This window comes from Clarias gariepinus, chromosome 19, assembly GCF_024256425.1.
Source record: "Clarias gariepinus isolate MV-2021 ecotype Netherlands chromosome 19, CGAR_prim_01v2, whole genome shotgun sequence".
Classification (NCBI taxonomy): domain Eukaryota; kingdom Metazoa; phylum Chordata; class Actinopteri; order Siluriformes; family Clariidae; genus Clarias; species Clarias gariepinus.
The window spans coordinates 16,570,726-16,714,904 of record NC_071118.1 but is presented as its reverse complement, the minus strand read 5'-3'; the positions used below and the strand labels follow the sequence as shown (position 1 = coordinate 16,714,904).

Here is a 144,179-nt window from a genome sequence, read left to right as displayed (position 1 = left end):
CGTTTACCTACGTACTGTGTTTAACTGAAATGTGGGTTAAACCAAATGTGTCTTCCCAGTAACAGTTACACATATCAGCTTTGTTTAACTGGCAAAGTAGGAGCCGTTGCAGTTATTTACGCAGTGATGAAAAAAAAAATTAAGACTGTCTGTCCTTAGTATTTAAACCCACAAGATGTTATTTTTAACACCTGAACAAATGCATTACATTGGCAAAGTGTACAGTAGCTCAGCCTGGTAAATAAAAATAATATATCATGATTTTACTCTCATTACCCATATGTAAATAAGACAAAGATGTTTGACAGTGACAAACTATTTCACCATCCCCCCACCCCTGTTAAAAAAGGATAGAATATCAATAGATAGAAAATAATCAATCAAAAATCCAGTTTTTTTCCAGCAATTTATATAAAACACATTATATAAATGTCATAAATTGAGTTGCAAATTGAGTAAGTAAAATAAGTATTTAAACTTCTACCAACCAACAATATTTCTGGCTCCCACAGATTGGATCTGTGCTCATGTGGTACACAGATTAATTTAAGAAAGTGCTAACAACAACTCATGTGTATAAAAGCCACCTGTCCACAGAATCGCTGTCTTCCATTCAAACCTCACCACCATCGTCAAGAATAAAGAGCTGTCAAAGGATGTCAGGGACAAGATAATAAACCTTCATAAGGCTGGAATGGGCTACAAGACCATCGACAAGAAGCTTGATAAGGAGGAGACAACTGTTGGAGTTATGTTTTGCAAATGGAAGAACTACATAATAACTATCAATTGCTCTCAGTCTGGAGCTTCATACAAGATTTCGCCTCATGGGGTAAGACTACATGGGAGGAGCTTGTAAATGATCTGAAGGTAGTTGGGACCACAGTCATCAAACAAACCACTGGTAACACAATACGCTGCCATGGATTAAAATCCTTTAGTGTTCCCACGTCCCCCTCTTCAAGAAGGTGCATGGACAGGCCCGTCTGAAGTTTGCCAGTGAACAGAGAAGGATCTAAAGAGAGTGCGTCAGTCAGATGAGACTAAAACTGAGTTCTCTGGCATCTGACTATGCTGACTATGACCCTAAGAACACCATCCCTACAGTCAAGCTCGGAGGTGGAAACATCATGCTTTGGGGCTGTTTCTTTGCTAAAGGTAGAGTCCATCACGAATGGATCTTCCAAAATGACAATGACCCAAAACATACTACCAAGCAAACAAAGGAGTGGCTTAATAAAATGATGTTAAGGTCATGGCGTGGCCTAGTCTAGGCTTGTGCTTTTTTCTTTATTTTTAGGTGACGCTCTGTCTCCATCCTTTAAAATAAACTGATAAAAAATTATAGACCCTTCACTTCTTTGTAACTGGGCTTATGTAGGTGGTACTGGTCAAAGTGACATCAACAAGAATGCCGGGCCTGAAGGTTTCCCAGCAAAGAATTTTAACCAGAGCATTCTAGTTTATCCTGTTGCATCCTGGTACCATATTTCCCCCTACTTAGCACCCAGCCATCAACATAATGTAAAAGAAAATATTAGATTCATTAGACCAGGCCACCTTTTTCCATTGCTCCATGGTTCAGGTTTGATGTTCAAGTGGACCTGGGTCAGCACTACAGTACCCGTGGTAGTGGTACTGTAGTGTAGCAGGAACTAAAGCCACCTCACAGTCATTAGTACACCTCATAGTCTTGATTTACTGTTCACATGACAATGAAATGTTGGCTTTTTCAGGGCATGTTGGTATGTTTTGTATGTTTATGTTTGATATGTTTTGTATAATAAATTCAGGAGGGCTAAATGTTACATAGCAATTTACAATGTAAAAATTTTGTTTTTGTTATTTTTTTTGACAAAATAAGTCCAAAAATATAGTTTATTGCATTTATTGGTGGTTCTTAATACACATTTTATTTATTTAGCTGGTGTCTGACAGACAGTCATATACAATTATTTATGTGCTACACTCTCACTTGCTTTACTAAGGAAGAAGAAAATGTGGTGCTTCCATCCAGCCTATGGAAACTACACCAAATCGGCTAATATTAAAACTAAAACTCAGCTCACTATTTTGCACATGGCCTTCAAATATGTCACGATACTTGTGTTTGTAACAGGGGAAAAATATTTGCCCAAAGGTAAGAGGTGTTGATCCTTCTGAAGCTGGGTGCACAAATGTGTGAAGACTCTTCAGCACAAAACCAATTATACTGTGCATGAAAGATACATGGATAGCAGGGGGGGAGGAAATTGACACTTTTAATTGCAAAATGGCATATGCCAGGCCTGTCTGGAAGAGTTTGAGAACAATGCTAATGGATGTGTCCCTGCCTTCTGGCCCTTTGGAGTGAAGACACAGGACCAAAGTCAATATACTGTAATAGCATAGGACCAAGGCTACTTCATCATCAACAAGTGGGCCACATGTTACTGTAAAATCATGGATGTGTTTATCGTATTTTTATTAATGAAAATGACTGACAGTTCTAGAGATGATCAACGATTATTGATTTTAGCTACCCAACATAAGCTAGAAAAACAATTGATTTCTTATGTTATATTTTTGTCACATTCTTAATAAAGGTGCCAATAATCCTGAAGTCAAAGTTATTTGATGATCCCTTTGCACAATAGATTTAATCAATCACTGGAATTTGGTGCATGACACAAAAACTACATTTCACTGCATATAGTACTGACTGTGTACTGTATGACTGTGTATGTGACAAATTTAATTAGAATCTGAATTTCTTGGGAAAACCTTGGGTCTGGTGGACAGTATATGAAAAATGCACAGCATGAACACACACACTATATGGCAAAAAGTTTGTGGACATTTTATCATTAAACCCATATTTAGGCCATCCTCAATTGTTATGTAATGTCTTCCTAAAATGTGAAAGTTTATGTCAGAAATGTAACAGAGCTTTACAGTAAAATCATGAAATAAAAAATATATAAAATCATAATAATTTATTCATATAGTGCTTTTAACAGTGGCAATCATCACAAAAGCAGACTTACAAAATCAAAAATAACTAATGAAATATAGTAAAAAGAAAAACAAATCTCTGACAATAGGAAGTAACCTTGGGATGAACCAGACTGAAACCCATCCTCATTTGGAAAAATATATTAAGGATTGTCATACTGTGTGTTGGCAAGCTGAAAGGTGTTTAAGTTAATATGAAATTCACTTTCTTTTTTGGAGACTCGGGTACAAAACCAGGATGTGTCAGACAGGTCAGGAGAGACCTGTGGGAAAGGGTTGGGATCGCTGGCAACTCAGGAGTGCCATCTGTAGCTCAACAGAGAGAGAGAGAGAGATCAGTTAGGTATATTCACAGTCTAATAATAGATAAAGTATGTAATTGTATATTTTGGCAGAGTGCAACCAGGGACTCCGGCAAGACTAACTATACCAGCATAACTTAAAATGAAGAGCTAGAAGGAAACACAGACATGAGCGCTCCCTGGGAAGTAAGTAAGTACACAATGAAACGAAACAGTGTTTCTCCTGGACCAGAGTGCTACATGCATAGAATATAAATTAACAAAACTAACTAGCTAACTAGTAAGCTGACTAGCTGAGACAAAACAAATAAAAAACAAAATAAAGTGACAAAACTATTACAAGTACTATACAAAAGACAGCAAAAGACAACATAAGACAACATAAAGTGCACATGCAAATGTGCAAACAAGAGCAACAACACAATAACAACATGACAATGCAATACTCTGTGGTAATGAGGTAATGAGTAGAGGTTGTGCTATTAAATTGTCCATAAGTGATAGATGTGAAATAGTAAACATTTCATGTTAAAGCAGTAGCGAAGATAAAAAAGGGTTCTTGTGCAAATAACAGCTAATAAATATTGTGCAAACAAAGCAATTGTTGGTTGGTGTGCGAAATTGCTAAATGGTTTTAGATCAGTGTGTTTGCGTGTGTTTCTCAGTCCAGTTCCATTGTATTGAGGTGATTGAGTTTATCTGAGTGAGTGTGTCTGTGTGTGTTTGTGTGTGTGTATGTGTGTGTATCAGTCCAGTATCTTTTTATTGAGGAGGTGGATGGCTTGTGGGGAGAAGCTGTGACACAGTCTGGATGTGGGGGTCTAAATGCTTTGGTACCTTTTTCCAGAAGGCAGGAGAGTGAATGTGTCTGTCAGCCACAATGCTGGTGGCTTTGCAGATGCAGTGTGTGGTGTAGATGTCTGTGATAGAGAGAAGAGAGACCCTGACAATCTTCTCTGCTGTCCTCCCTATCCGTTGTAGAGTCTTGCGGTGGGGATGGCACTCTTCCCAAACCAGACAGTGATGCAGCTGCTCATGATGGTCCTGATAGTCCCTTTATAGAAGATAGTTGGAATCATTGAGGAAGCTGTGCCTTCCTCAGCCTTTATAGGAAGAAAATGCACTGCTGGGCTTTTTTGTTTAAAGAGCTGGTGTTGAGGGACCAGGTGAGACCAAGGAATTTTGGTCCTCTTGACGATCTTCACGAAGGAACCATTGATGTTTAGCGGAGAGTGGTCGCTCTGTGCTTCCTGAGGTCAACAATTAACCCTCTTTACATCAACATTCAGAGACAGGTTGTTTTCTTTACACCAGTCTGTTAGCCTCTAAACTCCCTCTCTGCTTGCTGACTTATCGTTCTTGCTGATGAGACCCACCATGGTCGTTGTCCTTGTGAGTAAAATGTGAGTGCTGTTCTTAAATCACACTGACTGAGGCCTTCCGACCAGAAAGTCCAGGATACAGTTACAGAGGATGGTGTTCAGACCCAACAGGCTCAGCTTTCCGATCAGGGTTCGGGAATGATAGTATTGAATTCTAAGCTGAAGTCTATGAACAGCATTTGAATGTAGCTGTCCTTGTTGTCCAGGTGAGAGGGCCAGATGGAATGTGGTGAAGATGGCATCAACCATGTAATGATCAGGAGCTACACAACTGCAGTAGGTCCAGTGAGGGGAGGTTGCATGGTGTTGATGTGTCTCATGACAAGCTGCTCGGTAGGTTTGAGTGCAACAGGATGATAGTGAGACAGGTCTCAGAAGACTTCTCTAGGACAGGGTGGTCTTGAAGTATGTAAGAACGATGATGCTGCTCAGAGGAATGTTAAAGATGTCGGTAAGAACACCTACCAGCTGTTCATCACATTCTCTGTGCCACTCTGCACTCTGCCAGGGATATTGTCTTCCAGCAGCTTTGTGTGATTTGTCTCTGCGTAGTTTTCCTCACTTCTGGCGTGGTGAGACACAGCAACTGGTCGTTGGGAGAAGGGATGGTCTTCCTCATCGTCAAGTTGTTCTGCGCTTTAAACCAAGAATAGAAGCTGTTCAGGGCATCTGCAAGGGTGCTGTCGCTGTTAAAGGCAGGTGGTGATGTCCTGTAGTTGGTCATGGCTTGTATGTCCTGCCACACGCGCTGTGTGTCACTGTTGTCATTAAAGTGGTAGAAACTAGCTCATAGTTCTTACACCATTCAATGTTAATGTTAAACACACAAGCTGCTGCCGTGAGCTTACCGCACAGTGCTGCATTTCTGTTGGTACAAAACAAGGCTAGCCCATCAAGCTGAATGGCGGCATCAGGAACTTTGTTGCTGAGCCATGTTTCCTTAAAAAAAAAATACCAAGACACAGCAGCCTCTAAACTTTCAACGTGTACCCTGTTGGAGTGGGATGTTAGGACGATAAATGGGTGAGCCAGGTGACAGATTTTTGTTTTTAGCCTAGCACAGACCACTTTCATCATGTACCACTTTCGATGTTACCTCCTCCGGCCACCAGCATCAGGCAACACTGAGGACTGAAGGCCTGGTCCCCACAGCATCTGCAGCGTGCTACTGCACCACCATCATGGATTTCTCTCCAGTCATTTCACTGTCAACAAACCTGAGTGATTAATGAGTGTCTAATATAAGATTGGTAAAAAGTATACAGATAAAAGACTGAAATAATGCACCACTGATGATTTCCATTATTGTTCTCAGTGCATATGTTTTAAAAGGAACCAAATCTCACCATAATTGTGATCCTCTGTTTGATTACTCCTGAGGAAACTTTCAGGAAATTACTTTCATTAAAAAGCCACATGAATGTAGCACTGTATGACAAAACTTAAACTACAGTTCATAAACCTTTGATAATACAACAAGAGATTAAGATAGGAGACATATCCATTTAACATGCCAGTTTTTGAAAGCTTTCTTATTACAGCTTTCTGGGACAGAAATATCTCTATCTTTTGACCAAATGCCATGTATTTTTCCACAGGCCACAAGCACTGCTTATAATATAGCACTGCTTATTTTGGACAGTTTTTCGGCTATCAGGCTAATTATGGAAAAGGCATTACTACAGTTGGTTTCTCATGAGAGAAACCTTAAGTTCCATGATGAAAGGAGTCTACATTTCTTCCAAAAACACTTCCCTTCTCAGGGCAAAAGGAACAGTTTCATAAGGAACTGTTCTAGGAATAAATAAAACAAGGTTATCCCAAGGTTTTGGGATACATTGAGACTAATAACAGACCTGAAAAGTCTTTTGGATTAACATGCAAACAGAAATTTTCATTACGAAAAAACTACGAAAGCTCTGCAGATCATTTCTCGCATCAGTTTTTTTTTAAATACCCATGGCCTTGAAATATATAATGTATTATATTTATATTATATTTGCCTGTTACAACACACCAGTATTAAGTTTAAGATTATTTCAAAAACACTGCATTGAGGAGTACATCAGCCCTTAAAAACCAATAGCTTATTTGGACATTGCACTAAAATTGTTGTCTTTTTTTATAGGACATGTACTGCATAATTACTGTATGTGCACATTTAGAAAAGGTGTAAGAGAATTTAGAATAAAGTAAATAGCAATGAAACCTTTTACTAGATTCACATCTCTGACAGATGCTGACTAAATGGTCTGTGTTTAGGCATGAACAAACAGGTTTAATGACACCTTCTTTTCCCACTTTTTGTGAGTGCCATATTAAAAATAGTAGTCTCACAGGGGTTTTACGCTGATTTTTAATGAGATTACCCTTCGAATCTTGTTGTGGTTTTATTCCTTGCCACCCTCCTCCCCTTTTGTGTTCACTGGACTAATTAAAATTTTAGTGATCTGCAAGGAGGATTAATAACCTTAAACAGGCCAGTAAAAGCCAAGGAACAATTTCTCTGCTTTTAAGACAGTCAGCATTGCTGGTTTTTGAAGTGTCTTTGTGCTGTTCTTTTTTAACAAGACTTGATAGGAAACTGTGTGGAGTAATATCCAATTGTTACTTTCTTTAAAGTTAATGCTAAAGGGTGCCATCTAGTAGTTTAGAGATGCTGTTCTGTGGTCGTGTCTTGGGCTTATACTGCCATATCACCTGCTCCCCCCAAAAATATTGCTTGTAATGTGCACAACATAACAGTAAAAGTTAAGTTTACATAACAAGTAAGGTGGGCATGCTCAGGTTCCATTACTGATTATTATGCATAATGTATAGAGCACAAGACAGGCACCTGGTGTAGAAGGAACATGCATGTGTTAGCATTTAAATAAAGCCAATAGTGTAAGAATATGTTTTAACATAAAGTTAATGGTGTGCAAAGATAAGCAATATCCATGCAACAGTCTCTGATCTCCAATTCTTACACTTGACCTATCTTTGTTTACAGCACAAAACAAACAAATAAATGTATGCAAATTTTTCCTTTTTGCACAAAGCCCCAAGAGTTTGCAAACAGTTTGGAAGACTTTGGAAGCTGACAACAACAAATGAGTAGAGGAGTAGAGGCACTTGGCAAACCCTTTAATATCCGTAAAGGTCATCCATTAATAACAGGGTAGCGTGGGAGCTGTGCTCCACATGCCTGTCTCAAACCCAACAAACCATTAGTCCACGGCTCAGTGCTCTGCTCCTTTGTCATTGCCACTAATTACCCAGGGTGCCCACAGACTTCATAAAGACTTCAATGTTTTCTCAGCTTATAGCAGAATATTTGTGGATATAATTTACTGTGTATAAAACCATTACTGGTTGGGTCACTAGCTATTTCATACTGATTTAAAAAAAAAAAAAAAAGCCATCTGGAGTAAAACATCTGAGGGTTTAATGTTTTCATAATCTAGTGTAATTTATAAGCCAGTGTAAGTATCAGCAGTTCCAGTCAAAATCTGAAATGGAGCCTAAATCTGAGACTTCAAGAAATAACATACTTTATCACTTCAATAACACCTGATTAAAACATTGACTTTAATATATAATTAAACATGAACTTCAAACATGGTGTTTTTAAACGTGAATAAGATAAGAAAAATTATTATGGCATTATCTAACTTTTTAACCTTTAAACCTAATCTATAGTATATTTATGGAATGTACAGTCCAACATTCACTTACCAATCACTTCATTAGGTACACCGTGCTACTGGGATGAAATGGCCTTTGCCCTAACAACTGCCTTAATTCTTCATGGAATAGATTCAACAAGGTACTAGAAACATTCCTTAGAGATGTTGGGCCATATTGGGATCACAGCAACGGTAGTTGTTGCAAATTTGTCAGCTGCACATCCATGATGCGAATCTTCTGCTCCACTTCATCCCAAAGGTGCTCTATTGGATTGTAATGTGATGACTGTAGAGACTATTTGAGTACAGTGTTATGCTCAGAAAGCCAGTTTGAGATTATTCCAGCTTTATGACATCAAGTTATCCTGTGGTCATAAGTTTTACATGTTCAGCAACAATACAAGGGGCACTGTGGTATTTAAATTACGCTCAACTGCCTCTAAGGTTCCCAAAGTCTGCCCAAATATCTTCCTTACCATCACACCACAACCAGCCTGAACTGTTGATACAATTTTATGTTGTTTATGCAAATTCTGGCTCTATCATCCAAATTGTGGCAGAAGAAATACTGACCCATCAGACCAGGCAACATTTTTCCAATCTTCTGTTATTCAATTTTGGTGAGCCTGTGTAAATAGTCACTTCATGTTCTTGAACTTAGCTGAAATCAAGACCTGGTGTAGACTTGTGTTATGCATTCATAGCTGCTCTTTCACATACCTCAGTTGTAACACGATGTTTGAGTTACTGTTGCCATTGCTGCTTCTAGGACTTTTGGTATCAATAGAGAACTGCCATATAACTGTCACCTTCTCTTTTACGGACCACTCACTGTAAACCCTCTAGATGGTTGTACATGAAAATCCCAGTAGTTCAGCAATTTCAAAAATACTCAGACCAGCCCATCTGGCACCAACAAGCAAGTCACTTATATACAACATTTTTCTCTTCAGCAGATCATCTTGCTCTTGTTAAAAGCACTGAGGTGCTGCTATGTGATTGTCTGGTTAGGTATTTGAATTGAAGACCAGTTGAACAGGTGTTCCTGAAGAAGTTGCCATTGTGTGTATGTGTAACTACCATACTTCCTCTACTAGAGAAAGAATAGAAATCCATTCCTTAACTCTTACTCTTCATAGTAAGGTCAATAATAGTAGTCAGTGTCTGTACATTTTTTTTATAGAATGCTAAAAATAAATGAATTTAAGTAATAATAAAAACATAGCAAACTCATTCTTCAATTGTGTTTTTGTAGTCATACTGACATCAAATTGATGTAAAAAAAAATGTCTATAGGTTTGGTGCATACAAAACTTTTTAAACAGAAAAATGCTGAATATCATGAGAAACACCAGCCTTCTCCTCTAACAGATTCAGTTTTATTTCAGTAGTTGATGACAGCACCTTGTAATAAAGGTCTACAGTATGATTACCTGCTTATCCCTTTTTTTGGTTTTAGCATTACCGAAAGTTTAGCACCGAGTTCGTTCATGACAGCATTTTTGCCCAGTTAGTAATTTTCCTTTAATGTCACAAAAAGAAGCCAGACTCTTTAAGGATGCCTCACGTTATGCCATGTTTTAAACAATTATGACGGGTATAACATGTTTTGCTCCAAATTCTTTAAGTTTAAAGCTCCTTAAAGAAGGATATGTAGCATTTTTTTAAATTAAGAGTTTTTATTAAAGACAGCCTGGTCTCACTGAGTCAAAAAGAGCATTTATTGTTTTGTTGCTCATATACAGTACCTCAGACAGGAGCAGACTGAGAGTTTACTTTTTGTTATAAAGGGTGACTGACTATGAACAGGTGCATGGTGTGAACATAACTGTGTAGTGCAGATTATAATCCATGGTGGCAATTAATGTATGCTTTGATGTGTGTATTATTATTATTATTAAAGATACGACAGAGAGTAGCTTAAAAATCTAGTTTTTAAGGGTCATCACTGTGTAAAAGACACAAAAGTTAAAATGCAATAAACTTATACACACTTACACAAAAACTGCACATTTACACTGCACATTTATAAATCATAAAATATATATTTACACAAACCTTTTCACATAAAATAACTTTTGGTTCCTATTGTTTTATGTACTAATAGTTCTTTTTACTCTCCAAAACTACTATACAACTATAACAACTATAATGTCTTCAGTGCTGCTAGGTGAGTCCATTTCTGCCGACTACCATACAGTACATAATAGTTGTAAAGAGGAAATCAGACATGTGTTCATAATAAAAGATTCAACAGCCACAGTGACAAAAATGTGTGTTCAGCAGAGTTGAGGATGGGATAAAAGCAATAAGAACCTATGTCAGCAAAGAATGTACTGTAGCACTGAATTGAAATAGCAATTTTGCCATCAGTGTTTGGATTGTGTCAGAAAGGGCTCAGTGATCTCTAGCCATAACATTGGAGCTACTGCTGTAAAATAAAATACAAAAATGTAATATATGTGTGTAAGCATGTGTATCCACTAAAGATCCACACACATGCTTACAAAATATTTCTATGCTGTAATATTATGATGTACACAGAGTAAGGTCCATAAATACATGATTTTTTTTTCAGTGTTATATTTTTTGGGGGGAAGGGGGGATATTCTTAAATGGCCAGCAGAGAAACCTGATACCTCTAACCCCCAATAAGCACCATGGGGAAAAATATGTTTTTGATATCATTACAAGGTATCCCTCTAGACACTGTACATTTCTTCTTAAAAAATATAAACTGTAGGTATTTATTTTATTAGTTAAGCATCCCAAAAAAGAGAGCACCACAGGAGACCTGTTTGATGTCTCTGTGGAGATATTTTCCACTGTATTTGCATGGGTTTCCCCTGAGTTCTCTTGTTTTACCCCACCTTAGAAAAATAAACCAGTAGGTGGACAGTCTGCTCTAAATTATTCCAAAGTATGACTGCATGGTGCCCGGCAAATGCCTTCCAATGCAATGCACATTCCCCCACAGTGTGTTCCCAGGATAGGTTCCTGCTCCACTGCATCCCTGAGCAGAATAAGACAGTTACTGAAGACAAAAGAATAGCTGGCTAAGATACTCACATCAAACCGAAGGAAGGGTTCTTTTAATACTTTCAATTGAAAAAGATAAAAAATTAAGCATATGGATTTGTTGTGTTGTTCGCTTGTCCCCAGTTGGTGAGGCTTGGTGTTGTGGCAGTGGTGGAAGAGGTTATGGTGCAGAATAGGTGACCCTTACTGGTTAACCTTACTCTGCATTAATGGTTTGAAAATATTTTTTCATTCAATTAATCTTTTTTATTTTAGAATCTGTTAAATACATTATTATTATTATTGTTATTATTATTATTATTATTATTATTATTATTATTATTAATAATAATAATAATAATAATAATAATAATAATAATAATAATAATAATTGTAGACAGTTTAAAACAAGTTGTGCAGCTGAATTGTGAATCTATTGCAGATATTAAATTACATGAGGGGGCATAACTGCCCTATATTTAAATTACAAGGGACTGAACAAGCACCTGTGTGGCCTTTGTGGATAAAAATTAACAACTCCTTCAGATGTTGTCAAGGAGAACTCTGCATAGAGTGTAAGGTTAGTGTTAGGAGATTGTCCATAGTTACCCCAAGGTTGCATTCAGTGACCAAAGATCTGAGAGGTTTATAGGGATATCACAAGACCCTGACCTTGAGATGCATCTCCTAGAAAAAAGAAGTTATTATATTATATATATATATATATATATATATATATATATATATATATATATATATATATATATATATATATATAATAAAATAATATTTTTTTCTGAGATAAAGTTTCAGATAATTTTTCTGCCACACCGTTTGAAGTCTGAGCAAAAATATAAGTATATGGGAAAGGGAAAGGTAGAGGATAACATGAGGTATAGCAGTAAAGCAGTAGAGCAGTAAATAAATGTTAGTGTATAACTTCACAGTCAGTGGAGGTCCTGTTTATCTAACCACAGCTTCTAAACCCTTGGGTCACCTCTACAGATGGTTACCTGAATTAATTAATAAATAAATAACATCTAAGATCAGTCTAATAGTATAACAATTTCTTTCTTTTTTCAACAGTCTAAAAATTATGAGAAAAAAAACTGAAAAAAGGCAAAGAGGAAGTAAATGAGAAAGTTTAAAACATTACACATAACAACCTTTTAAAGCCTCCACTAATTTAAACCAATTTATTAACTGAGGCGGTCATACTCTTGGACATTGACCTCTCGCCAAAGTAATATTTCACCTCTAGGTGTCATTGCACTCCTAATTTTGATACTGATAAAGTACATGGTAAGTTATACCCTTCATCCATGAGTATAAAAACCACTGGGTCAGAAAAAAGACCAAGGCTTTGGATTGTTTTGACCAATTAATAGTGATATGGGGGAAAAAAATATGTATGATCTTAAAATTTAACTTGTCAACTAGCGTAAACCTACATGTTAGGTTTATATAAACCCTGGATGCTTAAACAAGTGCATTTGTATCTGGTTACGCATTTGTGTGTGTGGGTGTGTGTGCATCTAAATGCCAGGCACAGATGTAGAGCAGCAAATTTCAGATAACAGAAATCTGCATAATGCTGTTTTTGTGTGAAATCATATCGAGTGCTCTAGAAGTTCATCTGGTTACATTTCAACATTTCATTACAGCACACACGCACACACACGCACACACGTAAGCTTGGGCTTAGTGCACACTAGTATATCACTTGCAGACCAGACCAAAAGGCAGGGTAACAATAAAAAATAAAAAAAAGGAGTCCAAGCAAGGTAAAAGAACATACCCTAACTTTCTAAATAAACAGATTTAGACTAACTGGCAACCCACAGAGTCAGACATGAGAAACACATCAAAAATTAAGTAGAAAAAAAAATTCACAGACTTAAGAGAAATAGGAAACCACAAAAAAAAACAAAAAAAAAAAAAACAAAGGACAGAAAATGGTGAATGAAGATGTACAGATTATAAACCCAGACAATTAGTGTTTATTGACTGGATGATCTGGGCTTTGAGCACCACAGTGGTTCACAGAACCCCCCTTTTTTAATGTCACCTGGTGTTGTAATTAGGATGATCCAGATGTTTTTGGTAACAGTCCTGTATTAACCAAGGATTCAGGATTTTTCTGGCTAGAATCCAAGCTCATTCTTAGGGGCCATAGCAATCATATTCAGCCAAGTTAATTAAATCAGTTAAATAAAGTGTGCTGGGAGCTAAGAAAACAATAGCAGACCTGGAGGAACACTGGGCATACTAGGAATCTTGTTCTGGACACAAGTGACACAGGAAGAAACAAAGGAATGGACATTAGTTTCCAAAACAGTCTCTTCAAAATGTCAAGGGTTCTGGCAGACCCAGGGTGGCCAGCAAGGTTTAAAGAATGCCCTATTGGAAAACCTGGGACGAAGCTGAGAGGGGCACAAATCAACCAAGAGGTCCAGTCTCTGGATTTGGCTCATTCTGCTGGACTCACCTAACCATGGTTTTTATTTTCCAGCACACCGGAGCCACTAGCTTGGAACACTAAACTGTTTGGTTTCATGTTTTTATAGTCTGTTCACATAACAAAATGATATTTTGCTCCCTCTACCCAGTGCCTTAATTTTTAACGATTATTTCCTTTTTTTTAGAGAAAAAGCTGTCCAACCCTGCCTGACCCTATGTGCAAAAGTAATTGCACCCCAAACCAAATAACTGGTTGTGCCACCCCAGGCAACAACAATTGCAATAAAGTGTTTGAAATAACGGTCAATGAATCTTTCACATCACTGGGGAAGAATTTTCCCACTCTTTTATACAGAATGGTTTAATTTTATTTCAGCCACAATGAAAGGTTTTCAAGCATGAACGGCCTGTTTAAAGATCTCAGTTGGATTTAAGTTTAGACTTTGACTAGGCGACTCCAAAACCTTTTTTTCTTGAACCATTCAGAGGTGCACTTGCTGGTGCGTTTAAGATCATTGCCTGCCGCATAACCCAACTGTGCATGAGCTTGAGGTCACAAACTGATGGCTGGACATGCTTCTTCTGGATTGTCTGGTAGAGCACATGGCTTTATCAATTATAACAAGTTGTCCTGAATCTGACCCAGACCATCACACCACCATGTTTGTGTGGTTGGTTGACTGTTGGTATAATGCTCTTTTTATAACAGAAGTAACAGGATGTACACCTTCCAAAAAGTTCAACTTTTGTCTTATCAGTCCTCTAAATATTTGCCCAAATATCTTGGGGATAATAAATATGTTTCTGGCAAATTTGAGACAAGGCTTTGTGTTCTTTTTGGTCTGCAGTGGCTTTCGCCTTGGAACTCTGCTATAAATGCTATTTTTGCCCAGTCTCTTTCTAATTGTCGAATCATGAACACTGACCATAACTGAGGCAAGTAAGGCCTGCAGTTTTACAGTTGTTGCTCTGGGTTCTTTTATAAGCTCCTGGATGAGTTATTGTTTTGTTCTTGGAGAAAATTTGGTAGGCTTCCCACTCCGGAGAAGGTTCCTCACTGATCCAAGCTTTCTCAATTTGTGAATAACCTCCATCAAGGATCATAGACCTAAAATCGTTCACAACCTATCAACTATCAACAACATAATATTATCAACAACCTGAATGAACATTTGATATCCTTAAAAGAATTAAACATCTAAAGTTGCAAAATTACTTTATGTTAGATGTTTAAACTCCTTTAAAGATATCAAATGTTCATATAAGGCACTATAGTCTCTTTTTGAATATGAAGTTGTTGATAATATTGTTATGTTGTTGATAGTTGACAAGTTGTAAACTTAACTAACCTAGCATTTACAGTAATTAACCTGGCAACTATCAATTTAAGCAAAATTCAATTTTACTGAAGTACTGTACAATGTTGATGGCATGAATCACATTAAGGATGTTTTAAGTAGCAAAAGCTTACGTAAACAAAATTTACTGAAATTAATTACATATGTCATACAATATGACATGGTAGAAACATGCATTGATTAGACGGGAATATGTCTCCCAATGTGGACATACATTTGACAAGCAATCTTACTTGTAATTGCTGTGGTAAAAAATGCTTTATTCTCCCCTAGTGATAAATAATAAACTTTACTGTGATTTTCTGTGGAAACCTACATTTCTTATAAAAAGTATACTGTATTGTAGCTGACAAAAAGTAAAATATTAAGGTTAAAAGTTCTACTGTAGAATGCGTGGGAGAAAAATCAAGCGTAATCTTACATTTTGTGATGAACACCAAATCCTGTAACTTTTCTGGCACTGTGCCACCTTATCAAGAAAATAATACAACCTGTCAATAAAGACAAAACAACATGAAAAGAAAAGAAGAGGGGGACAGATGCACTGCTTTGAAACATCCAGACACAGAAACTACACACAATCACTTTGTTGCATCGCATTTACATAACTCACACTATGCTTTTTTAAAACTCTCAATAGTTTATTCAAATAAAGCGGGGCTTTTTAATGCCAGTCTTTGACAGGCATTCAGTAAAATGGTGGAAGGGGAAGATGGGCTGCTGCCAAATATTTTTGAAATGGCTTGTGTGGAGGCAATTTGAAGATTAAAAACCATCACCTGAATTACAATGACACATCTCAAAATAAAATTAATGCAGTATTTTCATTAAAAGGATTGGGTACTGGAGTATTTCACTTTCCATTAGGTAAAGAAGAGGGTGGGGGGAAAACACACCAGTTTACAGTGATTCACAGTAATGAAGACCTTTTAGACAAATATCTAACATTACACTCTTGCTGTGCTTTCAAAAATGAAATGATTTATAATTTTATTTAGAATACTAGAAATTTGTGGTAAATGGTGAAAAATGGTGTGTTTCTGAAAATGTACACTATGTCGCCTTTGGTCATTCAATACATTTTCCAAATAATATTGATGTTGTTTACTCAAATTATTGAAATTATTTACCTATTCAAACAAACATAAATACAAACACAGCAAAACACCAAAATCAATGACAACTGGTATTTTCTAAGACCAATGGGCTCTTTTGCAATATAGAACAAGTGCAAGGCCTTATTTGATAATACTTTGTTTCTCATCACTGATGCCTTGCCTAATAAATCCCGCATCCTGCTAAAGGAAGCGAGTCTTAAACATTTCTTATATTAATGAACATCTGGAAACAAGATGTTTGGGGCCCCCGGAAAAACATCTCTATTAGTCTTAACATAATTATATGTTTTGCCTTTTCATTATGTGAGATCAAACGAGAGATATTCATCTCATTATTAGTAAACACTTTTTAATTATAGCAGTTTATGTACCCTCTCACTCAAAATGGCAAATTGAATCACTTTGAAATGTTAAACTGCAGTGTTTTGCAATTAACACAATGTCTGAAACAAATTATTAAAACGTTATTTTCTTTTTAACTGTTCATAAATTCATCTCAACTAATCACTTTAACCTCCTCAGTTAAATGTGGGTCCTATGCTGAGATTATCCCAGGAACACGGGGCGTGAATATAATCTGAATGGGGTTTCATTCAGTTAATAGCACCATAAACAAATAAGGGAAATTTATTGTTGCCAGTCCACCTACTGGCATATTTATGTGAGATGATATGAGGAAAACATGCAAGTCTCCATGCAGAGTTCAGGTCCATATAATCTACCTGAGGACCCTAAAGCTTTGAATCAGTAATGCTACCCAATGCACCAGTGTTATATTTAATACCTATATTGTATATCCTGTTATATTATTATTTTAAATAATAACTTACCTGTTTTATACTTGGTAATTTCACAAATAAAAAAAAACTACTTTTTAGTCACAATGTGTATCTGATCTTTCAAAAACCTTTTAAAAAAGTGTAGTTTTTTATGGCAAAACTGCTGTTTAATCTAGAGCCTACTTTCACCCTGTGGATAACAGTGCAACAATTTCTATATTTACAGTATAAAACACAATTTCTAATTGTTCACAGGCAGTTATTTTGATAGTGAACACACTAGTTCAAAGGGACATAAGAACACACATTTACTTCAGATCATGACTTTCTTAATTTCCTAATTAGTGTTTGATCCTTTAAAGCTCTGCCTGCCTGAAGCCCTAATTAGTAAGGTATATGAAATTCATATGAGGTCAATAAAGTAGAATATGTAGATCTAAAACAAACCATGCTTCACTGAAGGAGAATTTAATTAGCTCTTTCTGTTAGTTTACCTTATTTCACAAGTTGATGAGCCTCTATGGACACGTGTCTTACTTACTAGGCTTGATTAGTCATTGCACTAAATTTACTTTTTAACACATCAGTTCTTAAAAATATATGTTAAAATCATGCAGTTACTTGATGTTTAATGTCTTTATAATATGGAATATGAAAGCGGCGATGGGTGTCCTGCACTTATTTTCGATCTAAGCAGTGTGACATGGGTAATCATATTTGGATGTGTTTTTATTAATTACTGTATACCGCATCAATTATTAAAGCAGGCGATTGCAATCGGGTTAGGGTTGCATGATTTGTGAGTTTAATATCAACATAACATAATTCAGGAGATGTAGCAGAACTGGAAATGAGTTTTTATAAGATAGCTTACTATCAATAAATATGACAAATGCCATCTTGGACATGAAGGGACCATTTGTGAAAGCCCATAGCCGATATGGCCAATTGTCCTTTGACAGTATTTACAAAAACTAGGTATTATAATAGCAAAACAAACAAACAAACAAACAAACAAACAAACAAATTAAAAATAATATTAAATCATCAAATATGAGCTGAAAATGTTAAAGTATTTTTTTAAGGGTTTACTTACTGCATTATTTGCATTATAGCACCATCTACAGTAAACTACAGTTTTCCTAACAGGGAGAGGTCTACTCTGGAAGTCAACTATCAGCAGTTTTATTTGGGAAACCCAAATTTCTTTCTTAATGTGCACATGGAGTTGTGTAATGCACTGTTTTTTCAAGTCATAAAACATACCTCGGGTTGTACTGAGATTGGGCTTGGTCCTATTTATTTTGAGCCATTTTGACCACATGTCTTACACATATCAGGCACTTTCTACAGCAGTTTTTTTTTTTTTTACATACCATAAGTGCAGACATGATTAAAAATTTCTCTCACAACCCCCTCTTCCAATACACTTCCACCCTACATAAACAAATTTACAAATATACAGATGAAATGAAAAAACTAAACATAAATAAAATATATATAAGCAGAATTACAGGGAAGGGTAAAACAGTACACATTGAATATTATAATTTTGCAAGCTCACACGCCTGTTCAATGCCTCTTGTAAAGACCAAGGGAGTGTGGGTAAACCGAGAACATCCTAACAGGGAGTCAAAAGTCCAGCCAAAATGTCTTTGATGCCCTCTAGCGGCTGGTTGCAGTACAATGTTGAACAACTTCATTAGCATTCTTAATGTTTGAAAAAATATATATATTACAAAACAGAAGACAACTGCTCTTAAATTTTTTGCATTGTCTCAGTTTCAATAAATCAATAAAAAACTTCATTTTATTCATCACACACAACCATACATATGATATAAGATGATCAACTGGAATCTGTATCAACAGTCACTAGGTCAGACTTATTTAGGAATAGGACTACAACTTTTGCACTCCTAGTATTAAGCCACACCTGTCCCAAAGACAGAATTAAAAGTATCTTACCTAGGCAATGTAAAAAAGAACTCACAATGGCTTAGATTAATGTACATTTTGTGTTTTATTTGGAAATCAAGATCCCAGAGTCTGGAGGAAGAGTGGAGAAGTCCAGTGTGAAGGTTCCACTGTCGCTGATGACTGGGTGTGCCATGTCATTTGCTGGTATTGTTCCACTGTGTTTTATTATGTCCAAAGTGAACACAGCAATCAAGCAGGAGAATTTAAAGCACTTTACGCTTTCATCTACTGTAAAACTTTATGGATACGCTGATTACCTTTTACAGCAGGACTTATCACCGGCCCATATTACGGTGTTTGACTGTCCAGCCAACTTTCCTGACTTGTTCTCTGCGTTTACACCGTTAGGTAAATGAGACCCAATTCCGATTTTTTGCTCGTATGTGACATATCCTATATGTTCTATGTGTGTTGTGTGGAGCACAAGAACCTCCCTTTAAGTATGCGCATTGTTTCAGATGGTATGGCAAGTGTAAACACGTGTATCGGATATGAGTCATAGTCGAAAGAACGTGTAAACAGACGGTCAAAAAAATCAGATATAGGCAACAAATCAGAATTGGGCATCGAGACCGGCAGTGTAGCCTATGAGGTTTTGTCAAGAATAAGATGAGAAACACCTGACCCAACAATACAGAGGAGATGAAGGCTGCTTATCAAGGCAACATGCTCTTCAGTAACGCCTTAGCAGTACCACAGGGTGACAGCCTCGATGCCATGCAGCACTGATGCAGTAATTCATGCTAAAGAAGCCACGACCAAGTACTGAGTATACAAAATATCATCTTTCTTTGCTTCTGTTAGACACAATGTCTGTAAGTATACAATGTTGAGTATATTGTGTGATTATATATATATATATATATATATATATATATATATATATATATACTGTATATATAAAATGTTATTTTGATACAATTGGTTTTTGTATACCTTTACAGTTTTACAATTGAATCATAAACTTCAGAAATGACTTGATGTCTCCAGCGAGGTTTCTTGAGTCACTGTTCTTTACTGGATAGTTGGTTGTCAGAGTCTAACAAGGCCAGTATAGTAAAAAGACTATTCATACAACAGACTGAGAAGGACACTCAAAAATAGTATTAGATTGGAGAATGATTTAGACATTTTGGAGACTCCAATTTGTAAATCTGATTTTCCTGCATATGATCAAGCCACACATAAGCATGGCAGAAGGTCAGACCGACTCAGCAGATCTTAGAGGCAGGGGAGAAGATATGCAATGTGCATTCTGTCAGCTTACGTTCCTCCAAAGCATTCAGTCGATCTTCGTGGGGATCCAGTCATCACTCAAGTGCCAGCATAGCTCTTTTCAAGGCAAAGGCGAAAGCAGAGGCTGCGCAAGCCAGAACAGCATACACTAAGAGAGAACTAGAACTGAAAGTTGAACAGGCACGAATTCAAGCAACATTGGAGGCTTTACAGGAGGAGAAAGAAGAGGATGCTGCTTTAGCTGAAGCTCAGGTATTGAAGGAAGCATTTGTAGAAACTGAATGCAGTGCCGCTAGTAGATTATCATTTCCCGTTCCTATCGAAGACAGCTAAAGACGGACCGTGGAATATGTAAAAACACAATCTAAACTCAGTAGTGGTACGCTGCCCCCCTGTGGAGGTAAGGAAATGCACCCACCACTTTTAACCTCTAACTTAATTAGCCCAATTAAAATTGAGCCAGATTTTAAGAACTTACCAATTCGTTCACAAAACATGGACTTTGGTGCAGACATGGTTCAAAATGCCCCCCAAATGCCTTCTACTCCGTATCATCGTCAAATGCAGGGTAGACCTTCCGATCAAGGAGATTCCTTGTCGATTACCTATGACCTCGCAAAGTATTTAGCTTGTACGCAGCTTGTGTCAGCAGGGCTAACTACTTTTGACGACAAACCAATTAACTACTGGGCATGGAAATCATCTTTCCAAGGTGCTATTTCTGGTCTGGATCTTACCCCTGCAGAAGAACTGGATCTTTTAATTAAATAACTGGGTAAAGATTCTTCGGAGCATGCACAGAGACTGAAAGCTGTTCATATCAGAAACCCATCAGCTGCGCTGATAATGACATGGCAGAGGCTTGAGGAAATATATGGTTGTGAAGCAATTAAACAAGCACTTTTTGCCAAGCTTGAAAACTTTCCCAGATTGACAAACAAGGACCCACAAAAGTTTTAAGATTTAGGGGACATTCTCTCAGAATTAGAAGTTGCTAAGCTTAAAGGATATTTACCGGGCCTAGCATACTTAGACACTTCTAAGGGAGTAAGTCCTATTGTGGAGAAACTTCCATATAACATTCAAGAAAAGTGGATGACATTTGGATCCAGATATAAGCAAGAATATCGTGTTGCTTTTCCACCTTTATCAATGTTTGTGAATTTTGTACATTTAAAAGCAAAAGCACGTACCGATCCAAGTTTTAGTACAATCCTACATACAAGAGAGAGAGAGGAGAAAGATTCGAGCGACAGAGATAAATGCTCATATCCGTGCACAAGACTCAGGTTAATCTTTCATCTAAAACACGAGCCGAACAGGAAAAGATATGTTAGCCTAAATAAAATTTGCCCAATACATGGAAAACCCCCATCCTTCAAGAAGGTGCAGAGAGTTTAGAGAGAAACCTCTACAAGAAAAAATGCAGTTCTTGAAAGAGCGATCTGTATGTTATCATTGCTGTTCTTCCACTAACCATCTTGCCAAAAACTGCACTGTGGAAGTTCAGTGCAAAGAATGCGGCAGTGATCGCCACCCCTTCAGCCCTTCATCCAGGTTCTGCTTCCTAGAAAACGCAGGCATCTACCCCTACCTAAAAGTATGGCGGGGAGAAAGACAAAGCAGTTAGTCATTAGGTTACATCTGAGTGCATGGAAGTCTGCGGAGAAGGTTTGAGTGCACGTTCTTGTTCAAAAATCTGTCTAGTTTCCGTCTATCAAGTTGGACACAAGGAGAAAGGTAAGAAGATGTATGCTATCCTAGACGAGCAAAGCAATTGCTTCTTGGTGAGAAAATAATTTCTTGACATCTTTAACATCAAAGGAAGCCCTTAGTCCTACACCCTTAAGACATGTGCAGGGCTTCTAGAGACAGCAGGAAGAAAAATTCCTGGTTTCATTGTGGAGTCCATTGATGGAAAGATAGGTCTACTTCTCCCTACTCTTCTAGAATGTAACCAGATTCCAAATAATCGTACAGAGATTCCAACTCCTGATGTAGCATTTCATCATAGCCACTTGAGACATATAGCACAGAAAATACCTCTCTACTCTGATGCTGAGATTCTTCTATTATTAGGCAGAGACATTCTCTAGGTACATACAGTAAAGTACGCAAGCAAATGAATGGTCCAAACAACGTCCTCCTTTGCTCAAAAACTGGACTTGGGTTGGGTAGTTGTTGAGGATGTATGTCTCAAAGAAGCTCATAGGTCAACTTCAGTTCATACTTTCAAGACTTTGTCCTAGAAAATGGCCATCACAGCTCCCTGAGTCCATTCTACAGTCAAATCAAGGTAAAAGAGAAGTTGGATATCATACCACAATGGCAACAATCTTTAGAAACTGCATAAAAGACTCCATTCTGTTAATGCCTGAAGGTGAAGGCACTGGTCATTCAGTTTTCTCCTATACGATAAATGATCATAAGAACCACTAATAGCCCATCACCAGCAGTGGTTATCTATGGCCTAAGGAGAGCAGCTCAAGAACACGAGGAGAGTTTCGGCAGTGACCAGAGAGCTGGTAAAGAAATTTTATGTTTTATGTTGATGACATGCTAAAATCTTGTGTCACAGAGGCAGAGGCGATCAGCCTTCTTAAACGTACACGAGATGCTTGCAGTATCTAATCTCAGACAGCACAAGATTATCTCCAACTGTCCAAATGTAATTGAAGCCTTTCATTTGGAAGATTGTGCCGAAGGCATTAAAGATCTGCAGCTCTTCTTTAATGGCCTTCCCATCCTACGTAGTCTTGGTGTGTCCTGGAACATGGCAGCGCAGACTCTTTCATGTTTTAGAGGATGACAAACTATTCACTCGGAGAGGGGTTTTATCTACTGTTAATGAGTTGTATGATCCACTTGGATTCCTTGCGCCTGTTACTATACAAGGAAGGTTGCTGCTGAGAGAACTAACCAAACAAGGTGAGAGCTGGGACTCCCCCTTGCCAGAGAACATGGAAACTGTGTGGAAAAAATGGAAAAATTCTCTTTAGGATCTAAAAGAGCTGGAAATACCATGCGTTTGCACATTCTTCCATTCTTCTGTCCAATGCACAGAGTAAAGAACTTTGCATTTTTGCTGATGCATCAGTTAAGGCCATTTCTGCTGTAGGGTACCTGAAGGTGACGGATCGACATGGTCACACAAGTGTTAATTTATTATTCGGGAAATCCCAGTTGGCACCACAGCCAGACATTACTGTCCCTAGGCTGGAGTTGTGTTCTGCTGTGTTAGCAGTGGAGATTGCAGAATTGATCATAGATGAGATGGCCATAAATTTTGACCATATTTGGTACTATACAGACAGTAAAATAGTATAAGGCTACATCCATAATACATCACGAAGGTTCTATGTCTATGTGAACAACAAAATTCAACGAATCCATAGATCCAGTTTATCTGCTCAGTGGAAGTATGTTCCCACCGAACACAATGCAGCAGACCATGGATCCAGATCTTTGCCTGCAGCATTCTTACTGTAGGTAGGTACCATGACTTCATGGCTCACAGGCCCAATGTTCTTGCATAATGCTTCTCAAATATGTTTGAAGTTCAAGAATCATTTGATCTTGTGAATCCAGCCTCAGATTCCGAAATACGTCCACATTTTTTTTCAATCCTTACAGAAGTTTCTAAGCTCACATGGAACTCAGAGAGAGTTTGGAGATTCTCTGACTTCAACACTCTCATCAAAACAGCAGCACGTCTGATTCACATTGCAAATTCTTTCTCCAAACAATGCCAAATTGTTAGTTGCCGAGGTTGGCATATCTGCAGTGTAGGTCCTTCTGAAGAAGAACTGAAGAAAGCAAAAATCCTTGTGTTAAAAAATGCTCAATATGAAAGTTATCCAAAAGAGATTTAAAACATAATTGCAGCTTAAAACCTTCCTTGTAAAAGTGCATTGAGGAAACTATCTCCTGTCTTTGACAGCAAACGCTTACTTTGAGTGGGAGGCCGTATTGCCAGGTCAGGTCTGGAACCTTGTAATCCTATTATCATCCAGGTACACATTTCGTAGCATCGCTGATTGTACAACATTATCATGAGACTGTGAAACATCAGGGCAGGTAGTTTACAGAAGGTGCAGTCAGAGCTGTTGGACTCGTAGGCTAGTAGGTGGTACAAAGTGTACGCAGTTTACTTTTCAAGTGTATAATCTGCAAGAAGTTGCGAGGGAAGACAGAACATTAGCAGATGTCTGACTTGCCAGCGGAACAGCTGACGGTAGCTCCACCCTTACGTGGGTGTTGATGTTTTCGGGCCATGGGAAGTGACTGCTTGTAAGACCAGAGGAGGTCAAGCTAACTTCAAGAGGTGGGAAGTTAGGTGTTCATCTATGTGCACAAGAGCCATCCACATTGAAGTAATTAAAGCAATGAGCTCCAGTAGTTTCATTAATGCCCTAGGGAGATTTTTTGCCATCAGAGGGCCAGCTAAACAACTACATTCAGATTGTGGCACACATTTGGTGGAGCTTCTCGAAAACTCAAAATGGATAAATATACTGTAAGTTTAGAGGATGTTCAGAAATATCTGAAGGAACAACATTGCACCTGGAAAAACCCACCTCACGCATCTTATATGGGTGGTCACTGGGAGTGAAGGATCAGGATTGCTCGTCGCATTCTTAACTGTATGCTACTTAATGAGAAATCTTCCCGTCTCACACACGAAGTCTTGACGACGTTAATGGCAGAAGTTACTGCAGTGATGAATTCATGGCCTCTCATCCCAGTGTCCTCTGACCCCTACTTCCCCTTTATTCTCACCCCTGCAACTCTTTTGACACAAAAGACAGGTGCAATACCTCCCCCACCTAGAGACTTTGGGAATAATAAGTCGCTTAGGGAAAGATAAAAACAAGTACAAAGGTTAGCAGACATCTTCTGGAAAGGGTAGAAAAAAAGAATACAGTCCCTTAGTACTTTGCAGTCCCGACAGAAGTGGCAAGACAAAGAAACTGATTTAAAAGAAGGGGATATTGTCTTGGTAAAGAACATTCAAGTTAACAGAAATGAGTGGCCAATGGCGATCATTGTGAAAACTTTACCAAGCAAAGCTGGATTAGTGAGGAAGGCTGACGTTAAAGTCACTAAAGATGGCATACAAAAAATTCTGTCATGTCCTATCTCTGAACTCATCCTTCTTCTGTCGCGAGACGACAAGTTATAATTTTGGGATTCTTAAAATCCCAGACGAGGAGTGTGCAGGACTGAATTGATTTAGATTTTTCTTTGAGTTTATTATTTTGTATATGTATAGTCAAGTGAGGACTTTAATTTTAAAAAGCTGTCACATAATTCCAGTAATTCAATTAGTACTGCAGTGAGTGAGTAGAAGGTTGTAGCGGTTCTGAGTGAGGCTCATTCTAAATATCATCTTTGTCATCTTTCTTTGCTTCTGTTAGACACAATGTCTGTAAGTATACAATGTTGAGTATATTGTGTGATATATATATATATATATAATATAAAATTTGTGTATATATATATTTATATATAAAAGAATGTTATTTTGATACAATTGTTTTTTTGTATACCTTTACAGTTGAATTCAACTTTAGAAACGACTTGATGTCTCCAGCGAGGTTTTTTGAGTCACTGTTCAACTTACTGGATAGTTGGTTGTCACAGTCTAACAAGGCCAGTATAGCCGGTGTTTCCAACTCTACCCAAAAATGGCTAAATATAGTGAATTCACCATTGAATAGGAGTGGAAATGCCAGCATCCCATAATAATGAACCAATTTTTGGGGGGGTTTTAAATGACAAGACACTGTCACACTTTCCAGGGTGTACCCGGTCTTGTGCTCTGGGATAGACTTACTTAAGCAGTATATTAAATAACTGAGTACCTGAAATAACATACCAGAAAATAATCTAAAAGGGAAATAAAATCATACTGTTCGCAATTTGAGGTGGCACTGTGACTTCACACCTCCAGGGTAAAGGGTTCAATTCCACTATCGGGTTTGTGTGCAGTTTGCATGTTCTCCCCGTGCTTGGTGGGTTTCCTCATACAGTCCAGCAGGTTGGCTTTACTGGTGTCCCCAGGTTCTCCATAGTGTTTGTGCCCTTCAATAGAATGCCACACTGTCCCAGGTTTACCCTGCCTTGTGCCCCAAGTTTCCTGGGATAGGCTCCAGGGCCCAGTGACCCTGTACACAGAATAAGCAATACAGAAGAAGTGTATGAATGTATGACTGAATGTTTACAATTTGGTCTTCTCTGTACTGTTTTCACTATGGGACAGGAACTATGAGGAGTTCAATAATATTTTATGACACCACTGTTCCCACAACTCAAGTTCCAAGTGCAATATCTGATGACAATTCATTTACACTGCATTTCTAGTGCATTATGCAACCTAATTGTGTGCTATAATTAATTCCATCTATGTTACTTTAAACTTTTATTTCTTTAATTTTTTTAAATAAAAATCTAATAAATAAAAATTTATTTATTTAAATAAATAAAAAAAATATTTACAGTTGTTCCCTAACTTCTAACTTGAAAAAGGGATGAAAATGAATTTTTATTTTCTCTGATTGTGTTTAGGCACTTTATGCCTTTCTCTCAATGGTCAAAATATGTACTCAAAGTTTAAAATGGGTGACCTATTGTTAACAAGTTTTTCTATCTAATTTCAGAGTTGATCATTTGTTCTCATCTAGAAACTGCTTGAATGTCTGCAATTTATAAGGAGACAAACAATCTGAAAACCTTGGATTTGTGTTGCCTGAACAAGTTGCTTTATCAGGAGTAGCTCAGTGGATAAGCTATAGGACTCCTCATTGTAAGTTCCCTGGTTCAAACCCCAACACCATTATATCGGCACTTTTTGGCCTTTGAGCAAAATATAACACGTAGGGCATCTGCCAAATGCTGTAAACATACCAAACTGTGTTACAGCATAAGAGAGATATGTTTAAAATAAACCATAGAATAAAGCGCTGATCTGCTTGCTTGCACCATGTGAGCTCTGTCTTTTTTTTCTTTTTTTTTTATACACCGATTAGCCATAATGTTAAAACCACCTGCCTAATATTGTTTAGGTTCCCCTTCAGCTGCCAAAACAGCTTAGACCCATCAAAGCATGGACTTCACAAGACCTCTGAAAATGTGCTATCTGGTGCTAAGAAGATAGTAGTAGATCGATTAAATTCTGTATGTTCTGAAGTGGGTCCTCCCTGAAACACACTTGTTTTTCCAGCACATCCCACAGATCGGATGAGATCTGGGAAATTAAGTCAACATTTTGAACACTCTGTCACATTCCTTAAACCATTCCTGAGACATTTTTGCTGTGGGGCAGGGTGCATTATCCTGCTGAAAGAGGCCACTGCTATTAGAGAATATTCTTTCCATGAAGAGATGTATTTAGTCAGTAACAATGTTTAGGTAGGTGGTACGTTTCAAAGTAACATCCACATAGCTGGCAGGACCAAAGATTTTCCAGCAATTACCTGAGCATCACACTGGCATAATCTAAATGCCTTTGTATTTGTATGATTCTACCCATTTATTGTGCAAGATTCAACTAATGGTGAAGTAGAAGTTCTCTTAAAATATAAATATATTTTATAAAATACATTTCTCTCTCTCTGTGTGTGTGGTGGAAGTATTTACACTGATGTGGTTTTCAATCACACCAGTTTCAAGAGTATCCACCTCAACCTGAAACTGCTCAGCTCATCTGCTTATGCTAAAGGAAACCAAGACATGTATCATTTAAATATTCTGATCTACAAGAACTGATTCAGGATAGAGGTAAATCATTTGTTTGTGTATACGGTTAAAAGTAGAGGAGAGCAAAAACAATACCCTCAATTATTATAATTATACAAATGTTGCATTGTTTTAGCAAAGAAGGCACTTACTCACTCATTGTCTATACCGCTTTATCCTGCATACAGGGCCTGGACCCTATCCCAGGAGTGACACTCCATTGCAGGGCACTCAAATACACACACTCACATACTCTTTCACAAACTACTGCAAATTTGGTAAGGCCAATTAGCCGAATATGCATGCACAGTATTTAGATTGTGGGAGGAAACTGTAGTACCTGGAGAAAAGCCACCAAACATACAAAATCATGCACAAAGACCAAAGGTGGGAATCACACTAAGTCACCCTGACGATGCAAAAAAAGGCACTGTACCTGTACTGTATATCAGTTAAGAAGTGGCCTTAAATTTTTGCATCATGTAATATGTTAGTACTATGTTAGGTTGTAAGAGAGAGTTCTTGCATATACTGTACAGTATGTGCTGTGTTGTATGTAAACACTGGCAGATTTTATAGGTAGACATAATGATGCAGGCGGCCTGGTGGTGTAGGGTTTGGCACTGTCATCCTGCACCTCCAGAGACCGGGTTTGATTCCCATCTCTGTGTGCATGGAGTTTACATGTTCTCCACGTGCTTGGTGAGTTTCCGCTGGGTACTCTGGTTTCCTTCCACAATCTAAAGACATGAAGAGTGTGTGAGTGTATGTATGATTGGGTGCCCTGCGATGGATTGGCACCCTGTGTAGGGTGTACCTCGCCTCGTGCTCTAAGTCTCCTGGGATAGGCTCCAGGCCTCCAGCGACCCTAAATACAGCATAACGCAGTATAGATAAGGAGTAAGTGAGTGAGTGTAATGATTCCCCTTCTTGGTAGTGCAGTCTTCCCTGTTATGCAAATTTATCTCTTACTTCTTGCTGAGCCCAAACCTTAATAGCTACATCATTAATGTAAGGAAACCTTCAGCCATGGCTTATTTTGGTAAAGGTGTAATATAAGACATTCTTCTAAATGCTGATTTAAGATCATAATCTGTGGACCACTGAAATGTTATTTGCCAGGTTGGGGCCAATTCTACGGCAATTGTATTGAGCTTACTGTTTGAGATGCAAATGTATTCATGTATGCAATTATGTAAATTAATCAAAGGCGTTGTATACATTACAACCGGCGGGGTTTCTTTTGCTTGTGTTTCAGGTAGCACATTTTTCCTAATAATAATAATAACATAAAAGGGGTCTGTGCAAAAAACTAATACGGATAGCGCATGCTCACTTACCCGCTATTGGAAATTCAATACTTAACTTTATTCAACCCAATGAGAAGTTTTTCCATCTCATCTCAAATGCAACCACCCACAAAAAAGTCCTCAGGCAGTTAAATACTTTGGGGAAAGCGATTAGACGAGCGGTCGGTTCAGCTCGGGATTGAGACTTTAAATTTAATTAGTGCTCATTGGGAACACCTATTCTTTTTTGGAACCCGAAAAAAAAAAAAAAACCTGTGACCTTTTCCCCTGGTGACCGACGTGAAGAGTTATGAAGCTCGGTGAGCTTCGCGTTTTCTCTTGAATACGGGTTTCTTTGCGATGCAGAAAGCGTTGAAGAAGTATTTCGTAAACATGGACGAGTACCTAGCTAGTCTCGGTTTGTACCGAAAAATGATGGCTCGGGACGCGTCATGTTTATTCCGAGCTGTTTCTGAGCAGGTAAAGTGTTTTACTTCATGATGTATTTAGAAAGTTAACAATTTTAGTTATTAGTTTTTTGGACTTCCAGAAGCTCGCGACAGATAATGGAGTTGGTGTAGTTAAAGCGATATCTCTGCCTAAGAAGCTGGGTTGATTTGGTGGCCTGTATAATCTTGTGATATAAACGACTTTTTGTTTGTTTTGGTAGCTATATTTCTCTCAGAATTACAATTATAAAGTAAGAAAAGACTGCGTCAACTTCATGAGGGCGAATAAATGCATCTTCGAACCTGTGAGTTAACTGACATTTTTCTTTTATTTTGCGTGGCCCGTTACGAACAAAGCCGCGGTATTTGTTTCATAAAGTTGTGGCTTATTTGTTTTTCAGTTTGTTGAAGGGTCTTTTGAGAAGTATTTGGAGCGTTTGGACGACCCCAAGGTGAGTGCTTGTGAGTTAAACAGGGCTTCAGCTGTAAAATGATCCTGCCCGTGGAGATGGATAGAGATTTGCAAACACTTCACCTGTTAAAATGCTATAGCTTTATGGTGGAAGCCCTGTCTGACAACACAAGGGTTCCTCCACCCCAATTAGGATGGCCAGTCTGAGTGTCCAGCACAGTTCTTCTGCTCTTACACAGCTGATTTAGATAATCTGTTAATTACTAGGGTTAATGGGTGTGTTTAGGGTTTGGTGAATTACAAACTGTGCTGCACACTGGGTCTCTGGAGTTTATACTTTTTTTTTCCTTTTTTATATTTTGCATACCAACAAAATATGCTATGGCTACGGCTAAAACCACGCAGTGGACAAAATGCCAAATTTTCTGCGATATTGTTTGATGAAGATACTTAAATGTGAGCTTGAGTTTAAAAAATAACAGGGCAGGAGGCAGTTTAAATACCACACTCCATTTTAAACAACTCATCCAATTTTAACTGTTTGAAACACAGTGTACCTGAAAAAGACTTGCCTGTTTTCGCTCCTACAGGCTTTATTCTATTTACCTCAAACTCCAGTTCATTTTTTTTAGTTGGTGCTGTTGGTTTTGTTTAGTATGAACACAGTAATTGCACTAGTTTGCGTAACCAAACAACCGCAGCATGACCCCTCAATGTAATCATTTCCAATTTGTTTGCCCAAAGTGATAAATGCAAGTAGGGTAATAAACAATCACCACGGCAATGACTAACTTGCATAGGTTAACTTCTATCATGAAATTCTTTCTACCATGTCACAGAAACATTGTTCAAAACACAAGTTCTTTATGAATTTTCTTTTTTTTTTTTTTTTTTTTGTTCCCATGGCATACAAGTCTACTTAAAAGACCAATAAGCAGAGGCAGTGTTTTTGTGTGGTTTAAAGTGAAATTAAGTCTTGGATTTAATTGTGTAAAAAGAAACCAAACCAAGTGGAAAATGCTATAAGTTTACAAACTTGAGTGATTTGGAAAAGAACAAACAAACTAGGACAGAAAAAACACTATTAATAACCTGTAACTTTATAATTATAGCCTTTTACAGCACCAATTACTTTTGTGCACCCTCCAGTTTCAAGTTATGTCAAAAATGGGGATTTTTAGGTACAATGTCTGGCAACTTTTTAGTGTTGACATTCTGCGGTTGCTGTGTTTCTGTAAAATGTGATGTGCTGTTTTAATTTTACTTTTAGGAAACTGTAGGGCAAGTGGAGATTAAGGCTTTGTCTCTGCTTTACAGGTGGGCTATTCTTTAAGGTCAAGTTTTTCCATTTACTGTAATGTTAATTTTTTACATTTTACAAAATGAGTGTCAATTTCTATTATTGATAGAAATAAATTAAAATCAGTATTACACTCGGAAATCAGTCTTAAAATACAATTTCAAAAGTAAATATAATTGATTCACCCTTTTAATGTGATTAGGTTGTATAAGAAATTAGAATGCTCAAAGTAAATCACTTTGCTAGAATTAAATTTGTTTATATTGTGGTTTAAACATGGTGTTTTGGTGCAGGCGGCACTTCATCATTTATAGGTACCCTGGGAAGTCACCAACTGAGATTGGAGAGGAGAACTTTGCTAAGGTGAGTCATGAGCATTCAGTAAGGCTAGGTGTATAAAATTGATTTACTTTGTTGGAAAGAGGGGTAAATATGCATTTTTCTGTTTTTTTGTTTTTTTTAAGCCATAAAATAAAGTGCTATAAAGGCTTGGCACCCAGTGTTGCACCAAGACTTGGTGGGTTGGGTCGGGGTGTGGCAGGGTTAGCGTTTATCAGGATATTGAAAATTTATAGTATACACTAAGAAACCATGACATCACAACCACTGACAATATGAACTACAACTGATTATCTTGTTACAGTAAAACTTAAGGTATGGGATATTAGGCAGCAAGTGAACGGTCAGTTCTATAACATGATGTGTTGAAAGCAGGACAAATGGGCAAAGTACACCCATTGAAGAACCTTTGACAATAGACAAATTGATGATACTGGGTTAGAGCGTCTCTAAACTGGCAGGTTTTTCCTAGGATAGATGCCTGAAGAAAATCTAAAGAACTGAACCATGAAACAGTAAAAGGGTATCCGTATACAACAGAACACCTTCAGAGGTGTTGTGAAGTCCATGGCTAAACAGGGTAGAGATGTTGGGTGGCACAAGGGGAGGGAGGGTGGACTCTACTCAGTAATAGACAGGTGGTGTTAGTTATTGCTTGTTGGTGTAGAATATCTTTTCTTATCTCTAATTTTTTTATTTAATAAAAAAAATACAATGCACATCAATTAAACCTTCAGTGTACCTACATGTGTAATTGTGCATTGTACTGTATTTGCAACTCTGTATAATCAGAGAATCTTTTTTAATTCCAGCTTTACCACTGCACTCCCATACAGGGTGCTGCTTTTTTTATTCACTTTTTTCCTTTTGCAATAGTTTGATTTGTGTAATTTTATGTAGATTTAAACAGTGCTTAACTGTATTACAGATTTTGCTCTGTTGCTCAAATAATGGCCACTATGACATTGTGTACCCAAGGACCTACCCAGTAAATGCAGCAATATGCCAGTGTAAGTTCTGCATAAACCTTCAAATTAAACAGTCTCCAAAAATTGCTAGCCTGTTAAACCCAAGTCTACATTTTTTTTTATGCTTTTTATATTTACCCACAATAGCAAATTAATGTAATAAATGCCAATGGTTTAGCATAAGATAAAACGGTTGTATCTTTTCCTTATTATGTTTAAAGCCCTGCTATACGAGTTGCTGTACATTCATGTTCTGGGCATTGAAGAGGAGGATCTTCATATGGCACTGGATGGGTTCAGAGGAGGAGGGAGGCGCTATAGAAACAGTCTCTCTGGGTGTAGTGAGGATGCTGGGTATGATCCACTTGAGGACAGTGCTCTCAGGTCTCTATATACATGTTTTTGGTTTCACATCTAAATTAATTCTCATTTCTTTGCTTGGCGTTGTTATCTCTGGGTTGTTTATTCAAAGTCTAATTTATGATTTCTGTTTTGTCAAATTGGTTGTCCTAATTGTTATACATTTTGATATCAGTATGCCCTACATTAATAGAGAGGAATGGGAGCTAAGTGGTCACAACCGCTCAGAGGAAAAAGCTAAAACTGGAACTGAAGACCAAAAGGTTATAGAATCCAAAGTGTCCTACCCACAAATATAATGATATCGGCGTGATTTGAAAAAAAAAATTTACATTTCGGGACCTTTGCTTAGGTTACAGATGGGCCAACCAGGCTTGTTCTTCCCTACAAGGTACTGAAAGCGTTAGAGCCGGAGTTGTACCGCAATGTGGAGTTTGATGTGTGGCATGACAGCCGCAAAGGTGAGTTTTTAATCCATGTGTTAAATTTGTTTTTATTTATTTATTTATTTTATTCCTGGTTTCCTTCTAAAGGTGATAGTCATCCACAATGACTATCACAGTGTCTGATTTTTAGATTATTATTTTTTTTTTTTTACAGTTTATTAGAATATTTCCTAAGAGCAGTCAAAAAGCGTTTACAATACATCAGTGTCCACCTGCTTAAAATTATTCATTTATGTACTCCATACTTGTTCGGGGATCCTATAGCTAGAAGCACTGCATCAATGTGACATGGATCCTCTTTTTTAGGAGAAGCTTAAAACTAGGAATGCAACAGTTTTATCTATTTTTCTGAAGATGTCTGTGTGGTGTTGCGCTTGACGGACTGACTCCAGTCTCACTCCAGTTCTTATGAAGTTCTCCCGAATCCTTAAATAAATTTTGTCTTCTTCAGCTTGCAGTCATCCCCGTTTGCTTGTGCAACAGTGTTAGTGTTCCTAGCACAGTGTCAGTGCTAGGAACTATACAAAGAAACCATTAGAACACCTACAGTAGTGCACCACAGCTCACCGTGCATGAACCCAGTAGGAATGCCCCAGACAAAGAAGTCTAATCCATGGAGGAAACCCTGCAAACCACAGTACTTAAAGGATTCACTGCCAATGTCCTGGTGCCAGAAACCACAGCATAACCCCAGAGGCCCTACAAACCCATGCCCCAAGGGGCCCAACCTGCCCTAGTGCCAGAAGGGTAACCTAAAACATGTGTAGTTTTAATGGTAATGTTTTTGTTATGCTTGATTTGTGTGCATGTTTTTCATTATGTATAATACCAATCAGTTATTTAATATTAAAACTGGTTCTGGGGGTATATCTTTACAGGGCCTTGTGCTGCAGTGTCTGGCACTTTTTTCTTCTTCTTCTTATTATTATTATTGCAAATGCAATCCAACTGAAAATTAAATGTCATGGATGACTATCACATGCTTCCTCCAAGACATGCTTTTTGAACTACTATTTTTGCAAAGTTCGGAGGTTGCAAACACCCAAGATTTTATTTTATTTTTTGGTAAGGGGCATCATCCAAGGGCTCCATTGGTTCTCTAGTGCTGACGCAAGAGTGCCCCTTTCTCCTGAGAGCTCATATATATATATATATATATATATATATATATATATAGTGGGATTTGCCCTCATAATCATCATTCAACAGGGCAACTTGGTTTTCTTTTGTGCCACTTGGAAGCATGTGCGCAATTGGTTTCGCAATTGGCTGTCCACATAACGGTTAGGAGTGTATGTGTATGTGTTAAATGTAGATATTGCCCTCACTCTTAAATATATCATGGTAATTTGGTTGCAGAACTCCAGAAGACTGATTATATGGTGTTTGCTGGTAGACAGTATTTCTTAGGGGACAAGTGTCAGGTATGACTGTCTGGGGAAAATGTTTTCATTTGTTTATTCATTTTTTTATTTTTTTTACAATATATGACTAAATGCCTGTGGACACCTGACCATGACACCCATACATGAACTTTTCCTAAACTAGGCTAACAGAGTTGAAACGCAGAATTGTATAGGATCTCTTAATGTTTTGTAGCATTAGTTCCCATTTATTAAGAAAGTGACCTACCCAAAACCTGTTTTTATTGACATGGTTTGCAAATATTTGAGGCGAGGCAATAAGAGCCCAGCATACAGCTCCAGCTCCCCCCAAAATTTTCCAAGCTCCAAATTTTTGTAAAAGCCAGTGGAAAAGGGGAATCTATGGTTAAAATAACAGCAACTTGGGGTCAAACCATGAGTGATATGTTCAGAAAATCATGTATGGTCAATAATGGTTAAGTGTCCACAAACTTTTGGCCACACAATTTACTTACCCTGTTTGTGTGGTTGCATAGGTACGTTTGGATCCAAAGGGGAAGTACTACAATGCTTTCATCCAGGAGGTAGGGAATCATCCCAGTGCTGTGACTGTGTTCATAGAAGAGCTAGGTGAAAAGTGAGTTACATGAGCATGCACAGGTGTTTTATGGGTCTGTATAAACATTTTTCAGTATTAAACAAGAATTTTTTTGATAACATGTACCTTGGTTGTCTGTCATTGTACCACCAAAGGTCTAAAATCTGTGTTTTAGACATTTGGTGTCCTTGACTAATCTGAAGCCAGTGAATCCTGTTCCAGCATGGAATATTACACCAAGCAGGAAGAGCAATTCCTACAACAATGCTGAACAGTACACAGGAGACCTGGGTGACTTATTTTCTATGCACAAAATAAAACACAATGTTGCATAAGGTGGAATTTTACTAGTACATAATTTGATTTTGGATGAGTAGTAATTTTTGTTGTCTCTTATTCCTTTTTCTTTCACTAATGCGTCATAAATGTTTGTATGGTCCAGACCCTGAGCTGTGTGTGAGGCGCAGATTCCTCAAGAAGTCTCGAGGTAAAGAGGTGTTGTTGACCATGTCTTATGCCCGCCCTCAAGCTGGCCTTCCTCCACGTCTACAACCTTGTCCAGGAAACCTGGCACCTGTGCGTGGTCCAGGAGTACAAGGCCATGCTTCATCTCAAACGGGTGTGGCCTATGAGCACTATCGCCAACACTCTCCAAGACCACAACGTGGATATGGTCCATCCAGGTTAGAAAATCTGTTTCTTAAAGGGGTCATCCAGTCCCATTTCATTAAATGTTAATATGATTCTTTAGGGTCCTAATGAAAAGTTTGTAATATACTTTAATTAAAAATTCTCAATGGTTGTGTAAAAAAAATACACTACTTTTACCTGGTAAAAACTAGCTCTGTTCTCAGCAACCTGTTTTAGTACATACTCCTTTAAATGCTTATGATCTCTACTGAGCCCGCCCCCCAGTTCTGTGAATTGTCTTCACAATACACGTGGGGTATAGCCACAGGAGTGTAGACCAGTGTGGGCAATACTTTGTGGGTAATGCAGTCCAAACTGGAAAACGCTGGAATATAGAGCCTGAGCCTGTTTTCTTAAGTAGTTTTTGGTTTGATTTAAGTACGGAACCCACCCGGAAGTTTGTAATATCGTCTGACAACGCAGAAATTAAAAGAATGGACATGCATCAACTCGATTTGTCTTTATCACTGCTTGGGCATGAATTAACTGGCAGTTTTGCTGCCGCGAGCAACAACAAAAGCGGAGAAGCTTACTGAGAGAGATAAACGCGATGTGTTTACTGATGTGTTTACATGACTTCTTAATCTTTGACAGAAATCGTTATAAACCATCTAACATTACAAAGGTAAGCATAATATAGTTTTCTGACTACGTGCACAGTTTGCAACTAGACAATCACCTTAATGCATTGTTTAATATAAACGGGCGATTAGGAATTATATAGAGACGGATGTACATAAAGAAGATGACATAACACAAAGACAAGTTAACTTGCACTCCGCATTCATCGTGATTATTGGAAAAGGCGATCTTCAAAGATTCATAGAAAACGAAATTACACTCACCGAGCATGGTGAAGGTTAAGCAGGAACACGAAGCGTCAGTACAGATCCATTTTTTTTGGAGCTGCTTACTAGCAAAACCTGCTTTATATTCACCCTCGTTTATAAAGCGTTATGGTGAAAAATGATTAGCGCAAACATGAACGCATTTAGGTATCGGCGGGTAAGTTAGCTTCAAAAACAAAATTCAGCCACTGCGTTCTTAGCGGCTCAGATGTCGGTAGTGAATGACGACTTCTGTGTTCCCTATTACACCCAACAACTTTACACCACACTCGCTTAGGCGACATTTTGCTCCAGCGGTGAAAAACAATGGCCGACAGCTTCTTCTCACTCGGGGCGGGTCTTTAGTTGATTGACACTGGTGTTTTAGCATAGTAGGAGCGGCCTCTTTTGGTGTGGCGTCACATCGACAGGCATTTGAGATTGGCCTGATTTCAGAAGGGGCATGTTATTTTAATAATGAAAAAGAAAATCACTGGGCAGCTCTTTCATTGTAGAGTGGTTGTGTACACACTCTCCTAACACACATTTCAGTCCAAACAGCTTGAAAAAGTGCATGTATGACCCCTTTAATGCGCTTATAGTTGCAAGAGCTAGTTAAAGAGAGTATTACTTGGGTAGTTCTAGCCTCTGCAATTAGATAATAATAAAAAAAAAATCAAACTCCTTTTTTTTTTTTTTTTTTTTTGAACATTCAGTTCAAGTATGTAACTAGCCTTGCTGAAAACTGTCAATCCTGATTTCTGTATGCTAATGTCTTATTAAAAACATTAAAAATATTTTTTACTCTCTTGATGCTTTTTTCCATTCTTCTTAGAAGCTCAGCACGTTTCTTGAATAGACACCATTTTATTGGACCTGAGATGGCCTACTATGCCAGCCCTAGTAAACGCTGTTACCAGAGTTTTGACAATTATTCATTCAAGTCTCGGTAAGTGAAAATATTTTGATACCAAACATTGGAACACACTGCTGTAATTCGTAACTGAAAAATACAGTATTGAAAAAGCAGCTACCCTATTTTACCTGCTCTAATACAAAAAAGCAGGTAAGCAAGTTGGCATGTGCTCTCCTATTTGACAGTTGCATGTGTGTCATTTACTCTTCTACTGTTTATTCCATTCTCATTTTCTAAATCCTACCTAGTCAGTCTGTCTTTTGCCTTTTTTTTCTGCCCTACATTCTTTTAATACATTTAAAGTCTTTTGTTTCTTCTGAAAAACATTGTCCTGCAAAGTATTTGTGTGGCCAGTAAATATTTGTATATTGTGTATATTTCACTGGTCAAAAAGACATAAAAGGTAGTTACATACACTCAAACTAATTCGTTAAATGAACGTAATTAAATTATGGAAAGAATTTTCACCTTATTTAATGGCTTCCTTTCAGTATTAAGCAATTTTGTTGGCCCAACTTAATGTTCTTAGGTTCAGTCAAATTAATTTTATTAGGTTCATTTAACTTATTTACTACAGCTGCGTCCAACATAGTTTAATACTGTTGACATAAATAAATAGCATTGGTACAACAAATTTTTCAGTTAATTAAGTTGATCCAACTCAAGTAAATTTAACTTTCATTAAGAGATTTTCATTTTACAACAAAAGCAACTTACAAATGAGGTTTCAATTTGAAAAGATTTACAAACATAAAACAACACAAATAATTAATCATAGAAAAAATAATTAAACACCAACAAAAACGTTTTGTACTTTATGACTGTACGTTATGACTTTTAAATATGACCGTTGGATACGGTTGGTCAGGAAACTCCTGAAGTCAGATGCAGACAGGACACTTTCGGTCACAAACTGCTGTGAAAAAATATAGAGAGAGATTCAATTAAAATTCATGATACTTAATTTAGCAAATGAACAATATTTACAGTATACTTTGTTTCTAACGCTTCACAACTCATGAGAACAGACCAGAACCGAACCGCAGATTAAGCGGCACATAAAACCGTCGGTATTTTAAGTGTAATTAAAAATACAAGAAATGGCTTAAACCAAAGTAACGTGACTAAATATCGCTAAACAACAGGTGACATTTATGTTCAGTATTTCGTTTTTATTTAGAAAGATAGGAATTGATTCCTGCTCACCTTTTCCACACGCCCGCCAAACGTTTGTCTTCTCAACAAACTGTTCTCTTCTCGCAATATCTTCTCGCGATGTTTGCTTTGATATTTCTATTTCTATTATTTTCATAGTGACAAGATCTCTTTGGTTTATCTCAACATGATTGAATCTAATACTGTACATGTTAAGTTGTTGAATTTCATGCAAATACAACATAATTTATTCATGTTCATCTTGGAAACATGAAATCATGTACAAAACACATATTACGTTTTAGTACATGTAACAGGTAGCCATGTTCATTTTTTTGAGTGTAATATCAACAAACATGCCACTTCCACCACCATTATCAATGAAGACTATGGCTACTCAAATCTTTCTTTAAATTCCATGCACAAACAGGCACTTTATCTTTTGAACAGCACAGGCTATTACACAAGTTCGCTCTGTCCAGGTCATTCAGAAATTGTGGCTCAGTGGTAGACTCATCTGCCATGCAGAAGGCCCTGGTTTACTTCCTAGGCAATGCCCATGCATATAGGCCTGCATGGGTCCAGGCTTTTTTGGTGACACAAGGGGAGCAAAAACAATATTAGATTTTAATGTTAGAGCTGATCTGTGTGTCTTTACACAGGACAGGGATACTTGAGGACCAGGGTTGGAAACCTGATAATTAGATATGGAAGTTTTGGCTAATGGGTTTATTTTTCATACATTAAGCATACATGACCATTATGGTAAAAACTTTTTTCCTGTAGTGTTGGGTATCTATGACTTTGTGTTTGTGTGTGTTCAGCAGAAGCAGGCGTCAGATGCAATCCGTAAATAAGGAGTGTCAGTTTAGCTTTGTTCCAGAGTCTGGAGAGGATGCAGAGGACTTGGAGGGGAGCATCACATTCTATGAGATGGAGGAGGCAGATGAGAACGCTTTTTCTCCTGTTGGTGTTGCTTTAGCCTGAATAACTGCTGACCTTGGAAGAACCTGCATGACTTGCCTTTTCTTTTAAATCTCTTGAAATATCTGGTTGTTGCAGGGACAAGCTGTTGCAAGTACCATGGTTCCTGGTGCTGCTGCTTACTGGGTACCACATGGCCCAAGCCCTATTCCACCAGGCAAACAGCCCATAACATCATCTGAGGAGGATCCTGATGAGAGAAGCACCACTGGAGGCCATGGTGGTCTGCTTTTGTGCCTCACATATTTTATATATCTATATAATAAATAATATTATAAATAATTGCCTAAAATTGTGTCCTTTTTCAAAGGAGAATACTCAGAGGAGTATATATTTTCTGCTACTGGTTGGTAAATCTTTATAAAGTCTCTGATATGCCTCACTGTTGTCTACCAGATATATTTTAATCTGAATTAAAATATTGTATGTACCTCTTCGCTTGCAGATGCAGGATTTCAGCGTCCAACCGTTTACACTGCTGAGTCTAGTGCTAATCTGGTACTGCATAATCTTTAATTTAATTGAAAAAACCCTTCATATCTTAATGTCATAATAAATTACTCACAAGTTTAATGAAATTTAAGTATGAATTATGTTTAAGGCCATGTTTTTTGTCACATAATTGTATTTGAGACACATTGCGAAATTCTACTGCTGTTTTTAAACTCGTAGTTTTCATGTTTAATATGACACCATTGAGAATCTGATTATAACATTTTTTTTTTTTTTTTTAAACAAAACTAATTGTCTAACTGCTTTAAATTAATGGTCAATGCCTTGTATAAAACTGGGGCCTCTTTTAAATATGTAAATGACTAATTTATATATTTTACAGACAATTCAAGAGGGTGGATCGCGTGCTGGATCACCACAAGAGGGCGTTGCTACCTATAGTTACTCACAACAGGTTTTTTGGATACATATACTTAATGCAACTGTACTTGACAATTCGAAAGCTATTTACTTTTGATGCATTTGTCATAATATTTGATATGTAATATTTTGATTCATGATATTTTGGTGTGATTTAGGTAGTGGTGAAATCGGCAGTCATTTCTTCCTCTCAGCCAGTCAACTCTGCCCCAGCTGCCATTTTTACCTCTAACTCCTCTCCTACTTCCTCAAGCGTGAGTTCTCAGAGCTCTCCAAATCACCTGCAGGCTTCAAACATCACCCCAGGACAACCACCACCCCTACATGCAGTCAGCAGACCAGGTTTGCTCACCTTATAACATTTCCATTTGTTGTTTATAATTGGATGAGATTTTTTAAAAATCTTTAGCCAACTTACTGACTATATGGTTTCTGGCCCTACTTAAAACAGCATAGTTTGGAAAATGTTTGTCTTGCATTTTAATAAAGATGTTCCGATACCATTTTCCCCCTCCCGATACCGATTCCGATACTTGGGCTTAGGGTATCAGCTAAACTTCAACATCTGCAAAAGAACTTAAAATGCAGCCACAATTCTAACACTGGGTTATGTTTAGGAAAATGGTATCGGATCGGTACCTCAAATGCTCGCCGATACCGATGCCAGATTTTTTTGTGGTATCGGCAGCATTTCCGATACTAGTATCGGAATCGGAACAACCCTACATTTTAAGCTTTGCATTGCTCCTCAATTCGAACTCATTTCACTCAGAGCACATTTTATTACTGTAACTCTTCGTCATCAGAGTAGGGTACAAATTGAAGGTATTTTAATGATGTTTTTGCTAGCAACAAAGTTTAACCCAAAATTAACATCAGACAATCTAAATAGATGGTTTACCTTGCTTAGAGTGAGAGATTTCACTCTTATAAGTTGTACCTTTTGACACATCTCCTATTTAGTTGTATTAATTGATTTGTTTGGCTATTTAGTTTGTGTGTGTGTGTATGGTAAAGTTTGGGGTCACTTGCAAATTTCTTTGTTTTTGTTTAGTGATTTATTTTCTACAACAATACTGGGGATTTCAAAACTATAAAATAACACACATGGAATTGGGTAATTACGTAACAACAACAAAAACAGGTAGTTGTTATTTTAAGACACAGAGGACAGCCTTTCTGTAATAGTTCTTGTAAGAACAGTATTGTCAAGGGCATTTGCAAAATCTTTTAAGCACCATAATGAAACTGGCTTTCATGAAGGCCATCCCAGGAGGGCGAGACCAAAACCTACCTCTGCTGCAGACGAGAAGTTCATTTAGAGTTATCAGCCTGAAAAATGACCAATTCATAATGCCTCTAATCTGAGGTGCTGTTAAGTCTTTACAGAGAGCATAAGTAGCAGATACATCTCACCATTACCTGTTCAAAGGAGATTAATGCATTTTTATGGACACCTTCAGCATTCCTTTACAATGTAGAAAGAAATAAAAAAAAACAGGAACGATAATGGAGTTAGAAAGTGACCTCAAACTTTTAAACGGTTGTATGTGTGTTTTTTTTTTTTTTTTGTTATATATATCTTTTTTTCCTTATTATTATTTTTTTATTAGTATTATCGTCTATAATATTTATTAAATATTTGTTCATAAACTTTTCAGCCAGGAATATAGAACTAATAGCTGGCATGGTGTTAAAACACATCACCTACTGTTCCGTTTCCAGTAGTAATCATGCTGTTTCCTCCACCAGCATGTCCGTGGCTTGGGAATGAAATGGGAGAACCTGTCACTGTAGCCCCACCCCCACCTTACTCTTATGACCCCAATGGCAGTGATCTACCTAGAGGTTAGAGAAGTGCAGCCATTCACCAGTTGTTTTCCAAAATTAAGAAAAATTGTCAAATGAGGCTTTCTTTTTCTTTTTCCCCAAACAGATTGCAAAGTTCTTCAATACTTTTTCAACTTGGGTGTGCAGGTAGGTGTATACATATTTGAAAAAGGATGGAGTGTACTGACTAACACTATTTATGATGCTTTATAATATTTCATTGAAATGAGGAGATCTATAGAACATTTCAGCCTAGATTGACTATTTATATTACACCAATAGACTGCTAGTAAAATAATGTAAAACAAGTCAGTCTTCCAGTCTTCGAGTGTTGATATGCAGTTAAAAATTTGTGTGCAATCACAGGCTTATCATCAGACCTACTGGCACTCCATGGTGCACATTCAGCAGATGTACCCACAGCCTTGTGGGGAGCCCCAGTTTCAGCCTTATCCAGGGCCTGGTGCATCTGCAAGCCCAGACCACATGGTGCCCCAGACATACACGGAATCTGCCCGTTCGTGCCCACCCACTCAGGGTGAGACACCCAGCAATGGTCAGCACCTCACTGCCAGTACCATCTCCACAAAGCTCTATACACTCAGCTGGTACATAAGGATAGAACTCCTCACAGTCTTCCCTATTCTTCCACCATGTCGCTCAACTCTTTCTAGGGCCACCCCCCCTTCCTCAAAATAAAAATCTTTCAGGGTTGGGGTGTCATAATGGGTTTAAAGGTATATAGTTTGTATGTTTGAAAGCATTTGATGTTATGCTACACAAGAAAAGGTAATGCAGAAAGGTTCAGTGTTTTCTAGGGTGTAATCCACCATGGTCCAGATAAGTCTTTAAAAAGGTAGCTTATGTTAAGACTATTGGTAATTCAATTCATTGAACAGTGTTTTTAATACTCCTGGTTTATCAACAAATAAAGTAAATTGATGTATGAAAACTTTGAAACTACTGGACAATACCATCCTTTATACCATTCCACCCTTATTTTCAGGCCCTACTATGACTGTGGAGTCACCCACTGTGGTAGCACCAGGCACTGCGTTTTTTCCTTTGGTACAGGAGCAGTGCCAGCCATCTTTGCACCCATCCTTTGAGCCGTACATGCCTGTGCTTTCCACCACCTACCACTACCTTACACCCTGGACTCCTGGGCCCATCCCGAATCCACGCTTTCACCACACACAGTATTGTCCCTCCTCCCACACTCATGTCAACTACATTGCCACACCTTCCCCCACTGCACACTTTATGGCCCCTGCACAGTTTGTGCCCCCTGGTATGTAACTTTTCACTGTCCTGGTTTAAATCACCATGTCACATAACACTTTTTCCTTATTTATACCTTCAAGCTGTGTTCACCCATTTTTGCACTTGTTTGGGTTTTGAATAAATGTTAAATATTGGTTTGCTGTTTCTCTTATTAAAGAGTTAAGTTTCCCTGTATGTTACGTAACCATTTGCTTGTGTATCTTTGTTGGTTATTCTTAAGCTTTTTAAGGATCACTGGTCAAATGAAAATATTTAAAAAACCCAACACATTATATAGCTGTCTGTTTGGAATAAATAAAACTGAGAATGTAAATCAGCACCATGGACAGCAGCCTGCAGGAATGTTGAATCCATGCACCTGCCCTCAATAAACCATGAAACCGTATTTTTCCCCCCTCCCCTGATATGAACATTTGTTGAGACTCACTATCCACAGTTAAGAGCATCATAAATCGTTCGTTTTAATTTACAACTTGCATCCTTTAACAATTTGTTTTACTGAAAATCCTTATTCTTTAAATTATAAAATTTTAGGAGCCCACCATAATCTGCATGTGCAATTAAAAAGCAAAAAAAAAAAACCATTTATTTGTGTTTTAAATGATTATATTTCAATTTTCTGAATTAGAATGTGAAAACAATTTGAACATTTTTTTTTTTTTGGTTTAATTTGTACCAACAATTCTAAGAATTTTTCTAATGTTGTCCATGCAAATTATACAGTGCATCTGGAAAGTATTCACAGTGCTTTCCTTTTTCCACATTTTGCTATGTTACAGCTAATTTCAAAATGGATAAAATTCTAAATATAAAAAAAAAATCTAAACAATACCCCATAATGATGTGAAAGAGGTTTGTTTGAAATCTTTGCAAATGTACAGTATAAAAAATCTCGTACACAAGTATTCACAGCCTTTGTCATGACACTCAAAATTGAGCTCAGTTGCATCATCCTTAAGATGTTTCTACAACTCGATTTGAGTTCCCTAGTGGTAAATTCAGTTGATTGGACATGGTTTGGAAAGACGGACACCTGACTATATAACATCCCACAGTTAAGGGTGCAAGTCAGAGCCCAACCAAGCCATGAAGTCCAAGAAACTCTTTGTAGACCTCTGAGACAGGATTGTATTGAGGCACAGATTGTAACATGCACTGTTAACTGTGGGTTTCTTTAGAAATAATGTACAATCAACTGAATTTACCACTGCTGAACTCCAATCGAGTTGAAGTAACATCTTAAGGATGATCAGTGATGAGAGAGGATGCACCTGAGCTCAATTTTGAGTGTCATGGCAAAGGATGTAAATACTTATGTATATATAATTTGTATTTTTTTTGCAAAGATTTCAAACAGACTTCTTTCACGTTGTCATTATAGGGTATTGTTTGTAGAATTTTGAGAAAAAGAATTTCCATTTCAAAATAAGGCTGCATAACATAGCAAAATGTGGAAAAAGTAAAGTGCTGTGCATACTTTACAGATGCACTATAATTGGTATTAAACAATCTTGCCCTGTCTAATTTACATTTTTCTTAGCTTTGACTTTATAACCCATTTTTATACAAACTTTCAGTCTCATAGTGGGAAACTGTAAAAATTCAAAAAGTAAATTTTCTGTAAATCAAGTTAAACAAATCCCTTGCCATGAGATGAACTGAGCATAACAAAACCTGTTTTATCTATGCAAAGTGTAGAAAAATAATTTTGTACAAAACTGAAAGTTTAAAAAAAGAAGTTAAGTCAACTGATTGACTTAACTTATTAGCATAAATTAGATAAAATTATTACTGAACTAGAACAGTAGAGGCTATTGAAAATGTGATTGCAACATCTACATTGCCTGGCCCAAAAAGTCCCCAAAGGCAACAAATAAAGATATTTCTAAAATTGTGGGAGTTGGGTTACTGTCCAATGCATTATTAAAACCTGAAAAGATGGTGATGACCTGTTAACTTTGAGAAAGAATGAAAAAAAAAAACCTCGAGTCTGCTTGAATGAAAATGGACCGTAGAAATCACAGCTATGTTTAATAGTGAAAGTTAGAGCATTTCCACACACAATGTAATGACAACTGTAATAGTAATGATTGAGACTGAAAAGCTGTGTTCATAAGAAAACCACTTGTTAGTAAGACTAATCAGGAAAAAAAGGATTCAGGTTGCTAGGGAGCTTAAAGATTGAAGCAATGGGAAAGGTCATGTGGTCCGAGTCCAGATTGACCCTATACGAAAACGATGGGTGCATCAGGGTATGAAGGGAAGTGTGTAAAGCAATGCACCCATCATGCATAGTGCCCACTGCACAAGCCTCTGAAGGCAGTGTTATGATCTGGGGTTGCTTCAGTTGGTCAGGTTCAGGCTCAGCATCATTACATGGCAATAAAATTAAATCAACTGATTATTTGAATGTACTAAAATACCAAGTTATCACATCTATGGAGTCATCGTCTACCCCCTCCAATGAAGTGACTGTGCCAGCACAATAATGCAAAGATTCATCAGAGTCCGATTTTAAAAGTGAGACTGTGGTTAACCCTGTTTGAAAGTTTTTGGGATATGCTGGAGAAGACTTGGGGGAATGGTGGGGTTCTCTTATCATCTATGCAAGGTCTTGGCCTAGCAGTAATGAAACTCTGGATGAAAATACTGTATATGTTGCATAACATTGCATAAGCTTGTCAAAATAATTCCATGGTAAATGCGCACAAGAATTAAAGCTAAAGGTAGTCTAATAAGCAACTTTTTGGCCAGGTAATGTATATCGAAATGATAAATATTATTAGTTAATACAGTTCACAAGCCTAATTGATGTACATGTTTTTTTCTTTCAGAGTATCTGCTCTCTTTTACAGCATTATGTATGTTTATTATGGATTTACAAAAGCTTAGATCTTAAAATGTGATGCAGTTCAGAGTCATTCATAGGAGACAAACTACTTTTATCCATATCAGACATGCTCGCATCTCTTCTAAACAGGAAGTACATGCATAAGTCATTATTCTTCAGGTGCTTATTTTCAAAAATAGCATTTAGCACAAAATGTCACTAGGGTTCCATGTCTCTTAACTAACAGACTTGGCTTTTGGCTTTTGTTTAATCTGTTCATTTCCTGCATAATGTTGACTAGATATTAGGTCTTTGACTATTAGGGAAGATGAAAATCTCTGATCATAGTTTTTACATATACAAATTTTCCCTTTGAACTTGTAAAAGCACAAGTTGCCACTGTTGGCATTGTTGCTAATGCCCAATACATCGCCAGATTGTCAAGAGATCCAAAAGTTTAATATTACCCTTGTAACTGATTGCCCTTCATACTTTCCAAACGTTAAAATTGTTAAATTGATAGTTTTTGTCAAGCTCAAAAATGCACATTTCTTGCAATATCTTAGAAGCCAGGGAAGCATTATTAAATAATCTCTTATAGGACAACCTCAATGATTCCAACCAATCTGGATTTAAAGTCACACATTCCACAGAGACTGCCCTTTTATCAGTCACTAAAAAGCTCCATGCTGAAAGATCCGCTGAACTGCCATCTGTCCTCATCCTCCTGGACCTGTCAGCTGCATTTGACACAGTAAACCACAAGATTCTATTATCTATTCTTACAAGCCTTGGAATCTGTGGCAATGGATTGCTTCTTATCTAGAAGATAGGTCATATGAGGTGACATGGAGGGGATCCATATCTGGCCCACGCATACTCTACTGGTTTCCCACAGGGCTCAGTACTTGTTCCTCTTCTGTTTCTCCTTTATACCTGGTCTCTTGGTTAGGTCATATCATCACATGGATTTTCATACCATTGTTATGTAGATGACGCGCAACTCATTCTCTCATTTCCTCCTTCAGACACTCAGGTTTCCACCCGGATCTCAGTATGTCTGGCAGTCATCTAGTTCAGGACCTTGTGATATCCCTGGACAACAATCAGATCTTTCCTTCAGCCACCGCCCGCAATCCTGGGGTAACCATGGACAATGATCTGTCATTTTCCCCACACATTGCTAACCTTACTCGCTCTTGTCGATTTCTTCTTTACATCAAAAGAATCCGCCCATTTCTTTTTTTACAGGCTGCTCAGGTGCTTGTTTGGTCCCTTGTTATTTCAAGACTGGACTACTGCAAGTCACTCCTGGGAGGTCTGCCTCTGTCCACGATTTGTCCTCTGCAACTGATCCAAAATGCAGCAGCACGTCTCATTTTTACCCTTTCTAAGTTCTCCCACACCACCCCACTCCTCTGCTCCCTCTACTGGCTTCCTGCAGCTGCCCGCATCAAATTCAAAACCCTAATGCTCGCCTACAAAGCATGACCAAGCACCCACTTACCCCTTCTGCTCTAATCACACCACGCACTGCACCACATTCTTTCCAAGCCTCCAGCACTGCTCGCCTTGTCCCACCATCTCTCAGGGATCAAGGATGCCATTCATCCAGATTCTTTTCTGTTCTGGCACCTACATGGTGGAACAAACTTCCTCTGCATGTCCGTACAGCATCTTTAAAGCATCTTTGACTTAAGACGAATCTGTTTCTTTAATACTTGGAGTTTTTTACCACCCCCCCCCACCCCCCCCCCCCCCCCCCCCCAAAAAAAAAAAAAACTAAACTTCTTCCCAGTTGTGCTTGACTGATGGCACTTAGTTAGTAACCCAGTGTAAGTATCTATCCAGTGATGTAAACTTCAAAACACTTTTTTGTAAGTCACTCTGAATAAGAGCGTCTGCCAAATGCCTTAATGTAAATGTAAATAAATAACATGAATAATGTGTTAATAGCTGTATGTATTGTTTTTAAAGGATGTGTGCAAATGACATTTGGTGTGTACTTGTAACAAAAAGAAAGCATTGCATTAGAGGAGTCATTATTTCAAATGTGCTCCCATATTGCTGAAACTGAATCATTAACATTCTCAATACAGTATTTAAAGACTACTTATTTGCTAATTATAAGTTGATATAATAAAAGCGAATATATGTACAATAGATGTCCATTGCCTATATAGAAATATGAATATAGTAATGGCAGGCCTGCCTTGCTCATTTAGAGTTGTGTGGTGATTGAGTCCTCCTGTTCCCAATAGGAGTCAAGGCTCTCACAGGGCCCTGGCAAACCCTGACACAGATCCTCACTGGACGAAAGCAAAAGGGAACTGGACGCAGTCAGACTGGAAGCACAGTGTAGGCCAGGGGGCCTCAGCAGGAGGTTGTCTGCGTCCTTTGCCTGCTGGGGCCCTGACTGTGTTTGATTCTTGTGTCTTGCACCAGATTCTCCTTCAAGCGTGTGCAAGTGCATGCTGCTTCTTGTAAGCCAGTTTTCTGGCTGTGCTTGGGGGTCCTGCCAGGATGTTGGGGGTTGCAAAACTCCATCTGAAATGCTAAAGGTTTGTTGCTGTTTAGGACTCCTCAGGTGTGACTCAACAATGTGTCCATTCACACGACGAAAGAGTGATCCCAAACGGCGCAGTGAGTTTTTCTTTGAGCGTGGGAAGTGCCGCAAGCGACCACTTGTCCTCATGAAAGATGAAGGAGACCACCTGTTTTTCTTCAACCCATTGCTTTTTGGCCCATCATCTAAATCCTCAAGACCTGCCATAGAACGGAAAAGAGCTGTAACGGTAAACTGGCCATCACGCTTTCTCTTGTCTGCTTGGCCAAATGAAATGGAACTTGACTGTGCATTTCTTCCATGCCTTGCTCCTCTGTTCCTCTTCTGTGTGTCTTCCTCATCATCATCTTGCTCAGCTTCAGGTTGTGTGGCCTCACTGCTTGAGGAGTATGTGCGGCGTGGTGGCTTGCGGTTGCCCAGCAGGTCCAGGACCTCATAACGGAAACTTGAGATGTCCTGTTTCAGCTCCTTAATTGACCATAAAGAAGAGGCAAATTAAATTAAAGGGAGAGCAAACCACATGAAGCACAGTACTCAATTACAGGAAATATTCATTTGTTTAATGTAATCAGAAGGAATGCAGCTTATAGGCCTGCAAAAACAATTGTGGAGGAAGTCTCCTTCACTTTATATATTGCTTTATCCTGTATTTTATATATATAATAAAGTAAGCACATTTTGAAGCCTGATGCTTGTGTTTACAAATGTATTTTATTTCGACACTTCTTACCTCTAAAGCTCTACACAATTATACAATAACATGAGGTAAAGGTACAGGGTGGTTAGGCGTTTACATACACTCATCATGAACATAAATGTCATGGCAGTATTTACCTTGATATAATTTTTTGGATGGGTCTTTTTATGGAAAGGAATGATTGTACCATGTACTGTACAGTACACCTTTATCAGAAAACAAGTTGAAGCACAGTGTTTCATTTCTTTTGGGTTTTAACACACCTTAAAGTTTTCTTCAGTCAGCCCTTCGTCAGTTTTGGTTCTGCGGATCATGGCGGCCACATATCGCTTCACCAGATTTTTAATCACTTCCTGAAACATGCGACCACAAAAAAAAGATTTATGTCATTCAAGAATTATGTTCAGGGTACTGTATCTGAACCAAGTCAGGAACCAGTAGGCATATGTTGAACGTGAGAACATAAAATCATTATACATATAATTTTATATAAAACAACCATGAAAAAAAAGTTGGGTCACAAATGTGTGTAAAGGATGCACGTAGAGCATATAATAAACAGTTTCTTTAACCATGTGTACACCTGCACCTTTTATACAGCTACTGTATCTAAACAGTTAACCATGTGGCATCAGTATGTATAAAGTCATGCAGATACAGGCCAAGAGCTTTCACAACAAACATCAAAATAAGGTAAATTGTGATTCTGTGAATTTAACTGTGGCATGGATAACATGAGGCTGGTTTGAGTAATTCGGATAATGTTCTCATGTTGAAATTTTCCCATACAAAAAAAAATTCAGTTTTAAATTTACATAGATTCCTGTGAGAGGAGGGTCTACAGGCTGGAACACATTGGGGATAGGAGAGAGCAGAGGAGAACTGGTGTAAGCTGACAAGAAAACTACAGTATCTCAAATTATTTCTCTACAATCTTATCATCTCTATAGCACTAGAAGATCACATCATGACACCAACATCCATTCAGTGATTACCTCAAGGAGGTCACACCTTTTCCTTCTTTCTAATGTTTAACGTTATCCAAAGCTCTTGACCTGTATCTGCATGACTTTATTTATTTATTTTTTTATTTTTTTATTCATTTAATAGGCTCAATTCCCATCTCTGTGTGTATAGAGTTTGCATGTTTTCCCTGTGCTTGGTAGGCTTCATCCAAATACTTCGGTTTTCTCCAACAGTCCAAAGACGAGCAGATTAGGCTAATTGGTATTCACAAATTGCCTATAGTGTGTGAATGAGTGTGTGAGTGTATGTGTGTGTGCCCTGCAATGGATCGGCACTCTGTCCAGGGTGTACCCCGCCTCCTGCCCTAAGACTCCTGGAATAGGCTCCAGGTTAACCCCCCTCCCCCGCGACCCTGAATACAGGATAAAGCAGTATAGACGGTGAGTGAGTGAGATGCTGCCACATGGTTGGCTGATCGGAAAACTACATACATTTGCAAATGTGCATGTGTACCTGATAAAAATAATAATATAAAGTTTGGGGTTCCAGTCTATCCTGTGTGTGGAGTTTGCGTGTCCTTCCCATGCTCGCTGGTTTCCTCTAACAGTCCAAGAACAAGTAGTGTAAGCTGATTCCAAATTGCCCATAGTATGTGACTGGCTATGTGAGTTTGTGGTTCTGCAATGTTATATGTTGCCATTCCATCCAGGGTGTACTGCACCTTGCGTCCTAACTTCCCTGGGACAGACTCCAGGTGCCTGTGACTGTACTGTACAGACACTGAGGCATAGACATGTTTACATTTAGTCATTTGGCAGACGCTCTTATCAAGAGCGACTTAAATTTTTATCTCATTACACATCTGAGCAGTTGAGGGTTAGGGGCCTTGCTCAAGGGCCCAACAGTGGCAACTTGGTGGTTGTGGGGTTTGAACCTGGGATCTTCCAAACCGTAGTCCAATGCCTTAACCACTGAGCTACCCCTGACCCATACAATGTTTGCTACAGTATCCTGCTGCTTCCTGACTTTATAGGAAGCAGTAGGAGCTTCTTTATGATGGGTGGAGGTTATTAGGAGTACACATTTGCAACTGAATATTTTCCAGTTTATTGCAAGAGAATTGCAATTTGGTGCATCTTTATAATGTGCATTATCTAGAGGTGCAAGTACCTTGGACTGCACGTGTTTTGCAAGACAAGCAAAGATAAATTTTAACTTAATAAACGAGCAAGGTTTTGCACTAGGATGCATGCACTTTGTCTGCCATGCGTCACGTGATCACAACTGAGCCAATCGTTCTTCTCGCTATCGCACTGTGGGTTAATGGCTAATCGACTCCATGCTCTGTTTCTGTGCATGCACATCACTCGTATAGTCAACATCCGTGTACACATGTACTGTTTAAAATAATATTGTGACCATGTGTGCGTAAAGAATTTTTTTTTATTTTGAGGTCAAATGAAGTGACTTTAGTAACTGTACTGCAACACCAGCCCCATGAAGAAAAATGTTTAAAAAGGCTGCATGAGATGAATCTGTTTACATTTCTGTGAATTCCTCAAATAAAGGCAAAAGCAAGTGTAATTAAAAAGGTTCCTTGTTAAGTCACACAAAAAGCAGAAGATTCCAGTGACACACACTGGTTTCTGGTCTTTCGGCTGCTCCTGGCACCACATCGGACTATCCGGTCTGCAGATACAAGCTTAACACAGGTTTTTACACCGGATACCCTTCCTGATGCAACCCTCCCACTTTGGGCTTGGAAACGACACTGGCCTGACCCAAGCCTTCCGCGAAACACCTACCACTGACTTACCAATGCCCTTAAAGTCATCCTACACAATAATCCACACTATAGTATAGTATATATGTGTGTGTGTGTGTGTGTGTGTGTGTGTGTGTGTACAGTACTGTGCAAAAGTCTTAGGCACCATATTACTGTATATGCTGTACCAATTTTGTTATACACTGTATATGTTTATCATGTCTGCATAATTATGTACAAAATCATTTAGTATTTTCATTTATAACCTATATAAAAATGATTAAATAAATACCAATACAGGAGAATATATGCATAGCTGTAAAGAAAAAAATATATAGTACAAGACAGACCAGTTCAGATGGAAACAAAAAACCTATTGTACGCTCCTGGAATTTGCATAAAAATAGAAAGGAGCGTATGTGACAAAGTTACCAGAAGAACCCATATTCCCCAGCAAGCTCAGTAAAACCTAACAGCTGTTTTTTTTTATAAAACTGCACAAAAACTCCTGATTTTAAGCAATAAGATTTCCCTCCAAATATTGACTGCTTATTTTATTACTCTTTATTGCTTTTTATAAAAGTTTCTTTTATGCAGAAATATTTTCAAAGGCATCTTTTGTTTATGCCATATTTTTGTATGTGCCCAAGACTTTTGCATATAATATGGTGCCTAAGACACAGTACTGTATATATAGAGGGATAGATAGTTAGTTACAGTAGGTGGTAGTTTTGACTAAGACTAATCTGATTGGATGAGAGGCATTCAAGGAGTAATGTTAATACAGTATAACAGCACAGGGATGTTTCACTATATGTTTCTGTAAGGTTTCAGAATATTGTAAGACATTGTAATCTAATAAGAAGATTCCTGTGCCTTGAGAACAGACCCCTCACGGTGTTTCCTCATGCCCTATGTGACGAGGATACATTCAAATGGCTCTTGTTTGTTAGAATCCTTTTGTTTAATCAGGAGAATGCAAATGTATTTCCTCGCTCCTGTCTGTGTCCGGGTCCCTCTATGACCGACATGTTAATGACTGGTTCTTTTGATGTTCGGGACGTAGCACCATTTAAATGTGCTCTCTTTGCTGAGAATAAACAGAGATCTTCAGACATCATGCCTGCGTGTGTGTATTTTTCTATCCCGGTCGATCGGGCCCGGACCGGTAAGTGTATCATGGTGCAGCGGACACAATCAGAAATAACTCTTATTCTCTTATCTTAAAACTTGTCTCGGATACATTTCTTCTTCAATTAAACCTCACAGTATCATTCCTAACAATCATTAATTACTAACAATCACTAATTACTGTCAGTCACCAGCATGAGTGAAAGTAGGTTGGTACAGTCTGCAGTTCTAGACAGAGGGGAGAACAGTTGCCTGCCAAAATCCACATTCAAAACCTAAAATGCTTTCTACGGAAGCATTTTTAGCTAGAAAACACATCTGATAACACTATATTATCTAGTACACTCTAGCACACTAGCTTTTCATTTAAAGCTATTTGGGATTCAACCAAAACGTGGAAGTTAGCATAGCTGATGTTCTAATGTGGAGTAAGTGAAAATATCGAGAGAAACTTTTTAATTTACAGAACTGTCCACAAATAGTTATAACAAAAACTAATGACACACATGTTCTCTGCTTTCTGCGTTCAGCTGCTTGTTCTCTGCTCTTTTTGAACATGCAAATCTCTACCATTACTCACTACTGCCATCTAATGAATATATAAACAATAAACCCACTTTACCACAAAAAAATTGAGACCAGAGAGAGAAGAGGAGGAAGGCGGGGAAGGGGGCTGCTGTGTAGGACACACACACGCACGCACGCACACCTCTGCGTGAGCACAAACACACATACATACCCACCCACCCGCATGAGCACAGACATATATGAACACATAAACATGCTTTAGAGAAAAACAATTGGCTAAGTTGTGCCAAAAAATGAAGCGCACGCGTGCCACATGATACTCGATGACATTTGTTTCTCCTATAACAAGACTCGCTCGTTTATCAAGACAAATTTTTTAAAAAATGTTTGCTTGTTTTGCGGAACGCCCGCAAACGGGGTCACTTGCAATCCGAGGTTCCACTGCACTGCAAAAAAAAAAAAAAAAGTTAATGTCTGAGCATGGCCTAGAGACATCAGATAAGAGAACAAACAGGATGGCTACAGTTTATTATCAAGTTGACGGAAGAATCTGAAGTTTAACTATTAATATGTAAGTCAATAATTAATATTGCAAATAGTTGTTGACAGTTTTAATTGTCAGCATTTCAGATGCACCTTGTCATTGACACATGCTTTAGTGGTCATCAGGAGCTGTAAGGTCCATTAAGAAATTACTGTATACACTAAATTCCCCTCATAGCTAAAACGGAAGGACAGTTTCATGACAACACATTATTGTTATTATTATTATTATTATTATTATTATTATTATAATCATGTTGTTGTTTGGCTGCTCCCGGCAAGGGGTCGCCACAGCTGACTATCCGGTACATACATACAACCTGGTCACAGGTTTTTCCGCTGGATGCCCTTCCTGACACAGCCCTCCCATTTTATCCGGGCTTAAGACCAGAACTGCATCCAGTGGCTGGGGTTTGGGCACCGGCTGGAAATCGAACCTTGGCCTTTTTCCGGCTGGGAATCGAACCCTGGCCTTTCAGGTGTTTTACCTGCATCCAGGTAAAACACCTACTACTGAACCACCAATAAATAATAATAATTAAACTATGTGACAATATTCACAGTTAAAATTTGCTACACGAATAAAATTGAATTGAATATCTGCATGCTACAAACATGCTTTCAAAATGCACCCAACATCTGTCATCATTCAGTGAGGTCATCCTTGGAAAGATTCCCCCTGAAGTCTTAGCTCATTCAAGGTTTACCTGGTTGCACATTTTAAACAGTAGCCTTCAAAGAATATAATTAGCTTTCTAATGCATATTTATGCCAACCGGCATATTCTAAAGTGAACAGTTGAATTACCTGATACTGCTGGTTCTGAATGAGGCTGTCAGCGTGCCGTTCCTTAAAAATAGAAGAAAAAATATGACTAAAATCAACATTTTTTATCAGGATTGTGTTAGTTTAATTCCATTCAGTAATCAACAAGCACCACATGAAGCAACAGATAAATATCTTGCTCTTTAAATACTATTTGAGTTATATATAAGATATGCATGCTCGCTATTTCGGTCTATAATGTTTAAACATGTTTATATGTATGCCTTTTCTCCAAGTTATTTATTCAGTGCATTGAGAGCTTTGCTGAAGTGCAACATTGGCAACATTGGCTTTCTGCACAAAAACTTGTATTCAGATTTATGCCTAAGATTTGAATCATTTACCCACTAGCACGAACCACAACCACTAAGCAATCACTGTACCACAAACGTTAAGTAAAAGAGAAGAAAATCATTTTCTGTTAGTTTGAAAGCACCCTTTTACCTTCTGTGCATTCTAAATATAAATTTCAGCAGCCTTACACAACTCATTATTTGATTCCAAAAAACTGTACACTGTGTGGGAGCCTGTAGGTGGGTGAGTTTACAGGGGAGGGGCATAAAATACATTAAGAAAAAAAGGAAAAGTGAGCTGAGAATTCAGCTGCTGATGGAAGATGTCATATTAGATGCACTGGCACAGATGAAGCACGGTTGCCTAGAAACTGCCTCTGGCCTACAGTGACTCAAGGCTGGACATACTCTGTATAACTTGTTTAAGGATTTGTTCATCTAGATTATTGTTCTTCTGCATGGATCTTAGGAAAAATGCTGATTGCCTGCTTTAATGCTTTAAGTACAGAGCAATATAACAGAAGTGGATGACATTTGAACCATGAGCAAATGTACACAATTCTCTTTTTTGAAATAGGCAAAGTAGTGTATGCAGCAATATTTATTCTTTTGGAAAGCAAAGGATGCCAGTCATTCTTTTGAGTGCTGCACTACAATTACAGCTGCTATATTTAATGAATTATGCAAAGCAAAATATAGCCAGGTCCATAAATCTTGGAACAAAATGCCAAAATACATGCATGGAGTGTGCATGTTCTCCCTGTACTTGGTGGGTTTCTTCTGGGTTGTCCAGTTTTCTCCCACAGTCAAAAGACATGTATATTAGGCTAATTGGCGTTTCCAAATTGCCCATAGTCTGTGAATGCACATGTGAATGTTGACGGTCATTCAAAGGGGAATAAATACAGTGGTCAGCATTGGCCTCCACGGTCCCTAGTTGGAAAACTAAAGTTCCTAGATGGATAGATGGATGGATGGATGGATGAATGGATGGATGGATGGACAACAGTTGCAGCCACACACTCATCTATTTTGGGGGCTCATAAATGATGCATTTGTACAGTATTTACTTTAGAAAGCGGTCTCATGTAAACTCTGACAATGACGACATGCCTACCCTCTCAAGAGTGTTCTTGACTTGGTTACATGTTGTAAAAGGGTTTTTCTTCACTATTGACAGAATTCATTGTCATCCACTTTAGTTTTCTTTTTTTTTTTTTTTTAATGTTTCAACCTTTTGTACTGGCCACTCGCCTTGTTGTTCCCATCTATGGGTTTATTTAGGTTTTTATGGTGCCCACCTTCACTTGCACAGTCACGACTTTGGACTTTATTTTAAAAGTTTATGTGAACAGCTACTAAATGCAAATGTAGCATTCCCTCAGAACAAACTTCAGGCATTTTATCTGCTTTAATTGTCATAGAGTCCTCCAAAAAGGACGTGTATGTATGAAAATGTCTGTAAATCCTGACTGTTTAATGCCACACTTCTGGCAAACCCATTAAATTCAAGATGAAAGTCTTGGCTTCACCACATCTTTATATTCGTGCTAAAGCCCCTCAATAGATATAACATCTCGAACAAAAACAAAAAAATCCAATATCCAATATCCAAAATTTCTATTTGTATAGTATATGGGGCAACATCAGAAGCATGTTACCTGGGCTGAGGAGTAAAAAAAAAACAAAGACCAGAGCTAACCAGAGCTAGAACAAATGTCTCTTTTCAGGTGAAATTTAGAAATGAAGGTCACATAATGTAAAGGAGAGTGGAGAGGCACAGAATCCAAGTTCTTGGAAGAGTTTTCACATAAAGTGATGATTTAAGGTGCCATGTTATAGTTTAAGTCCAAAGTCAAAACTGCTGTCTACCATGGGATTTAAGAGAACTTCATGCTTCTGTCTGCTGACATGCTTTGTGCATATACCAACATGCTCACTGAGATGCCTTAGTAAGCATATTACATGTTAAATTTCATGACACACAATTTGAAGAACACTGAATAAGTTTGTTTAAAACGGTTGGAAATTCTTTTCTGTCTAAAAAGAACACAGACACTTGACTGGGTTCACAAAACTGCATCTAAACAAAGGACAGGAAAAATGTTTTATGGACAGATGAGACAAAAGTGGGATTGTTTGGCCAGCATTTTTGCAGACACATAAACAATAATTTGGTCTTGTTTTGCAGCCACAGAAACTGGGCACCTTGTAATCATGTAATATGACAATGATCCAAAGCACACCAGTGAAGCTACATCAAAATGAAAATTTAAAGAATCAAAGTGCTGGAATTGCCTAGTCAAGGGGACAGCAACCTTAAACAATCAAAGAGCCATTTGGACCAGTTTCCCACAGAAAGTAAAACACCGGAAGCCAAAAAACACTATTGACATCTAAAATGAAGATAACCCTGCATATATATTTTTTTTACTTTTATGCAATGTATAAAAAAACTATAGTGTGTTATATATATATATATATATATATATATATATATATATATATATATATATATATATTTTTTTTTTTTTTTTCTTTTTTAACTCCAAAAAACAAAAATGCTCTGTTGAAGGTTACATTAAATTTAAATACTATATATATATATATATATATATATATATATATATATATATATACAGTGGTGTGAAAAACTATTTGCCCCCTTCCTGATTTCTTATTCTTTTGCATGTTTGTCACACAAAATGTTTCTGATCATCAAACACATTTAACTATTAGTCAAAGATAATATAATTGAACAAAAAATGCAGTTTTTAAATGGTGGTTTTTATTATTTAGGGAGAAAAAAAATCCAAACCTACATGGCCCTGTGTGAAAAAGTAATTGCCCCCTGAACCTAATAACTGGTTGGGCCACCCTTAGCAGCAATAAATGCAATCAAGCGTTTGCGATAACTTGCAACGAGTCTTTTACAGCGCTCTGGAGGAATTTTGGCCCACTCATCTTTGCAGAATTGTTGTAATTCAGCTTTATTTGAGGGTTTTTTAGCATGAATCGCCTTTTTAAGGTCATGCCACAACATCTCAATAGGATTCAGGTCAGGACTTTGACTAGGCCACTCCAAAGTCTTCATTTTGTTTTTCTTTAGCCATTCAGAGGTGGATTTGCTGGTGTGTTATGGGTCATTGTCCTGCTGCAGCACCCAAGATCGCTTCAGCTTGAGTTGACGAACAGATGGCCGGACTTTCTCCTTCAGGATTTTTTGGTAGACAGTAGAATTCATGGTTCCATCTATCACAGCAAGCCTTCCAGGTCCTGAAGCAGCAAAACAACCCCAGACCATCACACTACCACCACCATATTTTACTGTTGGTATGATGTTCTTTTTCTGAAATGCTGTGTTACTTTTACGCCAGATGTAACGGGACACGCACCTTCCAAAGTTCAACTTTTGTCTCGTCGGTCCACAAGGTATTTTCCCAAAAGTCTTGGCAATCATTGATATGTTTTTTAGCAAAATTGAGACGAGCCTTAATGTTCTTTTTGCTTAAGTGGTTTGCGCCTTGGAAATCTGCCATGCAGGCCGTTTTTGCCCAGTCTCTTTCTTATGGTGGAGTCATGAACACTGACCTTAATTGAGGCAAGTGAGGCCTGCAGTTCTTTAGATGTTGTCCTAGGGTCTTTTGTGGCCTCTCGGATGAGTTGTCTCTGCGCTCTTGGGGTAATTTTGGTCGGCCGGCCACTCCTGGGAAGGTTCCCCACTGTTCCATGTTTTTGCCATTTGTGGATAATGGCTCTTACTGTGGTTTGCTGGAGTCCCAAAGCTTTAGAAATGGCTTTATAACCTGTACCAGACTGATAGATCTCAATTACTTTTGTTCTCATTTGTTTCTGAATTTCTTTGGATCTTGGCATGATGTCTAGCTTTTGAGGTGCTTTTGGTCTACTTCTCTGTGTCAGGTAGCTCCTATTTAAGTGATTTCTTGATTGAAACAGGTGTGGCAGTAATCAGACCTGGGGGTGACTACAGAAATTGAACTCAGGTATGATAAACCACATTTAGGTTATTTTTTAACAAGGGGGGCAATCACTTTTTCACACAGGGCCATGTAGGTTTGGATTTTTTTTCTCCCTAAATAATAAAAACCATCATTTAAAAACTGCATTTTTTTGTTCAATTATATTATCTTTGACTAATAGTTAAATGTGTTTGATGATCAGAAACATTTTGTGTGACAAACATGCAAAAGAATAAGAAATCAGGAAGGGGGCAAATAGTTTTTCACATCACTGTATATATATATATATATATATATATATATATATATATATATACAGTATATTATTCAGTTATCATTCAGTTAGTGACAGCATCAAAATGTATGGGTGTATAGTGATTTTGGCTGTGGCATGATTGAGGGTGCCAAACAGACTGTATTTCCATATCTACTGCTTTTCTGGGATTTTCACACAAAGCAGTGTGTAGAGATTACGTACAGAATGGTACAATAAAGAAATACTTTCATGGATATGGCCATAAATTCTTTATTGAGGTGAGAGGTGAACAGAAAATGGCCAGACTGGCTATAGATGATAGAAAGGCTACAGTAGCTTACCACAATAACCATTGTGTACAATTGTGGTAAGCAGAAGACATCAGATTCTACTTCTGTCAGCCAAGAACAGTCAGCCTAAGCTACAATGGTCACACGCTCAGCCAAAAAGGTTCATAAGTGTAAAAATATAGACTGAACCCACGGCCCAATCAGCAGTCCATTTTGGTGTAATGGTGGTGTGGAGAATGCTCACTTGGTACACTTTGGGCGCGTTAATATCAATCAACCATTGCTTGAAAGCCAAGGCCTATTTGAGCATTGTTGCTGAGTATGTAAATTTTTTTATTTACTGAGTATGTGTTATTTTTTTAAGGCCTATTTGAGCATCGTTGCTGAGTATGTAAATTTACCCTTTTTTAATGGCTACTTCTAGCAAAAATACAATGTGTTTAGTGTTCTTTAGAGGTCTTCTCAGTCACTGGATCTTAATCCACCTTTGCAATGTGTTAAAATGGGAGACCCACAGGAGGTACTGTAAGTGCACCCGAAAAAACATGTGAACATGGACCAAAATCCTAAAGTAATGCTTGGAATTTATGGCAAGAAAAATCGAGGCTGTTGTTTAGAGCAAAATGAAATTTTGAAATTCTGAAACCCAGAATTTGTATAGTTTTCCTAATAAAGCATTCAGTGAGTCTAAAGGATTTGCCTGAGGTTTGTATCAATTAATAATAATAGGCTTTATAATTTATTTATGGCTTTATGTTTAATGTAAGCAATGACAATTTTAATCTTGCAGGGTTTCACTGTTGCTTTCTTGTATCTTTTTTTCTAATGCACTTTTAATAGGAGTTCAATGTAGGTGCTGTATATAAATAAAATTCAAATGGAAAATAAAGCTATAATTGATAGAATTGTTCATTGATTATCAAATAGCAACCAAATGCAAAAACCAGAGAATGCAATGTAAAATCAAGAACACTAAATCCAAAGGCTTGGTAATGTCAAATGTAAGTAAAATGATCAATTTACATACTGTAATTCTAAACATGAGTCCACAGTCTGTCTATAAAGCCTGTCAGTGATTACAAACAACATGTGATTGACTGGACACTCAGGTGAGTCTAAACCTAATTGTGTAGTGCAGTGCTGCAGTGAAACAGATTATATTCCACAATGCCCATGTTTGTAGGCAACAAATGGTTTGGTATTGGTATATGCTGTGGGTATTGAATTTTGAGGTGGATTCTGGCTATGCTATGACAACTAAAAGTAATACCTACTTTTTTGTACTCTGCTTAGATGTAATGGTTTGTAACTGTTTTGTTGTACAGATCCTTTTGTTGTTTGTTATTTTAGTGTCAGTCTAGTTTGCACCTAGCTGCCATGTTATGTAATGCAAACCTAGGAGGAATACTCTGTTCTTTATTACTTAACAAGGTGTTTTTTCTATGTACTGTACATGGCTAAGTATAAGCTGTATCGTGTGTTACATAATAAAAGGTACGATTCCTATAATTCGTAATAAAAGGTATCAGTTCTTTGGCTTTTTTCTTCTTCACCTTTCCAACTCCATCATCTTTACCCAGTCCATCTAACCCTGCATTACCCCTTTAGGTCAGAGCCCAATTTCAGTAGTGACATAACAACAAATTAGTGCTGTCTTTGTTTTGACCTAGTACACACCATGATCATCCATTAATGATTAAATAACCTATGAAAGCATACCGTGAACTCTTTGAGGTTGTCGTGTTTGTGCTGCTCCTCAGGAGTAGGCTGTTCTTCACCACAAAAATGGCTGTGCAGCCATACACACAGGTACCACATCGACTTGGGACTGGGAATAATATTGAATGGCGGCGGAAGTGTCCCTCCCTCATCAAAGTAGCTCATCCACAGCTTGGTGCGGGCAAACTTCCACTCAATATCAGCGTGATCCTGAATGAAGAAAGGGAACTAGTGTTAAGAGTAGTATGTGTGTGTATTGAAGTATAATACTGCATACATTAATAAAGGAAAAATTACTTAATTGCTTAATAATTTTACTAGCAGTGTCACCCAGATAAAATCTGTTTAGCTTTAAGTCTTGTTTTCCTTGCCAAGCTTATTCATGATAAATTTGCACATTTTTGAAAATCTGCTTTGTGATTTTTAAATTACTCTATTTTTTATGATTTATTTCTTTGTGCAATTTTAAAATGCACTATTTTAAATAAAACTAAATTTGAACTAGATTGAATTAGAATAGAGCTATCTTTTCTAGAAGCAAAGCAAAATGTTTGTTACAAAACCCAATGCCTGCACTAAGGCATGCCTTTTAGACTTAAGCATTCATTGAGCTTTAAAACAGCAAGCTTCCTCCAAAAAAACTAAAAAACCTGCAACGGAACCACTGTTGTACTTTTACTGTAGAACGCCTGGCCATTATTAAAGGTTTTGTAACATATTGTATATAAGCTGTGCCCTCACAAGAAGTCATGTCATAGTGACACTCCTCTATAGAAAGTAGCTAAATTCTGTCCAAAAATTGACTGGATTTATCACTAATTGCTTTGAGGAATAAAAGTCCATAAATGGGTATTAAAAGTTGTTACATCTTGCGACAAAGTCAACATTGGTGTTGTCTGTGTGTCTATGTCTACGCTGGGCACATCAGCCACTTTCCTCCACCTCCAAACTCTAGTGCACAGTCGTGTAATGTGTGATTTTTTAGGCTAATTTTTTAAACAAATGCTCTGGCTTTTTCATGCAAGTGACTTTTACCAGGAAGGAGAAAGAAAAATGCACACTCCAATTAAAATTCATACAGTATATAGCCATTTTTAGATCTTTTTGTCAGATGTTATTATGGTATAGTATAGTTATAAGCATTTCATACTGTAAGTGTCAAAGGCATTCATTGACGATTAAACTACATTTATGCAAAGTGTCTCTAGTTGCACTGTTGACCATGCTTTTTCAAGACTTCAGCAATTCGCCCTAGCATGCTGTAAATCAACTTCTGAGCTACAGTACATCCTGACTGATGGCAGCCCATTCTTGCATAATCAATGCTTGTAGTTTGCCAGAATTTGGGGGATTTTGTTTGTTTTGAGGATTGATCACATGTTCTCAACGGGATTAAGGTCTGGGGAGTTTCCTGGCCATGGACCCAAAATGTTTTGTTTACCGAGCCACTTAGTTATCAATTTTGCCTTAATAGTCTAAGTTGGCATAGTAAAAAAAAGTTGATTGATTCACAACATGACCAACTCATGCATTGAGTAAAATGGAAGGAAACCTTAAGAGCCTTTCAGTGGCACAGGAAATATAGAAGCTAGATAGCAGTAACTAATAAAAAAATAAGGTAGCAAAACATTCTTTGCCTTTTTGGTCCAGATAAAAAGTGTGAGAAATGTAAAAAAAAAAAAAACTGTAAGAAGTGTCCCGAGATAACCTTGCATGTACACAATTATGTGTGTGCTCCATTATGTGTGTGTGTGTAGGGTAAAGAAATATCACTACAGCTCTGATTATAGTCCAAAGAATATTTAAACAAACATCTCAAATAACCCAAGTGAAAAATAGTAATGCAGCAGATTTATCGAATGACCAAAATAAGCTCACCGGTGCTGGTTACTTGAAAACAAAAACTGTTTTTCTTTTCTTCCTGAATGAAGAGGGCACTGACCCCATCATACAGGTTATCCTTGGCTTTAATAATTCCAACAACATGACCTTTTATTTCAGAAACTGCAATAAACTTAGTGTTTGGGGAATTTTATCCACAACAGTCTCTTAAGTTTAACAAATTTAATAAAAGGAACAAAGTCTGCACTCCTTCATCTGTCCACTACTAGCAAGCAAGCAAAGAAATGTTTAACATCAAACATAGCTCACTAACTAAAAACCCTTCCCTTGCAATTCGTATATCACCATAACTTAGCTGAACTGCTAAATATAATTTTTTTATGCTAAAAACCTGGCATACCTTTAAGATACATTAATGACAAATGAAGGAAAATTAATACTGGTCATCACCTCCTTTTTTCCCTCAAGGTGGGCACAGCATTATGCATCACTCTACGATGCCAGTCAACACAATAGTTTACCATGCAGTATGGAGTGTGTGAAAGAAACAGAAACAAAAGTGCGACAATGCATAGCTTACTCCGGCCAACAGTGACAGCAAAACAACCCGATGCTGTCACCACCATATTCAACTTTTGGTACAGTGATTTTTGGGTTAAATGACTAACTTCTTTAAACATACAGTTAAGTCAACATATATTTGGTCAATTACCAAAATTTTTTATAATCATGTGGTAGTTTGTCCAATTAATTGTGAGCCTGTGAAAATGGATGGACTTTCATCCAAAAAACTTTCTGTAATTCCTGAACGGTCAGTGCCAGGTGTGGAATTATGCATGGGTGATATAAGAATCTACCCAGGATAGCATTTTGCCCAGCATCTTAAAAAGTGCCATGCACTTTGCAATCAAGTAAACCACAGTTAATTCGTTATACAGTAAATATACATAGTACATTGCTGTATTTACTTTTTTCCTAAGGTGAATTGGTGAAGTCCTGACTGTTACTTAACAGTGTTGGGGATGGGTCATGTACAGTACTAGGACTTGCCAAATAAACACATGGCTAAAAAAAGGTCAAAGCCATGTGATGCACAAAAAAGAGGAAAAAAGAAATAGTTAAAAGAAAATAGTATTCGGATATCATCTGATATAAATGGTTATCATTCATGTTATAAAATAGGTCAGTATAACACTTACTGTATGTTTGTAAACTTATGTTGCTATATTGGAAGATTACATAACATTGGAACTAATTTCACAAATTTTACATGCTACTGTGTGTAGCCTACAACAAAATGATAACAAACCAATTAGCATGTTATCTTGAAGGTGTCTATTTTGGAGCAGGGGTTATTTCATGGATGGCAGCCTTTCAGTCCATAGAGATGTAAATCTCACTTGACTTTAGGCTTTGGTGCCTTGGTGGTTCCTGGTTTGCTCCTGACTATCGAGGTTGACAGTTTGGGTCTTCTTCCCAACCTTGGCAAAGCGACTACACTTCCCAAAAACTTGTGCCTATGTACAGTCGTGGCCAAAAGTTGTGAGAATTACATAAATATTGGAAATTGGAAAAGTTGCTGCTTAAGTTTTTATAATAGCAATTTGCATATACTCCAGAATGTTATGAAGAGTGATCAGATGAACTGCATAGTCCTTCTTTGCCATAAAAATTAACTTAATCCCCCCCCCCAAAAATGTTCCACTACATTTCATTGCTGTCATTAAAGAACCTGCTGAGATCATTTCAGTAATCGTCTTGTTAACTCAGGTGAGAATGTTGACGAGCACAAGGCTGGAGATCGTTATGTCAGGCTGATTGGGTTAGAATGGCAGACTTGACATGTTAAAAGGAGGGTGATGCTTGAAATCATTGTTCTTCCATTGTTAACCATGGTGACCTGCAAAGAAATGCATGCAGTCATCATTGCGTTGCATAAAAATGGCTTCATAGGAAAGGATATTGTGGCTACTAAGATTGCACCTAAATCCACAATTTATTGGATCATCAGGAACTTCAAGGAAAGAGGTTCAATTCTTGTTAAGAAGGCTTCAGGGCATCCAAGAAAGTCCAGCAAGCGCCAGGATCGTCTCCTAAAGAGGGTTCAGCTGTGGGATCGGAGTGCCACCAGTGCAGAGCTTGCACAGGAATAGCAGCAGGCAGATGTGTGCGCATCTGCACGCACAGTGAGGCGAAGACTTTTGGAAGATGGCCTTTTACAACATCAGGGACAGATTGATCTTCTGCAGAAAGTATGGTAAATGGACTGCTGAGGACTGGGGCAAAGTCATATTCTCCGATGAAGCCTTTTGCCGATTGTTTGGGGCATCTGGAAAAAGGCTTGTATGGAGAAGAAAAGGTGAGCGCTACCATCAGTCCTGTGTCATGCCAACAGTAAAGCATCCCGAGACCATTCATGTGTGGGGTTGCTTCTCATCCAAGGGAGTGGGCTCACTCGCAATTTTGCCCAAAACCGAATAAAGAATGGTACCAAAACACCCTCCAACAGCAACTTTTTCCAACAATACACCAACAGTTTGAGGAAGAACAATGCATTTTCCAGCACGATGGAGCACCGTGCCATAAGGCAAAAGTTATAACTAAGTGGCTCGGGGACCAAAAGGTTGAAATTTTGGGTCCATGGCCTGGAAACTCCCTAGATCTTAATCCCATTGAGAACTTGTGGTCAATCCTCAAAAGGCAGGTGGACAAACAAAAACCCACTAATTCTGACAAACTCCAAGAAGTGATTATGAAAGAATGGTTGCTATCAGTCAGGATTTGACCCAGAAGTTGATTGAGAGAGCAGAAAAAGAAGGGCCAACACTGCAAATACTGACTCTTTGCATAAATGTCATGTAATTGTCGATAAAAGCCTTTAAAACATATGAAATGCTTGTAATTATATTTCAGTACATCACAGAACAACTGAAACAAAGATCTAAAAGCAGTTTAGCAGCAAACTTTGTGAAAACTAATATTTGTGTCATTCTCAAAACTTTTGGCCACAACTATACAATTACAGTACTTTAATTAATCTTGAACCTGCAGTTAGAAAATGTAGTTAATAAATTAAACCTTCTTATATTAATAAAAGAAATGCATTGATACAGTAGTTGTACAATCCTTCTGCCTCAGTAAAGACTAGTTCAAAGAAACCATTGAATGTGCAATATTTTCAAGACATACATGTTCATGATGAATGTACTGTATGTACTGACCACAACTATAAGCACTATTACTTCGTAGAGGCACTGTAGATTTAGGCCATGATCAAGCCAGAGGCAACTATGGAAAGAAAACCTCCCAGGCAAGGAAGAACTAATCCATAAACAGCACATACACTTCCTGTGTACTTTAACAATCCTGTTTACTGAAGCCTTTTCCATAGATCTAAATGCAGATGTAAATTGGTTCAGGGGTAGCTCAGAGATTGAGGTGTTCGACTGCAGTTTAGAAGGTCCCAGGTAATGAGATAATGTAAATTGCTTTGGATAAGGATGCCAAATGCTATAAATGTAAATAGAGACACTCTAACATCCATGCCCCAATAAAAAAAAAAACTCTTTTAGATTTAATGAAGTTTCCTCTTGCGAACTTCAACTTAAAAGCATGCTCAGTGAGGGCTACGTAGCTATGTTATAAGTCAAAGGGCTTGGTAGGATGTCTACTGCTTTAATATATCATGTAATAAGTCTGTGTGGAAGTGCTTGTAATGTTTTAATTTGACCTTTCTTACCAGTATGCACATTAGAAAAAAATGTGATAATACTAGCTTATGGATCTGGATTAGTATCAGGCTTTTTCCATTGCACATGCGATTTCCCTTACATTTGGGCTGTGTAAAAATTACTATTGTTATTATTTAATTAATAACTTGTATGGGACAAAACAATTGCGTTAGTTCCTTGTTAACTGCCACATTCTCAAACAGTACTTACGGCAATGAGTTGATAGGAATTGTTCATCATAGCTATGAGCATGTTAAGCAGCACCACCAGAGAGATGACGTTGTAAGTGCCGAACATTGTGGCACCAACAAATTCAGTGAACTCATGCCGAGCTTTGACGTTGGTTACATACAGGCTGAGCAGACCAAACACAGACCAGAAGAGTGACTGAAGTGTCTCAAAAAACCTAAAGCGAGAGGATAGAATTAGGAGACCACCTAAGTGATAGATAGACAGACAGATACACACACACACACACACACACACACACACACACACACACACACACATTCTTTGAATTTTAAGCATTCTGTTTTTACAATACCAAAGAAGTAGGTGGTACGGGTGTTACGATACCAAAGGAGTGGGTTTTAAAAAGAGAGAGAGGTTAAAGATGGTACAATATCAGTAGCTATACCATAGACATGTCTGGTAACATTAATGACATTTCTTCCAACACAAAACATTCAGTATTTATTGAAATGTCAAAAAATTCTTAGTTTATTGCTGACATAAATGACATATATATATATATATATATATATATATATATATATATATATATATAAGAAAACCTCAAGAATTTGGAACTCAAGCTTTTTGTTTCTTTTGGGTTTTCTGATCATAACACAGTGTCAAAATTATACATATATATTATAACATTAATTCTACAGTGCTAAAACTCCTGAAATGTCTTTTATTTTCCCAAGCCTGAGGCCTCTACAGATAATAGTGTATCTGTGCATAACATATAAAGGGTTTGTTTGACAGCATTCATTGGATTGACCAGCACACTACAATGGAAATGTCCACGGAGCTCAGTGCAGGTCTGAGAAAGAGAATGGTATGTTTAGACAAATCAGGAATGTATCTTGGAGTAATTTTTAAACAACTGAAGGTTCATTAATAGCAAGGCACAAATTATTAAGAGGTATAGCCTTCTTGGTTTGATGCAATCGATATTTAGTCCTTTATTTTTATAATTATTTACATTTTGCATTGTCCCTAATGTATTATTATTATTATTATTATTATTATTATTATTATAAGTAGTAGTAGTAGTAGTAGTAGTATTGTTTTTGTTGTTGTTGTTTTGTTGTTGTTGTTGCTGCTGCTGCTGTTGTTTTTAATTTTAATGCTAAATTAATTTTAAAGTCTTTACACTATAATATTTGGATGTGGCAGTTTTTTTTTTTTCTTTTCATTTTTTTAATTTCAAGTTTGTTTTTTACTCTAACAAAAATGTTTTTGGAACTCTGTTTGGAAAAGTTTTTGGACCACTTGAATAAAAAAGGAACACCACATAGTGCCAAATATTATAGAATTACATTGGTTTGTCTTATAACACAAATACTTTATTTTAAGTTCACCAGATATGTTAGAAAACAGGGAGAAATCTCACTTAGGCTGGATGTTGTTGCTTAATGAGATAAAATATAAAAATATTCTAAAATATATTTAACCACCTACATTTTTCTTGAAGATTAGCAGTTGTACCTTAGTCTAATAAACACCTAACTAACTACCCTAAATAACTGAGAAATCAAGTAAGAAAGAAAATAACTGCTTCCTCTGAATAAGAAGCCCTTAAATTTAGATTTAAAAAAAAAAAAAAAAAAAAACTAACAAAAAAACAGCGGTGATCCTTAAGGGGTTGCTCAAGTGCCTTTTACTTTGACATCCTGCAAATCACTATACATCTATTATACAAAATTGCTTTTCGATAAGCCAAGTAATAAACCAGAGTGATATTACTTTTTTTTACATTAAATTTAAAAAAGTGTGAAAAAACTATTAGTCTTTTTGCAAGTTTTTTATATGGGAGAACATGAAGAATGAATAAGGAAGTAAAAGAGACTGGCATGAAATTAAATGCATGCTTCAATAATCTCTGCTTTCGGTTTACTAATGCTTGATTCTTGATTCCTAAACTTATTTGGTTAAAAAGCGCATGTCTTATAAACAGGAGATCCTTGGTTTAATTCCCAGTAGTACTTACTGCAAAAATGATCTGTTGCATGTTTAGCTCATTGGTTAAGTTTGTGGACTACTGATTGGACTGTCATAGGTTCAGACCCCAGCACCACCTGCTGGGCTCCTGAGCAAGGTCCTCAGACCTAAACTGCTCAAATGTATAATGAGATGAATGTTTCTCTAGTTGAGAGCATCTTCCAATGTAATTATGTGTTTTTATATATATATATATATATATATATATATATATATATATATATATATATTGTGACTGTGTATTGAGTTGGAAAAACCCAAAATAAATTAAAACGTGTGCTTGAAATTTTCTATCATGTTTTATGTTTTCTCCTATTAAATATGTATGTACAATCATTTAGTGCCTAGATAAAAAATTAACTGCAGGTCTTATATTGCCATACTACTCATGTTTACGATGAATATATGTAAATTTCTGACCGCAACTGTTCAGTGGTGTTCAGTTTAATAAGGATACAGCGTTTTTTCCGAGATCTTGAAAACCCTTACTTGGCTATCCTTATTAAAAAGCAAAGATAACGTTTAATTATTGTGTCATACAATTGCAAATATAACGTTTTTTGTTTTTTTTCTAATCACACAAAAAATTTAATTTTAGCATGAGCACGTGTTTTGTTTTAGTCTAGAATTTTAATTTACAATTTCACTGTTTTTCTTTAATATTCACATAGTATTTTAAATACAGATTAATGTCTTGTGCAGATTAATGTGAGAGAATGTGATTCTTTTAATGAAGTGTAGGTTTAATGATGTCCAAGGTGCTTTCCTCACTCACGTGGAGAAAGCATTGTTTTGCTTCTCACAGCGGATGCCTTTGCAGTGGTTTGGCTCTTCAGCTGCTTCAGTTTCATAGTAGAAATAGAGCTGGTTAAGACCATTTGCAAAAGCCAAAAGCACCAGGCAATAAATGAAGAGGAACTTGAGGATATCAAGCAACATTCTGCCCAGTGAGATCTGCAATGGGCCCAGGTGCGAATTGGCTGTGAAAAGTGAGATGAGCCGAAGCGAACTGAAGATGTTGGCAATGGCAAACAACGCCTCTGCAATTAGTGTTGGGTGCCACATCTCCCACTCTTCACGAGGACGGGAGCTGTTGTACTGTCATAGAACCCCAAAAAAGAAAATAATCATCAATTAAAAAGTAATAGGGCATGTCAGATTTTGCATTTATTATAAAATATTTCAATGCATTAAATAAACTACTACAGGTATGCTGTGCACACTAAATGGTAAAAAAGTTGTGAACAACTGACTCTCACATTCATACAGTACTGTATATGGTTCTTAAAAATTCCATTACAGATTTAGTCCCTGTCTAATAACCTCCACTCTTTAAAAAAGTACAAGTAGAACATGGCTACAGGGATTTGGCTATTCAACCACAAAAGCATTAATGAGATCAAGATTTGGGCCTCTTAATTTTAGTAAAGAAAAATTGTAAAGCACACACAGAGATCCTATTCAATTGTGTGCCTCAATCTTTTTACCAACAGTATGGGTGTAAAGGTCAGGTCATCACAAACCTTTGTCCACCTTAGTATCTCTGAGCAGTTAAACATTTTTACACTTTTCTCATTTTAGCTCAAATTTCATATTTAAGATCTGATGAGATTACCTTAAAGTAGGCCACCATCTTGAGAGATATGGTGGCTAGGTAGAGAGAGTTCATAGCAAAGTCCATCAGGTTCCACCAATCATGAACATATTCATTAAAGCCTCCATCCCACATTTCTTTGATCTCAGCCCAAATAAAGCCTGCAGCAATAAGGACAAGTGTCTGTGACGTGTAATTCAGAAACATTCGTTTTTTAAATTTATATTACAGTTATAAAATGTCTAACTCTATTAAAGTATTTGTTAAGATTTCTGTAAAGATTGATAGTAGTTATTACATTTTATTGATTTCATCATAGGGGAATTTACGTCCCTCTTTTATAATATTACAGTAATATTCACTTGAATTCTCTTTATTTAAGAGTTCCTACATCTATTAGTAGGTTTTCTATTAAGATGTTCGAGCTGCAGTAGTGATTTGACTTCATCAATGGGTATTGCATTCAAATATTTGCAATGGCCAATTAGATTTGGTTCTGAGATGTTGATCAGATAAACAGGCAGACAGACAGACAGACATGCCTGGATTACTTCTCATATACCACTACAATGAGATCCATTATAAAAATCGACAGGCATCCTTACCCAGAACCCAGGGTAAGATCATCCATTCCACGATGGTGGGAGGTGGACCCTGAACATGTAGGTCAGTTTGCACAATGTGCTGTGAGGCCAAGAGCAGGAGGAAGAGGAAGGTCAAGTATGACGCAGTATGACAGATGAATTTTATGAAGGGTTTCTTGATAAAAAGACCAAGTGTGCTCTTTGGTGCCAGTAGGTAGATGATGGAAAAGACAGGGAAAAGTAGGCCAATTGTGAAACATGTGATCAACTTCACCACCCAGTGACGTCGCCGCCATCCAGGGAAGCCATCATACCACAGCGTGGCCAGTAGCTGCTGGCAGTTTGGCTGAGCCACAAACTATATCAGAAAAAGACAGAACGTGTCATTACATAACTATTAGAAAAAGAAGGTTAAAGAAATAGCTTGCACAGCAGTGAGTAGGTAAATTTGCCCTTAAAAGATAAATATGCAATAAAGATTTGCTTTATTTTCTTGTCTGTCCGCTACTGTTTTTTTTTTTGACATCCTAAAAAAGAATACCAATTTTACAGTTAATGATAAATATGAAATTAGTTTTACTACAGTTAATATACAGTCATGGAAAAAAAAACTATGTACACTCTCCATCAAATCTAAGTTTTTATTTATCAGAGACTAAATAGCAATGATTTGATCCTCACCAACTATCTATAAATAAATAAAAAAACCTCAGGTGGGAACAGAAAAAAACAGATTTCAGTCTTTATAGTCATTTGTTTTTTAAAAATTAGCATGTAGCTACTTCATGTAGCAAGAACCTTATTTGAAATAATTTAAATTATTTTTCTAAAAGCGGTTATCAGAGGGCTGATAAATTCAGGAGTTGATGTGAACACCTTGGGTTAAAGGCTTGACTCTTTCCCCTTACGTGGTAGGCAGATGTTGCTAAATTCAGATCGTTTGACGGAGGAGGTACTGTATAATGGCAAAATTTTACTCTTAAGGCTGATAGCCCAGACAGCACTGGAAGAGTGAGAGGCCTGTGGAAGAAGTAGGCAAGGAGATGTGAGTGCGTTTGATCTAGGATAATATTTGGCTCCAGAAATGTTAATCTTGAGAGATAATGCACCAAATAGCTGTTCTGATGTCTTGGTTGGCTCTCTCATCAACCTTGATTGCTGGAATTTTGTTCTGGGAGAAGGTGTCATAAGTACTCACAAAATAGCGAATGTCCTCCCTTATGACTTTTTTGGATGTGTGCGAGGACAGATGGCAGGGTAACCTATTATAATAGGGTGATGAAATCATGAGTGGAACAAAGAGACTACTCAGTGGAGTTTTAGATGGACCAGGCTCTTGATCCAATGCTTGTTTGACAAGCAAGGCTGCTCTAATGCAAGCATTGTGGTGGCACAATGGTTGAATCAGGGGCATGGTCTGTGGCTAAGAAACATCTTGGGGTGAGCACTCTGGTCTTTCATTCTTAGACCCAGGCGGTAGTATAGATAGAATTTGAAAAATAAATGAAAACTAATTACCACCTGGCTTTATGTGAATTTAAGCACAAACTTGAGTTTTGGTTATCTGTCCAGACAAGAAACAGTCCAGTCACAGCTTTTAGGTTTTCTTGTACCATCTGAATATTTGCTGTGTCTGCTGTGTGTTCCTCGAGAAATAAGAAAAGATTAAGATGTTGTCCAAGTAGACAAAGACATCAAGGAAGTCTCCGAGTCTGTTTTACTAAATGATTGAAACACAGAAAGTGCATTTGCTAATACATAAAGTATGCATATAAAAGTGTGTATTTGTCAGTCCAGTGCTATTGAGGTGATTGTGTTTACCTGAGTAAGTGTGTGTGTGTGTATGTGTGTGTGTGTTTATCAGTGTAGTCCCTCTTTATTAAGCAGACGGGCGGCTTGTGGGAAGAAGCTGGATGTGAGAGCCCGAATGTTACGGTAAATGTACGGTAAATTTTATTTTGCATGGCAGGAGGGTGAAATGTGAGAGTAAGGGGTGTGTCTGATTATTCACAATGCTGATGGCTTTGCAGATGCAGTGTGTGGTGTAAATGTCTGCGAAAGAGAGATGGGAGACTCTGGTGATCTTTTCTGCTGTACTCACTATTTGGTTTTACGGTGTGAGACTTATTGCAGCTCTTGATATCCTTTCGATAGTTCCTCCATAGAAGGTGTTTAGAATGGGTGGAAGCTGCACCTTCCTTAGCCTTTTCAGGAAGAAAAGACACTGCTGGGCTTTCTTGTTCAAAGAGCTGGTGTTGAAAGGACCAGGCAAAATATTGACTAGGTGGAAGTCATCTTGACACTCTTGACGATGTCCACAGAGTAGCAGCTGATGTTTAGCAGTGAGTGATCGCTCCTTGTCCTACTGAAGTCAACAACCATCTCTTTGGTTTTATCAACATTTAGAGACAGGTTGTTGTCTTTACACTAGTCTGTTAGCCTCTGCACTTCCTCTCTGTATGCTATCTTGTCGTTCTTGCTGATAAGACCCACTGCGGTTGTGTCATCAGTAAACTTGACGATGTGATTGAAGCTGTGTATTGCTACACAGTCATGAGTCAGTGGTGCTATTTAATCTGTAAAGTTACTAAATGTTGTGTAATTACTGTGTATAGTGTTTTGTCTATAGCAAATATACAGTGTTTTATGTTGCTCTGTACTCAGAGAGCTACAGACAGCCAGAATCAATTTCCTTCAATTGTGTATCAACATACTTGGTGAATAAAACTCAATTCTGATTCTGATTCTGGACAACAATAAATTGAGCACACAGCCCCTGGGGCAGTGCTTAATGGTGGCGCTGAAGGTGCTGTTCTCGATCTACACTGAATAAGACCTTCCGGTCAGAATGTCCAGGATCCAGTTATAGCGTGAGGTGTTTAGGCCCAACAGCCTCAGCTTCAGAATCAGATGTTGGGGGATAATCGTAATAAATGCTGAAATGAAGTCTATTAATAGCATTTAAACGTAGGTGTCCTTGTTATCTAGGTGTGTGAGGGCCAGATTGAGTGTGGTGGGGACATTTTAATCACATCAGCACCTGGTTATTTGAAAAAGGAGTAGCTTTTCATATTTTTATGTAGAAGCTGTTCAGCATATCTGAAAGGGAACCATTACTGTCATGAGCTGTAGTTGGTGATGGCTTGTATGCCCTGCCATATGCTGTCTGGTGCTGAAGTGGTTGTGAATTGTCTGGGTGTGTGCCCTTCACCTCTCTGATAGCCGGGAAAGTTGCTCTTCTTATGACAACCATGCCCCTCGCAGAATCTTGGTTCTACAGGAATGCATAATCCATGGTCTCTGATAGGAGATGATGTTCTTGGAGACAGCCATTGGTGCACTTGCTGATGTAGCTGGATACTGATGATTTGTACTTGTTCGTGAAGTTGCTTTAACATGTTCAGTGTTCTCAAAACAGTGCTGAAGAGCAGAAATGGCTCATGCTGGCCAGGTTTTCATCTGCTTCAAAACTAGTTTTGAACATCTGATGATTGGTCTGTATGCTGGAATTAGCATAACATAGATGTGGTCTGCGTAGCCAAGGTTGGGGGGAGGCTTTGCCCAATATGTGCTTGGGATGTTTGTGTAAATGAGATCCAGCATGTTTTCCCCTCTTGTCCACACATACTGATGGAATTTAGGGAGCACTGAGCAATAAACAGTCCGTTGAAGTGTGTGTTCTGTAGTTCGCTAAACTTGCTATACAGTTCACAGAGCATTTCCTTAGCATTAGTGCTAGGTGGCGAAAACAGCAATAAATTCCCATGGTTAATATAAAGGTCTGCATCTTACAGTCACAAACTCCACCAATGATGAGCAATAGCTAAAAACTAGCACATCATCCATGAGCTCCTAATTCCAAAATAGTGCTACTTTGTTTATTTTGTGTTGTAGTGTATTTCTTTTAAATGGTATATGGACATTGGCACAACTGGTGTCCGTATATACAGTACCACCGCCAGACACTTTTGGAACTCAGTACCTCAGCCACCAACATTCAGGATGAGCTGCAGGAAAAGCTATGTGACTTCAGCTTGCTATGGGAACCAGGCCTCCAGTCCTATTTAATAGGAAGGGACATCCGAGGCGGTGCACGAGGAAGTGCAGAGCCCCGGCCTCACCTCGGGTACTCACACCACATCCAGGCCAGCTTCCACCACTGATCCTTACCACTTTTAATAGAGAGACTATTGAGAGCATCCTGAGCAGCTGCATCACTATCTAGTTTGGGAATTGTGCCATCATGGAACACAAGAACCTACAGCGGATAGTGAGGACAGCCGAGAGAATTGAAGACATCCTTACCACGCGCTGCATATGCAAAGGTATCACCATTGTGGCTGACAGCTTCTTTCCACAAGTATTGAAGTGTGTCATGTTGTCGTGTTGTCACTCGTTTGCACATTTGCACATGCACGCTATGTTGTCTATTTTGTATAGGACATAGATACATGTAGTTTTTAGTTAATTTATAATGTTAATATGTTTTGTCTCAGCTAGTCAGTTAAATAGTGATTAGCTAGTTAGTCTTTGTTCATTTATTTTGCTAATTTCTGTTGTATGTAGCACCTTGGTCCTGGTGGAACATTGTTTAATTTTACTGTGTAATGAACTGTATATGGCTGAAATGACAATAAAATCCTACTTGACGTGACGTGACAGAGCTCTTATACTGTCACGGACAAGAATACAGGAACATGATAAATTGCTTGGATCAACAGAATAAGTAAGCAAAAGTCAGCTGAGGTCAGCCTATGCATAGCAGAGGATTTTCCTGACCGTGTTGGTGAATTGGGAATTCCCTGTGACATAGCCATAAACTGACACAGTCTACCAGAGAACCTGGAATCGGAATGTGACAGAAAATCGGCAGAGACAAGTGCCAATCAGTGGCAGGGTGATCACATCCACTAAACAAATGTTTAGGTCAACTCCCAGGATAAATGTAAATTAAAGGAAAATTCAAGTGAGAAGGTTAAATCCCTTATGTCTCTGCCTGTTAACCATAAGAGTGAAGGTGAACATGCACAGAGATTGTCCACAATAAAGAGATTAGTTCCATCATGAGAGTTAAAAAGCAATGGTCGATATCCCAGGTGGGGTTACTAACTGGGTTAATCTAAAGAGAAATAGCCATATCAATTTTACTATCCAGTAAAAGAGTGCACATTCAAAAACATGAGCCAAGTTCAAAGTCCATAAATCCATAGGGAAAATCCAGGCAACTGTAGTTAGCCTCTGAGCCACCATGGTCAGGATTGTCATTCATTGTCTATATCTCACCACCACTTGTCTACATGTGTAGGGAACATATGATAAAATCCGACAACCCACTTCATATCACATTGTGCCATCCCTTCATATGTGTTTTTTGAATGTGAAATGTACCTCAATTGTGACACCACTGTATATACTAGTAAAGCAATAGCTTGATTGGTAACAATTGTGATAATAAAAATAATAATTTAAGTGTTATCACTACAACCATGATATTATATTCCTTTCAAAGATTTTCCTCTTACTTTTCTGCATCTAATGCATTTCCCAAATACCTCCTGACCTAAACCATAGTTACCTCTTTCTGGTGGTACTTGATTGCCAGCTTGAGCTTGGCGAGGTCTCTGCATTCTCGAGGGTCCAGCTCTTCACTGTGGTCATCACGATGGTTAAGGATAGTCTCTAGCTCACGTGAACTTCTTGCTTGGTCCAGTAAGTCTTTAGCAAAAAGCTTGCATTGCTGTGACAACTCCTCATACTCCTGCCGAAATTCATTCTCCACCTTGCTGAGCTCCTTCAGCTCCCATCCTAGACGGAACGCTGTGAGGATAGGATCCTCGCTGGACAAAGCAATGAGGGAAGGACTTGCCAGTGTCTTGTAGATGTTAAGTCGGGAACGTGAGTGTCGCAGACTATCCACCTCTGAGCTGGATACACATTCGACGCAGTCACAGCGGATTTGGTGTGGCCGTGGCACGGTGACCTTGCGCTGAACAAGTAGTTTGATGATCTCGTAATTGTTGGTGTGTGCAGCCAGCATGATGGGCGTGATATCAGGTGTGAATTCTGAGAACTGGGTGTCCATCATAAATGCAGGTACCTAATAATAATAAAAATAAACGTATGAATACATATCTCAAATCTCAAGATTTGGAAATGATGAAAGTATAGGTTTCTGATGATAATAATAATAATAATAATAATAATAATAGATCATAAAAAAACTATGTTGTAGTCATAGAGCTGTCCAAAGTGCAAAAACTAAAAAAAAAAAGAAACCACAGTGGATTTAAAATTAAACACTCAAGACGCTATAAGTGTCTAGATATTACTCTACAGTCATTTTTAGATAGTCTCTCTATTTTCTCAAAAGGCTCAAAAGTATTTGGACAAACTAACTTTAATTCTTAATTACAAGGGTTATTTTGACACTTGGATGCAAATCCTTGCCTTTTATCCATTGCATGAAGTCTGGAAACCATGGACATGAGCAAATGTTGAGTTTCTTCCCTTCAAACAGCTACTATCAGCTGCTGCTGGTTTATGGATCTTTTTGTCTTTACCTTTGATTTAGTAAGTAAAAAATCTTTTGGGTCAGGTGACTGATTTGGCTGTTTAAAATCAGTTCATCTCTTTGCCTTAGGAAGGCCTGGGTTGCTTTTGTGGCATATTTTGGGTAATACTCCATTATTATTATACAACCTTTTTATCAGTTATGCAGAATTTAAACAAATATGAGCAAAAACTATAGTTCTGTACACTCCAGATGGCATTCTGATATTTTTAACAGCAGTCACATTATCAATAAACACAACTCACCATTGGCAGTCATAAATGTCCATGCCATAATATTGCCTCCGCCATAACAGATGAGTTTTATTTTTTATTATTACAATTTTTTTAAACATGAGTCCTTCCTTTAATCGTGTACATTCTTCCTATCCTTTACTGGTTCAATATTCTTGTAGTAGAACTGGGCAGGCTTGTTTAGATTGCTTTCTAGAGTGTTATCAGTAATGTGCATTTTAAGCTTAAACTTTCTTGACGCTTTCCTTGATGTAAACTGACAATGATACACCTACCTCCTAGAGAGTGTTCTTGGCTCTGACAGATGATGTGAAGTGGTTTTTAAACACCTACAGTACCAAATGCAAACGCAGCACTTGGAAAAAACTCCTGACCTTTTACCTACTTAATTTGTCAAGAAGTAATAAGGAAAAAAGGCCAAAACTGGTCATAATAGTACTTTCAGTCAATTTTTCAATTACTTTTGAGTCTGTGAAAATGAAAGGACAAAATTTAGACAGTAATTCCTATATGATTAATGCAATATTTTTGTAAAATGCCTTAAATTCAAAATCAACACTTAACATCACATCATCTTTTCTCCATTTAAATACTTCTAGACACATGTAATTTATCGTAGAACCAAAAATAAAAAATATATTTTAAACAAAAATACAAAACAAAAAAAACATTTTATACAGAAAACATAAACAGCATATCACAAAAACACTTCATAAAGTATTCATGGATGTTCAGATCTACAATCATAAAGTATTCATAATTTACATTTGTAATTTATATTCAATGCATGAAAAAGGTCTTTTTTTATGTTGTTTTCAGTGAAACTCTCAATGTTGAAAAGGTCAAAAAGGCATGACTCATACCTTTATATTATATTTCATACATTTAAGATATAGAGAGCTTAAGTTAAATATTTATTTGTTAACATTTATTTTTATTTTATAACATAATTAAAACTATCCAAGTAAAATGACATAGAGCCCCATATAAACGTCAAGCAAAAAAAAAAAATACTTATCTATATAATGAATGTTTTATGATGTCACCAATCCTATAAAGTGTTACCAGAACAGCCATATAAAGAATTTACAGAAGTATATAAAAATCTGGTGCCTAAACAGGCCTCTACTTTCTCCTTTGTTTGCATTTGTTATTTAGTATAACATCTTTTATGTGATTTAAAATTTAATGTGTCACGGACGGACGGCACCATAAAGCATGGACACGGGTTGAGGTCTTACGGAAAAAAGGTAATTTTATTAAGGTAAATGGTAAAGGAAAGGCTTAACGGAAAAAGGACAGAAAGAAAGAATGTGCACATGCAGGTCTGGTGGGCAGTGCACCGCAGGCAGGCATGGTGAGTGGTGGGCAGTGGACAGAGTGGCTGCGTGGGCCCGTGTGGACTCCGGCTCTGCGGCTCTTCAGATCGTTAGCAGCAAAAGCTCACTAGCCATGCCTAATTCCGCTGCCCTGCTTCTTTGCATACCTGAAGGGGAGGCAGCCTACAGTAACTAGTGAGCGAAGAGCGATATTGATTTGGGCGCACGCCCATCACAGGTGCACGCCGTGACACTTATTAAATTTTAAATCACATAAAAAATTTTATATTAAGGAACAAATGCAAACAAAGGAGAAAGTAGAGGCCTGTTAAGGCATTGCTTTGCAGTTGATGAGAAGTCATATACTGTATGAGAATGCAAGATGTAATACACACACAAACATACATACTCACCACTGCACCACATCATAGCTGTGTAAGAAAAACAGGCTGTGCTCTGAGCACACAGGCCACTGGTGATGCTGAAAGAACAGTGACCTTACAGAATCCAAACTGTTGTGCATGAACAATGACAGCATGGTAGCAGGGTTGAGCAGAATGACAAGACACACCTGACAGAATATTTCTTCTATCTTTACAATCTTTCTTCTGGCATACCCAAGTGGAAAACATGCCAGCCCTACATCTAAGCAGCAGTTTATTTATTTATCTATTTATTTATTTATTTATTTATTTATTTATTTATTTATTTATTTTTATATTTTGCATCACTCATGCACTTCCCTGCACATAATACAAGAAAAAAATAGCCCCCCTGCCAACAACTGGATAGGTTTTCCCAAATCACCACATGACAGTTACAACCAGATCACCTGACAGAAGCAAATAACTGAAAGATGCTGTATGCACCAACCACCCACAAGAACATGAAGAAAGTCCTCGACTGTGCCTTCATCATCCTGCGCATACAATCCCTTGAAGAAGAAAATTTTCTTTCAAGCCCCCTGTATCCTGGGCCTCTTCACATCTGGGGCTTTGGTTTTTAAACCAGCTGGTGATAACTGTAAAAAGAGCACACCCCTATGGATAAGCAGATGGCAATCAGAGAACAAGAATACCTAGCTGATCAGCTAAATGTTACATGGCCATGGCCCTGAACCACCACAATGGTGCACAAACCACCACTATACTTAATAAAGGTGGTACAGTATAGTCATATTAGTGTGCGCCTTGTTTTTTTTTTTTCAAAAGACTACTGACAAGCAGGAATGCTCTTGTTCAATTGTGTGTATCTCTGAAGTTCCTGCTATGGAGCTCTGAGGAGGAACCCTCCTTGTACTCTTAGGGTGAGATTGACCTGGGTTTCCCGGATTGTGCCAACATTGAAAAAGTTGCAAAGAAGGAGGAGAAGGCATACCCAACATCATTTTGCAATTTCTGGTTGACCCTTAAAAGGGAGGAGGAAGCACCGATAGAGGAACAGAAGTTTTCCTAATTTGTCTAGTTTTTCTTTTTACTAATGTGTCTTGGCAGGCTGTCAAAGAACAAAAGGCAGTTTAGTGTTTAAAATACTGTTAGAGCTAAGGGGATCTTGTTGAGAGTAAAGACAAACCCAATGGACAGCTGCTATGGCCTAATTTCTGCAGGCAAAATGTAACATCCTCATGGCCACGCTTCAAAGTCAATACCATCCTGCACCCCTTAGTGGACACATGGGTGTGAAAACCACAATCAAGAGAACTGGAGATTGAGTCTACTGAAAGGAGAATAAAAAAAATCCTTCCAGACATGCCCCCGGAGCATATCAAAGGAATCAGACATGTGGGTTGGTTATTTGGGGTCCTTACTTATGAATCACGCACAATGTAAATCCAACTGCATGATGAACCATGCCAAACTTATGCTGAACTGTCATGAACTTATATGTATGACTCACATATTTTAACTGGCTTTTCTGCATGGACTGAACCTGTGACTTGTGTGGGTATACCTAGATAAATCAGTCTAATCCATCAGTTTCACATTAAAAGTGAATCACAAAATGCATACCTCAATTTGAACTCCCATCTGTGCCATACTGTTATGCTGTTGTGCTGTTGTCTGAACATACCAGACATACCAGAAATCCATCTGATCATTAAAGAACCAGATCACTGGTCATTCAGGTGATTAATCAGGCACCAGGACCCTGCATACACTGCAAGTCAAATTATAACTTACTGAGCTAAAATTTAGCCTAATTATGAAATGGGCTGAAAGCAATCTAAATTCTCTATTTAACATACTTACTAACTCTTAAATCCAGATGGTGCAAAATTTCATGTAAAATGCTTTAGTTTACAAAACTTGAGTTGGTGCACTTGAAAAACTTGTGCAGTGGTAAAGTATTTATTCGCCACTACCCTTTGGAGACTGCAAGTTTAATTCTATGGTGATGCTGCTGCTATCCACCGCAAGGAGTCCAGAAAGCAGAATGGCTTCTCTCTCAGTGGTTTGGGGAAGGAGTGGCATACCCATCAATCATACATTAGCCAAAGGGCTCACACAAGCAAAAGGGGCAGATAGCAAGTGTGTTATGCCACCCCTGTGGTGCAAGCAGCAGTCTGAAAAGATCCACTCAGCTGGCATCATTTATCTCGAAGGAGCACATGATTGTCTTTTCACTTCCTGATTGTTAGCTGTTACCTTGATAGAATAGTCAAATAGAGAGACAGATGGGAATAGAACATGACTAAATTAGGAAAAATTAAATAGGGAAAACTATAATTGTTGAAATTATTACATGGAAAATTTTATTTTAAAATAAATCATCAAATGAAGAAGTGTGACCTCTAAAACATTTAGCATGGCATGAATGTTGTTAACAGAAGAACTAATGTAGGTATAAAAACTGCATCTCATGTGAATTTCCCACATGACAGCCTGTAGAATGTACATGAAAAAAAAAATCATGTAGGCAGAGGATCTGCAGGTTAAAACACCTTTCAATCTTTAACTGTCCAGTTTGGGTAAGCCTGTGCCCTTGATAGGCTCAATGTTTTGTGTCTGCTAAGATGCTTTTCTGCTCACTACGTTTGTAAAGATTGATTATATGACATGCTATATCCACCTTGCAGCTCAAACCAACCAGGACATTTTTCTTTCTCTTGTATAAACAAATTGTGTCCACCCTTGAACTGTCACTCAGTTTTTGTTTTCCAGGTAAACTTTTGAAATTGTGTTTGTAAGGAATACCAATCGCTCAGCAGCATCTGAAATGCTCAAATCAGCCCACCTGGCACCAACAACCATGTCCCAGTTAATGGCATGTGTTTGCTTTATGGAAATTTGAGTAAAAACATACTGTAATTGTACAGCAAAGATTTAAACAAATGTTTTTATTTGAACTCATATGAAAAGGTGAATACTAGGAAATTTCTTTACTTAATTAGTTAGAAATATGAGAATGGAAATATAAATTAGTATATTATATATTTTATTAGTAATATATATATATATATATATATATATATATATATATATATATATATATATATATATATATATATATATATAAGTACTTACAACATAAAACAAGAATAAACCAAATTTGAGAGATTGGTGAATAAATAAATTATTGAATTACTATAAATAATTAAATACATGTTCCTGTTTAATGAAAATACTCAGTATGTTTGTTGCACTATCCTCAACTGGGCCCTGAATCAGAATTTAATTATTTTCTCCCTGCAATCTAATTACACTAAAGGGCTTCTTGGAATTGGACAACTTCTTGCCGGAAGTTCTCAGAGCAGTTGTTATGGTCTGAACATGAGTGCAACAAGTACATATAAATGAACGACACAAATGGGATAAAAGCAATGACTAACTACTGTATTTTTGCAGTGGTGACTCAGTGGTAAAGACACATGGCTACTGATCAGAAGATTGTGAATTAAAATCCCAGTATCAACAAGTTGCCACTTGCTCTTGCTCTTTAGGACTGACAATTCTCTATATAAGCCCACTTTTCCAAATGGAGAGTCTGATTTGGTCATGTTACTTGCCTGTTTTTCACCACTGGGTTTCCTGTAGGATAGTAGCAGTTCCACTGCACCCACCACCTCCTTGCGGATGGCGTAGAGAAAAGCATCTCCCACATGTACACCATGACTCAGCAGCAGCTCCATTACCTCCAGATTCTCATTCTCAATTGCAATTAGAAGGGCACTGCGTCCTAGCGGGTCCAGGCAGTTAACATTAATATTGTAGTAGATCTCTGCCTGTTCAAGGGCCATCTTTACACCTGCATAGTCCCCCTTCTCCACTGCACTTAGGTAGGCACGCTCCTCTGCTGACAGCTCAGCCTCAGCCCGCACAATCTGCAGTGGTATCCGGTCACGGTACGGCGAATAGCTCGCCTTCTTGTAGTACAGCTGCGCCATGGGGTTCATGAGAACTTGAGATCTCAGCAAGCTGGACAGGAATGAAACAAATAATATGTTAAATTAGGACTGTTTAATTAACAAAGAATCAAGGATGTCATCTCCACAGGTTCCATTGCTAAATAAAAAGATATTTCTTCAACAATATTTAGCAATCATTACCTCAGATTGGACTACCCAAAACTTTTGGGTTCATGCAGACTCATGATCCGCAACTATGCACAAGTTGCCATTAGGCTTGGGAAAAATTAAATGAACCCTATATTTAATATAAATGTTAGATATTTGAACTATACAGTTTTGATTTACGCATAATAAACACAGTGTCTTCAATTTCAATGATATCAAAAGTTTAATAATTTACTTAAAACCAGTGAAATTTATACAAAAATGGCAATCCCATAATTACCGAACTGTCTCATGCTCCTCTACTACAGAGTTCATGGATTGAGCATGTAGCATCAAGATTGCTGCCCCAAAGTGTCTATAAAAGGGTTTATTGCAGTTCCCACTTTTATAATAAAATAAGTGGCACTCTATAAGCACTCTATAAGTGAAAATACTGCTAGAATGTGGGAACATCAGTTTATTATGTCAAACAGCAAAATCTTTTAACATTTATTTTATTTAAAAGAGCTAATCAATGTTAATCTTGATAATTAATAAATACTTATTAATTAATACTGCATTAGTAAATTATATTAACAAAGGGTTCAGTCAAAACTACCCCAAATAAGATAGTAGCCAAAAAGGTAAAAAATTATATAAAATCTAAAAGCCTTTTTAAAAAAAGACTATTTAAAAAAAGATCTCTATTGTCAATAACTAACCTCAACCATCATTAAAAATTTATTACACTGGTTTCTTTTTAGTGGTTATTTGGAATCCACTGAATATGGAATTTTAACAGGTGTTCATTATAATGCAATATTTACTGCACATTTTACTACAGTATATTTAGCATTATAATTATGCTAATAGGCTAATATACGGTATTTATATTAACCAATATATGACCTAATATATATTAGTCAATTAGCCTAATCTGCATGGCTTTGGACTGTGGGAGGAAACCAGAAAACCTGGATAAACTCACCAAGCACAGTGAGAACATGCTAACTCCATGCACACAGATCTGATGCGGGAACATATACAGTGGGGTAAAAGTAAGTAAGTATTTAGTCAGCCATCATTTGTGCAAGTTCTCTCACTTAAAAAGATGAGAGGCCTGTAATTTTCATCATAGGTACTGTATACCTCAACTATGAGAGACAAAATAAGGAATATACCATTTGTTGGCAATGACAGAGGTCAAACATTTTCTGTAAGTCTTGACAATGTTTTCACATGTTGTTGCTGCTATTTTGGCCCATTCCTGTTGATGCTTTGGAACTGTTGCTGGGCAACATGGACTTTCAACTACCTCCAAAGATTTTCTATGGGGTTGAGATCTGGAGAGTGGCTAGGCCACTCCAAAACCTTGAAATGCTTCCTACAAAGCCACTCCTTTGTTGCCTGGGCGGTGTGTTTGGGATCATTGTCATGCTGAAACACCCAGCCACATTTCATCTTCAATGACCTTGCTGATGGAAGGAGGTTTTCACTCAAAATCTTAAGATAGATGGCCCCATTCATTCTTTCCTTTACACAGATCAGTCGTCCTGGTCCCTTAGCAGAAAAACAGCCCCAAAGCATGATGTTTCCACCCTCATCCTCAGCATTCTTTCTCCTCCAAACACGAAGTTCTATTTTGGTTTCATCTGACCATATGACGTTCTCCCAATTCTCTTCTGGATCATCCAAATGCTCTCTAGCACACTTTAGACAGGCCTGGACATGTACTGGCTTAAGCAGGGGGACACGTCTGGAACTGCAGGATTTGAGTCCCTGGCGGCGCAGTATGTTACTGATGGTAGCCTTTGTTACTTTTGTTCTAGCTCTCTGTAGGTCGTTCACTAGGCCCCCCCGTGTGGTTCTGGGATTTTTGCTTACAGTTCTTGTGATCTTTTTGACCCCACGAGGTGAGATCTTGTGTGGAGCCCCAGATTGAAGGAAAATTATCAGTGGTCTTGTATGTCTTCCATTTTCTAATAATTGTTCCCACAGTTGATTTCTTCACACCAAGCTGCTTACCTATTGTAGATTCAGTCTTCCCAGCCTGGGAGTTTGGAGTGTGACTGTTTGAGGTTGTGGACAGGTGTCTTTTATACTGATAACAGATCCCATTAATACAGGTAATAAGTGGAGGACAGAAGAGCCTCTTAAAGAAGAAGTTACAGGTCTGTGAGAGCCAGAAATCTTGCTTGTTTGTAGGTGACCAAATGCACCTTATTTTCCACCATAATTTGCAAATAAATTCTTTAAAAATCCTACAATGTGATTTTCTGGATTTTTTTTTTCTTATTTTGTCTCTCATAGTTGAGGTATACCTATGATGAAAATTACCAGCCCCTTTTATCTTTTTAAGTGGGAGAACTTGCACAATTTGGGGCTGATTAAATACTTTTTTGCCCCAGTGTATAGTATATATACTGTAAATACTGTATATAAGTATAGATATGTTATAGATGTTTATTGGTATTACATGCACATCTCTGGAATCATATGGGAACCTGGAATGTCAGTCATTAAAGTAGTATACCTCCAAGCAAGTAGCTGAGGAATCTGTAGTGCAGTAAAGAGACAGTTATTTCATATGCATATAAACCCATCTCTAAAGAAGTACAAGCTGTCTGTATCTGCAAAATAAAAGCTCTCTTTTCCCTTCTTACTTTTGTGGGTGTTATGCAGTTCCCCCCTGTTTGATATCTCCCCAGAAGGCTGAATCAACCAGAAATGTTTGACATTTTAAACATCATTGTTTGATCCTGATAACATGCTACCTCGACTCTTTCTTCCATATGAAACAGAAAGTAAGTAAGTAAGATAGGGAAACTGGTGGTATTGATTCTCAGTGATCTAGTATATTTATAGTATTCAGCTCATAATGATCTAAGGAGCTTTGTTTATGTATATTTATAATACATGACTAGTTCATATGCATATTTGATATGCTCTTTTGCTACTTGGGAACTTTTGACTAAGGACATAATATAAATAAATTTCAAAATTACATGTAATTTTTAAATAAAAAAAGTAACATCATAAATATACAGTTGCAGGTCATCAGATCATTCCTTTATATACTGTAGGTGAGCAATTTTGAGAACTTTTTGTTTGCTTTATTTACATAGCAAAAATCAGGACATAGATTTAAACTGATAGTGACTAAGGTAGAGGGGATGGTGGAAATAAAATGTAAAAAAAAACCTTGCAAAATACAGAAGGGAACCAATTCTCAACTGGGTGACATGAGGCAGAGCAATTACTAATCATTTTTTTTTCTGTAACTGTATAAGATTTAAATGTCAAATGTCAGCAGCAGACATAACTGTTAATGACAGGGTAGTTGCCAAATTAGTTGAAAAAAAAGGCACAATGTTTTTTGGGGTCAAATAACTTTAAAATTATGGGTATAAAACCTATTACATTTATGAAAAATGGTAAAATGTAATACAAACAGTGGTTCTATGATGTACAGACACATTTCTATTGTAGAACTTATTGGAGGACTGAAGGAGGGAAATGGAGATTCTGTATTCTGGAGTGAATAATACATGTACATCAGAATTTCACATACACCATGTGACATTGTCTTCCAAAACCTTAAAGGAAAGAAGAAAAATATCTCCCTTCTCCAGTTCCTGGATATCTAACCTGCACTCTTCTTCAGGGTTTTTATATGATATTAAGATGTAGTTGGGTGGGAAGTGACAACTCTGCTTTGTCTGGCTTGACCAGACAGTACAATCTATTAACACGTTTGAGTTATAACCAAAAGGCACTTCTGCTTCTAGCTTATCCACTATAATGGCAATGGTGCTATTTTGCACCTGGTGTCTGCAGGAGCTCCCAAAAATAAACATCCATCATATATGTAAGAACTCTTGCAAAGTTCCTCCGACTAAGCTGGAGTAAGGCATCAGACTCTGTCATAAAAAATAAAATAAAAACTACACCGATGTAATAAAAATAGGCTATGGAATAATGTACACAGCTATGCAGTACCTAATGTACACAAGACCTATAGCAAAGACATCCAAGCACAAGGTGGCCCAGTGCTACCAATTTATTAACTAGTACGTTTAAATGTTTACATGACCTTGCCCTTTCCTACCTCACGGATCTGCTCCAGCCCTATGCCCCACCCCGGTCTCTCAAATTATCAGATAAATGTTTGCTGATGGTACCCAAGACCAAATGCAAACTCAGGGATGATCGGGCGTTCTCTGTGGCAGCTTCCAAATTATGGAATGACCTACCATTGACCATTCGTGAGGCCACATCATTAAGGGTGTTTAAGTCCAATCTTAAAACTCACATGCTTTCTCTGGCATTTAAACCAACATGAGATGTTGATTTTACATATTGTTTTGCTTGGATATGCGTGTGGTGTGATTTTTTATTATTTAATTTAACTCTTTTATTATATTTTCAAAATTTATTTATATATATATATAATTTTTATATAATATAATTTTTAAATTTTTTATGTTATTTTATTAGATAACTATGTTATTTTATTGTTTGTGTGAAGCACTTTGGGGCATTCTTGTTGTTAAAGTGCTTTATAAATAAAGATGACTTGAGTTGAGTTAAGTTGAGTTGGTAAATGAAAATTGTAGTACTGTACTGGTAAATGTAAACATTGATACTGTAGATGAACACAGGTAAGTTTAAAACTGTTTAAAATTAGTTGCTAAACTGTATGCTGCTGGATGACTATGTTGTCTGCAACATATTTGCAACCAATGTATTTTATAAAGTTAGAGAAATGCCTATACTATAAGTCACGTATAAGCATATAAGTGATAGGTTCTTGACTTAACCCTTATGCTTCTGTGTCAAATCTGTGCAGAGCCTATGCTGTGGGCTATATAAGTGGCCTATTGTGATGTGAGCATTTACACTTGCGCGCTGGTGCATCTGCGTCCCTTTGCAATTATACCGCTAAACATCTAGTTGGTGGTGGGGTTTCTATGCCACTGTGCTGAGACTCTTAACCACTCTTTGTTGAGTTTTTTATGTATTATTAACAATGGTGAATTAGACATGTCAACCAATGTTTGTCTCTTTCAAAGAATTTGCAGACCTCTAGCAGTCGTTGTAGTGTGCTGATGACAAATCGTACAGCTTTACATATTTACGAACTTCTTTCAATGTTCATTAAAATTTCAACTCAACTTAAAAATGGAGGCGTAGAAGCAGCCAGAAATACTGTGTCAACTTTAGAAATGTGATCAGAATATGGTCTACATCATTATAAAATTTAAGGTGTTGATTGATTTTGAATCCCCTCCATTGAGTAACATGAAAGAAAACAATCCATCTTAGAAGCTGCTTGTGGATTCTCAGCAGCACTGAGAAAATTACTTTGTTGCTAGCTAACATTAATTAATAAAATGAAGAGGCATCAAAAAAATAACAGCTAAAAATGTAATAGCAATGAAAAGCATTGTACAGTATGTATTAGGAGTCCTGCGATAACCATGAGCCATGCACTGTGGTACATGTCACTCATCGTCTTTACTGCTTTATCCTATATTCAGGGTTGTGGGGGGCCTGGAGCCTATCCCAGGAGACTTAAGGCACGAGGCAGGGTGCCAATCCATCGCAGGGCACACACACTATGGTCAATTTGGAAACGCCAATTAGCCTAATCTGCAGGTCTTTGGACTATGGGAGGAAACCGAAGTACCCAAAGGAAACCAACCAAGCACAGGAAGAACATGCAAACCCCATTCACACAGAGACAGGAATCAACCCTGGTCAGGAGTCGAACCCTGACCCTGGAGGTGCAAGGTGACAGTGCTAACCACTACACCACCCTGCCACCCTACAGTATAGAAAAAAGTAAAACTTAACTTTCATAGGCATTTCACATACACCCTAATTGTATGATCCTATTGGCTGTCATTTGTCATTAAAACACCTATGGTGATATATCCACTAGGGGCACTAAATTGGAAAGTAAATTTCTCGCTGTGTACTGTAACTCTCTAACATATGACCCATTCCATGCCCATGTTGTATTAGTTTTTTAGTTAGGGACACTAAACAGGAAAGTGGTTCAGTAAGGCTGCTTCCACACTAGACAAGTATACTTAAATTTGGGCATTAATCTAAGTATACTTGAACCAAAGGCTGGTACTTTAAAGTAGTGTAAACATGCCATATCATGCTTGGGCATGAAACAATTTACAGTGCTAAAGCCCACTTGAGATATAGCTGACAAAGTAGGAAAGTAAACAAAACTATCATTTTTGAGACTCCAAATTGTCAATAATAGTAGGGATAATTACAGTTTGTTTAGAAGGATTTATGAAAACATGAACAACATTCTTAAAACAGCATCTTATCAGACCACAAGATTTATGGAACAAGTTCCTATGGGCAGATAAGACCAAAGTGAGGGTGTTTGGCTTTAATGCCCAGCGCCATGTTTAGGAAAAAACGAACACAGCATTTCAGCAGAAACATCTCATGCCCACTGGCAAGCAAGTGGAGAGGTGCTGATTTGGGCTTGTTTTTGCAGCCACAGGACCTGTATACATTGCAGTCACTAAGTCAACCATGAACGTTCTTGTATACCAGAATATTCTAGAGGCAAATGTGAGACCATTTGTTCAACAGCTAAAGCTTGGTCAAAATTAGGTCATTCAACAGGACAATAACCCGAAGCACACTAATAAGAAAATAAGAATAGCTATAAAAATTGTCCACAATGATGTGAGAAACTGATATACAATAAATTATGTAAGGTTATTGCTGCTAAAGATGGATCTACATCCATTTATAATACGTAGTATCGCCAGCATGTTTTTTGGTTTAATCTTTGTTAAATTATGGCAGTGATTAATAATGTGCTAAATAATGGAGTTATTAAAAAAAATTTTATGTTGTTATTTGTGTGTTTGTATATGCTTAACACTAAGACCTGCTATGATTAGATGATTTTAAAATATGTTTTACACAAAACACATAGAATTAAAAGTGGGGGTACTAACTTTTACACATGACTGTACATACTATTTTTTTGCTATGGGTGCTAAACCGGACATTAAAGACATTGCCCCTTCAATATCCAGAGACATTTAGAAGACTGTTATCTCACAGGTATTGCTTGTAGTTCAAACTAATGCATTCATATTTGATGCGCACTCTGTTACAACTGTAATAAAACAGCACTGCTTCAGTACTTATGATAAAGCTTAAGCTTATGACAAAGTCAAATATGTTGGCACTATTTCTCTCTGGGGAGGAATATGATCAACTATTACATCTAAAATGCAAGTTCATTAAAACAAAGATCTTTACCAACCATGCTCATGCCCATCCCCCCACTCCCCCTACCAACACACACACAGACACACACAGACACACAAACCTCTACCCCTCCCAACACACTCCTCATACACCTCCTGAATACAGATCTCCCTCCCCCACACATCCCTAGTCATCCTCATGCATCCTCCCTCCTTCCCACACACCCCATTTAAACATGAAAACAACCCTTGACACACACACGCAAATACACTCCCAAACACATACACATTAAATGTTGACTATATAAAAAAAATATTAAGTAAAATTTTGTTTTAATTGAAGACGCTATTTGTATAAAGCAAAATTACAGTGCCTATTTACTTTTTTGTTTGGTTGGTTATTTGTTTATTATTTAATTTTAATCACTTTACTCAAGCTACTGTAGCATATAACCAAGGCCACTGACTTGGTCTCCAAACTCCCTAGATCCGACTGAGCACCCAAAGCATGCATGGGACAAATAAGCCTGATCATAAGATCTGACCACACAACCCACAGCACCCAAGGGATCTGATGCCAAAGTCCTGGAACAATACACAGCACACCCTAGAGGTCCTGTGAAGCCATGACCTGAGGGGTCAGAGCTGCCCCACAAGGGAACCTACACAATACTGAGCCTAATGCTGTGGTTGATAGGTGTGTATTGACTGCCTTGTCAAAAAAAAAATGCACACTCTAATATTGCACTGGACTACCTGTAGCTTTGATGGCACAAAATCAACTTTACTCCATAAAGTCTTCTGCAGCACAACCCAAGTTAATGTCAGGATTTTGTGAAAATAATTTATTATCTTCCCAGAACCCTCTTTTTCACTCACTCACTCACTCGTCATTACCACTTAATCCTCTATTCAGGGTCACAGGGGGCCTGTAGCCTATCTCCGGAGACTTAGGGCACGAGGCAGGGTACACCCTGGACAGGGGGCTAATCTATCGCAAGGCACACAGACATACACTACAAGCGATTTAGGAACACCAATTAATCTAACCAAGCATGGGGAGAACATGCAAACTCCATGCACACAGAGACGGGAATCATGTCTGGCCAGGAATCGAACCCGGCCGGGAATTAAACCCAGACCCTGGAGGTGCAAGGCGACAGTGCTAACCACTACACTTAAAAAAAATTTTAAGTGCATCAGGTAGGATATAAATATACATGGCAAGGCTATAAGATGCAGACTAAGTAGGCTAATGGTTTGTTTTAAAGGTATACATAGCTATGAGAAGTGTCATCAGATCCACATTGTCTGTTCTCAGAACCGTTTTTTCATAATTTTCCCAATAAATCTTGCCATTGTCATCCTGGAATATTTCCATGTCATCATGCAGTACATTTAGGTAATCAGCTGACTTAATTTTCTTGCCAAATAATGTTTCTGAACCCTGTTTAAGACCTGTCATACAAAAGTACTATAAATGATCTATTTATCATACGTATTTATCTATGTATCTACACTACAGTTCAAAAGTTTGGGGTCACTTGCAAATTTCTTTGTTTTTGTTCAGTGATTTATTTTCTACATTCTACAACAATACTGGGGATTTCAAAACTATAAAATAACACATATGGAATTAGGTAATTATGTAACAACAACAAAAACAACAGTTAGTTGTTATTTTAAGACACAGAGGTCAGCCTTTCTGTAATAGTTCTTGTAAGAACAGTATTGTTAAGGGCATTTGCAAAATCTGTCAAGCACCATAATGAAACTGGCTCTTATGAAGGCCATCCCAGGCGGGACCAAAACCTACCTCTGTCGCAGACGAAAAGTTCATTTAGAGTTATCAGCCTGAAAAATGACCAATTAACAGCACCTCAGATTAGAGGCGTTATGAAGTCTTTACAGAGCATAAGTAGCAGATACATCTCACCATTAACTGTTCAAAGGAGATTAATGCATTTTTTGGATGCCTTCAGCATTCCTTTACAATGTAGAAAGAAATAAAAAACAGGAACGATCATGGAGTTAGAAAGTGACCCCAAACTTTTAAACGGTAGTGTATGTATGTATCTATCTGCATTATCTATTTATCTAACCTACCTACAGTACTTACCTACTTATCAATCTATCTTAGTGAAGTAACCACAGATCATAACACTGCCTCCATTGGCGTGTACAGTGGGCATGGTGCATCAATTCATGTGCTTTCCTGATATGCTAGTTAGACCACATGACCTTCCCATTGCTCCAAAGTCCAACCGTTATGCAGCTTAGCAAACTCAAACCTTTTTTTGATTACTCTCATTAACAAGTGGATTCTTATGGCCACACAGCTGTTTATTCCTTATTCTGCAGATTCTCGTCACATTGTGTGCATGCAAATGCTCTTACTTCTATTATTATACATAGCTGTAATTTTAGTCCTTTTTTATGATGGGAACTTCACCAAGTGTTTAAGTGATCTCTGATCATGCTCACTCATGTTTTTTTCTGACCACATTTCTTCTAAGTTGACAGTTCAGCATTATCCTTCTTGGTTTTAATTTTACGTTGGCAAGTTAAGAACTAAAGAAAAATTAAGAAAAGTTTTCTAGTAATTTTAGCAATCTCCTTTGTTGTTTTCTTTGCTTGATCCACACCAATAATTTAACCCTATTAGTGAAACAGAGTAATATCTTTACCATGACCATAGGACATGGTTGTCTAAAAAAATGTAAGTGCATCAGGTAGGATATAAATATACATGGCAAGGCTAAAAGGTGCAGACTAAGTAGGCTAATGGTTTGTTTTAAAGGTATACATAGCTATGAGAAGTGTCATCGGATCCATATTGTCTGTACTGATTCTAAGTGAGATTGTTGCTGCAAAGCACATTTCATATATTTTTTTGCACTACAATGTAAACAGAGAACAACTTAACATCTGCATCTATTACTGCGGACATTAAACTTAAAACTGCTGGTCTCAAAATTTGCCCATTGGTTGTCACTTGAAGGGGAGAAGCATGTTTATTTTGTGGGGCCTTAGGCGATATGCAGGGCCCTTTGCAACATGCATAGTGAGCGGATACAGTAGGCTCTGAGCTATGGATCGGAAGATCGGCGGTACGAGCCGCAGCCCTGTCAGTCTGACGCTGTTGGGCCCTTGAGCAAGGCCCTTAACCCTGTCTGCTCCAGGGGCACCGTTAAATGGCTGACCCTGCGCTCTGACCCCTGCCTACTAACAAGAAGCTGGGATATGCGAAGAATAAAGAATTTTATTGTGCAGTAATGTATGTGTGACGAATAAAGACTGAACTGAAACAAAGGTTTGAGGAAAGTATGCCCTCCCTGAGACTTTTTTACTGCACCCATAGATTAGACAGGCTAGACCAGGATCTTCCCCAATTAATAAATATACACCCACACTTACACACAAACACCTATACAGCCACAGAGATACACCAACAAAAATAGCCATACACCCACACAACCACACATCTACAACTCCACCCCACCCCCCACCCCCCACACACACACAAATACCCCTGCACACATCACATAACCACTTCCATGTACCTTCATAAACAAAAATAGCTACACACCACAGCACCACAACCACATAATCATCTATCACCTATCCCCATAAAAAACAAATAGCCAAAATAAAGCCAAATACACATTTGAATGTATAAATAGCAGCCAGAAGATGGAAGCAGCTTTCAGATGTTAGTTGCATACATAATATTATTCAGTGGGCCTAACCTATATCCCTAAACTGATGGATGGTCATGTTTTTTTCACACAAGCATTGAAGTGTGTGTTGATTGTTTTTCTGGTTGGCCAGTGAGCTGGCGAATGCAGATAAGTGTACTGCAGTCCGTTTTGCAGCTGCAGGAGAAACAAGCCAATCTGAACACTGCATGCTTACTGTCTCAATTACATTTTCTTGCAGCTACGCATCTGATCATATTTACTTCTACACAGTGAATAATTTCACAGTGAAGTTTTTCCTTTATCTATGGTGATTTTAAATAGTGATTAGAATGTGATCACACAGTGATAATCTGCAAACCTGTTCAATATAGAGAAATGTATAAATTAAAAAAATAAAAAGAATTTACTTCACTAATAAAATGCTCATGAATATAGTATTTTAAAGACAAACATGCCGTGAACAGTGATGGATGTGGTGATTATGAAAAATGCGGGCAGTGCAGAGAAAGGGTTATTGCCACTGATTCAGTACTTGTGAAGATATCCAAGACATAACCAGGACCAGGACCGCTTAACACATGTATATATGCTTAGAAAATGTGTGGGTAGACAATGTTTCAGCTAGAGGAATTACTCATTTGCAGAAAACAAACAGCAAAGCCCCCAGTGGACCAAACAAGCCTTTGCCTGTGGCCAAAATGCTAGTTAAAAAAACATTAGTTGTAAGGAGAAAGAAACATCAGCATATATTTGCCTTCTGTGATAGAGATAGATAGAGAGAGAGATATTATAGAGAAAACAACATATTGGGACTGGTACACAGACAACACACAATGACAGAGTCAAAAAGCCCTGTTCACGGAGATGGTTTAGCTCGGGAATATTGTGCCATTGTTGTACCTTGGTGTTATGTATGAAAGGAACAGAGGCAGAATCTGTGGGTAGTGTTGTCACGCCTTTAAGCCAAGAGCAGAGATAGTGACAGGGCTGTGTAAAAGGGGAAAACTCCCTCGTCACAGAACAAGGGTCTGACATTTTGAGACATGTGATGTGTGCGACACAGCATTGGGAAGATGGAACACATCAGCGTCAGCATCTAGTGTTACATTTAACATATGTAAAGTTTACAACAGTTTACAACAGTCAACAATTAGTGGGAAGTATACAGGACCTTGCTTTGAATGACTTCAGCACATCTGCAGCCACAGGACATCTCTAGTCTCTCACACTGCTCTGGTGTGATTTTGGTCCACTCTTTTTCCAGTGTCCTTGACAGTTCGGTGACTGTACCGGGTTTCTTGGCCATAACTTTGTTGCCAAGGATTTTCCAGAGGTTTACTATTGGGTTTAGATCAGGACTCTGGACTGGACATTATTTCAATGTTTTCAGCTTTCAGGAACTTACCCCGTTTTAACTTTACCCATTTTGCTGTGTGACAGGTGGCATTGTTGTACGTAAAAATTGCTGGCTGATTGGGTGATGAACACAGGGAAGGCACTGCATGTTGTCATAGGATGGTATAAAAAGCACTGCCATGTAGCTGTATAAGTGGCCCAACTCCTGCTGCAGAAAACCTTCCCCAAACCATTCTTTAGACAGTTTGGGTTCAGTCTTTCCCCAGTTTGTCAACAAATATAATGTTCACCATAGGACCCAAATAAATTAAACACAAATGAAACTTTGGACAAGTTCTTCTCAATCCACACAACACGCTCCTCAGCAAAGGTTAGTCTAGCCTTTTAACTCTTTTAACGCTTTTAAGTTTGGTCACGGTAGAATGAGCTTTTAGTCCAAATTCTATTAAAGTGATGATGCAGATCCTTACTCTAACACTGAACTGCCAAGCAATCCCAGCTTCAGGGTTGAACCGTTTGTCCATTCTATGCATTATCCTGTCCCCTCTTGCATTTGTCTTTCGTTGATGACCAGCCTTCTGGAGGGCTCCTTTTGACGTTGCAAAGATGCAGTATTCTAGAAATCACAGATTTGGAACGCCCAACTTCTCTGAAAGGATCATCCCTATTGCCTTTATCTGAACAACCAGGTGCCTGAGGGTTTCAGTCATTTTTGAACAGCTCACCATCTTGCAAATCAGTGAAAAACTGGAAAGTTAGGCTGTCGATTAAATAGGGTTTTGTCAGATAATTAAAGAGATTAGCACCAGGTGCCAGATAAACATCAATTACTAGAAGTTATCTGAAAGTGTTCTCTAATTTAGATCAGTGTTCTTTTTTAAATCTCATTAAAGTTTTTTATTCTGGCTTTCAATATATATGTAACTCATGAAAAATTATTTAAAAAGACTGCTATTTCACTTCTGTTTAGATCATTTTGAATAAGACTAAGCAGTGACCTAAATTTAGGAAATTGTAGGTTGCTCTCTAATTTTGATCTACACTGTATATACTGTATGTACTGTATATACAGTGGTACTTCTGCATACGAAAAACCAATAGAACAATGTAACAAACAATAGAGCTGTGTAGAACTCACAGCTATGTTCAATAGTAAAAGTAAATGCATTTTCACATGCATAATGTAAAGGGAACTTAACAGATTGGGACTAAACAGCTGTGTAGGCTTATGAAAACCACTTATGAGTGGGGCTAATTGGAAAAAGAAAGTGGCTGGAGAGCATAAAGAATGGACATTGTAAAGAATACAAGTGATCTGAGGAATCCAGATGTTCCATAGTGATGGGTACAACAGGGTAAGATGAGGCGCAAGTGATGCACAGATGCTCTAAGGTATGCTGTCATACTGTAGTTAGTACTTATAGTTAGATCTTTCTCTACTTTCTCTCTCTCTCTCTCTGTCAAGCTAACCATGGCACTCCTGAGCTTCCAGTGTTCACACACCACCTCTGCCCTCCAGACCTGTCTTTTCATCGTGGTGCCCTGTTTTTGGCTGGGCATCTGGTCACTTGGAGGCCCCGTGCGGTCTGCTTGGGATACGTGTGGTTCCATTTGACCATGAAGATCTTGATCTTGGACTGAAATTCCCACAAACCGTTTCATACCTGAGCCACTAATAATGAATTTGGACGTCACATTAACTTACCTACACCTACACCTCTCCTGTTATATTAAATGTCAAGCCTTCTAACACACAATATGACTGCAAATTAATCCTTGCTATCACCCAAATGAGGTTCCCTGTTGAGTCCTCTCAAGGTTTTTTTCCCATTTCATCTCAGTCTTGCATTTGTCGCCCTTTGCTTGATTATCAGGGACAATCTGATAATTATGATTTACAATGTACAGCCTATTGGGGCAGTGTTATGATCTGAGATTGCTTATTTCGGTCAGGTTTAGGTTGAGCAATATTATGTACATCAAAAAAATGCGGTCAGCTGTCTGTCTGTTTATAGTAAATGACCAGGTTTTTCCCAGGGCATATTCCAAGATGACAATGCCAGGGTTCATCAGGCTCAAATTGTGAAAGAGTGGTTCAGGGAGCATGAGAAATGAGTTGGCCACCACAACTTATGGTCCAGACCTTAACCCCATTGAGAATCTTTTGGATGCACGGTCACTGCCAGTGCCATAATCATAGCAAAAGGGGGTTCAATGAAATATTAGAGTGTGCAACTTTTTTTTGGCAGGGCAGACTATGTATATAATTTTATTTAGCTGGCAATTGCATCTGGCTAATGTGATGCGATTGCACCATGAAGAATAGATTAATAATGCAAGGGCTCTGTGAGCCACTCACATTTGAGCTACTTAAGTGCCGTTCTCTCATATAAAATGTTATTGTATATATATTGTGTTGTGTTTAACTCTCATAAATTGTGTCATGCGTCCTCATTGTGCCTTTTTGATCAACAGAGATCAAGCTGATTTATTTATTTATTTATTTATTTTTTACAAAATCACTCCATCTCCCACATGCATGGCTACAAATGTGTCTAGAGGTTCAGCACATTCATTAAATGTTTAGATGAGGAAACGATACAAACAAGTACAAAATGTGTTAAATTATATTTTTTAAAAAGTAAAAGTAAAACAACTGTATATTTAAAAAAAATAATCACACAACAGTCTTGAGCGTTTAGAAAGTATGGGGAAAAGAAAAAGCAGCTATGAGTTTTTATTTGAGTTACAATAGACTTTCTGTCAGCTCAAACCATTTTGGTCTTTCCCCTTTGATTCTCATTCTCCCTCTCTGATCAACAAGTTGTTTCAGCCTGTGGATCCCTTACACTGTTCATGACACCATTTCCTGAAACTCTATAGACTGTGTGTGAAATTCCCAGGAGATTGTCAGTTTCTGAAATACTCAAACCTGCCCATCTGGCACCAGCAACCATGGTACGGTTTCACAGAGCTTCTTTTTTCCAATGTATAATATGAAAAAAAACTAAAGCTCTTGTCCTGTATCTGCACAATTTTATGTATTATGTCCTGCCCAAAATAGAACAGTGGCTTAGTGGTTATTATTGTCACCTTGCACCTTCAGGGTCTGGGTTCAATTCCTGTCCAGGTTCGATTCCCGCAGATTGGGCTATTTTTTCATTCTCCAGATTGCCTGTTAGTGTGTGTGTATATATGTGTGCCCTGTGATGGATTGGAACCTAGTCCAGGGTGTAACCTGCCTTGTGCCCTAAGTCTCCAGCCCCCCTGTATACAGGATAAAACAATATAAATTACATGTGAATGAGTGTCCTGTCTTCTGATTGGCTTTCAAGATAACTGCATGAATGTGCAGATTCACAGGTGTTTCTATTAACTGTGTATACAGAGAAATCAACGAGCTGATGTACACGTTAATGTGCACGTTTTTGAGACAACTAAACTAAATACTAACACTGGATCCTGCTATGAGTAAAAGTGTCGTCAGGCCATGGCTTTATGGAAGACATAAGATCCAAAGGAGCTTCTGAAAAAAATATATACATATTTTTGGTGTAGCTTAGTTTTTTCAAAATTAAAACATGATTAATACATGATACCTTACTAGTAATACCTGAAGTCATTAAAATTTCTCATGTATCTAGAGAAGACTGTTGGGTACTAAATGTTATTGGTATTTATCTTTGATGTTTTATCCAAAGTAGCAGCACTAGTCTTTAATTAAATTGTACCTGCCAGTCATTTGTTATTAACAAAATGTCATCCCACCACATAGGAGACTAAACAGGCAGAGCCACACTATATCTGTATTATGGAATGTATCTTTCTAAAGTATACATGAACTGCACTTTTTTTCCCGTGAGAAATTTTTTCATCCTACACAAGCTGGCAACTACTCGGAGCATCAAACATCTTAAAGGACTGTTTAAAATGTGTGCTTTTACCCAACACAGTTAATGGTAATGATCCAACTATTAAACTTGGACAAATTGTTGTGTGTTGTGGTTTTGCTCTTTTACTGTATAATAATTTCACCCTCTGGTATGTTTCAGTGATATTTGAAAGGTGTTATTTGAAAGGTAAAAAAAAAAAGAACACCCACCAAAAACCAACAACTAGGACTATATCATTGTTGACACTTTTATGATTCTACCCTTTTAGCGTGTCATAGTGAAAGACAGAAAATTTAGCTACGCACTGTTATTGATTAACTCATATTTACCTTCTGGCAGATGCGATTTAGTTCAATGTTGAATTTGCAGGGGGAGCAATTATACTGATTAATTACCAAAGCCTGTGTAAAAGATATAACCTTACTGGATTAGTTAGTGATTCTTTTTTCTGCTAGCTAAATCCACTTTGTTGCAGTAAACTGATGCTAAATGATTCTTAATTGCATCTTTGTGCTGGTCTGCACTGATGCAACATGGAGCCATCTTTAGGCAATATTTTATACATTCTTTGCAAATTGATGGCAAAATATTCCAAGTCTGTTCAGTGTCTTCCCATCAATTTGGGGCTTTAGTCTTTCTGGTCTTTAGCGATTGCTATCTTGGGAGATTTATTGTAAACTGTTAATCACAGATTGAGTGTCACTGATGAGTGCAGCAATTAATTATGTTTGTGTCCTTTAAAAAGGTTGCTGGAGTGAGAGAGGTTACCTGTCCCTAAAGGCTGTGAATTGAATAGTCTGGATTGAGGTAACAAACATATGCCGTATACACAGATGTTGCTCGGTTTGGATGTGAAGATATTGCAGTGCAGCTACAGCTAAAATTGGACCAGGTATAACATCAGTGCATTTGTTCCTGATGTACCAATTGTGCTGTGGCTTGCACAAACTCACTGCTGCACGGATTTAATATCGAAACGTCTGTTTTTAAAACCAAATTTGAATTAGGAGATTATTTCCTACTGCTTCAGGTGCCACTCACTTAATTCATCGGTGCAGTTTCCTAAATGCTATAAGTTGTTCGTTATGATGAAATATTTACTGAAAAAAGATTAAGACACACATTTACATACTGCAGAGAAAATGCATATCGCGTCATAGGCTGAAACAACATTTTTACATTTCTGCAGACAAGGTTGTGAATGTAAACTCACCCAAAGATATTAGCTTTACATGGTTCACCTCTTTGGATTTTCAGTGCAGTTTTGAAGAGAATGAGTTTGGATTTCCAGTTTGGCTTGTTTATTCCAAAAGGGAAACATCTGGTGTTAGTGGGTTCAAGCCCCCCTCAGGGAATCCATCAAAGACCCCATCAAGGTAGGAGTATTTCTAAGTAAAGCTCTTCATATTTCTCCCTGCGAATGATGGAAGCACTCTGTGTCAGCCAGCAAAAGAAAGCATTCAATTCACCCTCACACCTCCTCACCACTCCAGAGTAACTAGAAAAAAACAGTCAAAAAAAGCAGAACGATAAAAAGAAATCCACCACAAACAATTTGGGTTAAAGGAAAGAAGTATCCTTCTTCATAGTGGTGGCCATTCTGAGCTGCTCTTGCCATTTTCTTCCGTTCCATATTCTCCCGTTTCTAGCCACCGTGTTTGGTGTTCACTTGCCTCGGTTGTCATGGTTGCCAGATGGAGTGTGTTCTCCATAGCTCCATCCTTAATATCTTTGATATTCTCTCTCTGTCTCCCTGTTTCTTTTTCCTTCTCTCATGCTGTCCCTTCAGGTTGTTCACTCATTTCTCGCTTTTTCTCTCCTTAGCTTGATCCCCTCCTCCTACTCTCTTTCCCTCCCCTCTTCTGTCTTTCTGCCTGTCTCCCCTCCCTCTTTGCAGCATCCCTCAGTACCCCCCTCTCTATCCTCCCACTTCTCTTTTCCACATTCAGTTGTTTTTGCCCATCTTGTCAGCATGCCTTTTCCGTATCTGTAAAGCCTTTTTTTTCCCGAATGTAACACAGCAACTGGTCATCATCTCAGCTGGGGTGCTACCAGCATTAACCATGCTTAGGGCAGGCTGCCTCCTTAAATTTAAGCCTGATTCTCTGACTGACACCCACATTTGTTGTGTACAGGACTGGCATTATTGCAGCAGTTGCATTTGTATCGTATTTGGATCTGTATGGGTGTAGAAATTTCATTCCTTCTCTGTTTTTCCCTCTCAGCATTTGCTACCTATCAACTAGGATCTCTTGGAAAACAAGACAGGCGTGTAGCATTCATTTGTTCATATGGCCATGACGGAGCAGCCTGTGAATCAGAGAGCAACACGTTTGTGCGTTTGTGTGCGTGCTGCTGCTGCTGCCACACTTGCAAACAGAACAGCAGCCCTGGGAAACACCCACCTTCGAACACACACACACACACACACACACACACACACACACACACACACACACACACAGATGATTAGATATCAGATCATTCCAACAAGCACAGTAGCAGCCAACAGAAAACTGCCATTGTGGTTTTTCTGCTGCATTAAGTGTGATGCACATTTTCCACTTTCATCATTCCACACAACACTCCACAATCACTTCACAAAATGTAAAAAATAAATAAATAAATGTTTGAAGTGTTTTGTGTAATTTATGAAAAATAAAGAATGAAATATCCCATTTACATCAAATTTTTTTTAATGTGACACATCTAATTTTTTAGAGCTGTTTGAACACATATATCTGATGTTTTCCAGATCAGATGAGTCTGATCTGAGTCATTTCGTCCATGGTCCTAAAATGGTTACATATCCAAAACACAGTCATATGACTTAAATGGGAACAGGCAGGTCAGAATTCCAGTGACTTGTTGCCTCTGCATAGGGCACTTACTGACGTCAGTCAGCACCGGCAGTGGGGGGATTTTATAGCAGTGCTAGCAATAGTTGATAAAACAGCTAAAGCAAGGCATCTGGCTTTCTTCCTTCTTCTAAACCTCAACAAATACAGCCTAAGTGAATTAACTGGACATAATTAGGAATTTTACACACCTGTCCATACAATACAAATGCAGTATGTCAGCGTGAACACAAAGACAATGCACAGATCTGAAGAATAATGCAAGAAAACCTCTGTAGTATCAAAAGTGCCCAAGAGCACAATAACCTTCATCTTTTTCAAATGAATTAAATTTCAAAATGAAAGAGATTTGGACCAAGCCTGAACCGTTGAAACAAGTAAGATGCAGGCTTTCGTTTTGGTTATGCCAAAGTCTGGCCCTACCATAGAAATCAACACTCATCAGAACAGGCAATGATTTTTTTAGACAATCTTCTATTGTTTAATTTTGGTGAGCCTATGCAAATTGTAGTTTTTTTTAAAGTTTTCTTTTAGTTTTATGTTCTTAACAGACAAGAGATACTGGGTTGGTATCCTATTGCTGTAGCCCATCTGCTTCAAGATTTAACATGTGCATTCAGAGATACAATTATTTGTCACATGGGCTTTAGGTGAAATATTTTTTTTGTTGCATATCCCAATAAGGAAGCTGGAGTTAGACCACAGGGTACGTCAGCCATGGTACAGCTCCCCTGGGGCAGACAGGGTAAGAGCTTTGCTCAAGGTTTAACAGTGGCAAGAGTTGTGAATCATAGCTAAATAGCTGATATATCTGTGTTTTATACCTTTGTTATCTGTTTACCATAAATCGAGTCCCTGCTTGCACTCAATAAATATACATTCACCTTATATATTATGTTACTGTGAGCATACCTAACTGCTCTCTCTCTCTCTCTCTCTCTCTCTCTCTCTGTTGAGCTATGCAAGCCACATTTGAGCCACTGCCCTCCAGACGTCCTACTCATCCTGGTGCTCCATTTCTGGTTGGACATCTTGTCACATGGAGGCCTGTGTGGTCTGCTTGGGATGTAGTGGTGATTGTGGACCGTTTCACCTGACAATGAAAATGGTCTTGGATTTAGCTGATGTTGACAGCTGTTCTGTGATAAATTGCAACTGCAGTCACTCAATAGTTCAGGACTGAAATTTCCACAAACAGTTTTGTACCTAAGCCTCCAATAATGGAAGTCAACTTGATATTAACTTAAACACCTGTACTGTTATACTGAACGGCCAGGCTCCTAACACATAGTATGACTGCAAATTAGCCCCTGCTGTCCGCTTATCACCCAAATGAGGAAGGGTTCATTGTTGAGTCTGGTTCCTCTCAAGATTTCTTCCTATTGTCATCTCAGGGATCACAGTTTTTCCTTGCCACCATCGCCCTCGGCTTCCTCATCAGGGTCAATCTGACAATTCTGATTTATAGATATTTTTTCATCCTTTTAAATTAATTTCCCTATTTTCTTTTATTTTGAACCATTATTTTGACCATTGTTAAAATCGCTACACAAATAAAAATGTATTCTATTAAAAATAAAAATTTCACGGCTTAATTTGTCTTCTGAGCCAAAAGCATCCCGATGTCCGGCAATCCAAGCCGATAGTTGCAGATGCAGTTTAATTACAGTAAATATTTATAAACTTTGCCGTGTAAATCAATGTCTTTGTTTTCCTTTTAGTTTTAAATTGTGAGTTTAAATCAAAGTTTCTGCTTGCACCAATCTAGTTGGTTTTGTTTTTAATGTTTTTACATGCTTAGGACTCTTTTATGGCATTTATTTTATACTACTTAACCAAATAAACATGCCATTTGATTTTAACTGAGCAAATACATTAGAGAAATTCCATTGGATAATTACTGCAGTGATTCAAATATTATTATGGTTTTAAGAGTGAAAGCCTGTAATCCGAACGTGCAATAGATCCACACATGCAGTAAATCCAAAAACTCTAGGCAAGAACAAGGTCAATAACAAAACAGGGTAAATAACACGGTAAGCAAATGGCAAAACAAACGCGGGAATATTGGCGTGGATGGAACAATAATCTGATGAGGAGCAAAGTTTTTGGAGTGACTAAAATAGAAGAAATGATGAGGGCAAACAGGCAACAGGTGTGCTCAGAGAGTCTGTGGCTCAGAGAGACTGAGGCAGCAAAAGGTAAGATGCGGACTGAAGCATGGACGGGAAGAAGCCGGACTCATCTAAGGTGTAGACATAGTTGTGACAGTATCCCCTACGATGCATAAATAATGGTAAAGACAGTCTTACAGAACATGGGTTGATGACTCGGGCAATCGTGAATGGGCTGATATACCTAGGGGATAGTTTCCGAGAAGTGCTCTTGATGGGAATGTCATGAGTGGAAAGCATTACCATCTGGCCAACACGGTATCTGGGAGCTGCAGAACGATGGCGATTGGCTTTTTGTTAAAATGAACTCACTGCGCACATCAGCTGGGAGCGAGCACGCTGCCAGGTTCTCTTGCAGCGGAGAACAAAGTCTTGGGCCGCTGAAACTGAAGCTTTCTCCTCTTGACCCAGGAACAATGGTGGTTGGTATCCTAGACAGCACTGGAAGAGGGACATGCCAGTAGAGGAGGTGGACTGTAGAGGATAAGACTGTCCATTGCTTTGAGGGTGGAAATGGGAAGAAAGACTTGGTGTGGTGACGATAAGTTTGCAAAAGGCCTTCCAGAACTGTGCAGAGAACTGAGGACCCCTATAAGACACTATGTCAACCGGGAGGCCATGAAGTCGAAAGACATGAAGTATTAAAAGTTCCGCTGTTTCCTTGACAGATGGGAGTGGGGTAGAGGGATAAAGTGTGCAGACTTGGAGAAACGATTGACCATTCTCAAGACACAGGTATTTTCTTCTGAAGGGAGGAGTCCGGTGACCAGAGATGTATGACCAAGCCCAGTGTGGAGTTGGAAGGGGGCTCAAAAGCCCCTTGGGGGGGGCGATTGGTGGTCTTATTCCTGGTGCAGTTGTTGCAAGATGCTACAAACCCTTGCACATCATCTTTGATGGTTAACCACCAGAAGCGTTGATGTAAAAGGGATAAGGTTCGAGTAACCCCTGGGTGACACACAAGTCTGGAGCTGTGACCCCATTCTAGCACCAAGGAGCACCAAGTAGCGTGTGAAGCATGTGGAATATTTCCGGGGTCAGGTTCTTTCTCAAGGGCTTGTAGTACCAGGTTCTCCACCTCAAGACGAGCAGTAGCCACAAGACAGTGGTGTGGGATAATGGTTTCTGGGTTTGTGGAGGAAGAAAACTGGCGGAAGAGGGTGTCAGGCTTGGCATTCTTGGAACCTGGGTGGTAAGAGAGCGTAAAGTTAAATCTTAAAAAAAAAAAAAGGACGAACGAGCCTGACGTGAATTGAGTCTTTTGCCTGACCTCAAGTACTCAAGGTTGCTATAATCTGTCCAGACCAGAAGGGGTGTTCTGCTCACTCCAGCTAATGCCGTCATTCCTCCAGGGCAAGCTTAATGGCCAGAAATTCACTGTCTCCAACGCCGTAGTTGCGTTCCGTCAGAGAGAGCAATGAGAGAAGAAAGAGCAAGGATGGAGTTTATCTGAAAAGGCTTTGTCAGCCAGAAAGTTCCACTGAAAAGGGTAGTGAGTTTTGTGGCGGTAAGGGTAGTGAGGGTTGCTGCTACAATGCTATAATTTCTAATGAATTGCCGGTAAAAGTTGGCGAACCCCAGAAAACATTGGAGTTCCTGTCTCGAGGAGGGCACTGGCCATTCCATGACTGCCTTGAGTTTGGATGGGTCCATTTGGATACCCAAAGGAGAGATTACAAACCCCAGGAAAGATGTGGAATCGCGGTAAAATTCACATTTTTTTCGCCTTGTTCTCCAAAAGCCTTTGCAGTACCTGACATACATGAAGCTTGTGCTCTCTAAGGGAGCGAGAGAAAATGAGAATGTCATAAAAATAAACAAAAACAAAAGCGTTCAGAAAGTCTCTTAGTATATGATTAACTAGTGCTTAAAAGACGGCCGGCGCATTGGTTAATCCAAATGGAACAACGAGGTACTCATAATGACCGGTTGGTGTGTTAAAGGCAGTCTTCCACTCGTCTCCCTCCCTGATCTTGACCAAGTGATAGGTTTTTCTTAGGTCCAGCTTTGTGAAGAATCGGGCGTCTTGCAGAAGTTCGAAGGCAGAGGTCACGAGGGGCAGGTGACCACGTGACCTATTTTCATTGCTCAGAAGTCTGATCTTCATACTCTCTAGCAAACTGAACTTGTTTCTGTTTTCTTAAAACAAACAGCTGTTTAGTTCCAGTCATGTAACTTCACATTGCATTGTGTATTTGAAAACAAGTTAAACAAAGCCATTATTTTTATTGTCCACATCTATTTTTTCATGATGTAATTTCACCAGCTATCAAGTGACATTCATGTTTTTTTTTTCCTGACCACATTTCCTCTGTGTAATCGATGTTTCAGCCCTATCCTTTCAGGTTTTGATCTGTTGCCCAGCTCATAACCCAATTACAGTTACTGCAATAATTTACAAATCTGCTTAATTGTATTCTTTGATTGATTTACATGCCAGTAATCTAAAACTCAGTAACATTTTTTTCATGACCACAGGATATATTTTCCAACATTGTTGTTTAATAAAGGAAAAGTAACTTACTACATCAGTTAGTGTTTAAATAATCGTTGCAACTAAAACATAATAATCACTTCAGTAATTATTCAGTCCATACTTAGGAAACTCTGAAGTCCAACTATGGACTGTGGAGGCCAATAGAGATAACTATAGTATTTATTCCCATTTTATGACTGGTAGGACCTCTGGGCAATATTCACAAACTACAGGCAATTTGAGAATGCCAACGAGCCTAATCTGCTTGTCTTTGGACTGTGGGAGGAAACCAGAGTACCCAGAGGAAATCCTCCAACCACAAGGAGAATTTGCAAATTCCATGCACACAGACCCTGAGGTGTGAACCTGGACGGTGCACGGCCACAGTGCTAACCACTATGCCACTGTGCTGCCATAATTAGCCAGTCACAGGCTCTTAAGTCTTACCTTTTTTAAATATATTTTTTAAATAATTATTTTTTTTTGCCAGGCGGTGTATTCAATCTTATAACAATAAATTGTACTCTCATATTTATTAATGCTCTGCCAAATACTGCTGTAATTTTCCCCCCTTAAATTTAATAGATTTTTTTTTCATGTAGGTGATAAGAGGATAAAACACATGAGACAAGCGGTCTAAAAGAAAGGCAGAAATTCTCAGAGCTATGTAACTTCAGAATAGTTGGCTCCAGCAAAAAATCTGTAAAAGTGGCTCTGTGCCAGCTGACAGAAGGCAGGCCAGCACATCCTTTGATGTCAATGGTCCGCATTTCCTAACTACCCTTACATTTCTAATTGCACTTTGAAGTGCACATATACATTCAGTTCCCAGGCAAACTTCAATGTGGTAAAGTCATAAGGTTAATGTAAGTCTATATCCCTTTCGTACATCCTTGTGATCCTGACCCCTCCTGCTCTCCAGACCCGCCTGATCCATCCTGATGCCCTACTTATGGTAGGAGTTCTCATTACTTAGAAATGACTTGCTTCTGCTGAGGATGGGCCCACGTGGATAGCCTAACAACACTCTTAAAAACAATGAAGATGGTCTAAAACTACAATTTCCACAACCATTTTTACTCTCGTCTCCATCACTGAACAGCTTATAAACTTCAAAAAATAGATTTCTATTTTCTAAATAATTTATATGTTTCTTCTAAATCCCTTTTCATAAGTTATAATTGGATTATAATAACCTGTATTTTCATAAAGCAAAGATGACAAATGTCCTTATTTAAGTTCCTGGTTTTCTCTGTTCTTCATCAAGCTTTAATTAAATTTAACATAAGATCCTGAGTGTTCAGTACAATATATAATTGCTGCTAACTGACACCTGCAATCTAAACATTCTGTGTATCAGTATAATTCAGGAGTGCAGTGCAGCAGTGGTTGTGTATATACTGCAGACTGGGGTTATTACTGACAAGTTAAACAACAACTGAGCTGAGCAAGTACCTAATCCAATATATATTATCTCTGCCTAAGCAAGTGTCTGGAATATTCAATGATATGCATGTTTAAGCTGACAAAAACATGCAAAATGGTTGCAAAAGCAGAAGCCCTAGATTAAGATCAGTGCCAACAGAAGAGAGACCTCTGGCTTCACTAGTGGTACTGATACAGGCTGCTTTGCTAGGCATATGAAATGAAGACAAGGTTAAAATAATATAGTGACAGACATCCACATTACTTCCACATTACTGAAGCAATTATACCAGTTCATAATTCTATGTTAGAGCACAAGTAAATCACTGTACTGAATGAACCTTTGGAAGACGTTGTTTCTGGCCATCGCTAAGGTTAGAAGAGTTTAAGGACCAATGTTTTCAATTATGGAGATAAATAGACTTTGACTATCAGTTTCTCCATGATGAGCTGGCTGAGCGCAACAGTGGCCAGGAAAAACTCCCTGAGATGAGAATAGGAAGAAACCTTAAGAGAAACCTTGAGAAGAAACCTTGAGATTCAACAGGGAAACAATCCTCATATGGGTGAAATCAGATAGGATGACCATAAATTTGTCCCTGTGTCCAGTAAATGCTTTAAATTGCTATGTTGTAGATAGTAAGAAAGCAATAAAGAGCAGTTATTGGCACTTCTGTGATTCTTATCTTCAATACTGAATGTTATCATTACTGTGAGGTATTGCCATCCCTCAATAAAGTACAATATCAACACTATTTACATTACACTTTTTTTGGGTAAGATGCGCTATCAGGACATTGTTGTAAGAGCTCTTATATACAGCTTCTGACTGTAAAGAACTAAAATGGATTATGCATTTCATGGATGAGTAGAGATGCAGACATGCCTTACCTGAAATTGATGCCCTGAAATGTACAATACGTAACACATTCTATGGAGGAACGCTTAGTCAGAGAGGCCTGAGAAAGGAAGCAGAAAGAAGCAAGATTATGATCATGATTTTCCATGTGTAGTGAACAAAAAAAAAAAAAAATGATAACTAAAAGAAACAAATCCACATTGGAAACAAAAATACCATTATAGCAGCCCCAGCTTTAAAAATTATTTACATTGAAAATTATATTTTTGGTGATACTTTTGACAAAATGAAAATTAAGTTAAAGCTCATGCCCAAGAAATTTATGTTAAAGGAAAAAAATGCTCATGCATCAAAAACACATAAAAAAAATATGTTTACATGATTTCCTCCCAAGATTTATGTAATATTCACTTGCTATGAAGAAAGCATCAGTATAACCACACAGAAAAAAAAGAAATAGAAATGAATATAGGGTGGTACGGCTTACACCCTAAAAAATGCTGGGTTAAAAACAACCCAATCTGGGTTGTTTTTAACCCAGCTGCTGGGTAACTATTGGACTAACTACATGCTGGGTTAATTTAACCCAGCAAAATGGGTTATTTTTTAACCCAGCAAAATGGGTTAAATATTCAACCCAAATGCTGGGTCATATTTAACTATAATGCTGGGTTAATTCTACCACATAAATTGGTTAAATGTTCTACCCAGATGTTGGTTAATTGTAACTGGAATGTTGAGTTAATTCTACCTCACAAATAGGTTATTATTATTTTCATGTTTTACAGTAAATCTGTAAAAAAAAATATATATAATAATTACTTATTTTAAATTACTTTGATATACTGGTTTATTACAAAAAAAACTTAAAGGTTTTGCAAACCATACATATATGCAATAAACAACATCCTATTAAATGTTCCTTAAATGTTTATTTTTCAAAAGCACAAGAACAGATAATCAACAGCGACATCATTACTATACTATTACTCACAAGGGCAGAATGGAGTAATAACACAAATAGGCTGAGGCCGCTTCTACAGAGCAGGATCTCTCTGTGACATTAGATATCTTTTCTGCAGAACAAAACTATCCAGCCCTGGTTCCGTTTTAACATACAAACTTGACTATGACTTTTCAAGTAGGCCTCGCTATTTCATAGCAACATTACAAAAAGTCCTATACAGGTGCACACTACTTTAAATAGTTAATGTCAAAAATATAAAATGCCTTGAAGCACACATCAACCGCCCCAAGTAGTGTGCATTGCTCCAGAGCCTGTCCCACCAGAATGACGAATGCCTGAGAGCAGCGCTGGTCATCATCTCCCAACGTCAGGATGTAGGGGTACGGCCTTGACACTTCAGCCTGCTGGAGGTATTCCACCATGTTGGTGCCAACCTTAGAAAGAAATGAAAAAAAGTTTAAAATTGGTTGAATAACAAAGATTAAACTGAATAAGACTATCAATTTAATGTGTAATAGGATTTATACTAAATAAAAAAATGACAAAGCTAGGGTATAGGTAACCTGAAACATAAACATGGAGACAGCTACTACCAAAAATAAAATAAGCAAAATAAGCATGGATTTTGGAATAAAGCTCATATATATATATATATATATATATATATATATATATATATATATTAGTCAGACTAGTTGATCTTGTGGTCTGTGTTGATTTTAAGCTAATTACCGAGAAAATGCATTGTCATAGCTGGGGTCATACTGGCACATTACAATCACCCAAATATTAATACTTCCATCTAGTAGTTATCTGTACAGCTGACTGATAGTTAATTTAGTCTGAGTCACAAGCAACTTTGGTTAAAGAGAGCTACCTGGTTATCTTACATGCAGCAGTCATATTTACATACTACTTGCCAAAGAGGGAAAAGTGTAAAATGTTGTTATAAATCGGGAGAAACGCGGGCGACTTTTGACCGCGGAGTGAATTACTAACTAGTGAAAAACGGGAGGTTAGCAGGTGTGTATATTTGTGAGAGGGTCAGTGTTTTGTAACACACCAAACAGTGAGATTAATAAAGTTCTAATGTTAACTAAATGCTAGCGTCATGCTAATACTACAGTTACAGTTTCGTCAACCTGCAAACATTCTACAGAGAAAGATAAAAAGCTCAGACATCTTATCCGTTTCTTTCACCCACAGGTGAGGTTCTGTGGCTAACTATAGCAGCTATTGTCAGCTAAATTATCTTACCTCAGACCAGCCTGAAAGTTTGAGTGTAACCTTAACACGGTAACAGTAATAAATCTCACATAGAGTAATATTTTTTCAGTCATATGTGACTTAGGTGAGTGAACATTGTGTATACAGACCTTGTATTTAACGTCATTTTCCCTTAAATGAACCGTCATCAGCGGTGTGGGAGCTCAAGAGAGACACGAAGCTCTGACTGACAGCCGCTGAATCCACCGGTGAACTTTGGGGGAGGGGCCACCAAACTTCAACCCAGCAGCTGGGTTACACAAAAACTACCCAACTCTCTGTAAATAACCCAGAAAAATGACCCAACAGAGGCAACCCAGCGCTTGGGTAGAAAAAACAACCCAGCGTTTTTTAGAGTGTAGTGATAAGTACTGTTGCCTTGCACCTCCAGGGCCTGGGTTAAATTCCAGGCCAAGTTTGATTCTCACCTCTGTGTGCATGACGTTTGCATGTTCTCCTCGTGCTTGGTGGGTTTCCTCCGGTTTCCTCCCACAGTCCAAAGACATGCATATTAGGCTAATTGATATTTACAAATTGACGGATTGGCACCATATCCAGGGTGTACCCCGTCTTATGCCTTAAGTCTCCTGGGATAGGCTCCAGGCCCCCAGCGACCCTGAATAGGTGATGAGTGAGTGATTGAGTGAGTGAGTAATTAATATGAACTGCTTTGCCAAAAAAAGTTGCTATTTCAGAAAGGGTCAAATTCTTGGCCTGCCTGAAATATAACTCTGAAATTACTGAAGTACTGTCCAACGTATTATTGAAACCTAAAAGAATAGTGCTGAACTGTCACCTTTAGGGAGGAAATGTGATTAAAAAAATCATTAATGAATGTAATTAGAGATTATTTAAACACATCACAAACAATTATTAATATAAATCACAGCTACATTTAGTAGTGAAAAGATGAGCATTTTCACATTCATAATGCCACAATTAACACATGGTATTGGGATTTAACAGTTGTGTGGACATCAAAAATGCACCTGTCATGCATTTTTATATTTTATATAGTGCATATAGGACAAAGTATAGTATATAGAGTATATAGTACATAGTGCCAACTGTACAAGCCTCTGGAGGCAGGGTTATGACCTAGGATTGCTTCAGTTGGTCAGGTCTAGGCTCAGCAACATTATGTGGCAATAAAATCAAGTGAGCTGACTAGCTGAATGTACTAAATGGCCAGGTTATCATATCTATGGAGTTTTCATCCCTGATAGCAGAGGCATATTCCAGCACTCATATTATGAAAGAGTGGTTCTAGGAGCATAAGGAATCATTTTCACACATGAATTGGCCACCAAATTGCTCGCCTTAATCAAAAGCATTTGAATGAATGGTGTGACTCTTTTTAGAACAAACAGTGTTTGTTGTGCAAGTATTGTATTTGAGGTGGGGGAAGGGACACATCGGCTGATTAAATCCACTTGATCATGTGTACTGGCAGATTCATTATCTGCAACTGCAGTAGTGTTGCTGACTCTGCTGCAGCACATGCCTCCTTTGCATATAAGAGAAAAGGAGCTGTACTATGTTTTATAGGGAAGAGAGGAGAGTGAGAGAGTGAGAAAAAGAGAGAGAGAAAGAGAGAGGGGTTGTCAATATGACTGTAAATATTTGTCACTCTTTAGAGACCAAGAGAGAGAGATTGGAAAAAGCCAAAAACCCGTAGCTTGATAAATAACCAAGTGACCATTAAATAAAACATTAAATGTTGAATAATGCAACATAACAGTGTCTTAAGCTTAAATTACAGTGTTTATATAATGTATTGTCATACAGGGGCATTGGTAGGATCATATTTCATACTATGCACAAAAATGTTCTTTTATTTGCATACCTTTAATGTTTAGGTGCTCGATGATTGCTCAGTTAGTGAGTAAACAAGAGCGAGAAAAATTGATTTATGTTTTTTGCATGTTACCGATATAAAATCATGATCACACCACAATACAACACTCTGTTGACCCTACCACATGCACTTCGAAGGCCAGACTCGGTGCTACTGCTACTCTTGACGGAATCTTCACTATGCCCATCAGATCGCTTTCAATTTTTTTTAAATATAAAAATGTTTGAAAAAAATTTTCATTTGCTCATTTCTAAGCTACTTCTTTGGCCTCTAACACACAAGATAAGCTAAATGTGAAAAAAATCTAGAAATGTATACTGCCAGATGCCAGTGATGTAAAAATTTAGCAAAATAATTCAAAATGTATGCAGATTGTAGCTGCCAGCACCCCAATGTACCCTGCTTCTCTCTGCTGCATTGTGTGGTAGGACAATGGGTCTTTCACCAACGAATTGCATCCAGGATATAAACATTAGCCAGGTTGGAAGATTTGATCTAAACCATAATCTAAAACAATTAGTCAGAGAATCAGATTAGCTGATTAAAAGATTAATAGCCAATCTGATTCACTGACCAGTGCACATTCTCTTTAGTAAAAAAACGGAGATAAATTTGTTGCTTTGCTCGAATTCAACAACGTATTTTCAACCAGCTCCTTACCAGTGACTGTCTAATTTATTAATTCTTGTCTTACTCATTTTGTTTGATCATGTGCATTAGGTCCCTGAAGAGAGGCAGACAGGTCCAGAGGCAATCAAACTGGGTGATGACAGGCCCTTGGATGAGCTCAAGGACCTAAGATCAATAAAGCTATTACATACCACAGATTGAGGTACACATCCTCATTGTTCACAACCTCCCTTAAAACACACACAGACTATAGCATACTGATAGGAATATATCTGAGCAAATTTGACCTGCTGACAATGGACATTTGCAGGATTAATAATATTTTTTTTTACATATAATTAACAAATTATACATTACAGCAGTGTTGATCTGGGCAGATAATTAATGAACATTTTTAATTTTTCTAACTTGCTTGATAATTCTCCATTCAACTTTTTCCCTACATACCCAAGACATGTACTCACTCATACTGTATATAGTGACTCAGTATTTTTGTTTGATCACTGTTTGCTGTGTCAGGGGACAGAGACAGCAACAGACAGAGAGTGTAAGTGGTCACTAGGCAGTAGGTCAGTCAGTGTACAAACAGGGTATTAATGGTCAAAGGGGATCAAAGACAAATACCCAAAAACAAGATAATTGCTAGGGTTAAAAAAACAACCAAACTGAATAAAATGCCTTAAACCCAAAACTTTGCAAGGTAAAAGTGCAGTTAGAGGGCTTAACCATATATGCAGCCATAACATTCACACCTCATAACAGTGACACCGTCCCAATGACAATGACACTGTCCCAATGACAATGACACAGAAAACTGGTGACATGATCATGGGTACTCAAGGCTCATTTATACCTGTGAAAACCAAATGCCAGTCCATCTGGTTTGATCTCAAAGAAAAGCCAATATAGGACAAATGTCTGAAAAAAGTAAATGTTGCCAAGATAGAAAGATATCAGAACACCCAGTGCATCGCAGCCTGACAGATGTTGGGATTAGCAGGTAAAGCCACCTAGCAACCCACAGCCCCAAAGTGTGCACTGCTAACATCCCCATGCCAGACACCACAGCACACCCCCCAGAGATCCAAAGAGCCAGAACTGCCCCAGTGGCACTAGGAGGGCATACACGATATTGAACTTAATGTTTTTTGTTTTAATCTTATGGCTGATCTGTATATGTACAATACTGCATACCAGTGCTAAAAGCAAATATGGCTTATGTATGGTGGTATATTCCTGAATATTTTTTCACAGACTTGTTGTGTGACAGATATCCTAAAAGCACACTTTTGAATAAACCTATGTTTGGTAAGGGGACTGCTCACTAGAGATAGGGGAAAATCGATTCAGTTATGTATCGCAATTCTTTTGTGTGTGATTCATGTTTCGGCACATTGAGTTCAAAATCGATTTTCAAAAGACTCATTACATTTATAATAGGGATCCACCGGTCGATCAGCCAGTGACCAGCATTGGCTATTTTTCAGCTTGACCAATTACGTGGGACCGATTCTGACAAGATTCTGAGTGGTGCAACAGAAATGCATTTTTATGGCCTTACATTATCAAAAGTTGTGCACATTAAAAAGCCTCCGATTTGCCTTTTTCTCCAAACTCTGCAAGCGAATTAGTCACAAAACACAATAAGCACTTATTAGTCTCAAAACACACATTAGAAGTTGCACGCTCAAAACTGCTTAACACATCCCCAAAGACTTTGGAGGCAACTGAAGTGGTAAAACCTCACTGTTTCTTTATAATCCTACAGGTGCTACACTCTGAACAATTCTCACACAGACATCCTGTGTGGTAGGATTGTACTATTTGCTGAGTTTGTTTAGAAATAATAATTATGGTGAATGACATATGAATTTAAATGACAAAAGTAATATAAGGAATGGGCCGCAATTTAAACCGATAATTAAGAAACCTGACCTCGACCCATATCAGCTGCCCAATTACAGGCCAATATCAAACCTCCCCTTCATCTCTAAGATTCTGGAAAAAATACACACCCAAAAATGCTGGGTTGCTTTTTCTACCCAAACGCTGGGTTGCCTCTGTTGGGTCATTTTTCTGGGTTATTTACAAAGAAGGGTAGTTTTTGTTTAACCCAGCTGCTGGGTTGAAGTTTGGTTGGCCCCTTCCCCAAAGTTCACCGGTATATTCAGCGGCTGTCAGCTTTGTGTCTTCTCTTTTGAGTGCATTTAAGGGAAAATGACGTTAAATACAAGGTCTGTATACACATGTTTACTTACCGAAGTCACATATGACTAAAAATTATCACTATATGTAACATTTATTACTGTGTTAAGATTAAACAGTGATCTTCTCACAAATATGCATACCTGGCAACCCCTTCCGATTTTCCCTGAAGACTCCCATTTTTTCACTAGCTAGTAATTTTAAAAAAGTACCACAGCTGTACCGATTACTACTAGATGGAAGTATTAATTTGGGTGATTGTAATGTGCCAGTAGGACAGAAGCCATGCCAATGCATTTCCTCAGTAATTAGCTTGAAATCAACGCAGACCACAAGATCAACTAGTCTCAAAAAATAATAATATTTATGAGCTATATCCTAAAAGCCATGCTTACTTTGCTTATTTTATTTTTGGTAGTAGCGGTCTCCATGTTTTTGTTTCAGGTTACCTATACCCTAGCTTTGTCATTTTTTATTTAGTATCAATCCTATTACACATTAAATTGATAGTCTTTTTCAGTTTAATCTTTGCTATTCAACAAATGTTTTACTTTCTTTCATTTTTTTCTTTCTAAGGTTGGAACCAACATGGTGAAATACCTCTAGCAGGCTGAAGTGTCAAGGCTGTACCCCTACATCCTGACGTTGGGAGATAATGACCAGTGCTGCTCTCAGGCATTCGTCATTCTGGTGGGACAGGCTCTGGAGCAATGCACACTATTTGGGGCAGTTAAAGTGTGCTTCAAGGCATTTTATATTTTTATATAAAACTAATCCAAAGTAGTGTGCTCCTGTATAGGACTTTTTGTAATGTTGCTATGAAATAGCAAGACATACTTGAAAAGTCATAGACAGTGTTTGTATGTTACAATGAGACCAGAGCTGGATAGTTTTGTCCTGCAGAAAAGATATCTAACGTAGTTTAATGCATATATGATGTATGGTTTGCAAAACTTATTATTATTTTTTTTTTAATAGACCATTATATCAAAGTAATTTAACTGTTTAATAGACATGGGTATTTTTTTTTTTTTTTTTTTACAGATTCACTGTAAACATAAAAATAATAATAACCTATTTGTGAGGTAAATTTAACCCAACATTCCAGTTAAAATGAACAACATCTGGGTAGAACATTTGACAAATTTATGTGGTAGAATTAACCCAGCATTATAGTTAAATATGACTCAGCATTTGGGTCGAATATTTAACCCATCTTGCTGGGTTAAACAAATAACCCATTTTTCTCGGGGTAAAATAACCCAGCATGTACTGTAGTTAGTTCAATATTTACCCAGCAGCTGGGTTAAGAACAACCCAAACTGGGTTTTTTTTAACCCAGTATTTTTTAGGGTGTAGTAGTGGAGCAGCTATGCTCATATCTACATAGAAATAGCATACATGAACTGTATCAGTCAGGATTTAGGCCTTATCACAGCACAGAGACAGCACTCGTTAAAGTGGTAAACAACCTCCTATTGGCCTCTGATCAGGGTTGTGTAATTCTGCTTGTATTACTTGACAGCATTGATCATAGTATTCTTCTTCACAAATTAGAAAATGTGGTAGGAATTAAGGGAACAGCCCTTTTTTTTCCTTTACATGCTTCCTCTGGGCAACATAATCCGTAAGCATGGTATTAGTTTTTCATTGTTATGCTGACGACACACAGTTATATGTCTCAGCAAAACCAGATGAGAAAAACCAGCTTAGTAAAGTTGAGCAATGTGTGCAGACCATAAGAGATTGGATGCTAATTAACTTACTTCTGCTTAATCCTGATAATACAGAGGTTCTAGTCATAGGACCGCATACAGCTAGAAGTAAGATTTTAAATCATACTGTAACTTTAGATGGCCTTTCTGTTCCATCAAGTGCAACAGTAAAAGACCTCGGTGTGATTATAGATTCCAGCCTTTCATTTAAAGCTCATGTAGATAAAATTACCAGTATAGCATTCTTTCACCTCAGAAATATTGCCAAGATAAGAAATATACTGTCGCTAAACAATGCAGAAAAACTAGTTCATGCTTTTATCACCTCTAGGTTGGATTATTGTAATGCCTTACTGTCTGGTTGTTCAGCTAGGTGCATAAATAAGCTTCAGCTAGTCCAGAATGCTGCAGCGAGAGTCCTTTCTAGAACCAGAAGGTACGAGCACATCACACCTATCTTATCTTCACTCCATTGGCTATGTGTGAAATTTCAAATTGATTTTAAAATACTACTTTTGAAATATAACTCAATCTGAGTGAACTGCTAGTGTCTTACGATCCGGCAGAGGTTTTTCTTACAAAGCCCCAAACTTCGGGACTCAGACACAGTCTCAGTGTTTAAGTCTAAGCTAAAAACCTATTTATTTAATCAAGCATTTTTATAAATATATTTGTCTTGGGTAAAGAAGCAGATATGTGGGACTCATTGACATAGAGTATTAGGTGAATCTGGTATGTTTAGATGCTGTCTTCCAAACTCTCATTGATCACTGAGGTTTATTAACGGTGAGGTGATTGTTTGCTTTATATCTGAGGAAGCCCTCATGTCTGTGTTTCCTTCTGGCTCTCCCTTTTATTTATGCTGTTGTAGTTAGTCCTGTCGGAGTCTCTGCTTGCACTCTACACTAAATATACATTTACATTATACATTATGTGACTGTGACCATACCTAACTGTTATCTCTCCTCTTCTGCTCTCCCCTCTCCTGTTCTCTCTTCCCCTCTCTCTCTTTCCCTCTCTCTGTCGAGCTACACATGTCATTTCTAAGCTGCCAGTGATCCAGCCTCCCGCTGCCCTCTGGACCTGTCTGACCCATCCTGGTGCCCCGCTTCTGGTTGGAGTTCTCGTCAGATGGACGCCCCGTGTGTCTCTTTGACAGCTGTTTCTCTGAGGACTTGGCTGTAATAGCTCGATAGTTCAGGATTGGAATTTCCTAAATGTCTACCTGAGTCTCCAATAACTACCTGGACTCCATATTAACATCAATTATCATCAACTGTTATAGCTGAACTGGCTAACACACCTAACACACAGTATAGCGGACAGCACCAGACACAGCACCGGGGTGCTGCGCTTATTGTAGCGGGAGACTTTAACAGTGCCAACCTCTTGCCCCAACCGGGGGCGAAAGGACACTGGACCACTGTTACACTACAGTCAAGGACGGCTACAAGGCTCAATCTCGCCCTCCGTTTGGTAAATCCGACCACGCTGCCATCTTCCTCATGGCAAAATACTAACAAAGGCTGAAACAGGAAGTTCCGGTTCAGAGGGAGGTCGCGCGCTGGACGGACCAATCGGTGGCCGCGTTACAGGAAACACTCGATGTCGCAGACTGGGACATGTTCAGAAACAGCTCCGATGATGACGTCAGCGTGTTTTACGGAAGCGGTTGTGGGACTTATCGGGAAACTAGCGGATGATATCGTGGAAAAAAAGACTATTAGAACGTTTCCCAACCAGCAGCCGTGGGTGGATAAAACCATCCGCGACGCTCTGAGATCTCGCACCGCTGCCCACAACACGGGGGACATGGAACCATACAAGGCTGCGTCATACAATGTCCGGAAGGCGGTGAAAGAGGGCGAAGCAGCGCTACGGGAGAAAACTAGAGTCACAGCTCCAACAGAGTGACTCTAGGAGCCTGTGGCAGGGATTAAGGACAATTACGGACTTACGGACTATAAAACACCAACAACCGGTACGCGACTCTGGCAGACGAGCTAAACACCTTCTATGCTCGCTTTGAGGCTGCAGCTAAAGATGCTAGCAATGCTAATGCTAGCGGCTGCAGAAAGGAAGACACTGCCAGCACCGGAAACGAGTTCATCATTACCGAGCATGACGTGCTCGCAGGACTAGACGGCATCTTAGGTTGTATTCTCAGAGCCTGCGCAGACCAGTTAGCTCCTGTGTTTACAGAGATATTCAACATCTTTTTATCTCAGTCGGTGATCCCCACATGCTTTAAAGAGTCCATCATTGTTCCTGTCCCGAAGAAACCTCATCCTGCTTCTCTCAATGACTATCACCCTGTAGCCCTCACCTCAGTAGTGATGAAGTGCTTTGAACGCCTGGTCAGAGACTTCATCATTTCTTCACTACCGGACACACTCGACCCACTACAGTTTGCATACCGCCAGAACCGTTCCACAGACGATGCAATCTTACATCTCCTCCACACATCGCTCACTCACCTGGACACTAGGAAAGGGAATTATGTAAAAATGCTCCTCATCGACTACTGCTCTGCATTTAATACCATAATTCTCTCCACACTCACCACCAAGCTGGAGCACCTGGGACTCAGCTCATCAATGTGTCAGTGGATCTCCAATTTTCTGACTGGCAGACCACAGGCAGTAAGGATGGGCGGACATGTCTCAGCCTCACTCACTCTCAGCACTGGAGCCCCCCAGGGTTGTGTTCTGAGCCCCCTGTTGTACTCTTTGTACACCCACGACTCGTGGCCACTACCAACTCCACCGGCATCATCAAGTTTGCTGACGACACTGTCGTGGTGGGCCTGATCACCAACAATGATGAGTCGGCCTACCTAGAGGAGATTGTAAATCTGGAGAACTGGTGCCAGAGGAACATCTCCTCCTGAATGTCAGCAAGACAAAGGAGCTAGATAGTGGACTTTAGTACAAAGCAGGAGAGGAACTACCAGACCCCCATCATCAACAAGAGCCCAAAGGAGAGAGTGGACAGCTTCCGATACCTCAGTGTTCACATCACGCAGGACCTGTCATGGTCCTGTCACATCAACACCGTGGTAAAAAAGGCCTGGCAGCATCTCTACCACCTCAGATGCTTGAGAGACTTAAGACTGCCCTCTAAGGTGCTCAGGAATTTCTACTCCTGTACCATAGAGAGCATCCTGATGGGAAACATCACGACCTGGTTTGGAAACAGCACCATGCAGGACAGACGAGCTCTGCAGAGGGTGGTGCGATCAGCTGAGCGCATCATCCGCACCGAGCTCCCTGACCTGCACTCGATCTACAGCAAGCGGTGCTGGACCAAGGCCAGGAAGATCATGAAGGACCTCGGCCATCCCAACAATAGACTGTTCTCTCTGTTGCGGTCTGGGAAGTGATTCCGCTCCCTGAAGGCCAACACAGAGAGACTGAGGAGGAGCTTCTTGAATGTATTTTATGTTCAATTCAGTTGTAAAGCTGTTAAATAAAGCTATGGTATAAAACATTTATAGGTATAAAAAAGTTCTAAAAACTTTTTTAAAGGAGAAATTAAGCTTACAGAATCGCAACATTAATTAAATTAGTACCTATGTATTGTGATAATACTGTATTGGGTGGTAACTGATGATTTCCATCACTACTGCCTACCTCTTAGCCTTTGTCCCACTACCACAGGTTCAGCTAATTGTTATCAAGCTAAATCTTCTTTGACCGTTTCCTGCTAAGTCCGTAGTCATATGTATTACCTGTTAAACCTTGGGTTGTCTCTTTTATATATCTGATTATTTTATTTATTTTATTTATTTCATTTTAATTCATACACATTTACATTTCATACAAACTTAAATAATTCTTTTGATTGTGTAAAGCTGCTTTGCGGCAATGACAATTGCTAAAAGCGCTATACAAATAAAATTGAATTGAATTTATTAATTTAATATATTTATTTATTTAATTATTACTTCTCCATTGACTTAACATTTTTTTTAAGCTAAACCTAATTACAGCTCTCTATTTTCTTTTTGCTGTTGTTGTTAATTGTCCTGATTATTCTTTCTAGTTACAGTAAGTCCCCGACTTACAAAGGAGTTCTGTTCCAGGAGCAGGTCCGTAGCTCAGATTCATTCTTAAGTCCGAAGAGTGAGTCTTATAAACCTTTCACACAAATATACCATGTCTTTACTAAGTCTATAAATCATAAAAAACAAACACACAGATTTGGTGTCTGATCCCATGAGTCTGCGCCTCCAAATCGTGAGGGGAATCCTTGTGACGCAGCAGGGTCAGCTGACCTTGTTTAAAGGCAGCCCAGGAAGATGTTGGGGACGACAACTCATTAAAGATTTTTCAAAATTGGGATTATTCATCATCGGGACAACATTACAGGACAGCCATTTTTGATCATTGTGCTTCTGGACTAATTCATTGAAACTGATGAGGCCGACTCATTTCTCCTGCACCCCCACATTTACACACATACATACAATATACCGTACATTGGATATTTTATATGTTTACTTACACACCATAAATATTGTTTATAATTGTAAATATCGGTATCTGGTGCACTGCAGTATCTATTTGTATAATACATGTGAGTTTAACGGGTGCTGTGTGTGGGCTTTAGAGAAGGCATATGTGCAGAGGTGATCATTGGGGAATAATCTTTAATATGGGAAACTGAACATAAAGACACCATGTCCTAACAGGAGCTACACAAAACTTAAACAAAAAACTAAACCAAACAGGAACTTCTAACAGAAACTAAACATAACTTCGAGCTAGACATAGCATAGAGCAAAACATAACCAGTAGGAAAACAAGGCTAGGAGATTAGGTGCTAGACATGACTTGGAGACACATATGGCTAGGAGCTGACACATGACTAGGAGATACACATGGCTAGCAGCTAACACATGGCTAGGCAAAACATAGGCTGACTAAACTGAGACTAGGCTAAGAGATAACATGACAAACTAGGAACAAAACACGACAGTACATAAACAAAACTAAACCAAGAACAACACAAACCAGGAGCTAGGGAAGTGGCATGCCACCAAGACCATGGAACCATAACACCCAGTTAACTTAACAGATGCCAGACAACGAAACTCATCTTAGGCAGACTATTTATAACAAACATAGTTACCCTCGGTTCAGGTGTGCTCCCATCACCTGACCGAGGTGCATTTTGGGTAATGAAGTTTAAAGGAAAACCAAGGAAACACAGGAAACACAAAAGAACACAAAATGTAGTCCAGGAGCATGGCCCTCTGGTGTTCCACCGTGACAGTGAGCTACTTCCGCTATTTTTTCACATCTATAAATGTTCATAGATCCATGGTACGTTTGTATTTATACTTTGTTTCTGTGAACTTTTTTTAGTTTTTCCTTCCATTTTGTGTTGCTGCCTTTGGTTTTCTCCAGACTCTTGACTGTTTCACAAAGATAATTTTCCCAGCCAGGGAAAATAACAAAATTAAATAAATTAATGAATAATAAAAAATAAAAAAAAACTTAACCTAACTGAAACTGTACTACAGTATAATTAACTGTCCTTATACAATCAACTGGCTGATTTCGATGATTTTTTTTGCAGGCTGGTAATTGAAGACAGTCTAAGAGATGCATATTAACAGTAAATACAATACAGTAAATAGATAAATATTATTATCTATTGTCATAAAAAATATAAATGCCTTTGTGCTTTTACCCAAAGATTATAATATATCAAAATTAAAGTTTTTTTTTTCCTTTAACCAACATTCTTTTTTATAAATTTTGTAAAAGGTATAGTTCAAAAGGGCAAAATGTGAAAATCAGTGGATCCTGGAAATTAAAAATGTGCACCAGATGTGAAACAGTGCCAGGAAGAGAATGACGCTCATTAGTAATCAGTAATCAACTGAAAGTCATTAAGAGACAAATGATCAATAATGTACTTCAGCTGTTTCACTGCAAAGCTGGCACTTTTTAGTGTAATGTGAGAGGCCATGTACTCTCAGGAATAATGCGTAGGATTTGGCTTTAAGAGGACAAAATCATAGCAACAACAGGCAGTTAGTTCTGTCCTCCGTGGCAGCTAATTACAAATTCACTTTAAATGCACTCTATTACTCTTTTTTCTTTTTTTTTCATTCTAGACCTGTGGGCAAAAATCATTCATGCCACGATTAGTGGCAAGATTAGCTACCAATTTGGACATATGTAATAGAATATTAACAAAATGTTAACATATGAGGAAATAATTTAATTTAATAATTTCAATAAATGAATTGAAGCCAAAGAGAGACATCTTCTCTTCCAGTGATCTTATAATCTTAGTGAATGAGCTTATGATAACAATGAACAACAATGATATTTTTCTGCAGTGTTAGCATTATGGCTAAACAAATGATATGACTAGTATTTCTAATTTTTGTCTGAACCATTTAGGGGTTAAACATAGGAATCAAATGTGGGAACAACATAATATTTTACAATATATGGGTTTTTGCATATTTTTCATACACAAATATTTGAATCATGGATTTATGTAAAGTATAATGGCAAAACATATAAATGTATTATACATTGGCTCTTGCATACAAGAATAATTTTAAATTCTTCTTTTAAATTTATACTGACATAATATGTGGCACACGGTTTCTTTGACTTTGAAAATAATATTGAAGCATTTTGTTAAGAAATGAGAAAAAAAGAGCATAAAGCACTACTACCTTATTAGGTGTTTCACTACCAAAAAATATCTCGTAATGCTTAGTTTTATGGTGGTCCATTTCCACATACAGCTCATTCAATGTATGATGAATTTGGTTTGAGTCTGTGTTGAAGTCGTGCCCAACAAAGGTCTCCCAAATGGGATATTTTTCTGATAAAATGGCTAATAAAGATTGGTGTTCCTTAAAATGTATTCACCAAGAATTTACTTACTGGTTACTTAAATAAAAACACATGTATAGATGCACTGATGCAATTATCCAATGGCCCTTGTATATGGTACGGTGTCAATATGAGTGAATTCTGTTACAATACTCTTAGATGTCAGTGATTCCCAGTATCCACAAATTATTGTCTTCTCTGTACCCAGGTATGTGTAAAGGTTTTATCGCCAATCACTTGTCTATATCAGTGTTTTATCTATGTACCCTTTTGTGCCTACATCAGTGTTAGTTATGTACCCTTTTGCCTCAGTCGTTTTTTATATAGGTTCTGAAGTTGTAAGAGTCCAAATGAAAATGGATCAGATTGTGGTACTACCCTATAGGTAGGGGTATATTTTAAAATTCTCACAAATAATTAATTAATAAACTGTTTGAGAACGAGTAATCAATGTCCACTCAGGGTGCTGAAATCTCCTAAAACTGTTAAAGTTTGGTGGTGGGAAGCGGGAAGTTGGAGGTATTCGTTGATAATATAGTTTTATATAAGATACTTAGAAACATTTCCATTTATTCAGCCTTGAATTATTAGGATAACTCCAAGTATATTTTCTCTCTTTATTGTCCATTCCCCAGTTTTTTTTAAATATCCTCTGGCCAATGACACTAGCTCACAACACTCCTCTTGCCAATGACACTACTGTAGCCCACAACACTTGCATATTTGGCAGTGAGGATTTTAATGAAGTCTGTAAAAAGCAGTCAGAGCTCTGCCTGCCACTCCATTTGTCATTGGCGTTTAAACAAGACATTTATAGCAGCTTTAGTAAGTTATACTACACATAATACTTACGCTGTACAACACTTAATCAGATTTTATACCTTAATGAAGTACTTAATATTTTCCTATAGAATTTTCCACACAATCAGCAGTCCCATATTTACAGGGGAAATTAGCCCTGCATAGACTCCTACAGTAGACTCCATAGCGGTATACTCAAGTAGCCCTGCAGGTAGCTGTTCATGCACTGAGTCTGTTGTGAAATTATAAGGCTATTTCAGCTATTCTGATTGGAAGGCAGTAAATCAGTTCACACACTTCACTCCTCACCTCTTTACAAAGAAAAAGGAAAAAAAGAACGTTTTATCTCCCTTCATTCACATTTCTACTGCAGCTCTCCCCCAGTGGTATCTCAGGAATGCTACCAGGACAATTAAAGGGACATTTAACTAAATATTAAGTTGGTGGTTACCGTTTGCCTCTAGATTTCAGACTGGATTATATACTTTATCTCATAGAACCTAAGAGAAGATATGTGAGATGGAGCTTGATTGATGTTGTGTTCAGGTAACTAGCTTGGAGAACGACAGAGTACAGTTCACCTCCCCCAAATGAAGCAGACAAGGAGGGACCGGGGCTAAATTAAGTCGGTGACACCTGACTTTCTTACAAATAACGCACATTTCATTCAAAATATTATAAACACAGACCAATAATTTGCACTTTTCTTCATTTATTTAATAGTGTGAAATGGCTAATAAAAATAGGTAATAAAAAATGATGCTTGCTATGTTTACCTTGCTAAAAAAAATAACACAATAAAAGCCTAATATACAAACCATCACAGAAATTCTAATGGTTTCTATTAAATACCATTATGAACCATTAACTTTTTCCAGTGAAACTATTAAAAAATTCCTTATTCCACCCACCAATAGAATTCATCATATACCAGCAGACATTGTTATACTTACTTTTAAAACCAATACAATTCCCATTATAACAGTTAAATCCATTACAATTTCTATTATTTCTGGGCAGGGTCCTATATTTTTTTCAGCAGTGTATACAACATGAGATCTAATTACATTTAACCACAAAATAATGCTTTGCAACAAAACTGTTGCAAGTACAGTTATTTATTTCCATTGGTTATGTTAATGTTGCCTATAGCCAATATATTTACAATATATTTACAGTATACTGTAAATAGCCAGTGTAATTTACATATGTGTAGATACATGTAGGACATGTATAAGAGTTGTAAGAACATAGTGAGATGTGCTGTAGGTGTGACAAAAGAGTTCAAAGTGGAGGTGGGTCTGCATCAAGGATCGGCTCTGAGCCCCTTTTTGTTTGCTTTGGTGATGGACAGGTTGACAGATGAGATTAGACAGAAGTCTCCATGGACTATGATGTTTGCAGATGACATTGTGCTTTGTATTGAGAGCAGGGAACAGGTGGAGAAAAATTTGGATAGCTGGAGGTACGCTCTGGAAAAAACATGAAAGTGGCACTGAAGAAAAGACAGGAGGCAGAGTTGGAGGTAGCAGAGCTGAAGATGTTGAGGTTCTCCTTGGGAGTGACAAGGATGGATAGGATCAAGAATTTGTTCATCAGAGGGACAACCCATGTTAGATGTTTTGGAGATAAAGTCAGAGAGGCCAGATTCAGGTGGTTTGGATATGTTCAGAGGAGAGATGGTGAATATATCAGCAGAAGGATGCTGAGGTAGGAGGTCTAGAGGAAGACCAAAGTGGAGATTTATGGATGCAGTGAGAGAGGACATAAAGTTAGTTGGTGTTAGAGAAGGAGGATAGGGTTAAATGGAGGCAGATGATTCGCTGTGGCGACCCCTGGAAGGGAACAGCCGAAAGACAAAGAAGAAGAATTTACGTTTTAAAAATTTATGTGTAGATAGTTTAAAAGACATTTTCCATTTGCTATAACTCTGTTATGTGACAAAGCATATAATTTGAGGCACTAAATTAACCAAGGAGCTAATTGTTCCTCCCTTAGATAAGATTATATTATATTAGATTAATAAAGTGTCTAATGACAGACATTTAGCATGTTAGGACATGTTTATTTAAATTTGCAATTTTTAGGAGTAATATTGTAGACAACAGTCTTTTTATGTCAATTTCAACTTCGTCCTGTTTCAGGAACTTCTAAAATATATTTTATATATGTATATTATTCTTAATAACTAAAATTATTTTTTTCTTAAATAATATTTGTTTATACAGAGTATATATTCATTTAAGTTATGAGGAGTTTATTTATTTTTCGCCAAAATTGGTCTGTTACGAAACGACATGTAGTATTACTACAATAAAACGTGTGGTGTGTACAAAATTTTACGTTTTGTCAGGTTTTTTTGGGGGGGTAGGTGGAGTCTCGCCCAGGGATCAATTCAGTGTAGAACCGCAACTGACGACAGGAGAGCATAAGGGGAAACCACTCACTTGTCATTTATACTGTTTTATCCTTTATACAGGGTCACGGGAGCCTATCCCAGGAAACTTAGGGCATGAGAAGGCGTATACCATGGACAGGGTATCAATCCGATGCACGGCACAAAAGCTCACACGTACATTTACACACTATGACCAATTTAGGAATGCCATATCTTTTGGTCAGCATGTCTTTGGAATGACGGAGGAAACCGGAGTACCTGGAGAAAACCCGCCAAACCCACCAAGAATGAGGCGAAAATCTACCACAAAATCATCCAAATCACAGACGCAAGGCGGGAATCGAACTGGACCACTAAGTTAACGTGCTAATAAGTAAAGCAGCAGAAACAGCTATCCCGAACGTCGTAAGTGTGTTCAACATCTCACATTGGACTGTTTTCTAACCAGAGTAAATTCCAAGATGAAGCTGTGGATCTGTTCCAACTGTCTGTAACCCAATTGCACTGTCTATAACCCAAAATTTGAAAAATTTTACCATATAAGTTCATATTTGTGAAGCTTATTTGTTTATTAAAAAAAAAAGACTTATGAGTTTTGGACAGATATGCCACTGCTGTACTAAAAACTACTGGCACATTTCATGACCCCCACAGCATGCTTCCATCTCCAGAGAGATAGAGGTAAAATAGTCTCTAACAGTTTGGGAGCCCAAGGCTACAGCAACACTAAGGATTTTTTTAAACAGTTCTTTTTTGTCCATTCAGTGCATTCTAAGACTGCCCTCATAGAATATTGTCATGATTTGAGTGAGGCATCCATTGGTGCCAAAGTAAATGGGCTCTAGGTTGGGTGGGGGAATCGTATATCACAGTCCACTTTCCGTCTCCAGAGAGACTTTTTTTCCATGCAGGCAGTACAAAGCCTAGGTATCAGTCTGTGGGGGCACTACTGAAGCTTAAAGTGGAGAAGCTTTCAATCCACTTTGCTAGGTAGTTAAGGCGGTGCAGCAAATCTTCTTGCATAGTTCTTTTTATAGCATAGTTTTCTGCAGAGAGCAGTCAATTACTAAAAATTTGGTGGAACAGTCAGGAGGGGCATTCAATCCTGCAAGTGCATCTCTAATGATACCAAAGACACTGCTGGGGAGTGCCCATTGAAACCATTCACCATGCAAATTCAGGTACATTGTTTCCCCTTAAATGTAAAGGCAAAGGGTTGCTGCATGTCTTCACGCACAGAAAAGCTGGAAAATGTGCTACACAAATTAGCTACAGTGAAATGTGCATGGTAAGATGAGATAGATGCAAGGATTATCATCATCTAGCTCAGTTTGTGCTGGTTGTGTGTCTATGTTAATAACATCTGCATTTTGCGGGTCTGCACCTGCATACAACCTATTCTCAAAAATTTTAATTTAGCCATCAAATCACAGCAAAGATGGTTTTAAGCATAGGTCGGGTTACAGGGGAGCTCAATGGTGCCAAGCTCCCCTGACAAGGACACAATTCTGTTTCACTGCGGCCAACCTTGCGTGGCAGTATTCCACTATAATTACTAAATTTATGTATCTACCTGAATACCTGATATATACTTACGGTATATAGAGTGGGCACAGTATTTAAATGGATTGTAAGTTGTTAAAAAAACAAGCAGTGTTTTTATTTAGCACTTCGGTGCAGTTGATGAATACTCAGAATGTCAAAATGGAAACATTAAAATAAAGGTTGTTTGCACTCTGATAACTATCATGTTACTGTATGTTATTGTGTGCAATCGAAATTCATAGTTTGATTTGATTTGAACTTTTCACAAAATCCCTCTTCCAATGTCTGTCAGTAACAATCTCCCTGCTTTTTCTACCTAACGTAAATCTTTCCTTGTCATCTTTATTAAATGAATGTGACACCATCTGTACCTTCTATTCCTTATTTCCAACACTAGGCAGCGGAAAACCACCCGCTGCTTCTAGCTCTCTTATATGCTGTGCCAGAAATGTGTCAGTGTCATGGTGCTCAAACTTGATATTGACATATGGAGTTTGTGTGGGTTCAGGGATCATATTATTAAAAATAATAGAAGAAGGGATTGTGAAGTATGCTTCAAAATCGATCAGCATCCCACCTAAATCTTTATAACTATCCTTATTCCATGGTAATCACATTTTGGTATTATTTTTATCTTTGTATTAGGGATGGGGGAAAAAAATCTGTTGATGGGATAACAGTGCCATTCAGGGTTTCTTATGGCCACACAGCTGTTTTGGTCCAAACCTGTAATTTCTCATTGAATTATGGATGTGAAAAGGTTCTTGATTTCAAAATTCAACATAGAGGTAATTTCTGCAGTTAAATTTTATAATGCACATTAGCAAGTGTTTAAATTATGTAAGTTTTTATCCTAACTCATTCCATCAGCAAAGTTGATAGTTCAGCACTATGAATGGTCCTAAGAATGTGTTGGATAGTTCTTAGTACAATTTCAAAAGGGCCAGGAGTTTCCTTATTTGTTCCTTTGCTTGATGCAAGAAAATGATTTGAACCTTTTGAAATGCATTAACAAATTAAAAAATATTTCCTAAGACCACAGGATGCGTCTTCCCACATGGTTCTTTATGAAAGGAAAAGCTATTCACATATCAGTTAGGGTCAAAAGAATTGTTTCAAGCTGATACATAGTAATCAGTGGGGTAATAATCCAAGCAAAGGGTCTTAAATATTTGCTTTTTTACATTCAGTTAAATTTTACTCATATAGCATATTTAACAATAGTCATTACCACAATGCAGGCTACAGAATCGAAAGAAAATTAAGGTAATGAATATGAAATGTGTGCAAAATTATGCATAACTTTTGGATGGCATTTTCTTTTCTTTACTCAGTTGTACTGTTTTCTTTACTCAGTTGTACTGTTTTCTTTACTCAGTTGTACTGTTATCCTCATGTACTGTTAGTACTTGGGTTTCTATTTTCAATTTGTTGGTGTTATTTCATGTTCAAGTCAGCTACTCCTGGCTGTGGATATTGAATGCTGAGCCTTGAAATTTTATTTAATTAGGGCTTTTACATTTTGTTTACACAAAGGTGAAAAGTGGTAATATATATATATATATATATATATATATATATATATATATATATATATACACTTACCTAAAGGATTATTAGGAATAATTTCTAATCAATGCAATTATCTAATAAAGCAATCACATGGGAGTTGCTTCAATGCATTTAGGGGTGTGGTCCTGGTCAAGACAATCTCCTGAACTTCAAACTGAATGTCAGAATATGAAAGAAAGGTGATTTAAGCAATTTTGAGCGTGGCATGGTTGTTGGTGCCAGACGGACCGGTCTGAGTATTTCACAATCTGCTCAGTTACTGGGATTTTCACGCACAACCATTTCTAGGGTTTACAAAGAATGGCGTGAGGCTACAATTTGCACGAGCTCACCAAAATTGGACAGTTGAAGACTGGAAAAATGTTGCCTGGTCTGATGAGTCTCGATTTCTGTTGAGACATTCAAATTGTAGAGTCAGAATTTGGCGTAAACAGAATAAGAACATGGATCCATCATGTGGTGGTGGTGTAATGGTGTGGGATGGTGGGGGATGTTTTTTTGGCACACTTTAGGCCCCTTAGTGCATCGTTTAAATGCCACGGGCTACCTGAGCATTGTTTCTGACCATGTCCATCCCTTTATGACCACCATGTACCCACTACTACTTCCAGCAGGATAATGCACCATGTCACAAAGCTCGAATCATTTCAAATTGGTTTTTTGAACATGACAATGAGTTCACTGTACTAAAATGGCCCCCACAGTCACCAGATCTCAACACAATAGAGCATATTTGGGATGTGGTGGAACGGGAGCTTCGTGCCCTGCATGTGCATCCCACAAATCTCCATCAACTGCAAGATGCTATCCTATCAATATGGGCCAACATTTCAAAAGAATGCTTTCAGCACCTTGTTGAATCAATGCCACGTAGAATTAACGAAAGGGGGTCAAACACCATATTAGTATGGTGTTCCTAATAATCCTTTAGGTGAATATATATATATATATACAGCATTGTATAATGTATATTCCTTAAGTGTTGTTTGACTTATACAGTGCTGTAAAAAAAAAACTTTTCTGATTTCCATTTTCCATTCCTTAGTATCCATTGACTGATGTGCTGAATGAGCCATAAAAAATGGGGTCAAGGGTATTCTTCTTTTCTTATTTTTTACCTTTGCTTTAAACAAGATTGTTCAGGTGTGGCTTAAATTTCAAGGCAGTACAGTGCCTTTATTTCTGCTTGATCAGCTCTACAGGGCTACATTAATCTCTGAAAAGGTCAATGGTAGGAAAAATGTTGGTATAAAGGGATATGTTTTAAAATTGTTCAGCAGCAACACAGCTCTAGGCATTGTCATGGCTGGATTCAATATGTGGTATCAAACAAGTTTAACAGGCCAATTCAATGCTGTAATGCACATTGGATCCTGTTTAAACTTACACTTAAAGTGCTTAAAGCTGATAAATGTGCTTGTTTGCTTAAAGCTGATATAATTTGAAATCACTCTACCAATTTTCTCAGTTGTGACCAGCAGGCTCCCAGAATAGTAGGCACCTACAATAAAAGCATCCAATAAAGAAATGTAAAATTGTTCTATGATTTTTCCATAATCTTTTCTTAGAGCTCACCCAAAGTCTATCAGTTAATGCTCCATCAGATCCCTCTCTTACATTAATTATTTAAAATTTGCAGATTGAGCCTCGTCCCCTAAGTCTCCTGGCATAGGCTCCATCCCCCTGCGACCCTGTACACAGATTAAAGCAGTTTAGATGATAAGTGCGAGTGAGCAAGTTTACATTGGCCAGCTAGTTTGACACTCACTGATTATATTTTGGTCAGAAGAAATCTGAACCAGCTTCAGGACAGGCTGAGGTGTATAGTGTACCATCCTGGGCGATAACCAAAAGTGAAAATAATATTCTTGCCTTAAATCGCGAGTCTGGACCGAGTCTGTCCAGAAATAGCTGTTGACATTCCTGCTATATAGCAGAAGTTCCAGGGGCTACAGTGCAAAGTATTATTTTTAAAATGATTGAAGTATTGCTCTGATTGTTCATCATATTAGATTTGGTAAACTGTAAGTAAAAACCAACAGCTAATAACTAACTAGGTAATAACTAATGTAAAGCTAAATTAACTAAAATGTTAGAGAAATGTCACAGTAAAAAGGAGTCACATGACATCAGTAACATTTCATACATGCATAAAAAAGAAATACTGTGATTTTTCTGTGTATAAAAGCAGAGGCAGAGGTGAGGCCAGAAACTGTAAAGTATAAAATTATTCTTTGCTTAGTTAGCCCTTGAGCTAATTGTATTAGTTACCACTAGCAAGTTTTGGCTAATTGTGTAATGTACTGTTGGTCTTAGTCACCGTGACACAACGCCATACTGATCCACCATCGGTCCAGTAGAGGGCGGTAATGTACCTAAAAGCTGACTGCTAAAAGAAATCAGGGGGACAACTTATCAGAATTCAAAAAAAATATTTCTGTAAACATGATTATGTCTATAGAGTTGCTTTTTCGACATGTGTCCCTAGCATGTGAACAAGCTCAAACTTAAATGGCTTAAAAACTTAACTTATTGACTCTACTATACCAGCTCACTCGTTTCATGATACCATTGAAGGCTACTTGAACAGGTCCATGAAACCCATTGTCCTTTTGGTCATGCATCGTTTGTGAAAAAAATATATATTGCGCTCAGAAACTTTGTCTTACAATCTTTAAAGTAAAGAGATCATGGTCACCTACCCTATTGTTATAATCCAGGAGAGTTAATTTTATAGTACAGTTTTAAAGCAATTATCAAAATATGAGCTAGCAATATAACTTCCTGCATTTGAACAAGATTAGTATGTGGAGATAATTATATACCCATGACAAATCTGGACAATGTTTTAGATTTAAAAATGTAAACTAAATGAGCTGACATGGTTTTTAGATTTTTGATGATGTGATAGGCCAAATTCACAGGCAAGTTCTCTACTTAATAGCAACTTAAACTGGTTAAATGATAAACATTCAGATCAGTATTACAGTACTGATTATTCACCAACTTTCCAATAGCTTATCCACCCCAGCAATTTCTACTAAAAAGTCCTTCAGTTATGTAGCTGTGACTTTAGAAGCATGCATAAATGGGGGGACAAAAACACAAGTGTTGCAATGTTGACCACTTTATTCCCATAAATATCCACACACCAGCAAATTATGAATAAGAATGCCGTTATAATCCAAAACACAACATCTTACATAAAAAAGTCACAATTCCTAGATCTAAAACATGTCATTTTAAATAAGTTTTACCTACACATTAAAAAATAAAAAAAAAAGAAAGAAAGAGATTAACCAGATTGTGACAATGTAACCTGGTTGAAAAAAAAAAAAAAAAAGAAAAAAATTTTTGCAAATGGTTCAGTGCATTTACCCAAAAGTCAACTTCGTAGGGAGAAAGAAAAAGGGGAGGGGATTTTATTTGTTTTTACATACAGTGGCTGAGCATAAAACATCTAGCAATTGCCAACAAAAACTTGTATTCTGCTACATTGTTCTGCCAAACTTACTGTACAACCTAAAGCTGGGAGAATAGAAAAATAAAAATGTTTCTAAGAGGAGTCTGAAACAACCTTAAACATTTAAACCATGAACTTTAAAACATGCATGTATTCTTGTGCTACCAGAGGTTTATGGCTAAACAGCAAAAACATTCTCCCCCTTTCTTTCAACAACTTTGGGGTAGCATAAACAAAAGCATTTTCTAAATATCCAGACTTTCTCCAAGATAAAACATTTAGTCTTAGCTTACAGAAGTTGGGCTGCTCCATGGGTGCCAAATACACTGACTCATTTTGATTCACACTGGCAGTGATCATTGCAACACCCCTAGCATTAGATTAAGGATGCAAAGTCCTTTATTCGTCTTCATCATCATCTTCGTCCTCATCTTCATCCTCCTCCTCATCGTCATCATCATCGTCATCATCCCTGGATTTTGCTTTGCCTGCAGACATTCCACCACCCACTTTCCCCTTGCTCTTGTAGTCTGCCATGTCCTGACAAGGGAAACAACCACTTAAGTCACTGGCTGGAAAAATCTTAATATTCTATACAGAGAATACTGGCAATAATAACTTTACAGAAACTGGCAAGCTTAGAAGAGTAGAAGAAGACAAACAGACCATTCCCCCATTGTTCAAATCAGTGACGTTTAAACCTCCCAAGACCCTGAACTGCAGTCATGTTAATTGGGTTTTTCAAACAAGATGTTCAACCTTACCTTCTGGTATTTGTCCTTAAGTTTATTGGCTTTTGAAAGAAAAGGCTGCTTCTCAGAGTCTGACAGATTGTTCCACATCTCACCAAGCTTCTTCGCCACATCCCCAATGCCCAAGCTAGGATTCTGAGCCTTGATACTGGGTCTGTGTTCAGAGCAAAATAGGAAAAATCCCGACCTACAAAAGACAAGAACATATTTAAATAGTGTAATGCCACAAAATTTGGATGCTCAAATATTCAAAAGGCCCTTTTGTTAAATAGCTTTGCTGTCCTAATGATACGAGTAACACATACGGTGGCCTCCTTGGTGCACTGGGGTCCTTCTTTGCCTTTCGGCCCCTTTTCCCTGGATTGTAGCTCATCATTTCCTGGTCATATCGAGCCTTATCCTGCTTGGCCATCTCCTCAAATTTGGTCTTTTCTTTTGGAGACATAACCTGAAAGACGGCAGATGGAAGCATTTTTCTTGAAAGACAGAATTTAAATTTAAGACAATTTACAGAGGAGACTTTAAAAGTGATAGGTCAGTAATCATACATCTGAAGAAAGGCGAGATGAAATCAGACCACTCACCTTCCATCTCTCAGAGCACTTCTTAGAAAATTCTGAAAAATTCACAGAAACCCCAGGGTTCTTCTTGTTGTGCTCCTCACGACAGGTCTTCACAAAGTAGGCATAAGCAGACATTTTGCCCTTTGGCTTTGCTGGATCACCTTTTGCCATCCTGAAGGCTGGATGACTTTCAGTTATGCAATAAAAGGATGTACTCCTAAAAGGACAAATCAATTTCATCAATTTAATTTACATTAGCAGAATGTGCCAGTCCCGTTACATGCTTTAACATTCCTATACAATTGAAGTGAAGGTTACAATCTCCCATACTATTTCATATAGCCTGTAAAAAAAAAATAATAATTTAGGACTTTAGAGCACACAGCAAACACAATATCAAAAATACCCCTCCAAAAAAAATTAATAAAGTCTCACAAACGCACAAGACATTTGGGGTGCCTAAAAGGAGTTACTTATCTTCCATTTTACGAATTACAAAGTCATTATAGAAACTTATTAAATAGGGTATGTAATTAGATTTTTTATTTCGGAAATAAAACCTGCAAAAAAAAAAGAGAGGGAAAAGATAAAAAAAAATAAAGGCCCGACTATGTAAACACTTTTAAAACACTTAACTTTAGCACATGAGCGACGCTACAATAGGACTCCATTCATTAAAATGGCCTCTCGGCTAAAGAAGGCGGCTTAAGCTAACAAAGCCGCTCTCTCTCACACACACACAGGTTTCATACACGAAGGTCTTCGGATTTATTTATTTTTCTTAATTTATTCGTCAAAATTTTGGGTGTCTCAGTAATTTAATGCACGTCGAAAAGGTCAAAACCTAGACATAAGCAAGTTAAAGAAGGAGAAACTTTTGACCACCGCAGTCTCTAACAAAAGCAGAGGAAACCAGCCATGACCGGCAAGAGGCGTTGAGGCGCGATTTAACCAAGACCTCGAGTTTTATAAAGCAAAGCGATGGGGGAAATATAAAACACGATATCTCTGATGCATGTACGCAGAGAAAACATCAAGAACAGCTGGAATTATTATTTTTTTTAAATATACTGTTGTTGTTGCTTAGCGTGGGGCAAGTGTTTTACACGCCCGGCCATTTTAAAAACACGTCGGACACGACGTAGTTCATGAATGTAACGGAAAACAAATCATTTCACTCTTTGGAGACGAATGTAATAGTATAAAAGTAAACAGGTGGCCCACTCAATACTTAATTCTCGTTTTGCTACAAAAGCTACAAAAAAACGCACTTTTACTAACATTTTCTCTAATCACGTAAATTAACATGCCATAAATTAAATATAACTCATAAAACCGTTACAGGGATTCAGCTAGATACCTCCAAGTGCTGAATCCCCTGAATACTCACAGAGGTGTCTTGATAAGCGATAGTGTTTCTCAGGTCGCACTATGGCTACGCGCTTCTTCCCGACAGAGGACTACACACAAGCCTCGCGCTAACTCACCACGAGAGCGTGCTGATTGGACAACTCCGGCACGCGCTTAAAACGACCTCTGCAACTGAGGATTGGCTCATAGCCTCATAGTTATTCATGAAGGTTGTCTGCTATTGGTCGGAGAATCGAAAGCCACCTACCCATACTTTGAATACAGCGCGGGAATGCACTGTCAAAACCTGCAGTGTCGGTTTAAAGATCTGTTAGGATCCGTGTCACAGAGCGGAGGCAACAACAACACTGGGGACTGCAGGTCGGTATTCTAACTTATAAAACGCACTATTAACTAGCCTAGTTACTGACCTTCATAATCAAGGACATTCCAAGTCCTTAACAGAGCAAATCGTTAATTTGGGTGTTGACGCGCAATACACACAGTCTACCACTGTTTAATTTTCTTAAAGAATAAAGTCCTAACAAACCCAGGTCAATACTAAAAAAAATCCTTCGCAAAAACACTGCATACCCTCCTTATATTACGGTAATATCGCCTGGAATTTTACAGTACTGTGCAAGATCTTGATAGACGCCTGTGTATTACCGTTACAGGTCAACGTGCTGCACTGCTCCAGTGTTTCTGCAGCTCCCACTAGCCTGTGGTTTGCACTGTCACAGTCTGATCCCGGGTTTCAGTACCTAGCTATACAAACAAGCAAACAGAATGATTTTGATGGACTTGTCTCTGTAGTGTGGGCACAGGCATTGTGACTTCAGTCATTAACTGCAAACTTGGGGTAACTCTGGACAATTAACTCTCGTTTTCTCCTCACATTGCTAACCTTACTCACTCTGGTCGATTTCTTTGTTATAACATCAGAAGAATTCGTCTATTTCTCTCCTCACAGGTCACTCTGTTGCTTGCTCTTATTATTTCAAGACCGAACTACTACGGCTTACTCCTGGCTGGTCTGTGTATGTGCACCATTTGCTCTCTGCAGCTGCTAGATTTGTTTTCAACCTTTCCAATTTCTCCCTTCCTACTTCTCCACTCCCTCCCTATAGCTGCCCGCATCAAATTCAAAACACTGATGCCTGCCTACACAACCAAAAACCGCCCAGCATCCACTTACCTCAAAGCACTTATCACACCTCGCACTTTGCCCTCCGATCCTGCAGCACTGCTGGTCACCACACCATCTCTCAGAGACAGAGGAAGACATGCATCTAGACTGTTGTTCTGTTCTGGCTCCTAGGTGGTGGAACGAACTTTCTTTAGATGCCTAAACAGCTGAGTCACTGGCAATCTTTAAGCGATGACGAAAGACCTATCTGTTTCTTATGTATTTGGGTTAAGGTCCCCACCCAATTTTTTTTTTTTTAATTACATAAATAAAATAATCCTTCCCATCAGTGTTGGTGTTTAACCTAGTAAACCAGGACATTTAGTTATGAAAACATTAAAGCATTTATGTAAGTCACTCTAGATAAGTGCAACTAATAATTATTATAGTAAAATAATAATAATAATAGCATAGTTACCTGATCACATTACTGCTGTTATAGTTTATACCTAACCTTGTTTAAGCTGGCAGGGTGTGTGATAATATGAATGTGAAATATCTGTACCTGTAGGACTATCACACCATGCACTTTTTTTAAACACACAAAAGAAGGTAAAAAAAAAAAAAAACCAATATCTAAATTTAAACATAAATCCTTCAAACTCAGTCAAACTTATAATTTGACATTGTAGGCTTCATGTAAGGTAAAAATTAAAAAGAGATTTTGTAAATTTAAGTCAAGGTTAATTTCATACACCTTAATGCATTATCAAAAACAAAATATTTTACTGTATTCATCTTTTAAAACTTCATGACTGAATAAAACAGAATGTTTGATTTAGAGCAGTAAACATTTCTTTAATAATACCATTTACATTTGTAGGAAAAGTAGCCTGTTCACCTTTTAGAAATATTGTCTGTACTTCCACGGGCATCATCTATGTTAAAGCACCCACAATTAACATCATATTAAAAATTAGTTTATCATATCATATTATTAGTTTATAGGACAAGATTAATATGAATCATTATCCCCAGACACATGGTGTATTCTGTGGTAGCACATGTGAATATTTCACAATGGTTATATAATTCATTATAAATCATTTCCACAGCATCAAAAAACTCACAAATAACTCTCGCAACACATCAAGTTTGGATGCTCCAATGCCGTTTACTCTGGGATCAATTAAGTTAGTAACCATCTATCTATCTATTTATCTATCTATCTATCCCATCCATATATCTATCTATCTATAGTATAGCATTATTTCATGAGTTCTTGCCTGTTTAAATATGGTCCAATAAAAAACTAAGCATTCGTAGCACAATTCACTTAAATTAACTTAAATGACTGGACTTGGACTCGTACAGTAGGTGTTAGCCTATCATTTTATTTAACAATTATAAAAAAGTGGTCAGGTAAAAGCAGAAATACAGTATTTACTATAAAATATTTAATATTAGGACTACAGGAAATGTATATTAAAATGGAGATGCCATTTTAATGCTGGTAATGTAAATATGTGGAAATATAACACTGCTGGTTATGGAAATATTTGGTCCTTTGTTTCTCTTAAAATTATTAAAAACAGAACATGCAGCTTATAAATGTTACTGAAACAGGTACAAAATCACTTTTGAAGACTCCAATGTCAGGAAATTAGAAGTCAGAATTTAGGCATTTTCTCTGACCCTTAAATAAATGTCAGTAAAAATCACTACAAAAATTGTCAGTGATTACACAAATATTTAATTAATTTGTTGTCAAGCCACCACCATACATATCCATGTGTAAGTTCTAACTATAGAAATTATATATTAGAAGGAGTGTTATCCCTGCCAATTGCACTGTAGCTGACACTACTGTCAGAGCCACTGTCAGTAAATAAAAAATGAATCAACACCTTTTGATCAGGAAAGATCAAGCAATCAATCAACAGCCCTGTGGTATGAAGATAATTACTGTAGAGTTATGTATGTCTCTGTGTATTAGACAGTGGTTTGCATGGCTGTCCCTCCAAGGTCTGAAGATGAGGAAAGTGATCGAGTTGAAGAGCCTTCTCTCTGAAGCTCCTTTACTCTTCTCTGCAACTCTGTTTTCACAACTAACAGTTCTTTCAGATGTTGGTAAACGGGAACCTGACAAAAAGAAAGAAATAATAAAAAAGAAAACTTTTTTTTACACTTTAAAAAATGGGAGTAAAAGTAAAACATAGTGAACATGTTTAAACATGAAATTGAACCTGCACAATGCTAAAGTACCATTTTTCTACATTTGTCCATTGACTCTTTTGTATAGAACATCTACTACATACAGCTCCCACCTGTGGCATCGTGCGAGGGTTCCAGCGTACATAGTAGCTCACCCACAGTTCAAGGTGCCTTAAACTGGCCATCGGGTATAAAACATGATGTTCATAATTTACGTAGAGTGGGTTGGTGAAGTCTTCAACCTGACTATTTATGTACGACCACAGTGACACAGTCTTCGTGAGCACCCCCTGGAGAAAGAGACAAAATGAATTACTTTTCATAAAGATATACTATATAACCAATAGTATGTAGACACCTCATCAGTAGTGTTTTCTTCTGGGAGTCAAACTTTTCAAACTGTGCTTGTCATTTTAATAAAAACACTTGGATTAACAGTTTTGTTGTGTTAATATAAAATCTTCTGTCCTGTTGCCTACTGCCATCTCTTTGCCAATTTTCACATTTTACAGTATTTTACAGTGAGCAAAACAGCACCCTCTAAATATCGTGGTGAATGTGTGGTGAAACCTCTCGTTATTCATTATTAAATCCGCACAGTGGATAAATGTCCAAGTGTTAAGCATAAAAAGGTGGTGATAAATGAATCAGAAAATGCATAAATTAAATATTTAGAACCAGGCTGGAGTGTTAGCACACACATGCATGTGTAGCAGCAGATTTGTTCAACAAGTATTGTGTAAAATCATACAATCTAAAAGTTAATCTGGTCACATTTTGGTCTCATTTGTCCACTGTGTGGTTCGCATCATTGTCCTGTTGCATGATCCAATTTTGACCGAACTTTAATAATATAATCTTTATCACTGTAGAACGTTAAACTTCAATTTGTTTGGAAATGGTTTTATAACCCTCTCCAGAAAAATATGTGGCATCAATTGCTTCTCTAACGCCATTGCTTATATCCTTATCTCTTGGCATTGTGTTAACACACAACTAAATGGTCCAGACCAGCAAACTTTTATTGAGGTCTGCAAATCTGCTGATAATCAATTAACCAAGGGTTGTGATGATTAGCAGCATAAGGCTGTAACTTACCCTCTTAAATCCCGTGGAAGCTATAAAGGGGTACTTAGTATTGCCCATGTTTTTTTTCTTTTCTTTTGGGCTCAATATTTGTTAAATAATGGCATGGTAAAAGTTATATTTTGTTCTTCGTCAAAGGTTGTATTTACCTAATACTAAGACCAGCTATAATCAGATAATTTTTAAGATTTTACATGAAAAGAGGGGTAATAACTTTTGAACATGACCGTATGAACAAAAATGAATCCATAGTGTCAAGTTGGTCTGGAGAAACTCAAGTGGCCTGCACAGAGCCCTATAGAATAGTTTTGTAACATGCCAACAGATGGCGGTACAAGTCTGCACGCACAGTCACAGTGAACACTGACCTTCAAATCAGTGTGCCAAAAGACATTGTCCTGTGTACAGTACATTGGAAGCTGCACACCCGGTGCTATTCCGACCACGTGTGTTACCACGTCTGTGATTTCATCATGGACAGCAAGTTAAAACAAAGAACGAACATGGAATTCTGTGTAAAACTGGGAAAATCTAACAAGAACACTATCAGCATGCTGTAGATGACCCGTTCTTCATATTGAGGATCATTACCGATGACAAAACCGATGTATGTGTATGCCCCTGAGACGAAGCAACAGTCTTGACAGTGGAAGAGCTGTTTGTGACTGAAAAAGGCAAAACAGATCCACAGCTCGACAAGT

The 144,179-nt window shown here is 37.9% G+C and overlaps 4 protein-coding genes across 11 annotated transcripts in view; 1 reads left to right on the top strand and 3 right to left on the bottom strand.

The window, feature by feature from the left end:
* The first annotated feature begins 29,488 nt into the window (after positions 1-29,488).
* On the top strand, positions 29,489-44,305 carry alg13 (ALG13 UDP-N-acetylglucosaminyltransferase subunit). 6 transcript variants are annotated; one of them, XM_053478738.1, is made up of 24 exons: positions 29,489-29,801; positions 29,992-30,075; positions 30,172-30,222; positions 31,453-31,499; positions 31,776-31,845; positions 32,750-32,831; positions 33,011-33,173; positions 33,325-33,412; positions 33,502-33,610; positions 34,955-35,019; positions 35,496-35,596; positions 35,733-35,848; positions 36,000-36,240; positions 37,910-38,023; positions 39,973-40,111; positions 40,208-40,349; positions 40,440-40,475; positions 40,575-40,627; positions 40,965-41,036; positions 41,161-41,344; positions 42,755-42,850; positions 42,939-42,979; positions 43,199-43,388; positions 43,839-44,305. In XM_053478738.1, the coding sequence occupies exons 1-24, from the start codon at positions 29,682-29,684 to the stop codon at positions 44,129-44,131; spliced, it is 2,697 nt and encodes an 898-aa protein (XP_053334713.1). In that variant the 5' UTR covers positions 29,489-29,681; the 3' UTR covers positions 44,132-44,305. The 6 variants fall into 6 exon arrangements, with proteins under 6 accessions (XP_053334713.1, XP_053334717.1, XP_053334718.1 ...); XM_053478742.1 differs by having other exon boundaries at positions 29,490-29,801; positions 33,011-33,143; positions 39,970-40,111; XM_053478743.1 differs by having other exon boundaries at positions 29,490-29,801; positions 33,343-33,412.
* Positions 44,306-48,744: 4,439 nt separating this feature from the next.
* On the bottom strand, positions 48,745-103,090 carry trpc5a (transient receptor potential cation channel, subfamily C, member 5a). Its single transcript, XM_053478476.1, has 11 exons — positions 102,520-103,090; positions 84,615-85,023; positions 78,061-78,582; positions 72,507-72,843; positions 71,923-72,062; positions 71,083-71,405; positions 68,289-68,484; positions 62,506-62,715; positions 55,950-55,991; positions 50,473-50,562; positions 48,745-49,980 (listed from the first exon to the last, which is right to left on the bottom strand). Exons 2-11 carry the CDS (start codon positions 84,999-85,001, stop codon positions 49,168-49,170), a joined length of 3,060 nt encoding a protein of 1,019 aa, XP_053334451.1. The 5' UTR covers positions 85,002-85,023; positions 102,520-103,090; the 3' UTR covers positions 48,745-49,167.
* A 32,942-nt stretch (positions 103,091-136,032) lies between these two features.
* hmgb3b (high mobility group box 3b) lies at positions 136,033-139,201 on the bottom strand. 2 transcript variants are annotated; one of them, XM_053478957.1, is made up of 5 exons: positions 139,090-139,201; positions 137,721-137,916; positions 137,442-137,584; positions 137,149-137,323; positions 136,033-136,924 (listed from the first exon to the last, which is right to left on the bottom strand). In XM_053478957.1, exons 2-5 carry the CDS (start codon positions 137,868-137,870, stop codon positions 136,784-136,786), a joined length of 609 nt encoding a protein of 202 aa, XP_053334932.1. In that variant the 5' UTR covers positions 137,871-137,916; positions 139,090-139,201; the 3' UTR covers positions 136,033-136,783. The 2 variants fall into 2 exon arrangements, with proteins under 2 accessions (XP_053334932.1, XP_053334931.1); XM_053478956.1 differs by having other exon boundaries at positions 139,060-139,186.
* Positions 139,202-141,551: 2,350 nt separating this feature from the next.
* The window catches only part of mtmr1b (myotubularin related protein 1b), a 28,849-nt gene continuing 26,221 nt past the window's right edge, over positions 141,552-144,179 (bottom strand). For both annotated transcript variants that reach the window (XM_053479279.1, XM_053479280.1), the window contains 2 exons: positions 142,506-142,682; positions 141,552-142,320 (listed from right to left, as the gene is read on the bottom strand). In XM_053479279.1, the coding sequence (XP_053335254.1) occupies positions 142,171-142,320; positions 142,506-142,682 (327 nt within the window). In that variant the 3' untranslated portion in view covers positions 141,552-142,170. The remainder of the gene's footprint in view (positions 142,321-142,505; positions 142,683-144,179) is intronic.

What these genes read in the sequence shown, in the direction of transcription:
- alg13 (XM_053478737.1), top strand. Translation starts at nt 29,682, where the DNA reads ATGCAGAAAGCGTTGAAGAAGTATTTCGTAAACATGGACGAGTACCTA. An exon ending in CTGGAACTGAAGACCAAAAG is followed by an intron (nt 33,413 to 33,501) that starts GTTATAGAATCC and finishes ACCTTTGCTTAG; the next exon opens with GTTACAGATGGGCCAACCAG. An exon ending in GTATATATTTTCTGCTACTG is followed by an intron (nt 40,476 to 40,574) that starts GTTGGTAAATCT and finishes CTTCGCTTGCAG; the next exon opens with ATGCAGGATTTCAGCGTCCA.
- trpc5a (XM_053478476.1), bottom strand. Translation starts at nt 85,001, where the DNA reads ATGAACCCCATGGCGCAGCTGTACTACAAGAAGGCGAGCTATTCGCCG. An exon ending in TCAAGTACCACCAGAAAGAG is followed by an intron (nt 72,844 to 78,060) that starts GTAACTATGGTT and finishes TTTCTGATATAG; the next exon opens with TTTGTGGCTCAGCCAAACTG. An exon ending in TGACTGAAGAAAACTTTAAG is followed by an intron (nt 49,981 to 50,472) that starts GTGTGTTAAAAC and finishes TGGTCAATTAAG; the next exon opens with GAGCTGAAACAGGACATCTC.
- hmgb3b (XM_053478957.1), bottom strand. Translation starts at nt 137,870, where the DNA reads ATGGCAAAAGGTGATCCAGCAAAGCCAAAGGGCAAAATGTCTGCTTAT. An exon ending in AGTGCACCAAGGAGGCCACC is followed by an intron (nt 137,324 to 137,441) that starts GTATGTGTTACT and finishes TGTCTTTTGTAG; the next exon opens with GTCGGGATTTTTCCTATTTT. An exon ending in TTAAGGACAAATACCAGAAG is followed by an intron (nt 136,925 to 137,148) that starts GTAAGGTTGAAC and finishes TTCCCTTGTCAG; the next exon opens with GACATGGCAGACTACAAGAG.